Consider the following 144179-nt stretch of genomic DNA (forward strand, 5'->3'; position numbering starts at 1 on the left):
GTATATATTGGAATGTAGAAGATATAATTTCTTAGGTTCTAAAAGTTACTTCATTAGAAGTGAATCTTGCTTATTAGACTTTTTTGAACAAAGAGAAAAAACCATTTCTTACATGTCCGTATGATCTTTTTTTCGTTTTTCTTTGTGTTATCTTTTATTTGGCGTGTAGAATTCACTGTCAAGGTTTATACAGACATTCAAGGTACATCTTGTATTACTCTAATGTCACCATCTACACAGACATCAGTTCTCAAGAGGAAACCGATTACCTTCAATGTGAGCAATTAAAGGGAGCTATAATTAATGAAAATACTCTTAAAGTAATAATAATATTTTTTTGCTTCTTGTTTTTCAAAAATCTAGCAACAAGGACTACCTTACTACATATGCATTAAAAATTATTTTAACACCGTAAATATTAGACTACCATGTAGGATTATTAACAATAGATATAATATTTACAGGTTAAAGCAGAATATACAAGTATTTAACTTTCTACTCGTATTTAAACAATCTTAAGTGCTGAGTACTATTATTAACCAGATCGTATGTTAATAAGCCGCGTACTAAAATATACTCAAAGCATTTAACTTAAATATACCGAGATGTTTTCTTGCTTACATTCTAGAAGTTATTACCGCTATTATATCATGGCTGTAAGAAATAGAATAAATAATTTTTACTGCATGAATCATGCCAGGAATGCGTTGAGCATTGACACGCGAGGTTGAAGCCTCACCATTACTGTCCTACTTTCCTTTACACTCTCATTTATTTTTTTAGTTAATTTTATGCTCCTGCCATAAAATGGTGAAATTGCACAAATAGCTACAGAAGCATGGCTTTATTTTTAATTTAATTATTTATTGATCGGCGCCCTCTTTATTCAGAAAATGTGCCTCCTAATACTTTTCTCTGGGGGTTTTCCCTTTCTGATAAACTGTGTTAATCAAAAAGAAATTTCGCTCATTTCGATATTTTGCGTTCGGACAAAAAGTGTCAAGAAAATTTAATTATAAATCTAATCGTCCACATATTTCATGATGAAGCATTGGGAAAGGGAGTCGATTAGACAAAAAAAGGACTAAAAACGTAACAAAATCGCATTATCGAGTAGCTTCAAGCATTATATGTATAACCTAGTTTTTCTTATTTACATTTGCCATAACTCTTTATCCTCTCGTGAATGCTATCGGCAAAAGATTGTACTTGCTAAACTAAGTGTGCCATGTCTATGTCTACATGTCCATCGGTGATCTTGTTCACAGGCTCTTAATAGTGAGAGGTAACAAAATATTAATTATGGAATATCTTATAAACCTAAGTTAGCTTTTGTGGTAATGAAATATCATTGAAATTTATTGATTTGAAAAATTCAAATTTGCACTTTTGAGTAAATATGAATATTATGATCTTCCTATTGCTATATTATGGGCCAAAAATTCAATTTTACTAAAAATATGAATTACAACAAAATAAAGTTTGATAAAGTGTGTTCCTCAAACACGCAGCATGAGCAAGATAAGCTTGTTGAAATAATAAGATGTTATCCTTATATTATTTTGACCTAATAATAACCACTTTGTACAGTCTAATAGTCATCCATGTCAATAAATACGCCAAAAATAAGCGAAATATATCGTACCACAGGTCAGGAAAAGCTACATTTTGAAAATTAAGAAAATTTACGGTGCTCTGAAACTTGTAGTCTAGTATCCTGTTAGTTAGGCAAAACTTTTCCGTTAGAGTTAGGATAATTGCATATATACAAGGCGCTCAGGTTACCTAGCCAATTTTTTCGTATCCTTATCTTGTTTTTGATGCGTTGCTAATTGCTTGAAGTTATCTCTGATGTCACGTTCAGGGGACTGAAATAAATAAGCCGTCGATATTCTCATTCTTTGTGACTGACTAAGATGTTTAAGACGATGATTAAAAGCAGGCTGGAATAATGAGCAATTGGTCAATATTGCAGGAAGACTAACAATGTTGAATTTGTTTGAACAATTTCTGTGATCACTCGTCTTAAAAATGTCCTCATGTCGACGACAGGGTTTACGAATATAGAACAACACGCCAAGGGAATCATATTTTGTCGAACTATTTTGCGAGGGTTAGGAAGCAACGTGCGATGTGTTTTTAGGGTTTTTTTTAGTGTGACTGAGTGTGGCGTTGTACGAGTGAGGGTTTCAAGTGCCAAAATCCGCGTGGCGTCATTTATGAAAGACGCCTTTCCAATTATAAATCTGTAGTCTTCATGCTATGAAAATATAATGAGAAATCATATTTGATGTGGTGGCATTGCTCCATACGAACGAAAACACGTTCACAATATTCAGCTAATATTTAAGACTGATAAATTATTAGTGAAATATCGAGATGAAACATTAGAAAGTCGTGATAAAATATTGATGGCATATTACAAATACAGCTATGTAGCTATGAAGACCCTTGTTCCATAAGTATAATTTTACTTGTGTCATATTACTGGAAATAGAAATTTAAGACCATTACGGCGATAGGTTTGAAAATTATGTTTCAATGTTATTTCAACGATACTATTTCTTGCGCGAGAGTGTAAAGATATGGTGTAGTTCTTCAATTTAATATTTTATATTCTATCTAACCGTCACTACGTCCACATTGTTTCAAATTCACCATTATGCCCTTAATAGTGATGAAATGTCTCATTTTCTTTACCTACATTTTACTATACTTTTACTATTCCTTTTACTTTACTAGCTTTTCTTTACGTCGAAATTACTTTTTAGGCAAGTCTTTCTATGGTATGCCACACATTAGAACGCATCACTTCCTCTTCAGAAAGTATGTTTAGCACCGACCGCAGGCACGTTCCTCAGAATCTCTTCTCGAAAAGATCATGTTTTTCAAAGAATGTAAAAATGAGTTGAACAAGGCTATCTTCATGACTTGATAATGTTCAGCCTTCACAAAATGAGGCAAATTGGATTGATGCGACATTTCTCGGACATATGATCTCCGAATTAGGCGTCCCCTCTCCCTACTCCCATCGCATTTGGTCATTTCAAGGTGTGTTGCCGGTTCCCGATACCAACTCCGGCACCAGCGACCACCACGACATCCACGACGGCGCCGACCAACGCCTCGACTGCCGCCCCTTGCGGCCTCGCCGACGGGGTACGGCCCCTTTGGAGCGACGGTGTTGCGCAGCCGCGTATCATCGGCCCTGGTGACGGCAGCTCCGCTACTAGGTTCGGCGAGGCTCCGTGGATGGCGGCGGTGCTCGAGGACGTGGGCCACTCCTCCTCCCTAGGGTTCGTCTGCGGGGGGACGCTGGTCGGGGCCCGGGTGGTGCTTACTGCTGCCCACTGCGTCTCAGGGTGGGCAATGTTCCTCCTCCTATCATCATTAGTCGTCAGTCCGAAGATAGAGAGATAATAAACACATTCTTGACAAACCCATGAGAACTCTGCATACTGAACTTGAATGGAGAGACGGTAGTCTAGAAATCCATCCGCCTTTCAAAAATATGGACTGAATGTGACGGGATCAGATTGCGAATCAACTATTTCTGCTCATAATCGGGGAGATGTGGCTAATATATCTTGTCAAACGTTGGGGTAATGTTCTATGGTGATATTTGAACTAACTCGACGCATTGTGGTGATGAGTTCTAGGGTCTTCAACTAGGCTTAAAAGTCGAACACAGACGTTTAGATTAGAGGGTTTCCTTTGCCATTGCCAACAGGGTGAAATGGATTCGGTGAAATTCGAGGCTGATTCTATCATCCTGAATAGGATCAGCCTCGAATTTCACCGAATTCAGCCTCCAACCGTCGGTGTTTAACGTATCAACCCGGTTGGAAACTTGAGAACTCTTCATATAATTAGATGGAATGCCTGACGAAGTTGTGCTGGATAACATTTTATTTGCCGAAAAAAATTTTAATTGATCACTGTAGAAAAAATGATAAGTATTTGGCTCATTTTCTATTCTCTCACAGCAATATTGGATCAGAGTTCTCAAATTATATTTTGAAAAGGAGTTTCTACAACAGTAAATGCACCTTTTAAACCTTGTGCTGAGAATAGCATTTACCGTGGCAAGGGCTGAGATGGACAGTTAATTTAACCTATATCTTCATTTAATGGGTGTATTGTACAGGGTGCAAGTGATAGTGAAAAGGATTGGAAAAGGGTTTACGGAATGGGATTGAGAGTGGAAAAACTAATCTTACCTTAGAAGTGCTATTGTTTTCTTTTATTGTTCACATAAAAAATGACCATAAACTTTAAGTTTTAACTAATAGACATGAACTAGAAAATCATTTCTCTAGATTTAGACATAGGCTAGGTGTTAGTTAGCTAGTATAATGTTATGGGGAAGAGCGAGTTAAAACCACATCACCTGATGGAGATACAAAACATCTGAGTCACTAAGTTTGATCTCAAGCTATTAAGATAGACATGAATTAGGATTATCAGAGGCCATGACTTAGGAGTTATCAACCCATAGGTGGGTTTGATAGGTGAAGGTAGAAATCACCTAGTACTGTCCAATGGAATGTGAAATACACATATCAGGTTTATGAATTTAGTTCATTTACCTATGCTACCTTTAGTTTCCTAGGGAAATTTGGCATTTGAAAAATCACATAGCTGGAGTGAAACTTAGGGTCACTTGAGGCATAACAGGAATTGAATCCAGGCCCCCTGATCCAATATCCAATGCTCTCCCCTGGACTGCAACATATCTTGTTCTAGGATAATGCCCAAGATGTCTTAAGACATGTCATAAAGTATTAAAATTAAGAGCTCTTTTAGTTCAAGACAAAAGAGCAATACAGGGTTCGTCCGGAAAATAAGTATACTGAGCTCAGGAAAAAAAATTTATTACTCATTTACATATCTTAAGCTAATATTCCTCAAAATAGGACCCTTGTGAGTCGATACACTTGTTCCAGCGGCGTTCCCATTCCTGGAACGCTCCCGCGAAGGCATCATCGGGAACCTCTCGAAGACTCGTCGTCGACCTCTTCTCTGCCCTCCACGAACATCTTGTGCCACCGAAAGATCATGTTTCTGGACATGGCTGACTCCCCGTAAGCCTGGTTAATCATACCGACAGTTTCGGTAGACGATTTCCCAAGCTTTACCCCAAATTTGATGGAATAACGCTGCTCCAAAAACTTCGGCATCGCGTTCCGTGACGTGGGTCGAGCGTGGAGGTTCGCGTTAACAGAGCTCCTCACTACACCACAGCTCAGAGCCGCCGACTGCCTTTTTCAGCGTCGCTTGCCAACATACCCCCCTCCAATCGCAGCCCGTCAGAGCGGTGCTGGGCGCGCCTGGAGCGGCGCGCCCAGCCCAGGAGTCAGTACACTTATTTTCCGGACGAACCCTGTACCTTGTGTTAGATATTGAAATGAAATAATTGACTTTGTAATTCCACACACTTTATTTTAAAAACACGACCCAGGTTTCAACGTTGAACGTCATCATCACCTGATGATGACGTTCAACGTTGAAACCTGGGTCGTGTTTTTTTAAATAAAGTGCGTGGAAATAGAAAGTAAATTATTTCATTTCATTTCATTTCAATATGCTATGCAAATTCCATAAAGTTATGCCTGAGACAACAAATCTTGTGTGAGGGTTGAATAAGCAGTTTTTGGATTTTTGACTTATGTCAGTAGGTTTTCAGTTAAACAATGATGTGCAAAAAATACTGCTGATAATTCTAAACAAATATTTTTAGAGTCAAGTGAAAATATGATCGGTTATTCATAAATAGGAATTATTTGCAACATTTGAAAAAGTAAATAGTGCTGTGGAATTTTTAATAGTAATGGGTTATGAACTGAGTAGGGTAGGATTACATTGAATGTTAAAAATGTGTTTATTTAAAAAGCTAATTAGCATAAAGAGGTTCCTGAATTATGTCTTCAATAAAAAATAGGATTTTTTTATGATGGCTACTCCTCTCTCTAGCTAGGTTTCTTTAGCCTGTATACTCTGCTTCTTAAGGTTTTCTAACATTTTCATTTTATTCCTTGATTCATCTTCGTTATCTGCAAAATGTTAAAAATTACAATATGTCCATCTATTAGTATGCAGTCATATAATTGTGGAAGAAGGAATTGTCATCATGCTATTAATTCATTGACCAATAGTCCTTTGAAGATCCTGTTAATCAGGTTATGTCAGGATAGACAAACCTAGGTATTTCAGAATTTCTAAGAGATTATTTTTTATTTAATATTCATGAATATTCTTTTTTTGTATGCATTGGTGGTTATCATTCGATTCTGAAACTGGAAGGTTGATAAATTCTTTCCCAAAAATAACCTGAAAAAATAAGTAGATAATTTTCTTTTATAAATGCTGCATCTTGTATACCTCATCTATAGAGTGGTTCATTGAACATATGAAATGTATCAATAAAATAACTAGCAAGGAGCTCCAAATCTTGCAGAACATCAGAAAATACTTATTCAATAATTGTATCAGAAAAGACATTCTCAAAATGAATTTCCTAGAAAAAGAGTAAACGTGAGACCCATTGCCTGGATTTTTGTAAGAGTGATGACTTCCGTGGAGGGGCCTTACAGAAATAAAAAACATATCTGCCATTAATGGATACATTCATCCAGCTATGTTTTAAATATAGTGGTTGGTAAAAAAACTCTACCCACACTCCATGCAAAAAAACACCAACAAATGCAGTGGCATGATTTTGATGACATATAGCCCCCAGAACCCTAATACCATGAGATTAGCCAGCAAAAGAAATCTCCATGTTAGATATAACCTCTCAAAACAAAAAAATATTTACTTAATATTTGTGTATAAATGGCTGGCGTGCTAACACCCCCACCACATGCCCTCACAGTGGCTTACAGGTTATTCTGTAGATGTAGAATAAATTAAGGAAAAAATGTCCAAATGTGATTACCACTGTGGCCTTTAAAGAAACAGCATAGCATATTGCATAAAAAAACTTGCTTGTGCCAGAGTTCATAGGTATGTAATCGTACCAGAGACATGATCATAAGTTTAAGGTTTGATTTCTCGAAGAAGGCATAGTTCAGCTTCGAGCAGTTATAGCAGCATCTTTCTTCTGACACTTGAATTTGTTGATTTCAGTCGTAATGCAGGTTTTATTTCTATGAATGTTTTCCACACTCTCCCTGTCTCAACAATTCATCTTCCTATACTCCATGATTAGGGCATGCTATTAAATAACACATTTAAAAAGCTGATAAAATTAATTTCACAGCTGAAAAATTGGATACTCCTGAAATGAGGTAGATTTCAAAGAATAATTCAAGGAAAAAAATCATAATAAGAAAATTATTCATTGCAAAGAAAGAATGCCAAATGGACACATAGGGGATTAAAACAAGGTTTAAATGAAAGATTAGTTTAAGGAATCCTTTGATGCTATATTAATTCAATTCAATAAATAAAAGAAATTAATGGAAAAGTTTTGACCTAATGGCTCTTAGGTGCTTGTTTATCCTGCGTCTATGGTTATTGCAACTTTATATCTTCTGCCAGGAAAGCTGCAGCCAATCTTCAAGTTCGCCTTGGTGAATGGAACTGGAAAACTCAACTGGATGGTCCTGTTCCTCCACAACAAATAAATGTCCAGAATGTGATAGTTCATCCCCAGTATTCAGCACTCCCTAATACTGCCACTGGAACTATAGGAAATTCCTCTTTGGGGTAAAATTTTTTAAAATTATTTCAGCTTCAACCAAGCTGTATGATCTTTTGATTGCTAGATCTTACTGGGGAACCACCAATGCCACAGGGAAAGGAGCTGACTCCCCTATCCTGAATGTCTGAATTTCATATCACATTGAACTTAATATTATGTGAGCTCTAGTCTCATCTGTCAAACCAAACTTTGAGTTTATTACTGTGTTTACTTGTATTTGGAACATTTATAATTCAGCTTTGTGTCCTTTAAGCTCATAACTTTTTGAAATTAATTGCAAATGTGTATGAAAATTCTTTCACAGGCTGTTTGATGTACAAAAATCTATTTTTCTAAAGAATGAATATAATTGCATAACTGAAATGACATCTTAGTAAATATTTTTTTAAATCAACTCATGACAGAGTGGGAAATAAATACCACATTAGCATTGAGCATGAAGTGTGGTGATATTTGAATGCATGAATGCTCCTTATTAATTGGCTTATTGCAATCTATTAAAAATTAAGGAAATACATATTTTCATTTTCAGCCATGCAGCAAAGGTTTTACCGTGACTATTTGATTTTATAACAAATACTTTTAACCCTAGGGCTTCTTACAGAAATGATGTTGCCATATTGATTCTAAGTGGAAATGTTACCCTCAGCAGTTATGTAGCAATCATTTGTCTTCCAAATGGCACCAGTAATGCCACACCTTATGACCCCTTGTCCTGCACAGCAACAGGATGGGGAGTTTCCAATCCTTGTGAGTACAGTTAAAGTGCGAAAGAAATAAACTGTTGTATAACATGATAGTCTATGTAGCTAATATATTACTTCACTGAATGAATTATTAGGCAGTATTAATTTCATTCACAAATTTATAAAAAGAGAAAATTTACTGTACTGTTAAGTTTTGAATTAAAAGGAATGCATGGGTTTGTAAGCCCAAATACTAATAAAAGATACAATATATATTTTCATGAAAAAGTATTCAATATTTTTATGGAATAATTTAAAAAGAGATTAGATATATTTATTTATATGCTCTCAAAATACTATGTACGCATTAAAATACTTCATCATCAAAATAAGTAATTAAAATATTCTTCGTCAATAAATCTCTCTCTAAAACATTTGCCTACAATACTATTTGTATTCAATGTTTCAGGGTCTCATGATCTCTCTCATACTTTGAAGAAGGTTCAAGTTGCAGTGTTAGAGAATAGTACCTGCACTCAAACCCTAAACTTTTCACTGGATAACAGTTCCTTGTGTGCTGGTGGACAAAAACACAGGGATGCCTGCCTGGTTTGTACTCATTTTAGTTCATTAAAGGAGCAATTTATCTTATTTTATTTATTAGGATCTTATTGATTTACATAGATATCCCTTCTATTGCCAAACTAAATATTATTATTAAATATTAAAAGTCATAACATGCATTTATAGTTTTTTCCACATGCATTATTTTTTCTGACACTACTCTAATACAGCATGCAGTGTATGAGTGAGCAATCTTAGCTACCAATATATTCATGTGAAACATTCTGAAGGTTGTTTCAGGGAGAGAATAAGAGTATTTTAAAAATCCAGCATTTATAATTCAGGTTTTCTGGTAGGCGAACCCGGTATCAGGATGTGCTCTGAGTTAAATGACTCTATATCCTGCAGCTCTAAATGTATAAGGGAAGCGTTTTCATAGAATTTAGCCAAATGGCTTGGATTGCTTTGTTACAATTGAAGTCACATTAATGACAGTTTTGCAAATGGTGATTATGATGATAATATCTTTCACAAAAATTTCCTTCAGGAACTCTCAAACTGAAATACACACAGTAGAGGCTGTTTTAATTATAATTTAGCATGAGGGAATAAATTGCAGTGTGATACAATACTATTGTTAATATTTACAGTCATTCCATTGTTCCAGGCTCAACTTTGTGGAAATTCATGTTTATTAAATGAAGAATACAATGTATCTTTCCACTGTCCTTTATTCACATACAACTAGTTTCAACGCTCAAGCATCATCATCAGATACCTGATGATGATGTTTGAGCATTGAAACTAGTTGTATGTGAATAAAGGACAGTGGAAAGATACATTGTATTCTTCATTTAATATTTACAGTCATCTTGAAAAATCTAATCTGTAGACATTCAGGTAATTTTAAGAATGTGTGAAAATTAATGAAGATTTATTTGTATCAGAGGTAATCCTCAATTAATACCAGTTAGTTCTCAATGTAGAGAATTATATGCCATGAAATTACTCCATAAATTTTCTGCCGGCTTTTAACATACTTCTCTAACATTAACTTTGCTTCAGGGTGATGGTGGAGGACCACTATATTGCCGTATGACCAATGTTACAGCAGGTGTGAACCGGTACATACTTATTGGAGTTATCTCTTGGGGAATTGGGAATTGTGGAACCTATGGAAATCCTGGAATTTATGCCAACATTACGGCTCTCGCCCAATGGATCAATCAAGCAATACAAAATGCAACCATGCCTGCCAATGCCACAACCACAACCTCTACAACTACAACCACTTCAACCACTACCACTACCTTAGGGCCACCAATTGTCCCTCACTACCCACACTATGATGATCATGATTATTATTCCTATGGGTAACCAAAGTTGCGAAGATATTATTCACTCATATGGTTGTTTGAGATTTGTATTATATTCTCACCATAGCCTGATTCTTCTTGGAGAGGATAAATGAGGAAATTTGATCAATGAACCTCTTAATATCATTAATTCTTCAAATTTTCCTTCCTGGGTTTTATGAATCCTAAAGTGTTATCATTAATGGACTTAGTGGCTATCAAAAATTGTAACCATCAAACCTACTTATTTGAGTGATAACTATTATTGTTATCCATGACTAAATAGGGACCAACATTGCTAGAAATGGTGATATTATATGCTTTGTAATAAACTGTAAATAATAAAATGTAAAGAGCTAGTAATTTCTTATTAGATATGTGTGTGTAAGATAGGAATTTCCTTTATTATAATGATGTCTTTTGAAGACTTTTATTTATTAGAAATTTGTTCCTGTCATGAAAAAAGAAAGCAAGGTATAAAAGCAAAGTGAACAAAATGGTATAAAGGTTGTGCATCCAGAGAATACTGAACATATTAACTGAATGTTATAAAAAGAATTTTCTTGCAAAAAAAAGAATTTTCTCCGATGATTGTATTCAGGAATGGAATAGTTCTCCTCAAGAAACTTGATTTGACCTAAAGCCTCAGGAAATCACCTACTGGCTCAGTTCGAGAATACATATATAAATTAACATTTTTGTTGTGCTTCATGAAGATTTGAGAGATAATATCATTCTAATACCCAGAATTTTTCTGGGTCGAAAATGGGTTATAAAGGAATGATTATGAATTCGATAAATTACCTCATCATAAGTGTGAACTACTACTAAAAGTTATATTTAACCCATTTCAGGTTACAGCTTTTATTCTTCATCAAAAATGTGATTATTAGTGCATCATGTAGATATAATAGCAGGCTAGGTGTCCAAAATGCAGCTACTGGAGGAAAATCCCCTGTTCAAGGGCAGATTAAATCTTCTTAACTTTAATGCCAAATCTTTCAGCCAATCCCTCTTCTTGACACATGATATTTTGTGACATAATAAGCAGAAGAAGAAAAGGAACTGTCCATGACTGAGTGAGTTTCATGTTCTATGCATAAAAAGCTACCTTTTACCAGCAAACTATCTTATTGGTTAATGGCAATGGAGATTAAATATATTTTTAATTTGCATATGTAATGCTTTAAAGTTATTTCATGCAAATTAATTTTATCTATGAGTTTCCTGCCTAAACTTTACAATAGCTGGGGTATCCTTATGTTTGTAGCCTGGTGAGCTGAAATAGATGCATGTATACTATATTATGATTCATGGAGGCCTGTCCTGCAGTTTATGGTGCCTTGGGCTGAATAGTTTTATGGCCCCCAAACTCTCTTCTAGGGACAATGGTAGATGTTTTCCCACATTTCAACCTATTCTTCCTTTGAACTGCCGAGTTAAAACAGTTCCTGATTAGTATTTTTAAAACTGAAAAATAAATGAACTTTTACAAACTGTAAATTTAGACTTGGCACTCAATTTTGGCAAACTATGTTATTGTCATTGCTAAATAAATAAATATTTCCAGGAATGCCTTTATTTATGACACCAAAATTTCCCAGACTTTTCCTGGCAAACAATCATGTTTTCCATACCCTTCCGAGAACGCTAATTTAAAAGTACCATAAATGAGCTGCAGTCACATGCATAATGAACTGAGGATGGTAGGAGTTAAGAATTGAACTTTGTTGCAAGAATTAGCCAGGCAAAACGGAAAAACTGACTAAAAATTACAAACTCAACCTTTCTCTATAAAATGCCAGGCACCTTTTGAGCTGTATTGTGCCGAAGAGGTTGATAGAGAAGAACAAAAAGAAATGTTTCCAGTAGTTTTTCCTGAATTACAAGTATTCCAAATCCCCAAATAAATTCCTTGACTCTTCCTGGTAGTCAGCAACCCTGATTTATTAATAATTTTATTATTCCCACAAAGTCTTCGGCCAGATTCCCTCCTCATAAATACTACGAATCAGCCCATATAGCCTCTTCCTCCCACATTTTCCTAAGCATTTTAAAAGTTCCACGGGAATGTTTTCCACCCCCACAGCCTTATTTAGTTTCATCTCCCTTAATGCCCTTTCTATCTCATTGTCTAGTATGCCTGGACCTAAGCTATCTTCCTCTACGTCATGTTCCTTTTCAATGTCTCACTTTGTTGGTCTAAGCTCTTTACTATACAGTTCTTCTATATATTCCCTCCATCTCTCTTGGATCATTCCTGTGTCAGCTATTACCTTACCTCCCTTATCTCTAACTGTTAGCATAGATCTTCCTTTCTTACTTCCCGATAAAGATTTAACTTTGCTGTACAGCGCACCGACTTCACCCTTCCTCTGCAGACTTTCCATATCCTCACACTGCGTCTTCCACCATGCTTCTTTTGCTTTATTTGTTGCCCGCCTCAATTTATTTTGTAATTCTTTGTACTTCATTTTGCCTAATTCTGTTTTTACATTCTTCCATTTTTGCCGCTCATCCATCTTTATAATCATCTCATCCGTGATCCATGGTTTCCTAGTCCTTTTAGCGTTAACGGTTCCAATAGTGTCTTTTGCGGCTTTAGACAACCCTTTCTTGATACATTCCCATTTTTCTTCGATAGTACTTAGCTCTTTACCATCCTCCATGATTTCCTCTACTGCCTGTTTGTATTCCTTCCTTTTTAAACCATTTAATGCTTCTACATTCCATTTTCTAACTCGCCGCCCCTGCCTTATCTTTTTGGAATGGACGCTACATTTCATAACAACTAAATTGTGGTCTGAGTCCGCATCCGCTCCCGGGAAGCTGTGCAAATTTATCACACTGTTCCTAAACCTGTGTCTAACCAGGATATAATCTAGCTGATACCTTTCTGAGTCACCTGGCATTTACCATGTATACCTGCGTCTTTTGTGGTGTCTAAACCAAGTGTTGGTGATGACTAGCCCCATTCTCCTGCAGAACTCAACTGCTTTCTCCCCGCGGTCATTCCTCATGCCTAAACCGTGGTCCCCGACCTCGTCACCATCTCTTCCTTCGCCTACCGTCGCATTCCAATCCCCCATCACTCTCAAATTTTTCCCTGCAGGAACACACGCGATTATGTCCTCTAACTGGTCGTATATCCTATCGACCTCTTCTTTTTTATGGTTGCTCGGTGGCATGTATACCTGAATAATAACTAAGTTCGTCGGTTCTGCTTTTATCTCTACTAGTAGTATTCTATCCATTACCTGCTATATGTTGACTACACTTCTTCCTACCTCTTCATTTAATACTATGGCAACCCCTCGTTGGCTCTCATCCCCGCCGCTGTATATTATTCTGTAATTATCACTCCAGTAATCTGCGCTATCCTTCCATCTCACCTCGCATAGACCTAAAATATCTATTTTTCCCCTTTCCATCTCTCGCTTAACATTCTCCAATTTCCCTGTCCTCATCATTGTCCTAACATTCCACGTTCCTATTCTATCTAATGTGGTCTTCTTCTCCTGCGTCTTCTGTCCTGCTGCTGCCGGTTTTCCCTTGCAAGGGTTTCGTGGGATGACGACCACGGAAGCCTTGTCTCCCCCGTTGCCGGGCACGACAGACGGCTGATTGGGCCGTGCTCCGTAGTTGCCAGGACTCAAAATATCTGTATAGTCCATCATGTTAATCTTGGGAATGATAATTGAGGTGGTTTCCCGTTGCCTTCCTCAATAGTGTTTTTAACGTGACACCATCACTTACTGGCCGCCCCACTGGGTTCAGACGCCATTGCAGCCGCCTCACTGAGGAACAGACGCTGCGTGGACTACCTTTCGTCAGGCTCCTAACCTTCGACCTATCTGGCATGGGTGACCCTACCAGGAGCAATTATTATTACTCCCGCCAGCACAGCTCTAGGGGTCATCGGAACACACAAGCCCTTCCACCACGTCAAGGTTGAAGTCCGGGGAGGGATATATATATATATATAAATGACATATATATATATATATGTATATATATGTATATATATATATATATATGTATATATATGTATATATATATATATATGTATATATATGTATATATATATATGTATATATATATATATATATATATATATATATATATATATATATATATATATATATATATATATATATATATATACACAAATAGGTACATATTATGAGGGTTGAAGCATTTTGTAAATATGCACTGCTAATGCAACTAAAATTTAAAACCATAATGGAAAAGCTAGTCCAGACGTATATTCAGCATTCCTCAGCACAGCATGCTTGAAAGGAGACCATGACCAAGAGTGATAATTGCATTTCTATTTGAAGTAGATACCTACTCCTCATTCTCCTTCATCCACTACCCTCTCTTCATCTCCTTTATTTACAGCATCTACACAGAAACATTCATAATGGGGTATTGACCAGAATTTTTTCAATATAAACTGTAAATTATATATTCATAGGAAAACAACAAACATTAAATTTTTAGGCATAGGTACTCCTATAATTCAGGGTAAGTGTTCAGAGTGCAGAACATTGTGCATTCTTCAGCAATTATTTCTGTAATAAATTTTCACAGTGGGAGGGGAGTAGTGAGAGGTAATTTTGGCAACTGAATGAAACTAAACCATGTTTACTGTCATTGCTTCAAAATTTTTATTTTCTAAATATTCATCAAAACAGCATATTTTTAGGAAAATTATTAGAAATATGAACTCCTTAAATATGCAACTGTGAGCTGATACACCAACAACAAAGAGGCAGTGACTGTTAACCATGAAACAACTGTTACCTACACATCATTTTGACAATATTTGATGAAATTCTTCATAAATATACTATTCAATTAACAAGATTTCACTTTTACATAGCAATGACCAGGATGACTCCCAGTGGCATGACTGTTGTTTCACTTAATTAAAAATTTGTAAAATTTCTTACTATTATGCCTAGGGGATGCAGCGAGATGAAACATTTTAAACTTGGGAGTCGATATTACAAAATGTTATAAAACATAATTTCTCATTAAAAATCTTCATTCTTAGTTTCCCATAGGATCAGTTAATAAAATCTCTCATGAAAAAATAAAACAATTTTCCATTTTTCATTTAATTTTAAATCATCACTGAAATAATCCATACACAAATGCTTTTCAAACATTCATTTGAAACAGCAATGATTGGATTAAAATTCTAGAACTCATGCCCAAACGAAAAAATTATATACAAAACATAACCATTAACAAAAAACAAAATCATAACTTGGATTTTGATTCAATTATAAATAGATATACAATCAAAATCTTAGAGCAAGAAGTTAACAAAATGACAAGTTGTCAGGAATATAACAAAAATAAAAAAGGCCAATCAGTCTAATATGTTAAGTAGGAAGACCAAAGATATTTTCAGTTCTTGTAATTTAATGAAAATTTTAACAAAATATGGCCTGATTTACATGTTATATCTGTTTATGTAAGTAACATGACTTGTCAAATTTCCTTAAGGTACATCATCATTTGACATGAAGTAAAATGATATACACTTTTTTGACTAGCTGATTCAGCAATGTGTTATATTAAACAAGAGGTATATACCATGTCATGTGATTTAAAATTTGACATAAGCACTGATAGTCAATAAAATGCCAGGGAATTTAAAATATGGTCTATTCTGGACAGATGACAATATTTCAGATATAACACCAAACAGAAATTTTAAATTGGAAGAACCACTAGCCTACAAAATTACAAAAGTCATACTTAAGACATATCTACACTCACCACGAATGAAAAGAACGGCTACTAGACAAGAAAGACACAAGCCCAATTAAAAAGAATTGTTGAAACAAACCTTCATAGGACTAAACAATATATCTATGACAATCTGAAATCTAACTCTGTACAGATTAAATAGTTAAAATTATTTGTTTTTGTACATTAAACATCACATTTGGTCTCATCCCATTGACCAAAAACGTAATGAAGGATGTAAGCGAGATTTAGCTCGATGTAAGAGTGGGAAAATTGAGAGTATTTCATTCGAAAAAAACTCGTGTAACAAAACGTTACCATACACTTAGCATTGTAAAATTATGATATCCATGATTTTTTCATGTTTCAGTCTTTCAATGAGAATAACAGAAAAATACCTTAACAAAATGCTGATGACAACCAGACACAAAATGCAAGCAAAACATTCTTACCAAAACAAGTTTTTGCAAAGGAAAATTTCCTTCACTGCCACTACATGTACGCATACACTCCAAATGACCTCAGACCTGTCTTCCTTCCATCATAACAACAGAATATAAAGTGAATAAAAAGTTCATAGATGCCAATGAAGTTACTTAAATACACGAATCTTGACTGAGCAGAGAACAGTTGGCAGTTGAACAATTTTTTACAGGCCATATTGACAATTTTTCAGCTGTTGCCAATTGATATGGTCATCACAAACCAATAACCTCTTCCTATGGCACTCATTAGCTACGCTTCACCTTCTGGGGAGGAAGCTGGGGCAGGGGGAGGTGAGACTGATGCAAATGGAGCCTCAAAGCATGGAGGGGCAAGACGAAATGGATTGGTCATCGATGGGCATGGGAAGTCAAAACGGGCAGGAGGAAGTCGGAATGGAATGACAGGAGAAGGGGGGCGCAGCTGCGGAGTATTGGCCCTCATTGGTGATGATGCCCCAGAAGTCATTTCAGAGCTGGAAGTCGGCAATGATGGCATGCTGAAGGCCATGGAGGGAGCAGAGCTCAGAAATGAGGAAGTTGAGGGACATTCTGAAGGAGTGTCAGGCGACTGAATGGACAGGGTATTCAGTGAAGTCAAAAGATCACGAACTTCATCATCTACCTCTTTGGGTGATGAGGAGAGATTCAGCCGTGAGGAGAATGCTGTGAGTAATCCTGCTTCAGTTTCATGACCTCTTTTATTCAGGAATTCTTGCAGCATTTCAATGACCTGTTTGGATAGAGATTCATGAATTTTAAGAGATTGAAATGAGGAATTTCAATGACTTTTCACGTGATATGCATGCAGGCTACTTCCTGCTGGGCAAGATCAAGAAAAGAATGTACACAAGTCATCATGAACAATCAATTAGACCAGTAAACACACAACTTTGCAAAAAAAACTCATTAAAATATCTATTGAGTTTATGTCTCACTTTTTTCAATCAAGCATAACTTTTTCTCACCACAGTTTTGTACATTTCAGCAAATCAAGGCATTACAATATTCACTTACAATTATGTCAACACACAATTTGATCTTTACATAGATCCTCACAAAGAACTTAACAGTTCTTGTTAGATTATTATCAAAGATCCATTAAAATCTTTCGTTGAAGTTAACATAGGAAATTTCATATTATAAGCATTCGATATTCAATGAGATATCAATTGGTTTGTTGGAATGTTGGCAAAAATTAATAAGTAAAGATACTTACTTGCTGCACCTCCATCTTTATTTTATGAGAATCACTTCCATCATACTTGGATGAAGACAAATTCTTCAACAACCTCAGTTTTGACATTGCCAATTTCAAAGGGTTTCGTCCATGCATATCATTAGAACTAACATCAGTTCCTAAAAGTTAAAAAAAACAAGAAACACAGGCTATAATTGTAACTCAATACATAAATAAGTGATTGAAATCATAACACACCATGAAATCAGAACTACCAAAGTTGATGGATTTTAAAACTACCTGTAGCTTCCAGGTTGACCGGACCAAAAAAGAGATACATTTATTCAGGTTAATTTGAATGTGATAACTTACAGAATCACCCATTAATGTAACTTAAACCCTACTGGTATCTCCTAAGGGATATGTTAGAAGATCTTAGGATATTAGTGATCAATATAGGAATTCATTAGTTTTTGAACTAATTAGAACTAGTTAGTTCCATGAAGTGACTACATGCAAAGAAGAAGAAAGATCAAGTCAGCTGAAAGTTCATCTAGGATTGGTACTGAAAATATATATGCAGTGGTTAACCTTGCTATACTCAGTATTAATTATATAGGTATATTTGAAAGCAAGGGGCTACACAAAGTGATAAATTGAGCTCATGACAAACATATCAGGATTAGCATCTTTTCCCAAGCTTGCTAAACCCCATACACCTCAGATGTGGTTTTTGACCAAAATACAACATAAAATAAGAATGGGAAATTCAAATTGAAAATTTTTTATTTAATCTCCATCCATTTCCTGGCCTTCTTTTTTCATTGTGAAATGCTTCCAAGAGTTCACATTTCAGGAAAAGATGAATTTGTCATTAGAAATCCTGTTCATTGTGAGCAACTTATATAAAAAGTGAGCATTCAAAAGGGAAATTTATGTCAAGAAAATCAGGTGCCTTAACAACATTTCCCAGCGGAGCTCCTGAAGTTATGCCTACCTACTAAAACCAATGATGACTACCTTATATTTACTTATTTGTAACGATTAAATTAATACCACAACATCTTAGTTAATCTTATCAGTTTCTCATAAGGGACTTTTTCAAAGGCTCCAAGGCCTTTTCAAAGGAAAAACTCAATGCAACTGCTTTTATGATCCATTTTCACCTTGCAGAAATCAAAGATTACCAAAAACTCTACTGAATGAATTGGCTGTGAAAAATGTGTGTTTATTTGCAAACAGCATTGGTTCACAGTGACACTATTTAACTCTACTAATTGACACATACTTTTACAACACCCCACATAAGATTGGGTTAGTACAACACCTCATACAGCTGGTGCATGAAATTTTTTGGTGCCTCATTCACATAAAATTGAAATTAATAATACACTAAATGAACTCACCTGCTTTAAGAAGTAGAGTGACAACTGCAACATTATTTGTACAAGCTGCAAGATGGAGAGGAGTGTTACCCAAGGCATCTCTCTGGTTGGGGTTAGCACCATACTCTAGAAGAGCCCTGTTCAGTGTTCATCGTAATTTAAATAAGTTGGTGTTGGACGTAAAAAAAACAAACTCAGCATATAATATATTAAAACAATGCACATACCTTACAACATCAGCATATCCTCGACAAGCAGAGAGATGAAGAGGAGAACGACGATGATTATCATAGCAATTAGGGTTTATCGCATTATTCAGCAGTCGCCTCACTTCTTCCACATTATTTGTTGAAGCAGCAATGCGAAGCTTCCTCTCCCCTGTGAAAAGAGAATAAAAAAATTAAGATATGCTCACAGAGCCAAGAGTTGAACAGTTATCCACATATTGAGATAATAGATAGCACAAATGACAAGTTTATTTGAAAATATCACTTCTTACCATGAGGTCCTCCGATGTTGAGGAAGGTATGACGGTGTCTCACACCACGTATTTTGGTCTTCAAAGAGTCCTTGTACCCTGGATGGCATAAATAGAGATTCAAGCTGTGCTCTGAAATTACATAAAAGTAATGAAACTAAGAACAGACCCCCCACAGCAGAAACCTAGTTGAGGATCCAATTGACTATTCAATCAGATATTTGTCAGGATAAAAACATGGAGACTATACTCAGGGTGAATTAAGATTCAACATTTACAACAGCATGAACAAAATTGAACAATCATATTGCATTCATTTGATTTTTACCTGTTGATGAAATTGTTCCTTAATATTGGGGCTGTCAAGATGTCTAAGTAATAATTAACTTTTGTACAATACTTTGGTCCACTTACTTGAGCATTAGCAAAGATTTAAGACATTCTTAATGAACAAGTTTACGATTTATGATAGTAGGTAATATATTGTGGGCTTAAAGTCTAAACTCATCCAGTATGCATTATTGGGCAACTGTTTTGAACATATTGAATTTCAACATGGAAGTTGATTATCAAAATTTACCATGATATGGTGGATTAAAACATAAAAGCCTAAATACCTCAATGAGAATGCATAGCTGTGATAAATTATAGATTGGGTAATAATGGGTACCATTAATTAAAATTGCGTTAAAATAAATCGAACAATCAGGGTTAAATAAATTTTCCCCATTTAAGTCCTCCTCACAACTGCATGACTCGCCTAAATTAAAAGCTGCTATACTTATTGCAAAGATTTGCCTAACTGATGATCATTAACCCAGATTGGTAACAATGGAAATGAAAGAAATTGCGAATTAAAATTACAGATCTTTACTTGAAATTCATTGTAAATAATCAAAAAAGTCAACCAAGAATTTGCCCATAGTCAAAAGCCACGACCTGATTTAGGAATAAATTCTAAATTTCATGGAAATATAGCATTTGAACCAATGCGTACTCAAGTATTTGTAGCTTCTCAACCAGACAGCCACCCAAACAGCTGTGTAGCTGCCCGGACAAACGACAACTTTGTGTGGAAACTATGGGTTGAAGGGAATAGAAATTGTTATGGGGGATGTTCCGCAGAATATTTTACCAAGGATAGAAGCTGAAAGTTCGCATGACTTACATACAGAGTGGAAGTATGAGTGAGGTGTCAAACATATGAAAACTTTATAAAATATTTCGGGCATTTGCTATCAATTAATAATCATTAACTACCACTTTATTCAAAGACTAGAAAATTGTATAATATTAAAATAATTGAAGTCTACCTTTCAATAATCCTACTTTTAGTTTTAAAAAATGTAAATAAAATTTAAAGCGAACGTACATTTCTTTAATAAACAATACCTTTGTTATCGCCACTACTTTCGCCACACAATGATGTATGTCCAAACGACGTCAATGGAAAGGGAAATGTAATTGGTGTCATAGAAGAGGAGTTAGAAGCAGCCAGGCCGATTTCTCCGACTTCTCCCATCTGCAACCCTTGGGTTGTTCTCAGCGTCGGGGGTGGGAGAGCCAATGCCTTTAAATCGGCCCAATGATGACAGTTAATTCATTAATCTCATTCAGAAATAACATTGTTAATGATATCTTTTTTATTTACCAGACGCTTTTTGAATGTGGGATTATGTTCCCTCAAATCCTCCGCAAGTGGGGAGAAGGAACTGAACTGTGGAGACGGCAACGTCGAGCAGGACATCTTTACAGGTGAATTATTCTCCACAGGTTGATAATCATGAGTCGCAGAACTATCATCACTATCATTACTAGTTTCGACGCCTGAATCTACAGTCGTCATAGTGGTTATTCCAGGAGAAATCTAGAAAGACGATAGGGAAATCCTTTTTATAACAGATTATTACGAAATAGAATGAAGTTCGTTCCTTAAGCTCTATGATAATAATTACATTAGGAGGCTCAAATACACGATAATAGACGTCAACATCCAAGTTTTCAGTGACAAATTACTTACCAATACTCTCTGATTTTTGATGGACGCTATCAAAACAATGACAATTGACAATCGTTGTATTATATTATGGAATGTAGGAGGAGTTGAAATGATCGAAGGAAAAGGCTCGCTAACCAGTATATTTTCAGCTGGCAGATTCTGAGAGGGGCCTCAGCTGTCTTATTCTAACATAGGGTAGCATCATTGAGAGTCTATGTTGTAATTCGTGTTTTGCCACGAGGGGAGTGTGGGAGTAGGTTAATCGAAATGTGCAAGTGAACGAAAACATATAAGTGAGGGATTGTTAAGTTATAACTGGTATTCAAAATGAAGAAAAAAAGGTGCTGTTTCGTAGTTGTCCTGGGCGACGTTGGTAGAAGTCCAAGGATGCAGTATCATGCTCTGTCACTGGCTAGAGAAGGGTTTAATGTTGATGTTGTCGGCTACGAAGGTTCAAAGCCAATACAAGATTTAATTGAGCATCCAAATGTGAAAATTCGTTATATCTCATCGTGTCCAAGTTTTCAGAATTGTAAGTAATGCTCTAGGTGTTTATGTTATCTTTATTGTTGTTTGCATTTATTCACATACTATTACCTCACTCAAAATATTCTTAGCGTTACATTAAATTGATTGGGAAGAATTGGCAGTAATTGATTGTTATATTTCCGAGGAACTAACTAGTTATGCAAGTTGTTGTTTGTCTTTTAAATTTTGATATTTTTCATCATCACTGACTCATGCTTTTATTTCTTTTACAGGCTGCCCCAGGCTTCTGTCGTATCTGTTAAAGATAATTTGGCAGACGATAACGTTACATTTTGCCTTATTACTTGCCATGTTCGGCAGAAGAAGTCTGTGGTCTCATTCTCATTTACTTCTGCAGAACCCACCTGGAATCCCAGCAATTGCTGTGGCATGGTTACATTGCAGATTGATTGGTATAGGTTGTCATTTGATTGTTGACTGGCATAATTACGGCCATACAATTATGGCTATAGATCAAGGTGAATTCCAATAAGAAAACGATCAAAGGTTTAATTTTCATGTCAAATTTTGTTGATCTGTCAATAATTTCTTATTTGAACCTTATCGTTCTGTATGGAGCATGAAAACTGCCTAGTTTCACCAAAATATCTTTTCCCAACCAGAATACTTGTTATGTCTGTAGTCCTCAGAAAACGCTTGATTTTCTTGTTTTTTGCCGTCATTATGGCTACCATTGGCATTCATGGCATCCCTTGACTAAATTCGTATGTAAGCATTGAACAGTTCAAGTGAGCACGATCAAGGATGAGTTCTATTTAATTTTTGCTCACTGGGGGTATCCGAATTTCCCGGAAAATCATAGAAATTTATAATTTTCTTTCTTAGAAAAGTATTATCCTTCAAAATTAGTATGCAACTCGACAGTGACGAGAATGTTTTGATTGGCCAAATTTATCAAAACTAGTCTCTTGGGATAAGCCAATTTTATTGTGAAAAGAATCATTATTTAAAAAAGAAACATCTTTTATTGGTTAACAGATTTTTTTACTTCTAAGTAAAATGGAATATTTGTAAGTATTTTTGTCAGTCTAGCTGTAATCTGGAAGTATGCATGAAAAAGAGGGGGACCTCTAATTAAAATTTTTTTAAAGAGAGGACCTTCATGACAAAATAGATATTTTTTTGAAGTCATCAGATTCTTGAAAACTCTGGGGTATTCAATGGAGCAAGTCTTGTACCTTTAAAGTATTGACATTTCAAAATGTCATAAACAATGACCAATAATATTACCGTATTATTCCATTGATAAGGCTCACCTTATGTATGACGCGCACCCAGAACTCTGTAGTAATCATGAATTTGTGTGGATACCGCGCGCCCAGGGCTTCATAGTTATCTTGAACGTGTATAAATGCCGCGCATCTATATATACATAAAAAAAATATATATATACATATATATATAATATATATATACATACACATATATATATATATATATATATATATATATATATATATATATATATATATATATATAACACATGTATATTCTAAAAATCTACATCTGTGTTTTTATATATTTGTGTGTCGCCAAAGAGCGTTCCATTTCGAAGATATTTATATATATATATATATATATATATATATATGGACTTAAAAATTATACATAGTGTGTGTAAAAATATGTCTATGTTTGGATTTTTTCAATTTACATTACATAACACATACTGTCATTTTTTGTTCATCTGAACATTTTTGTATCGATAATGCACACGTTATGGATGGGAAAATACAGTACTTCAGTTCAGAAAGTTTCTTTCAACATTGTCCACAATTTTTCATTTTGGAAGACATTGTTTCGAATGATTTAGAATATGCTAAAACCCTCTTGGATATACTTTTATTTAATTTTGAGTGAACTGAAGCAATTTCCAACAACTCTTTGTATGTTCATGTAGTAATGCACCCATGTTAAAGAATGTGTACAAATTTCTGCAATAGCATTTCTGTGATTGTTATTATTTTTAATGTTTTTGTTGCTATAGGTGGCCGAGGGAATGAAAAGAAGAGCTTGGTTGTGCGCATAGCAGGGTGGCTAGAAGGATTCCTTGGCAGAAGGGCTGACGCTGCGATGTGTGTGACCAATGCTATGAGAAGGGATCTACTGAAAAGATGGGGCATAAGGTGGCAATGTAGATAAATAAGATTGATACACAGAATTCAATGCTATGAGAAAGGATCTACTGAAAAGATGGGGCATAAGGTGGCAATGTAGATAAATAAGATTGATACACAGAATTCATTTATTCTATATTCAAATGTCTGTGTAGAATGTGAAATGTGATGCAGTTAAATATGATATGTGGAAAATAAATCATGCTGTGATGTTAAACAAGATGGGGGAAAGCTCAAGATAATTAAGTTTAGCACCTGAAACATAGTTAAAATTAAGAAAAAAATCTGAAACACGTGCAAGGCTTTCATCTCATGCTGGTAATCAAATGTTGGACCAATACCTTTCATTCATTCAACATTTGTTTAATATTAATAATCCTGTAGTTATATTGTGTAGTGATGGTAACTATTTTACATTAATATTTCAAAAGAAAATAATTTATTTTATTAATGTGACATGTTTTTGATGGGTCAATAAAAATGGGGAAACCAAAGCCAATTAAATGAATCAAAGGAACTGGATCTATGGCCAACGTTATATGCAGAACCTTCCACCAGGAAGATTTTTAAATGTCATTTTATTATGATAAGTAATAATATCAATCTGTAAATGTTTTATAGTATTGGAAGTTATTTTTTAGTTTCAAATTGATCACTGGAATGCGATTCATTTTCCTGATGCAAGTTTCGGATGCTTTATCTTAGTTCTATATTTTCATTTGCAGTCATACCCAATTATAAAAAAATCTTTTCTTTTGCTTCAACCTTGAGCTTTCATTTTGATATGTGTTTGCACATAAAAACTGGATAAATACAAAGTGAACCAGTAGAAATCCATAGAAACTCAAAAACTAAACCGTAATTAGATATAAATGTTATAAATAATTATATTGCAGCTAGTAATTTATAAATAATAAATAAAGCTGTTTCCAAAAGAAAAAATAAGTCACAGGAAAGCACAAGAGAAATGTGAAATAATATTCATTAATTTTTACATGGTTATGTGATACTGTTTGCTTCTATTTAGCACTTCAATATATTATTTAAATACAGATGGCTATTGAGCATCATCCATGTAGGATATATTGCTCCCTTGTGTGTCCATAAACCAATGCAGTCAGCCCCGATACAATGGGATTTGGGAGGGGCAGATATATGATTTTTACCAGTGGATTTTATATTTTATTATTGAAAATTATGAATTTGTTTTTCTACTGTATTTTATTTAGATGCCATGTGTGTTTCGGTATTAAATACCATTTGGTACTTACTCTAAAAGACATCCATCCTTACTTATGTAACACTTGGGTATGAGCAAGGGGTAGTTAGAGGGGAAGGGAGGGTGGAGACATTGTTTGGAGGTGGGCCAGTGAAGGATTACGTAGTGAGGGGAAGGGTAAAAAGCTGGAGGAGTATCCAGAGCAGAGATGCCTCCATAGGGAGCACTCTCTTCAAATGGTGAAGGAACGTGGGGGGGGGGGGTGTTGGCTGTATATCAACAATAATAATTATAATATACAGCTTTTGCTTTAAAAATATAAGTGTGTATTCATTAAGGATGTCCTATTTTGTAATTGCAGGGCAAAGACTGTATATGACCGCCCACCTGCATCCTTTAAGTCTCTGACTCTCCAGGAAAAACATGAACTCTTTTTGCGTTTATCAGAGATGCCTCCTGAAGAGCAAGGTTTTATTTCTCCAACCCCAGCCATTGAACCCTCAGCTGTGGGTGAAGCATCTGTCTTTGGTGTCACCCTCTCCTCACCTCCACAATCTCCAATGGAAGTTCCAGGCCCTCCCCCTCCTGGAGTGAGCCCAAGGATTAGCAATGGTCCGTCCCCATTCTCTTCATCTCGGCCAGATGCCACAGTGTTCACAGAGAGGTATGCTGATGGGCGTGTAATCTTAAGAAGTGATCGACCTGGGCTGTTGGTGTCAAGTACATCTTGGACACCAGATGAAGACTTTTCCATTCTACTTGGAGCATTAGCTGGTGAGAAAAATTATTGTGAAATCTCATGAAGTCAAGTGGTAATCACTGAATAAATAAATTTATTCACACAAAAACCGTTACTACTACTGGATTCGGCGCATAGGTGGTATCATCAGATACCTGATAATTTTGCCTATGCATCAAAACTGGTAGTAGTATGATAAAGTTTTTGTGTGAAAAAACATGTAATTATTTATTTAGTGATCATAATTTTCACAAAGTAGAGCGTCATACAATTGAAGTTAATTGGTAATCCCAAACTATTGATGTCTTCTGTGATTACTAGTGGGATTTGTGGAAATATCCTGATGAGGACACAATTTAACCAGAGAGCCCATTCTACTCAAGCCTAGAGACATTCAAATACATTTTACTGATTTCAATCACCTTGTTACATACTAAGATCTTATTTTTGCTGTGTAATGGTTAAAATAATGTTCTACTGTCCTTCCCATCTCCACATCTATACAAATTTTTCCAGTTTCGTCCACTTAAAATACCAAATATTGGGCTGCAATATTTTATCACGAAGATCTTCATTGACAGTGATATGGAAGGAGGCATAATTGCAGTGATAAATCATATTTAAAGGGATATTTTTTCTTTCCTGAGAGCCAAGGTGTATTGAATAAAAGTATGTCCGTAGTGTACACCACTCATGGCCCAGTGACTCTTTATTTTTTAACTTTCATTTTTGTCTAGGACTCACTTGGTCTTTCAGGGTATGAAAAGTGCTGCAATGGCCCCCTAAAAAGGGAACTTCCACCCCTGCTGGTAGTGGTGACAGGACGAGGTCCCCAAAGATCTGAATACATTGCCAAGGTGGCTGCTTGCAGGTGGAGGCATGTGCAGCTCCTGACTCCATGGCTCCCACACAGTGATTATCCTAAGCTTCTCGGTATGCTCTTTAAAATAGTTGAATTTTATGGTTACTCTAGGGAGATAAACGTAATGAAAAACCTGAATGTATCTCTATGAATGTCAAGGTTGCCTAAGCTGTTTCAGGTTATCAGCAGTATCTCCAGCAGGTAGCCCAATTGCCCTCTGGGCTACTATGCCTCTCATTAATTTTTGTAAAAGAATTTTTTGATAGTTAACCTTAGCATCTTCACCCAAACTAATTAAAATTATGTTTTGGTTTATTAATTATAATTCAATAGAATATTTACAGAAATTATAGAATAATTATATTAATTAACAGGTGTTTTATTAGTTGTTATAATTCTTCAACTTTAGTTCCATTTAATTGATATATTATTGTCAGTTTTGCCCATTATTGTAGATTTGATGGCGTAGTTGAAATTTTTGTCTGGTTAGCTTTCCTGATACTTGAGATTTGAGATGCACATTAAAAACTCTCGGCTATTGTTGTTTGTTTTATCATGCTATTTTTTGTGTGTGGAAATACCTAGCTGGGTTTATTTAATTTTTGTATAAATAACCTTTTCTTGTAAATCACATAATGCTCTGTAAATTAATGAATTTGAAAAACTTAAACAGCAGTAATTGGCACCATGATAAAGTTTTTCATTTTGATTCATGATCTAATGAAATTGTAACGATTGCATTTTAATTCTGTCCAAGTTGAGGGAATTATTTTATCCTAGCAAACCATTTCAGTTTGCCAGTTAATGAATTGGATGTTTAATCCCCAGTTATCCATATTCTTTTTGAAATAAGTGAAGGAATTGTTATTGAATAGGCTGTTGGTTTTTCAGCTTCTGCTGACCTAGGTGTTTGCCTTCACACTTCATCCAGTGGCCTTGATTTACCAATGAAGGTGGTAGATATGTTTGGATGTGGCTTACCAGTGTGTGCCTACAAGTATCAATGGTAAGACAGTACATATTTTATTTAATATAATATTATCGTTATTGTATTGGTTATTAGGTGGGCATACAATAGACCTCATCAAATAGAACATATTGGACATATGATGCATATAACACATCAGAAACTCATATCTGTTTTTCTATCAATAAAAAATTCATTCATTGAGTGCAGAGCTTCACAGGCTAGCCATGAATACAATTTTTTTTTAATTTGGCTGTGCTAGTTTATCTAGCAGTTTGCAGCAGTTGATTAAATAATTTTATACCAAACTTATTCAAGTAATGCTGTAATTTGGTTCATCTGCAATTACACATGGAGAGGTTAATTTTTTTATTCAGGTGTTATTATCATGTACTTCATAACTTGTAGGAAACAAAGGTAAATAACCTTTACATGTATCAATATTTAATAGATATACATGCTATAAACAGTAGGGATGTTCAAACAAATAAATAATGGCCTGCAGTATTCTGTTGAAGAAGATTGAGTAATAATCCTGATGACTTTTTTTGTAGATTAAAGAAAGATTTTATATTAGAAGGATAGCCCCAGATTTCCAGGCCATAATCATGGTGACTTTTAAATAAAGTAAATGGACAGTAGGTGCTTTGCAGGGATTGACATACTGAAGTTTTCTTAATGGAAATTGCTCATTTGATAACTTCAGGCTGATGACATTGATATGAAATCTCCAACACAAGTCAAGATTGAATCCAAATAATTTTACGAGGTTATCTTCTTCAGGTATATTTCTTAGACTACATGATAGAGTTTGCGGTTTTTCCAAATTTAGAAATAGTAGTAGATAGATGAGAAATAGTGTATAAAGAATACATTCTTGCAAAATATGTAATTTGCCAATGTTGAGTGTCAACTCTTCATGAGTATTTGTCTTGAGAAAATACCATGGTAAAGTGAAAGGTTCTCGGCCTGATACAGAGATGGCATTCCAATCTGCAAAAATATATGATTCCTGCCTGGGTGCACGTGTCACTAGTTCTTAAGAAAAGCTTCAACTTGTTCTCTCAAATAGTTTGTTTATTGTTGCAATAGACATAGTCCATGTTTTTTGTTAAAATGGAAAAACTTGAATCTCATGCGGTCATAAAATTCTTCATTTTGGATGGATTAACCCCTAAGGAAATTCATTCAAAATTGAAAAAAGTGTACAGGGACTCTGCTCCTTCAATATCAACCATTAAAAAGTGGGCAGCGGAATTATAACATGGTCGCACATCCTTCGATGATCCACGTGAAGGATGGCTAAAAACCACAACCACACCGGAAATGATCAAAAAAGTGCATGATAGGCGAGTGAAGGTAAGTGAGATAGCAAAGGCCGTAGGGATATTGGAAAAAAGGGTGCACAACATCTCGCATAAAGAATTAGGGATGCAAAAGCTCTGTGCAAAGTTGGAAGTCAATATTTACCTGAAGTTACATGAACCAAAAAGAAGGCCTAACAGTGGCATTTATTTTTTAGCAAACACACCCACCCACATGCACTATTACTTGAAATGGATACTCACGTAAATATGTTGTTGACCAAAGAACATTTATAAATGTTACTAGGTGACTACAAAATTATCAGGTTTGTCCTCATGACAAAGCAGAATTACTGGAAACCTTTGAAATTCCAAATTACCCAATAGGTTGCCACAGTATGTTTTATGTACTGATTGACCTCTTAGTAAATTGTTTCAGCCAAAATTAGAAAAAAAACATTAATTGTGTATTGTCTTGATAAACAGTTTATATGTAATAGGAATTAATATGTCAGTTTTATGATATTAAACATAAAACTTATTGATATAATTAATATGCATAAAAAATGTTTGCATGATTAAGTATAGATCATAGTCTCAGAGATTGAAAACCTTATTAAGAGGTTGTATGAAATGTGTAAAATTCAAAACTCTGCAACTAAAGTGTCTATGAATTTTGAAGAGGATTAAGGGAGGTTTTCGAGATTTTCCTGAAATAATCAACAGTTAAAAAATATTATTTTTCAGTCTAGATGAGCTTGTAGAAGATGGGAGCAATGGTATGACATTCACAACTTCTGAGGAGTTAACCAAGCATATAATTGGCTGGTTTAAGGGATTTCCATGGGAAGAGGACACCAGCAGTAGAAATGAAGTTAAAGAAAAAAACCAGCTGAGACATGAAACCTTCAGAAAAAACGTTGAAAAGTTTGGGCAGACCCGGTGGCATGACAACTGGAAACAAAATGCCCTTCCGCTCTTTCTTTGATAAAGCATTTGATATAACTTTAGTTAAGTCAATCTGGTAAAACCTCCCTTGTCGAACTAGAGGTGGTTAATATTTTGAGATTTCATTAAATAGAGGTTTGTTATAAAGCAGTTGACAGAGCAATATATTTAACTATTCCAAAATTAATAAACTAGAAGAAAGTCATTTTATACTTAATGCTGATCAATTATCCACTAAACTTTGATAAATAATATTTTTATAACAAGCCCCTATTTTATCATTTAATTTTAGTTCTGAACGAATAATTGATTTATTATAAAGGAGTTTCTGCACAGAACTGGTCTGAAGAGGTTTTACTGTATTCTTGTAACTGTCCTAATATTTGATGCATGAATACAAATCTTTGGGTGCTAGGGAGTAACATAACTAGTCATATATTTGTTATTTTTTCCGTGGCTCGATTCCACCAATACATATTTTTCAGAACTTGATATCAGAAAATTTTTTATTGTTAAATGATACCATTAAGTTACAGTAAGTGTATTCTAGTCAAAATTTATCCTGCCGTATTTGGTTCAGATCATGTTTTTTTAAGGCAAAAATTTTAGTAATGTGAAACGTTTAAATTCGGTCCGAACTTAAAAAATAAATTACCATGAGTCATTGGTATACAATATGCCTTGCTAAATAAATAATTTGCGTCAGGAAGGATGTGAGCTCCATGTCTTCAATATGTGGATGTCTCTATATACTGGTAAAAGATTCCTAATACTTTAATCAACTTACAAACCTAAGATGCTTCATTACTAAATTTAGGATTTCAGTTGGCTGGGCAGGTGTGCACACCTGTAAACAATGGAAGCTCACAGAATCAAATTAAACTGTAATTACGAGTGCAGTGACGTCTTTCCTCAAAGGCTCATCACTTGACAATTGCCTTTTCAAGGACATAGCCAGAAGTTGAGATTTTAATCATTTTCTGATGATGGCCATTCCACTTCATGATATGCATATCAGTTTGTGTTAGAGGATAACTATGGATAGCATTCGTTAGAATCTCCTTAGTTTGAATGAATTATGCCTCTCTATTATGAAAACTTCATTTTTTTTAAATGTTCTTTATTTGAAGAACATCCGTAAATTAATATCTATCTCTTTGAGGTCGATAGGTCATACATCTAAGTAGTGTACCGTGTTCCTAATATTCTCTTGTTCTTGGTAGAAATATCCTCCCATCTGGACCTATTTCTTTAACATGTTTAGGAGTTTTGTTTGGGATCGCTGAATATTTTGTTATTACCTTTTAGCTTTGCATGTTACTGGTATTGTTGGTCTGTCCAAAACTGCCTATAGACATGGGTTTTCAAGATCAATGACCATGTGGTACAAACTCTTCTCTCAATTAAAAAATATGCCATTATTGTAGGAAATTTCATGTGAAATCCCCAATTTGAATTACAATTGCCCAACATTTTAAAAATAATTCTGCACTTTTCCACGATTATTGCTAAGAAATATAAATGATTTCAACTAACTATTTCCCAATGGAGAGGCCACCCTGTAACTCAACTGTTGATGTTTTCAATTCTTTCCATCAAAGTCTTCACTTATGTCAAGGTCCTCAATGGTGGACTAACAGCACTCCTAACAGACAAACTACAGGAATGTAGATGTATTTCTTAACTAAGTTTTAAATGTACAATTAAGTTGTGTTAATGTTTATTATTTTGTTGGGAACTTTTGGTTATCAAAGGTTTAAAAATGACAGAAATCGTAGCAGTTGGTGTGCTATGATAGGTCTGCTATGACTATGGCTATTATAATAGGTCTGCTATGACTTCAATATTTCCATGGTCAACTTTTGGAGTAATGATGATCCTTCAAAAGTGGCAAAAACATGAAATTCTAGGTTTTGAAATGGAAAGGTTGTCATGATTACTGGCATTCAACCACGGAATAAAATACATATTTCAGTTGTAAGTATATTGATTTCACAGCAAATATGCCATTAACTATAACCTAATTTCACTTTAGGTTAGGTTACTTCGAATGGGGGAAATTTAATAAACCATTCTACACAAAAATCTTTGACAATCAAATTACATCAAATGCTAAAAATTATGACAGAAGGCTGACTGCCCTCTGAAAATGAACATTTATTGGAAACTTGGAGGTTAGCTTGGCTGAGAGACTGGAGGATTAATGCCACTAAGAAATATTTGCCAGCATTTCCGGAGGTTCATTGCAACCAATTCAACTGTTGTAAAATATCTTGTTAAAATAACAGTTCCAATGTATGCATGTTAGCTTCCATCCTGTTAGTTATGTTATCAGTTGTATGTTAAGGTGTAGTTCTGGAATGTATTGATCAGCAAGCATTTTCTAAGTTACAATGCCAGTGCTTCTGGAGTAGAAATGTGTATTAAAACTTAAGAAGACATTCCTAGCAATTGTGATCAAATAATGTATATGGTGTTTCTACATAAAATGTATTATTTCGTTTTTTCTGAGTTTTTATAGTCAAAATTGTAGATGGTCATATTTTTGTACCAATAATGAAATAAATAATTTTTAAAACAAATTTTCTCATCTTTGGCCCTAACTTATGTCATATGCTGCTGTAAAAGCTAAATATTTCCTTGGTAGAAAACATATGACGACCATGGTAAACATTTCACTTTCAAACTTCTCTAGTTCTCACTTGTTTACTCATACTCTATGCCCATCTGCATGTTCACAATGGAAATCTACAAATTGAAATTTAAGGTATGTTTAACAACTTAAAGAATACCTTGATCGTGGATACTATTTACATCTACGCCTCTGAAAGCAAGCCTTTGTTTCACTATTGTAGACTTAAATGAACTCTAAGAAATCACTTGAAATGATACTGCAACAAGAAGCTTGACTAAGAGAACAATCTAGAAGTAAATGAACTTTTTTAACCCTAAATAGCTCTCCTTTCGTCCAAGGTATATGCAATTTAGGTAATATAGAGGCCCTTCCTCCCATGAATTGGGTTATAGTACATTTTGTGAAAAGCTAAACTATTACTGTCAGTAGCATTCACATTCGTTGACTACATGATGTACATTCATGAACAAGTTAAAACCAAGAGTTATAAATACTACTAGCACTCAAATGGGCCAATGAACGTCGTATTTGTCGCTCCTCTTAACACTTCCCTGTATCAATTTAGATGAGGGATATCCCGTAGACCTAAGGGTTGCACATACTGTGGCGGTCTGCCCTCCTTCACTAGTACCAATGAGAACAAGCACATAACTTGCATACCTTTTATTGTTCTAGCAGAATTAGTACAAAATGGAAAATCTTGATGAATTCACTGAGGTTGGTGATTGCAAACACTGAAAGGATGTTCCGCTATTACCGTGTAAAAAATACAATGGTTAAAAATACATCAATCCTTGACGAAAGACATTATGTACAAAAACTGATTCAGCTTCGCAAAAACAATAAACAATTACTTTAACCTGCCACACAGTATTTAAAACCGTTATGGCACTAGAGCCTTCCGTATCATATAAATGCACTGTTACACCGTCTGCATCATTCAACCTCATGGTTGACTAATGCAGACGCGCTTACAAAAACAATTTAAAAAACCGGCGTCACAAGTTTAATCTAATTGTAATAATTTCATGAAATTATCGAAACAGGTGACACTGAACTGCAAACACAACCAGGAATTTTCAAGTTCATAAATGTGCTCCAAGTTGATACAACTTATATTAAGAGTCTTTCCATTTCCTGCTGAATCGCCTGAATCTGCGGTTTTAATTGGGAACCTTCGTTCACTGTGACTGAACATGCAATCACGGGTCGAGACACACCGCACGCTCTTCCAAGGGCTGAAGCAAAATAACAAACTTCGTATTATAAAACGTTTAGTGTTAACATGAAAAAAACATTGCAAATGATATTACCTTGTTTTGACCGAACAAATACATATGGCACATTTTTATCTTCGCACAACAATGGTAGATGCAAAAGCACTTCCAATGGGACAGCATCTGCTGCCATGACAATAAATTCGGACTGCCCACGGTTGAGTGTCTTGGTTGCTGAAAAACAAATATTAGGTTCAAAACACTCATTGAAATATCGTTGAACTAATAAATTGCACGGCTGACGCAGCTACCATGCCAGTTCAATAATTCCAATTTTCTCGATCCTCCAAGAAATACCTTCGTTTGCTCCTTTACGGAGTTGTTTGTAATTCATTGCTTGCTGAACCAAATTCAATATCTTAGACGTGAGGGCAGCATCGGCCAAAGGATATGCTTTTGGATTAACTTCTTCCGTCTAAAATGAACATGTGACAACATTACAATGCAAATAAAATTACACGAACGCTCATTTAAGAGGAGATAACTTTAAGCCTACCATTTTTGAAGGATTTCAATGCAACACTATATTAATATTAATTCTTAAAACCTCTCTGCGATATGAATCGCTTCACGGAGGGAATCTTCTCACGTTTCCTCAAAATTCAACATGCGCGTCTCAGCTGAACCGGAAGATTCATAAGAGTCAGTATCCCCATTTTAAACAAAAATTTAATCATATTTTTGCCATTAATATTCCATATATACGATTTAAAAAACTAAAAATAAGTATTAAACATAAAAATGTCTTCATCATACATTTATTAAATTATTATTTGTTGTCAATTTAACCAGCATATTAATGAGTTTGTGCGCGGAAGAATCGCAGTTTTTAAACACAAACGGATTATCATATCTGGTTATTTGTCATAATTTAAGGTAAACCAACTCTCTTGTGGGATATTGTAGTTTATGAAATTTTTTTTCTTACTTATGAATTGATTTTAAATTCTTGCGTTGCGCTTTGACGTATATTTTCAGCTATATTATTTTCAGCCTAACGATGAAAATGAACGATCAAGTTGTTGAGGAAGAGATATCAGATGTTGACGAGGATGAAAGTTTTTTCAAGGATATTGATTTGCTACAAGAACATGGAATCGTAAATTAAATCAACTTAATTTGGATATTTTATTATCCTCTATTTGATAATAAATGTTATGCTTAATATGAAATATATTATTCTACCTTATTTAATTTTGATAAAGTTTCCATTTCAGCTGTAATCATTTAAGTATTCATCCAACCTTCGCATACTGGAACTTATTTAGCTACATGATATGCAATAGATGTAAAAATTTTTAAATGTAATGCCAGCTATGGGTATTTTGACCCTTTCTGCAAAGACTCGCCAACTTCATTCGCCTTTACTCAGTTGTTAAATTCTATTAAATATTGACGAAATAAGTTGGATTAGTGGTATATTCGGGTATTTAGAAGGACATTTGAAAACTTATACCATTATGATATATTTGTATAGTAATCATGATATTAATTCACAGGAAATGCTGCTTATAAGATATTCAAATGATCAACATTACATGAGGAAGCATGTGTATCGTCATGATCTTAATTAGGATTTTTAAAGCCAGAATTCATATTTAAAAAAATCAATGTCCATTTAATAATAATAATAATATATGTTATGTGCCCAAAGATCATATTACAAAAATACCAGGTGGATAGTATATGTACATGATGCAAGGAAAGTCAAAAAGGAGCAAAATGCATAAAGGCTCAATTGAGATACAAAATTTGGTACTAACAATCACATTAAAGGTAGCGCAAGCGCACACACACACATATTAAATGTAACATACAAATATCGATTCAAAAACACAAATATCTATTAAAAATCATGGAGTAGTAATACAAACTAGACTAATAGTATTGCTATAAACTAAAAGTATAAACCCAAAGATCAGGAATATTGTTGAGATATTCATCAACAGAGTAGACCGAGTGTGTTTAGTCTTGTGTCACTTTCCTAAAAAGATTCACCTTCAGACCCAAATAATATTTCACCCACTTCAGTAGAATCAAAATTTTCTGAACATGTTTTTCACAAATGAACTATGCACTTATTTGGCGCCCATATATTACCACACACAGCCTAGCCTGGTTTCAGAAGGGATATAGCAACACCCTCCGTTTCAATAGAACTCCTAAGTAATCTGTATCAAGCTTTGAATGGAAATATGATTCTATTGGGTGCTATATGGCTTTTAAGAGCCTTTAATGGCATTGTTCATAATGTACACTTAGTAGTAGAACGCAATAAAATGTTGGTATTCATGGCAATTTTGTTCTTAATGAGGAAATTGAATTTATCAATAGTTAATATTGCCCTCATCCTGCACAAACTATTGAATATTGTCTCAGTTGAAAATCTTAAAGTAATATGGTTCTGGTAGATTTTGATAGGCACTCTTTACCACTGCTGCATTTCTAAGTATCTCTTATCATGGCACAGCGTGACCTCAGTGACATCCTATTCTGCAATAAACCCTTTTGCAATTCTGCATACCTTCTGTCTTATTTGATTTCATTCAACATGCATATTCTTCCCCATTCTCCTCTCTATCACAGTCTTCAATATGCCATTGCCAATCAAAATGCCCTGTATCCATTTTTTCTGTCCCCTTAAATTTCCCTGAATAACCCTCTCTCCTAACATACCATACCTAGTAATTTCTTGTTTAGTTTCCTTTTCATCCATTTTTCTTCTTTGAAGTGTACTAATACAAAGGAATATTTTATTGATGGAGTTAATAAGTTTTTCAGCAAAGTTCTGTAGTTGAGCTGCTGTGATTATACCCAGATACTGCTGGGATATAATATGAATGCAGTTTATTGCAAAGAAGAAACTTTGAAGTTTAGGGGTGACACAAGTTGGCACGTTGTTGGGATAAAATTTAAAGGATATGAATAGGTTGTGAATTGAATGAATGGGGCAGAGCAAAACCTATTATATCTTCCACCACCCAGTGCTGTGATTTTCTCATCTATACTAAGTTGTTTTGAATACATCATCCAAAAGTTGATTACTAATTTCTAAATCTCCCCCCCTTAAGATCAAATAAGAGAGAATTATTTTAATAGAAGGCATTGTTTGTTAGCTTATTGGATTCTTCTGTTCAGTTATTATGAAGAATCCTGGATAATGACTCTGCATTGTATTTCATAAGGAAACTTTCATTTATACTTGTGAGGACAACTTTGGCTTATTTCCTGAGATTTCCATTCCAGAATGCGGCCGACATCAAGAAACTCAAAAGCAGTGGTATTTGTACTGTAAAGGGAATACAAATGAGTACCAAGAAGAGATTATGTGCTATTAGAGGCCTCTCAGAAGCAAAGGTAGATAAAATCAAAGAAGCTGTGGCCAAAGTAAATGGAATGGATCTTGGCGGAGGTTTCATCACAGCTCTTGAAGTGAGCTCCAGAAGACGTCAAGTTTTCCATATAACTACCGGCAGCCAGGAGCTTGAGTAAGCATGCAACTAATGCAGAAATCACCTACATTAAACATGGTTTGCATTTGAGGAAAGCAGCTTAAGGGCTTGACAAAAGGTTGTTTGTGTGAAGAACTATGGTTATAAGGGTGGTAGGAGTCCCTCTCTAGAGTCTTTCTTTATTTTTACAATGATCCCAATAATAATTGATCCAAATACCCATAGCTAAGGAAATCATGAGGCTTATAAACTTATGTGAGCTGGAAGTACCCCCTTCAACATTTTTATTCTTTTCTGAACTTTGAGTACAAATTTTTCCACGTGCACATTATATTGAAATTTTTATTGATTTCAAGCATATTTTTATTTGACAGTTTTTTTTATGCGCTAGTTGGAAAATGCATTCAAATGACATGTATGAATATTCAAATGACAGTAGTCGTTACATACATACTGTGTCGTGTATCAAACTCAAAAACACAAGTTTGAAAAGAAAAAATAAAATACTTGAGCCTCTCCAATGAAAATTGTGCAGTTTAGCCTATTTCCCTTTTCTGTTACTTTTAACATATGTGACCTCTCAAACCTGGGTTTTTAGTTCAGTATCTTTATTCTATATTACCACTTGCAGCCTTCATTCCCAAAGAAGGCATTTTGTAAACCTGTTTGGCATGAACATTAAATTCTCAAACCTGACTTTAAGAGAATGAGAAAAATGGTTGTAATGAGCAATATTCCAAAATGGATTTCACTGAAGGTTCATTGCACCTGCAAGTAATGGTTTTTATGAGGTCAACATATTGATGGCAGGCAGCGTATGGACACTGGCTGTCTAGAGCACAGACTGTTAAGGCAGTAATATTGCCAAACCTAACGTTTTATCCAAGACCTGTATCACCAGGTTCCATGCCACTGAAATGGTATGATCTACCAAAAATCCACAAGAATGGGACAGCACTTGAACTCCATTGTGAGCATTCACTTATTACTTGTACCAAATACTGCATATAATGTTATTTGGAGTAGATATCCAATGGTCTCCAGACCATTCAGAGCATTATGAAGGATGGTAGCAGCCTACTCACTTTTGATGTTGCATATATCTAATGTCATCATTATTACCATCAAGGTACCGTCAATATCAATGAAAACGTGCCACCAAAGGAATATTGAACGATTTCCTTGAACTCTTAGGATATTGTCTCGAAAACTTCCCATTTATGAAGGGGACACCACAAAAAGTGTGATGGGATGAGGTATGCTTCCCATACTGAGTCTTTTTCATAAATCATCACCTACCCATTCTGAATTTCAAAGGAGAGGTCCTCCAGAAGTCATCATGTGTGAGAGGATGCCTCTTCATCACTATTCCTTTTTGGAAATCCTTGTTACCTAGAGAACCATTGGAAAGCTGTATATGAGGAAATAACTTGCAGGAACTCCTATGGGGATCGGGATTGGTGCGGTAGCTAACGTAATGGCTTCCCACCCAGAGTGCCGGGTTCAAATCTCAGCGGTGTTGAATATTTTTCAGAGGTATCTTGATCCCTACTTGAGGTGCTTTGTGGAGGGCACTTTTGAGTGAGTACGCCATCCGTCGGATGGGATGTTAAGCTGCGGACCCCTTGGCGCCTTTTGTTAAAAGTAGGCTAATGCCGACGCCGGGTTTCTCTCCACTCTTCATCCTTTCCTGTCCATCCCCTATGGTGCAAATGACCTTAGCAGCCCTAAGCCTCGCAAGCAGCCTAAGCAAGCAGACCTCGCCCCCCTTAAATACTACTACTACTAGGAACCCCTATGAAACTAATTTTCTTTATACCAATGCATGAAGAAATAATCTCTAATCAAAATTGTAATCCACAGGACATATCTCACTTCATTATTGTTAGTAGTGATAATCTGCCAACGTAGGGTAAATTCCAAAGAAGGTAGGTTTTTGATGGAGTGCACATACTGAAGTACTCCTAACCCCTAAATAACATGACAAAAAATATCCTCCAACCCCATGTTACAATAATTTATCCTTTAGCTTGGATTATTTTTTTAAACTCCCTCATTTTCACCCCAAAATGCCATTTTATTTCTCAGATTTATTCCCTCTATTACTGTCTTCAGCATCCTATGCCTCTCAGTATTTTCGGCATTCACCAGTTCTGCCTTCTCCAAATTACTTTCATATCAACCTTCTCTAATCCCACCAGGCTTAGTACTTCATTGTTTATTTTCCTATATGTCCATTTAGTTTTTTTCCATTCGTCTCCATGTCCACATCTCCAAGGTCTCCACTCAATCCTTCTTCTTCAACAACCAAGTTTCTGGCCTATAAAAAAATATGCTCTTCATTAAAGCTTTTGCCAGTCTTATCTCTATTTCTTTACTTCAGATACCGGGCATAAACTCCCACATCTTTGTTAACTCTTCTTTACCTAGTGCAAATCTTCTTTTAATGCCTCCACCATTCTGCCCACTCTCATCCAAAAAACTCCCAAAAGGTGAACTGTTTTACCTGTTCCAGTTTGTGTCCCCCACTTTAGTGTTTATGTTAGCCTTCTTATGTTGAGAATTCCAATACTTTTTCACTTTCTTATTTAATTTTTACAACATACCTATCACACTAATTCTTCAATGCATAAAGTAATGATTGTAATTCTTTTTCTGACTGACTAAATAATGCCTGATCATGATAGATAGATAGATAGATTTATTCGCCATAGAACAATACATAATTGTATGGGCTTCGTTAAGATTCAATTACATTTATAGGTGCATTAACATACATACAAATTCATAGGAATAATAATGTACATGAGTATTAAACATTTAAAAAACAGAATTCCCTACATTGGCTCTTTCTATGTACGCTATAAAAACATTATTTAAAAAGTAATTTTTCAACATTTTTAAAAATTTATTTTCTTGGGGGAGTATTCATTTTAACTCTTCAGGAAGTCCAGCCCAACTCTCCATTTTCTATCTGTACTTATGCAGTCTAAGGCAAGAAAAAGTGTTCTATATCTAAAGTCTACTCCTGTTTTCTGCAAGATACTCATGACTGTTTACTCTACTGAATGCCTCTTGAATCCACGAAGTATGCTCATACATAATGAGAAAGAGGGCCAAGCCCTGTGGTTGCCCGAACTCAGTTTAACATTTGTGTTCACCATAAATTTATGAGATGAATAATTTAGGTGGTTTCCTCTTGTATTCCTCAATAGTGTTGTTAATCTTATACCATCACTCAATCAACCGCCTCACTGGGGTCAGATGCCTTTGCAGCCTCCTATCACTGAACAGACACTGCGAGGACTACCTACTATCTGGCTCTTACCCTTCAACCTACATATTTCTTATGGGTGACCCTATTAGGAGCAATTATCATTGCTCCCACCAATACCACTTCAGGGTCATAGTAACATGCAAAGCCCTTCCACCACTTCAAGGTTGTAGTTCATGACAAGGGACCATCTCGTATATCCCACCTCATAAGGGGAAATCAAAATCTACTGAGGAATGAAGGGGTCCATTTTTATTATGACTTTGAGGCACTAAATTTAATATTTTGAGCGTTTTTTCCTTCTTCTTTAATATTAAAATTGAATTAGAATAACATTTCAGGGCTAAAGAAGTTCCCTTGTTAGAAAAAAATCATAAGATTTAAGACAGAATCTAATGATTTTAATTGCTTCAATGCGGGGTTAACTACCCCTTTAAAGAGGTAATAACACATTATAAATGTTCAGTTGATATTTTTACAATTTCCTCCCAATGAAAAATTTGTATCTATGCCACTGTCATCGACTTTGAAAAATATATGTGGTGTATACTCTACGGCCATGCAGCCTTCATGTGGATGTATTACAGATCTTTTCAGACCGTTTGAATTTTGGAATTATGTATCTGTATATTATATCACTTTTTGTTTTTAATAGCAAACTTTTAGGTGGTGGAATTGAATCAATGTCAATTACTGAAGCTTTTGGGGAATTTAGAACAGGAAAAACACAACTATCCCACACACTGTGCGTGACAGCTCAAATACCTGGAAGCAGTGGATATGGAGGAGGAAAAGTTATTTTCCTGGACACAGAACACACTTTGTATCCTTTTATATATCTATGAAAATAGTCTCTGCATGTTTTTCAATATTATTGAGGTATTCTTAATTAATCTAGAATGGAACTTACTTTATAAGGTACAGGGTGCGGGAACATAACTTCCTTTTTTCAAATGCAAAATGTTTTCAAAAAAGGAAGTCATGTAGCCGCACCCTGTATAAGTAGCCCAATCAGTAAGCTTAAAGGTTTGTGGATGGCACAGTGCCTGTAAAGTCATGGTGTGTGAGTTTCAGCATGCCAATGCGATTTCGAAGTTTGTTGTATTGTTGCTCATCTTGTAATAAGCACTATAGCCACAGTAACCAACCTAAAACTTGGTTTGGTAGATGAGGTTAGAGTCTGCCTAATGTGAAGCCCCATAGTAGGTGAAATGTGGCAATGTATGGGGGGTAATTATTTCCCCCACACCACCTGTTGTTTTCCAGGAAGATCTGGTACCTGAAAAATCACACAGCCTGTGTGGTGCTGAGAAGCACCACCTGGACTTGAACCCAGGCTCTCTCGTCTGTCAGTTGTCTAAAAAAAGTGACTTTAAAAGTACATTTCAAGGAGTAGCTGGTAGTATTCATTTGCATTTTATAGAGAATTTCACCATGAGGCAGTAAGATGCAAATGCCCGAAGGCCTGGGTAATTGCAGGACACATTGGTTGGTCTTCACAGGAGGACAGAACAGTTTTTGGATGATATTGAATAAAGTTGCCTGTAGCTGTGAAGCACTATGTATTTATATTTGCCTGTATGTAGTTGATTTCTACTACAGGTGGATTCAGTGGAATGTAGAAGGTGCAAATGAACAATCTTGCAAAAGTATACATAGTGATGTGATGAAACTATCTCTTTATGAGCAATTCTTTCTGAAGAGCAGGAAATTAATTTGAAATTAAGTAGATACAAGTAATCTTGAGGAAGAATTAAAGGGTTTATTTAAGAAAAAGGATATTTATTGCAAGAGCATGTTCACTTTAGAACATAGGTATTCATATTATGATCAATTATGATTAAGATAAAAGGTTATTCATAATATTCAGTGATAGAATCTCATCTAACATTGAAAGATACCCATTTCAGGCTTACAATATTATTCCTTAATTGCTTCTCACTTTGTTCACCTTGCTGTTTATGTACTTGTAAATTAAATATGTCTATAAACAGTAGACCTGATCGTTTACGAAGTATAGCTGACCGATTTGATGTTGATCAAACTGCAGTACTGGACAATGTCCTTTATGCTCGAGCATACACTTCAGAACACCAATATGAGCTGTTAGATTTTGTTGCTGCCAAGTTTCATGAAGAAGGAGGATTGTTCAAACTCTTGGTATGCTTCTGATTTCTCTATTCAAACCATTACCTGTTCAAATTTTAAATATTTTTGACACTATATATATCATGAATATTATCTTTCCTAATGATTAAATTGAATTGTTGTTGACTGCTACTTTTACTACAATAACAGGGCACTACTGTATCTTGTAAACATAAGGAGGATGAGGCCAGAAAGGTCGATTTTGTGATAGAGTTACTGATTTTCTTCTTTCCCAGATAATTGATTCAGTCATGGCACTTTTTCGGGTGGACTTCAGTGGACGAGGAGAATTGGCTGATCGACAGCAAAAATTGGCTCAAATGATGTCTCGATTGCAAAAGGTTTCAGAAGAGTATAATGTTGCTGTATTTATCACTAATCAAATGACGGCTGATCCTGGAGCTACCTTTTCATTTCAGGTAGGTAGAAAAAAATAGCTTTTGGAAGCACATACTCAGAATAGGTACTGGGAACAGTTTTTTTTTAATCCTGATTCAATTAAATAAAGACTGAATGCCGCATTCTGAGGCAAGAGAAGTGATTGGCATAGAAAAAGTGGGTGGGAGAGAAATGGAGGAGGGTAATGGGAAAAGGAGTGGAAGCTCCAGCTCTTTCCATGCTGATGATATCTTCATCAGGCAACTATATTTAATAAATATAGTGGGCAACTTCTGACTAATCTGCACAAGGGACTGACTCTATATAAATACTAACCTCAGGAGTAATGCATGCACCCACTACATCTAATTTTTCAATTTCCAAGTTTTTAATTGCTATTTCCAATAGGATTCATTAGGTTTTCATTTGGATTGCTGGAATAAAAGGTTCATTGTAGTCTAATTTCACTTCCGGTTGAAAACCCCGCTAATCTTTTCTTGAAATTTATCGCCCCTTCCTATCCCATTCAGTTATAAACATCCAATCACTTCTGATCTTTGTACTACTCCCTAGGTTTGCATCAACTCCTATTGTCATTCCTTATCAAAGAATCTTACCCATTTAAGCAATTAGATTCTTGGAGTGCTCAGGTGAAGTGGGAGCACTTTTTTGGGTATTTCCTGCCCAGTCTTCCTTGGGTCTGCTTCCTCTGCTCCTTTGTGTACTGTTCTCTGCTATTCTCATTATTATAAATTATTCTTGAATTTCAGCCTGACCCTAAAAAACCTGTAGGTGGTAATATTTTAGCCCATGCCTCAACAACCAGGATTAGTTTGAGGAAAGGCAGAGGAGAAACTCGCATTGCAAAAATTTATGACAGGTAAATACAGGTTCTCATTATTCAATTCTGCTACAAAACTCTAGAGCTATTTCCTTGACAATGAATGAAAGTATTATATCGTATTATTTCGAATTTATTGCAGCCCTGATCTTCCTGAAAGTGAAGCGACATTTGCAATAACTGCTGGTGGAATAGCTGATGCCAAAGACTAAATTGGTGATACAGGAATTAAAAGCCAAATGTTCACTTGTTACTGCATAATTTGTAAAAGTTCTGATCAAAGAATTGAAATATATTTCACCGTCTAACAAGGCGTTATATGTACATCTCTGACTTTGACACTTGAATTATAGTTTTTAGGTGAAATTGTACACCATAGATATTTTAAATGAAATATGTTTTTAATAATTCATAAGAATTTTATTCTATAAAATTTATTACTGCAACGTATAACGATTTTCTTGGGAAAAAGGAGTGATGTGGAAAAAATCTTTTGCGAGGAAAATTACGTTACGCAATTTCGAAATCGCGGGTCGGCTGCTACGCAAATTGACACTACCGCCGCCACCGCTTTCGTGGTCATCAGATTTTCTATTGACCAATGACAACAATTGTAACGAAGGCGGTAGTGAGCGGGTTAATGGGAAGCGGATGTGCAGAGATCAGCTGAATTTTTAGGAATGGCAGAGGAAACTAACAGGAAAATTCGCGTTTGGTGCGATGGGTGGTAAGTAAAGGTTTTGATATATTTTGTAAAATATTTTAATGACAGTACATTCTGCTTTCGTAATCTGTGGGCGTAAGCTACATGTGGGCGCAGCCACGTTTTACTTGCGATAAGGTTTTTACGGGGGAGATATTAGTCGATATCCCTGTTTTTTTTGCTTCAGACAGTTATTCCACTCTATATTTGAGGTGACATTTTTCTTCTAATGCATCTGCCAATTATTTCATATTTATTGAGAACCGGTATTTAAAATATTTTTTTTGGATGCCCACTATTTTTTTACTTTCAATACTTTGTTTAAGAGATTTTGTAATGTATAGCGATTTATTATATCCCTTTTTGGCCAAAATCTGATACAAAGTATAATTCCTTAAGTGTTAGAAGGTTAGATGAAATGAATGTTTACGTGTTGACCTTAGCCTACTTTTGTTATCAAGGAGATTGGCATTTAATCATTCCCCTTCTAATGGATTTTTTTTGTAAAATACGCACGATATCAGTAACTGATGGCTATAGTTTTCGCAAAACATTTCTGTGCTGATGAAAATTAATGAAAATATTATCAACGAAAAGAAAGTTATTTTAACATAATATCTTAGTATTTCTTTGTTTTAAATACTGTTCGACTTGAATAGTGATGGCGGAGAAAACAAAAACGATTGAGATTTTGATGCACAAGATGTATTTTGAAATTATGATATAACCTTACTCTGGTACACTTTTAACAACAGATTGGTTAATTATTGACTCTTTTAATAGTTACGACATGGTGCACTTTGGCCATGCCAATTCTTTGCGGCAAGCCAAAGCATTGGGACATCACCTAATAGTTGGTGTTCATACTGATGAAGAAATTGCAAAACACAAAGGCCCTCCTGTATTTACTGAAGAGGAGAGGTAATGTATTTCATATGACACAGCATGCACTTAAGATATTTTTCCAAAAAATACCTCCTTAAAGAAAATATTTAAATAAGAGAACAACTCAAGTTGCTAGAATACATTTATGTAACTTATAAGGAATTGATTTTTTCAAATAACTGTGGTGTTTGTAACTGCTGGGTCGATGTTGAAAATGAAAACTGGTAATATATATGGTTTCAGTTAACTTATTGTGGTACAAGGAATTTTAGAGAAGTGGCTCGTTTTAATGCTCATAATTTACCGGCTGTGCAGTGTCATTTCACTATGTGGGTGATCGTTTTCCAGTCGTAGTTTATGGTATGCTTGAATGAATGGAAAAAATGTATTGGCGTTGTGCAGGCCATGAAATAGGCATTTATTTCATTGGCATTTTTTCACTATGGCCGAAAGCATGATTTCTTTTAAACTGTAAAATTTTACCCTAATAGATTGATATGCATTGTTTCTGTCAGGTTGCCTAAATGTGTGTACATATTTGAATTGGCCTGCTAGTAAAGGCAGATTCCTTAATAGTATGATCAAAATCCAAAATGTTGAGCATTTCTGCCTAAAGTCGGTGACATTTAACCATAATAAATACTTGCCAGACCAGACTCATATGCTGGCGTCGAATTCCTATGACCATTACTTAAAAAACTGAGAAAATTAGCGAATTTATCTTTTAAATCTAAACTTTTTCAGTTCCTGTGTCAACATCAATTCTATTCTGTGAATGAATTCTTGTCTTAAGGAATAAGACGAAGTTTGTCTTATTTCTCAAGATGAATGTACACAAGGTTGACCCTGATACCATTGAAATGAATTCTTGTCTCTCTCTGTTGATAAATAACTTAATCCTTCTGTGTGCTGTTACTGTTATGTTTTTTATTTGTGACTATCATTTGTATTCAAACTACAATTGCATTTGTATTTGTGTGTTTCTGGAATATTTGCAAACAATGTTACTGCGTGATTCATACATGTCTCAAACATGTCTTAACCAATAAACATCAATCAATCAATTGCAACTCTTTGTCACTGAAAGTATAGTGATAATAAGTCATTAATTTTACTTGCATGTGTTAAAAGCCATCTCCTAGCCGCTGGTAGGTAACTGGTGATAAATTGTGTATTTTATTGTAATAAATTGATGCTCTCAATCATTGAAGACCTTTTTTTTTCTAATTTGTAGGTATGAGATGGTGAGAGGCATCAAGTGGGTGGATGAAGTTGTTGAAGGAGCACCATATGTGACAACCTTGGAGACCCTTGACAAGTACAACTGTGATTTTTGTGTCCATGGGGGTGAGGTAGAACACTTCCATGTACTTAGGTTACTTTTTCAATCTGATTTTCAGATAAACCTCTTGTTTAAATTGCATGAAGCTGAGAGGCTTACTCTTAAAATATTACTTCCCCCTTGCCAACTGTATAAATTGTCTTCATGAAGGATTCCATTGCTGAAAACTCATTGAGTTGCTTACTTAAAGAATAGATAATAAAAGAATAAGTAAGAGGCTGTGTTGCAGTTAGTATTTTGAAGACCAAAAAAGTTTGAACCACACTGTACATTTTGTTGCTTGTCATCTCTCTCTCCAAGAGCAATGCATAACTAATGGTCCGTCTTAGTTCTTCAAGGGTTATATGCCCATGGCCATTTATCTGAAAATAAAGCATTGTTATGAATTTTGTTACAGGATTTATTACTGTGACATCTTAGTTCTGAAGTTGGCAAAACTGTAGTTGATGAGGGATTATTTTACTTCACAATTATATTTGTATGGCATCCCAAAGATTAAAATCTTTGAGGTGCCTAAATATATCAGTATTTGTTTGAATTATTGTTTTCCTGCCAATTTTAGAATATTTTATTGGATCTAAAGTAAGACCATCTACAGACTAAGCCCAATATTCTAAGTTGAAGCCACAAACATGCTCCCAATTCTTATGCTATCTCCAGGGCATATTGCTCTTCATGTGACATTCTCACTCACTCTCAGGATAAATTTTTAATGCTTTTTTAGATATAATTTTGAATTTGTCAATAATGTTGACTGAGAATATCTATTACGCGTAGGACAATATGATCTGCTTATTGTTTTAGGAGTTGAGTTAATTTTGGAGTGATTGCTTTGAAGTTGGACCTTTCAACTGCTTGCTATTTTTACACATTCTGCTTTTGTTTACTTTGGTACCCAAATAATGCATAAGTAGGTCATTATATTTGCATAAATGCACTATTCTTTGGTTTTTTGATGGCATTCTGTTGTCTCTAAATTATTTAAAGTATGTAAAGTCATGTTTCTTAACTTGATTGCAAATTTTATGGTGGTAGGAAAACTCCAATACAATGGAATTTCCATTACTGCATCTTAAAGAGAACATTTTTAGCTAAACTCTTATTTTTATCATTTTGATTTTATGTTTAAAAAGCTCGAACATTATGACTATGAGATATTTCAATGTTTAATCACTACACTACAGATTCTAGAATCTACTGAAACTGCTGAATGGTATGCATTGCCATTGTACAAACTAGAACATGGACTGAATTTGTTATGCATATCAAAATAAAAAGATCATTTATGACATGTAATGTTATTTTTGACCAACTTTATGATAGGTATAATGTTGAAAGTTGATGGATGTGTTTTTATTCTGATGGTAATTCATTCCTGAAAGGACATCTATAGAGTCATTTGTGACTCAATATTTATGGCTGAAATCATTTATGACTCATCAAACCCAGTATATTTTCTGTCTTTTATTTTCATTATTATTGTTATATTTATTTGCACAACAATCACAGAGAAAAATCAAGTAACGCCATGAGTTATTAGGCATGTCAAGTACATAGAATTACAAAAATATTACTTAAACTCAAATGAAAATACATCTGTACAATGCAATAAAAGAATGCCATCGACTTTCTAAAGATATACAGGGTCCGTACAATAAGTATCAAAACTGGTTCCAAAAATCAAAGTTTATTGGAGTTATCATAGCAGTTACTTAATAATCTTCAAAATACATCCCTCCTGCACTTAGTTAGGCGCGTATGCCATTTGTCCAAAGCCCACTGGAAGTCTGTTTCTGGAACACTGTTGAAGCCTTTGTTGTCGCCGTTTGAACTGCCTCAATGGTGTCAAACCGATATCCCTTGAGCTCCTTTTCAGCTATCCTTAGAGGTAGTAACATTGTCGAGAAAATCTTCATCTTCCCGGATGCAGTCCAAAATTTCTGCAAAATTTACACCCGTGACAGTTTTTCTTCCTCGCTCAAGACTTTCGACACCAGCTTCGCGCACACTTTCCTCATCGCAAGATCCTCAGTTACAATGGTGTGGACGTTTCCAACTGAAAGGCCGGTCTCCTCACTGATAAGGGCAATGGTTAAATGCCTGTCAGAGTCCAAAACTTTTTTTGCTTTAGCCACCTGAGCTTTGGTTTGAGCAGTCGTCGGCCATCCAATGCGGTGCTCATCTTTGACGAGCTTCCAGCTTTCCTTAAACATTTTGTGCCACTCAAAAACTCTTGTACGGCTCAAGGCTTCATCCCCATAAGCCTGTTTAATGAGTTCAAGTTTCTCCGAAGTGGATTTCCTGAGTTAAAACTTCACAGTGTAGCGTTGCTCAACGGTGCATTCCATGCTGGCGCGATGCCACCACAAACAATCACACGTCACAAAAATCCACTTCCCGTCTCAACATATCCCTGGAGGCGACTGAACTAAAGAGTGCCTGGGTGGTGGGGGACCCCTCTACCAAGCCGACCGATCGTATCCCCATCCACCGCTCCGTTGAAGCTACATCGAACCAGTAGCGATTCTTATTGTACTGACCCTGTATACATGAAAAGCATTATAAAAAAAGGGCTTAAGTTACTCTAGTTATGATGGCTAAACTAGAAACTAAGACAAGTTAGTTTAAGTTTTTTTTAAAACATTAAGGTAGTACTCCAAAGAATGGAAATACTTACAACGAGAATTTTTCTAATTATAATTGGAAAGGTTATTCAGTGTTTTGGATAATTTCAATAGGGAGTTGTGGTACAGTCATATATCCAGTTACCTTGGGCAATAGGCAAAAACTCATTTTGAGTTTTATTATATGGTATCAGTAGTGTGAGTTGTGTTTTTTGTAGTGGTATGATGGATAGTGATTACTATTTAGTACCTAAATGATAGGTAAAAAATCTGTTATTGGAATCTTTTCACAATATTGAATAAATAATGTAGAGGATGTTATTGTTAAGAAATTGAGTTAAATTTTAAATTGTTTCAATTAAATAATATTTCTCGGATATTCTGGCCAAAATTATCAAGTTTTATGACCTCTTGAAAGGGACCATTTGGACTCCTTTTTGAATTTCTCAGATCAGAATTGGAAAAATTGAAAGGGAAATGAATGTGTGTATTATATATAAAGCATTTTAAATAGATTTAGAATATTTTTGAAAAAATGAAACTTGAGTCATCAAATATAATTCCACATAAGTTTCTAGAATCATTCATTTACTAGATTTAAAAAATCTGATTGTTGCATATTAAACAATTTATTACTAAATTCAATTGTGGATTTTATTCTTACCGACTCATTTCTCATTCATTCTCCTCATTTCAGATGATATAACAATGACTGCTGATGGCATTGATACCTACCATCTTGTGAAAGCAGCTGGAAGATATAAGTAAGTATTACTGAGGGTGGGAATCAATGTCTCTATTTTAGGTTTACTCTTATTTCTATTGAAAAAGTCTTGTCTTAGAATGACAACACTTCAACACATTGGTCTTATACAGTATGTATACATGCTGTATAAATGTAGGTTAATGTAAAGAAAGTATGTTTTTGTTTTCTGATTGCTCATTTGTGTTGCTATAAGCATTTTGAGTTGTAGCAATCATTATCCAGGCACTAAATGCTCATCAAAACATGTATCAGTGGGAGGGAAGGGGTTAGTGTGGGATGGGAAAGGGATGTCCTGGTTGCAAGGATAGGGAGGAGAAGGATCAGAAGGGGCTCTGTGGGGTAATTTATTATTTAATTCACTAACTTAATATATTTTTGTTAAACTAAAGAGAAGGGAAAAACCATAACTTTACTCAATCGATTGGGAAAAGATGTGGAGGTATTGCCCCTGAGAGTGTATGTACTACTCACTTTACGTGGTAAAAAGCTTGATGCTTTATATTATTCTTAAAAAAGAAATGGGTACCAATATGCTGCTATGTTAATGGGAAACCACTCATGTAATACCCGTTCAAGTCTTAATGTTATTGTGGAAATGTGGAAATTCAGATCAGAATAGGCTTTAACAGTCACTCTGGCAAATAAACATGGTTTGCTCCAAATATTCAGTAGAAAAGTAGGGAAATGGTATGTCAGATGTACTAGATTATTTGGAAAGTTGGGAATCGAATTATAAAAAATGAGTGGCTGCCCTCTTCTTAAAATCCATAAATATTGTGTTTATTCCTCTCACTTAAATTTAGAATGATAGTCGAAAGACTGCCTCCCATGATTTTAAAATTTTCTAAATGTGTGTTAGCCTTTGACTAAAATGTTTGTCAATGAAAGATGTCATATTACCAATATTTTGTATTGAGGTTTATGGTGTTGTTGTTGATGGCCCATAATCAATTTGTAATACACTGGCAATATCTCAACTAGTAGTCATTTTATTTAATTATGAGGAAATGTTCTTGTATTGGTTGTAGAGAGGTATCAAGGACTGCAGGCGTTTCAACGACAGATCTTGTGGGACGTATGCTGTTAATGACCAGGCAACACTTCCGTCAGGGTGAGAAAGAGTATGAAGTGGGGAAAGAAGGATCTTCAACGATGGGATTGGACTCTGCTGCCAGAAGTCCATTCACTGGCTGCTCACAATTTCTCCCTACAACTCATCAGATAACTCAATTCAGTGAAGGGAAAGTACCTCAGGTTAGGGAAGGAACTTTCAAAATGTATTTTATTGTGCACAGGTTGTTTGCAAAAAGTTTATTTCCCACATTTGCAATACCTCTTCTATTTATTTACTGTAATTTTTCATGTTAATTGGTGCTTGTTGACTTATCTGTAGCAATCAAGGATTAAATTGAGGCCTTTTAGGATTTCATTCATTACAGCTTATTGCAAATATTTAATTATCATGTGGACACTTTTGTTTATACATCCAAACATACTTATCCATATCTCTTGCCATGCTGGGGGATAGAAATTCCAGTAATTTTAAAGACATGTTTGTCAACATTCATTGATTTTGGAACCGAGTATGCTACTTTTGTTAATGGTTGGTATTTTTAATATTCTGCATAAGTACATATTTGTGGTCATAATTTTGTTTAAGGGAGAGAGATAAGCAGTACATTTGATAGATTTAACACATCCTTATTATTTCACTTAGTGTCATTCCTGTAATGAAGTAGAAATCATGACTTTTTGCGGTCTTTTCATAAAACATTTTGCACAAGCACCTGAAAAACTGTTCATAAACATACTCTCTCATTGTGTGCTGCTTTTTGAGTACCTTACACTGTCAAAAGTAATATGTCGTGCTAATGTCTTGATTTTTGATTTGAAAATAATAATAATGTTTTTATCTTATTGCAGCCAGGAGACAGGATTGTCTACGTTGCTGGAGCCTTTGACCTTTTCCATGTTGGTCACCTTAACTTTCTGAAGCGTGCTCGAGAGCATGGAGACTTCCTCATTGTTGGACTTCACACTGACCCCATAGTTAATCGATATAAAGGTAGCAATTACCCAATAATGAATCTGCATGAAAGAGTGCTCAGTGTCCTTGCTTGCAAGGTAAATAAATTTTTAAGATATCAGTTTTTATTCCTATAAAAGCAATTCTGTCTGGTTTTATATTCTGAGTTTGGTTGAAATTAAATGAAGGCATAAGGCCTATTATATTTAGGAAGTACAAAGGTATATTATATTCATACTTTTTATTTACTACTTATATTTATTTTTTATAGATTAAATATACCAGAATGCATTTCAGATGAATATTTTAAGCTGCATCTATGCCACACTTCCTGTGAATGCATTCCTATATTCTGATCTGTGTGGGTGTACTGTATAAGTTCCAGCCTCCATTTCAAATAGTAAAGCCAATTGTGAAAATTTCAGTATCTCGTCCATAATTTCAAAAGCTTGCTGCAGAATTTTTAAGTATTGATTTATAAAGTAGATATAAATACTGTGGGTATTGAGAAGGTATTTACTCAAGAGGTTCTATATTTTTCATATTACATAGTGACTAAATGAAATGTTGTTCTGCCTTAGATTATCACCAACAAGCTACAGAATGCCTACCCTTAAGTTATGCTTCCCACATTATAATTGCAACTTGGCATAGAATAACCCTGGTTTGCATGTTTTACTGGTTTGTTCATTCAGAATTCCAGTCAATGGACTGGAAAGAGCCCAATGCTTTGTGAATATTTTTTGACATCATTGTCTGTATTGAGTGTCAAGAAAAACAGGGCTTCATCCAATATTATTGTATTCTAATCACCTTTATGTTTGCTCACTATAGCTGAGATATTATGATGACTATGCCTTTTATAACCATCTCCTTATTTTTTAAAATCTTTAAATGTGGATGTTGTCATGTCTTCTTTTTTATTCATTCTTAATGGATGGCAGTTTTGTGCCGGGATGCATCTTTTAACTTTAAAGCACAGATTAGAAATTCCAAAGAAACTGCAGTAGATGCCACAGCAGTAACTTTTAACAAAGTCATCCGCTAATGTGCATTTAAAAATTTTTTGCATAGATTAGAAGGTTAACTCTGCCACAGGTTCCTTACAAAAATGGAAAAGCCAAGTTTTAAAATTTATGAATTCTTATCACAAAGCATTGAATGTGAATGTTTACACAAAATTACATACTATAAATTTGCCAATATCACAATAGTGAAAATATGAATGGAAATATACTTTTCTTCACTTGCAAACAAGCTGTAGATGTAAAAATCTAATGAAGGAAAATGAGAAAAGGAGGTTTTTAACATTTTAATCACTTATATTCTGGTCATTACATGCTGTTTTCATAAATACTGGCTCCAAATGTGGGTATTTTTTCAATATCACCATCTGTTGACTGGTGATAACAAAGGGGTGCAAATATTAAAGTTAAACTTCAAGGTTTTCTATTAAGATATCTTTATTTTATATGGAATTGTTAACATACACCCAAAGGTGGACGGCAAAAATGTCTAGATATGTCATAGGTACATTCTAATTCTCAACATACAATGAGTTTTCAATGCAAACTTGCATTGAAAAAAGGAAGTTATGTTGCCACACCCTGTACTTATCCTAAATTTCATCACTACATGTTTCACTCATTTAATAATGAATTTCTTGGGGTTTCAAACAATATAAGTGGAGAAAATGAATGATTACTTGTTGTTCTTGTACATTGCTACCCCATTTTTACACATTGAAAATGCTTCTCACTCTAGTAGCACCTATACGAACCATATGATCTGTATAGTGCAGTCATGTGTCTCATAATCTTAAATAGCACCCACTTATCTTAAGCTCCACCACATTTTTCTAGTGTATCTTCTTCAGTACCTAGAAAAACAATTGGGATACTTTTGAAACTTGAACTCACTTGTATGTTCAATTGGTGACAAAATATCGATGCAGTTTTTCTGATTTCCATTTTTATGCTATGTCACGGTGCACAATGTTCAGTGTTTATGACAAATACTGCCCTGAGTATAATATTTAGGCTTGGCTGTTACTGATAAATTTACTAATGTAAATCACAGGGTAAAAATCTGGACAGCTGGCATTTCTCATTCTTCAAGATTCTCATTATATCATCATTCCACTTCATACATACCATTTTGCTTTGATGGAAACATAATATAATTTATCTAATGTTGGATTTAGTCATGTATATGCATACAGTCATGTAAATGCAGTCAGTTATATGCATAAAAATGTGGCTTCAGAATGTACCAATGAGTTTTTAATGCTGAGTATGCATCTCCATATTTGTTTATATGTTTATAGGTGCGTGTCTATTTAAATGCTCACAAGGCTTGAATCTTTCCTGAGGCCAGTGGTTACAGTGTGGCTTTTCACAGAATAAATTATTTGATTATTTAGTAATCATAATCATTAGGTGGTACCAAAGTAGAAGGCTTGTGATCACTTTTATTTCTAAGTGTGTAAATAAAATTTCATTTTCAGTATGTGTCAGAAGTGGTTATTGGTGCTCCATATGTAGTTACTGCGGAACTGATGAATCACTTTAGAGTGGATGTAGTATGCCATGGAAGGACTCCTCTTTTACCTCTCCCTCATCCTGATCCATATGCCGAACCTAAACGGTTAGGGAAGTTCATAACCATAGATTCTGGCTCAACAATGACAACTGAGAAGATAGTTCAGAGAATTATCATGCACAGGTAATTATCATTTTTATGTTGTAACTATCTTTTGACACTTTTTAAAACTCATTTCACCCGGTAATTTAACTTTGTGATTGAGTTTTGAGATTAAATGTTCTGTATGTACTGTGGGATTTTTGAGTAATGAATTGTTCAAGTATATAATAGTGTACTTCCCAAACTAAAATATTTACTGCAATTCCTTGACTTGAATATGAAAAAATTAGAAATAGTTAACATTCATAATCAACAATTTAAATGAAAAAAAGTGTGCATGCCAAAAATTTTATTTAATAAAACCATTTAGGATTCTATTAAAATGAATTTGAATTATACAAGTTCCAATAATTCTGGTAAATTTTTGAGCTTGAATTATGATTTCTGTTTAACCATAGTTTATATAGGTTTATATGTAATTTTTTACTTCCATAACAAATTTTTAAAATGACTAAGTTTTCGTCTAATTTTTTTTTGGGTTTTCACAGAATAAAATATTTGCTTGTGATCATGTTTATTTCTAGTTGTGTAAATAAAATTTAATATTCAGCTTGTCAGCAGTGATTATTGACAGTATGACAACAGTTTTTTATAATTTGAAAAACTAACTATTATCTAATAATGTTTATTATAAAATATGCAAAATATATGTGCAGTTTGTATATGTATAATTTTTTGCTGTCATCGTTTAGTTTTGAAACTTTCAAATGTAAGATTGTATTTACAATATTTTCAGTTGTATGAAACTAAGTAAAACTTCTAATGAGGTTATAATTATCTTGATAATCTACCCATTCACTAGAGTAGTAGTTTTTATGGGAGGCGACTGACAGCTAAAGTCATTAGTGCCATTAGGGATGGATGCATGGGAAAGGAAGGGTGGAGAGAAACCTGGCATCGGCATTAGCCTACTCTTGTCGAAAGGCACCAAGGGGTCCGCAGTTGAACGTCCCATCTGACGGACGTTGTACTCACTCAAAGTGCTCTCCACAAAGCACTTCCAGTAGGGATCGAGATACCACTGAAAAATATTCAACGCCGCCGGGATTTGAACCCGGGCCCTCTCGGTGGGAAGCCTGCACATTAGCCACCGCACCATCCAGATCCCCACTATTAACTAGAACAATTGGTCCAGAAACCTTACTGGAATTGTGAACTGAAGCTAAGACCCGAACTGGCAGAAATAAATAAAAGGTTGAACTGACCAGTCACTGTTTGAACTCTTTATAACTGATTTTGAACATGATCCTTTGAATGTTTGAACATTGCAGTTTATCACATGGGGTTTCATCAAGTTTTGTTGAACTTTATTGTGAATCTTATGTTCACCCTCAAACCATTCATTACCATTTTGCTCTGAATAGGGTTGGTTTGCCAGGCATTTTTATAATTGTTCAGAATTTTCAAAACAATGTGTACATGTATGTCAGTGTGTGCATTTGTAAGAATATATCATTTGAAGAAACTTTTTTAACAGAAGTTTAAAAAATATAATACAAGTATGTCTTATGTTTGCATTATATCGCATGAACTCAAGCTATTTAAATGTTTAACTCAAATATTTGGTTACCTCTTGCTTTGGGAGCCGCATAACATTCACTATTATAAACCTAGCTCCATATTTGCTGCTCTTTTGGAAAAGGAGAGGATTTGAACAATGTTGGTAGTATATATTGCAGCTCTAATGTTGACTGGATATCTTGAACAAATTGATGTTTCTGCAGGCTAGAGTATGAGACACGCAACTCTCAGAAGGAGAAGAAAGAATTGGCTGCCCTGGAGGCATTTTCAAAGCAAAAGGAGCTAATGGAAGGGAAGCTGATGGATGGAGGTGATATGGTCAAGGGAAATGGCCATGTCAATTCCCTATGATGAAGTTAATTCACCAAGGAGGTAATTATTTATTTAGCATATAAGTTAAGCACCTTTTTACTTACAGCTCTGATTTTTTTGCATTGGTGTCTTTTTACATATTTGAGTACAAACCAGCCCAATGTCACTTAAATTGGTGATAAAACATTTTTCATGTGATAATGTTAAGCATCACCTCTTAAGGTAGTCCAAGTGGATCTCTGTTAAGAGTTTCCTAATATCCTCAGTGGTTGAACCCATTCAGGAGTGACTTAATTTTTTCTAAGTCATACCCCCCAGGGAGGTTTTTTTTAAGCTAGTTGGGTTTTGAAACCATGAAGACAACAGAATTCTTCTTTGATAAAACATTCTAGGCTGCAGAGCAAGGCCTGGAACTTCTCTGGGCATACCACTTAGGAGGTTAAATTTGCTGTTCAGCAATTTCTCATGGAAGTGATTGACATGGCAGAGGCCCATTAATTTTTATTTATACAACCTAAATGGGCTGCTTAGGCTTGAGAAAACACAAGCAGAGCTGATGTTTTGAGAGTTGTCAATAATTGAAGTTCAATGTGTCTCAACATTTTATTTTGCTCCATCTTGTTAGAAAACGTTTTATACCCTCTATAGGACATTATTTATATGCTTAGGTACCCCAGTTTTTTGTATATATAAATAGGTATTGTGATAGGTAGTGAAAATTGCTTGCTATTAATGATAGAATGCCAAAGGTTTGTGACAATGAGAATTCCCTCATAAACTTCATTATTTTTTAATTCAACAAGGAGGTCAAGATAGCGCTAGTGAAAACTTGAATGTAGAGCATGGTGGTGTACGGCTAGGAAATTTTTAATTGATATACGATTTTCCTCTCCATGGTTAATTTTCTTGAGAAAATTCTAAATTACAAAAGCTTAACTCAATTCAGGTTTGAAACAATCACCATGAAGGCGGCACTTTCATAGAACTTGGAGGGTGTCTAGAACAGCTGAGCGCCAATATTGACAAAGCAAATAAATTCCATATCATTCATTCTCTAATTTTTTTATATTTGATTTGCTTAAAGTTAATTTATATAGCAAATAAAAGGACATGCAAACCTATGTTTCTTACGAATCATAGCGAAAAAGCAATAACACTGCTTACTGTGTTGGCTTGTAAATATTTTTTATTTTTTGATCCTCCTCTTGTTTCGAATTAATTTCAATCACCTGGCTCAAATCTTCTGTATACTTACGGTAGATATAGCCTCAGGCAATTATGATTTCATGTATTCATTGGTTGTTACCATCTGTTAGTGTATGGATATAAACGTATTTTTACACACAATATACATATAATTTTTACGCGCATATATATATACACGAGGGTCATCCGGAAAGTAGTACCCGTTCGTGCCGCATGAAGTGCTGACGACGCGAGTAGCCGCTGGACGAGGTCAGATAGCTTCAGTGGCTTGTCTGCCTTCTCTGAGCCAAGTTGCGTGACGCTAGCATTGCCTGTGTTGTTTCTGTGATTGTTTACAATGTTTAAAAAAATTGAGAACGCCGCCAGTTGTGAAGTGAGGGCAGTGATTAAATTCCTCAATGCAAGAAACGTTCGCCCATGTGATATTCATCGCCAATTAAAGGAGGTGTATGGAGACAATGTAATGGACGAGTCGTCTGTTCGGCGGTGGTGTCGCAACTTCAACATGGGGAGGGGGAACACACACGACGATGAGCGTTCGGGGAGACCGTCTGTCATTACAGACCAACTGGTGAGCTCAGTTGACGAATTCGTGAGGAACGATCGGCGCGTCACAATTGATGACATCTGTGAGCATTTTCCCAATGTTTCTCGAACAATTGTTCATGAAATTGTTAAACACCATCTGCATTATGCAAAAATTTGTGCAAGATGGGTCCCTCGCGTATCTCAATGAGCTGGCGGCGAAGGACTATGCAGCAGGAATACAGAAACTTGTCACACGTTATGACAAATGCCTTAATTTGCTTGGAGATTATGTTGAGAAGTAGTTTAAAGTATCCTCTTTCAAATAAAATTTTTTATGTTTGTTAATATTTACTTTTGTGTCTTTATTTCACGAACGGGTACTACTTTCCGGATGACCCTCGTACATATACAGATGCGTGGAATCTATACACATTCAAGATAACTATGAAGCCCTGGGTGCGCATTATACATAAGGTGTGCATTATTGATGGGAAAATATGGTAGTTGAGTCAGAGAAATATCAAATGCTTAGGAGATAGTTCGTTACAAATTTTGTGAACTTCGACTTATTTATGCTGGAAGCATTTAAATTTGATTATTTTGGTTGAAAGTTATGTATTGAATTGATGTATCATTCTTGATTATTTGCAGCTCACCTTTTATATGGATATTCGATGGAATTCCATCTTCTAATCATGATTACCAAAGATTCAAGCATGTTAGTCATTATAGCAGCAAGGAAAACCTTCAGTCTTCATCCAAATCAAGTCATGCACCAATTTAAGTTTGTTGAAGCTGAGTGACTACAGTGATGGTTGTTACATTTAATTGAAAGTACAATGGTCATTGTTATTATAATTTTTCTTTTTGGTTGATAAATTTTTTGTTATTGAACTGTTCCTGTTAGTTGTAAAAATGAATTTTATTCTAGTAATTCCACTTGTACAGGGCATATTCCCTAATTATTATTGTGTACATATATGTACACTAGTTATTAGGTTGTTTTTCCTATATGAGGTTATTGTTTTACATATATGTATATCTATATATGCTCAAATCATTTGAATGTTTTTTACAAAATGTGTGATACATAAACTTTCATGTTTAATTTGGCCAAACATATCCTCTGCCATATATTTATAATTGATGCTCATATTGTAATTAGTTTGTCATGTAACTGCTCAGACTACATCACTCCTTTTCATCGGCTAATGACTGAAGGGGGTCCATTGTTGACACTCATAACCTCTCTTTTGGTACATATTGGGGTGGCTCAAATAATTTAGCTTTCTGCATAATGATTTATCAATATCAGGGTTTTTATTTAAATATTATTACGAATGATGTGAATAGATGATTTTAAATACTTTCATTTAAAGTATCTGTGATATGGTGTGCATTGCATTTACCATTTTAATAGTGGGTATGTTGCCAATCAGTCTGTACAATCAGCACACTTACTTTGCCTTTTACTTTTGTCCGCATTAGATTAATTGGTGAAGCAATGCTGTTTTTATTTTACAAACAAAGTTACCACCATAAAATAATGCATTTCTGGCTTCCTTTTATTTACTTTAAAGTGTAATTATTCTCTTGTCTTATTGAACAATTATGGTACTATTTCAACAGTCATAATTAATTAATTGTTAATACTTTGGATTCCTACAGATGATTTGATTCTCATCACTGGCATTGGATATGTTTGGTGGAAGTGTGTTTTTAGAACTCTGCATCTTTCACTATGACCAGGGAACCATTTGACCACTTTTAAATGCAAGTTTCATAATGCACCTATTCTCACTGTGATGTTTGGAATTATCTTTTGTATGAACTGCATGAAACGTGTAGTTTATTTAGAAATCAGTGAAGGCCCTGGGAAATAATTTCATTTCCTACTAATGGACAGCTCCTATTGTGTGTATGTGTCATTGGGGAGTTTAATTGCTTCTACTTTGAACGATATTGTCAGAAGTTCTAAGTATTGATTTTGCTAAGAGATTCATCAACTTCTGCAGTGGTACAACTTTCATAATGTATATTTGTAAAACATTGAAATTTCTGATCAAATTGAAAGTATTGAAAATTTTACTTTTGAGAAATGTAACGCCAAACTATATTACATTTTATAATTTTAAATATTCTTCTGGAGGAAAACTTTTAGCCTATGTTTATATTTATTTATAGCGAAATGATCATGCGGAGACTGTTAGAGCTATTTTACTCCATAGAAGGCCAAATATAATTCAGTCAATGTATTTTTATGAATGGATTCTAAAAGATTTTAAATCAGTTAATGTTTACACAAACTTGTGTTTTATTGACAATTATTTTGTGTTGCATAAAAAGAACGATGAATGAGGACATTTCAAGTATTTCAGAATTATAATAATGTTAGTATTGATGTAAGTTGTTGCTACGTGCTACCTTCGAGTGACAATGGTAAACTCTATAGTTCATATATTAGATTTTGGCTGACATTGATTCAATAAAATGATAAGTTTTGAATGGAAATGTAATGTGTGAGTCTTTATAGATATTTATGTCATTTGTCTGAGATTTTTGTTTCAAGTGAGATAATTTACAGTGTTGAACTCTTTGTCTTTCACTAGTGTGCATTTACAATTAATCACTTTTAATACTTGCATTCAAATGTATGGTTATCATATTATTCATCATGGTAGAGTTACATTCCTGGATGGCAACTTTCATGTATTACTCAGAATATTGGAAACTTTAAGTTTAAAGCTAAGTAGATACTTTCCTAAGTATCTTGCTGATATATTTTTTTAATTTGAGTATATAGCATCAGGAGTCATCTATAAGTCAAATTGGTTGCATCACAATGAATTTCAAGGCCTGTTTCTCCTTTCAAAAAAATCAGAATGGGCAATTGCATGTGATTAATTCTACAAACTTAAATGTGGAACTGTAAATAAGTAAAATTTAAAGCGTTTTGTCTTTTAAAAGTTGATTGTTGGAATATGAACCGTTGATATGTTTTATTACTACCAGATAAATAATGCAGCTGATCAACTTAAACTTAAAGGCATTTAGACCGTTCTTCATCAAATTTATTCATATTTATTTTGATTAAATAATATTATTAATTGAGAAGGCTCGGGAAGTACACATACCATTTCCATCTTTTCTTTTTAAAAAGTTAAACTTAATATATTGGTGCCATGATAGATTCGTCTGAATCCTAAACCTGAACATGGGACAGAGCAGGTTATTTTCCGTACTGTCTATTAAAGTGTTAAGTTTATATTTAGGTTTTATTTTTTTGTCCTTCGGCAACAAATTTTATATTGCTCATCTAAAGTTTCTGTTCAGAATCTGAACATTATTGCACCATGAATTAAGGGTCACTTCCATTGGAAAGAGCTCAATGTAAATTAAGAAAATTATTGCTAAGGTAGTTGTCAGTGTCGAAGTAAAATTACTTGTTCATCGTGCTTTTGATCATGGACAAAATGTGTAAATGAATCTAAACTCTTGGATATTTGCCGTGTGCCTTTTATAAGAAAATTGTGTTCTTTTCAGTTCAACCAATCATATTTTTAATGATTAAAGTCAGCATTCTTAAAGACTGTTTGTAGAATGGTGTGGGTTTAGGTTGTTTCAGGCTAGTCAGGCGATAAATGCAACAATTTCAAAGTATGAATCATTTGCTTGACCTTGACATAAATAAATTTTACCCTTTGAAATTGTTGAATTTTAATGCCCATGAGTGCTCCATTAAAGTTACTGTCATGGCATCTCCTGCAGTTCTTTGAATTAGTCAAGCAATAAACTTAAATGCAGTAAAGCATAAACAAAATTTTGCTGGGTCTGTTTTACAAGTTTGTAACCTAGTTATTTATATTATTAGGAGGAAATGATATCTTAGTGTGAAAAAGTAGTTTGCTCTTTAAATATGGTACAAATGAATATTCAATCTGATATTTATTATAAAAAACTGTTTGATCCGGGGGAATACATAGTGATCTAACATAATGACTTTGCCTTATTTTCCCATTTTAATATAGCTAACATGGTTTTAATATTTTAACGCAAGGGAAGTTATTTTAATTTCTAAAAGTTCACCCTGTTATGATAATTCTTAATTAAAATGCTATCAGGGAAAACTGATTGGATAAAATATGAAAAATACTTGACTTTGAATGATTTTTAATGTTGCTCATTACATTTTTGCCTTTCGATATCGTAATATGACTTAATGATAAGGCACATCTTGAAGCCTTTCTCTAGGTGAAATATTTGGTAATGTGTTATTTTATATAGCGGAATATTTCTCTGAACTTGAAATTACCTTGGTAAGTATATCATAAACTTTGCAGCGTCTCACCGTGCTGCCAATAGCTAAAGTGCCATTAAGAACCAATCCCTCATTGGTAGCTCTCACATTTTGCAAAGTTCAGTTAATGCAGTTAGGCATTGATATTTTGAATTTTCTGCTCATCAAAAATTGTTACAGAGGTTATTATTATGACCAAACAATAATAATCTGTATTTGGTTTTGCATTTAGACATGTCCTGGGAAAGGAATTGCACCTCCTTCCTTGATATGTGAATTTCACATGCTCTGTCGGGCTTAGTAAGAGGTGAGCTCTATCCGCACCTTTCAAACCAATCAACAGGTTGGTGCTGTAGTTTTTTTATTCCAAATCTCACAGGTTTTTAGGTATTTTGGATTCTGACAATTCATGGTGCATGTGTTCATTGTGTGTGGACTTGCATTTTTGCCTTATTAATTAAAAGTAATTTACGCATGGCTAATCATGGCTTCTTGTTGGGAAATTGTAATTTTGGAGCTGTGAAGAATGTTTTCACTTTTACCATAGCTCCTACTCATTTGTGTACATTTTTTACGAGTGAACATATCCATAAAACATTGAAATGAATATTTCTTGTGTGTGTGCTTTTCTAAAATCACTGGAATGGTAATGCTCTTGTTGGCTAGCATTTAACTTTCTTATTAATAATATACATATATATTTTATTTGAGAAATGCCAGGCTGTGCCTAGAGATTTTTTAAGGTAATTGAGAACTTTATACTGAAATTTGGGTGCTTATTTGGGATTTAATATGCGTAACAGATTGCTAGTAAAAGTTAAAGTAGGTTATAAAAATTTATCGCATTAATTAGTAGATATTCTCATGTATAGAATGTTAAATCCTGATCCTTTCAGATCAGGAATTCTGAACTGTCAATTACATATTCCTTTACATGAATTTTAGTTAAGTGTTTAAATCTTAATACAAATCAAAATAGTTGAGTCACTGTGTGAGAACTGTAATTATCAGTTGCTAGTCAAGCAAGTGTATGTAATAAATACTATCAAGTTAATGTATTGCAAATTAAATTTATTAAATAAGACTTGTGGTGTTAAATGTTTTGATGCAGTTTGTGGGCATTTAGTTAAAATAGTTGAACTGAAAAATGCCAACTTCATGAAGTCTTGCTCATGGACATTGGCTGGAAATGCCTGCAAGTACTTCTATAATAATTCTGGTGATGCCTATGTTGCTATTTCAGTCATTCATGCTATGCTGATCATTGTTTTAAACATATGATATTGCAACTTATGTAATAGGTTTGCATGAGTTGGCCAATGTGAGTATAGGTTAGAGATAAAAAATTACAGAAGGATATGTAATATTTTTTAAAAGTTTTTAGTTTGCATTCAGTGGAGGGTGAGGATATGTTATATTTTACGCAAGCAGGGCACAAAACAGATTTTAATAATACGGTGGCTCTCATAATAGTTTCCAATAAAATGATGAATAGGAATTGTGTTTTGGGTAATTAGCTTCTGAATTGGGTGTGTCATGCATAACTATATGAATGGCTTCATCAATATTGTATAACAATTGCAGGGTGCGGCAACGTAACTTCCTTTTTTTATGTAGCAAAACCCCATGAAAAAAGGAAGTTTTGTTGCCGCATCCTGTATTATGTAGATCTTTGATATAATTATATCAAGACCAATATTAAACATTTTTCTAGTAACTAAAATTTAACCAATTATTGCTTATATCATCATATTCTGAGTGAGAGTATGCATAAAAATATATTGTTTTGTTAAGCAATTTGTTACTTAAGTTTGTACTATAAGTGTAACTCTGTGAAAATGGTTAATTACAGTTGAATAAATTAAAATATGAATATATACCATAAGTGCATAACAGAGTAAAATTAAATTCTGATTCTCTGTATAAGGTCATACTGTTTATCTGCATCCTGTATGTAGATCTTTTATTTCAGTCACAATTATCTAGGCTTTGTAACATTAAAAAATAATATTATGATCACCTTGTATTTCACTTTTTCATGGAAAAGGTAACCTTGTACTTACAAAAAATGGGTAAAGTAAAAGCTAATATTTCTGTTGAACCAGGAATTTTTTCCATAAGTATGATGCTGCAAACTAAAAATCAATGGAGTAATGGTTGCCGTGGAAATAATATTTTATAATTTTTGCAAAATTAAAATTTATTGCGGGCTTCAAAGGATGAAGTTGGGTGAACTGAAGCCAATAAATCCTGTTTCTGTTCTCAAAAACTCGGTGAAAATAAAATTGAATGCATTTTCCATCTATCATTTTCCATAACTATCTTGATTTTATTGTCTTCTACTTAAAAGCTTGTGCTTAGAAGAATGCTCTTGGTAAGTATTAAGTTTTGATTGAACTGCTGCACATTATCAAACTCTTAAAGCATAATGATTATGTGCATGTTTCTCCTGCATTGTTATCGTCTTCATTCCCTCTGATTTTTACCAGCTTTCATGCTGTGCAAAATGTTATCTTTCTTCTTTAACAATTACCTAACATTTTGCTTTCATCGGGTGTTATCAATTTGATAAATCAAGGCTCAATTTTTGACATTAAAGAATTGAAAGCTCTGATTTAAATTTTAAAAATTAAGGAATCACACCATTTGGGCTTAGAATGACAGAAAATATGTCCACATTTATGGGCTTCCAAGTAAAAATCCAGGGCCATGAATAAACCGTGAATGTCTTTTCATAATCTCTTCACTGCAATAAGCTTGAGAAAAAGAATTCATTCCTCTGTATCTTCTAAGTCTAATTGTTCCCTTCAATTTTTTCTTGTACAAGGTAATGTTGTACTTTCGTCCACAGCATTGTAATCTGTTCTTTGTAATGCTGCTTTCTTACCTTGCATGTAATTTCATTACCTTTTCTTTTGTATGTTATTTTCATTTTAGTTTTTGAAGACATCAACTCATTTTGATATTCACGGAATCCTTTAATATTTTCCTCTAATCTCTTGCTTCTTTTGCAGTTGTTCTAATTTCCCACTTTGCCATCTTTCTTCATCAGTTATCTGCTTCAGTTTCAATGTCTTTCCATTTAGCCTGCAGGATTGTCTTCGGTTAGTTTCCTTCACTCTATATTCCTGGCAGTGGTTACCATTGTTTTTCTTTGCTTGAATTAAAGATGGCTAGACTAAGATGGAATTCCTATTGTTAGCTTATGATCACTGTTGTTATGAATTAAAGATTATGATTTCAGTGTTTGACTATAATTTTTTTGAGATAATGACATATCTTCTTTGTGTATGAATAGTACATTAATTCAATAAAAACTTTTTTGTGACCCTAAATGTGGTAATTTTTCAAGGTAATGGCAAATAAATGCTCTCTTCATTACCTGATTCAATGATAAAAGCCCCTTGTTAATACCTTTCAACATACCATCCTATTGACTTAAGTGTGTATGACATGATTTTGCTGGCCTGTGAATAGCCTTGGGTACTAAAATAGTTTCCATTTTTTCAAGCAATGCACAATTGAGCATACATTGTATTGAGAGATCAAATCTCTGTGTGGAACTGCAAAGGTTTGGCTAGAAATGTATATCTAAACATAATGGGATGTGGTAGTCCAGAGGTGAAGCATTGGACTACTGACTGGAGGGTCTGGGTAAGGCTCTAGACACCCTCAGCTTCTCCTGAACTGCATGATTTTTTGTTACCATATCTTCTTGGGGAATCACAGGCAGTGGAGGGGATGGGAGCTGACCCTCTTACCCTGATATGTGAATTTCATATGCTGTTGGGCTTAGTATTGATTAAACCTCATCACCTATCAAACCGACCTTTGGGTTGATAACTGTGTTTATGGTTTTGTTAAAACTTAATTGGGTCATGGGCTTTGAATTATTGTACTTTTTTCTGGAAGGAAATGAGAATTTTCAAATTTGTATAATTTTATTTTTTGAGCTATGTTATATCCATATTTTTCTAAGTATCTTACAATCTTTCTTTAAAGGAAATATTTTGTGGGGTATTTAAAGGGCAACAAAGCTAATTTCATAGTTAGTGAATGATCTATACGAGGCCTTTTAAACATCGAGGAAAGTTGCAGATGTGGATCACCAAGGAGAAAGGATTGTCAAAACCAGGTAAATAGATTTTTGGATAGTCTATGAATAATTTCAGTGTGAGTGAAATAAAAATTAAGCAATATAGTTTTGCTTTTACCCACAAAACTAAAATATACTTGTACTCAATAGTTAATACATTTCAATAAATTAAAATGTGTACCAGATTTTTTAAATTAAATTTTGCATTGTAACTAGCTATAATATTAATCATGGGCACATGTGATATTAAGTGAGGATTTTAATTGAAATTTGCTTTTTTGTTGAATCTTAATTCCAGACATGGTACCAAAATGTGGAATTTAATATTACTGGTTAATTTTGGAATCATTTCTTTTCCTTGCATCCTAATCAACTTGCCATGTGGGAACTTGTAAAACTTACTCTTCAAACAAATCAGTTTGTAGAAGTATAATTACGGGAAGTATTAATATGTATACTCTTAGAAGAAACCCAGTAAATTTAGGCCAGGCAGTACTTGATCAAAAATTGATTGAATGACATGAAGAGTAAGAAAAGATTTGGACTAAAGATGATTCTCATGTTCACATTTGTGTATTTTTGTCCAGCCATTTGCTGTTTTTCATATTAATCTCTAAGCAAACTTATGTATGGTAGGATACAGTAATTTTTATTGCATAAAAAAGAATGAGATGTACAAGAAAAGATTTACAAGAAATATACATTTCTATCTTTTCTGAGTTGGTGATAAACTGGCATATGAATGAATGCACAATGTGTGCCCTGAAGTAACCCAGATGGCATCATTACCATTGATTTTTAGTTGTCCATTTGAAGATTTTCATTGTTGTGATAACCTTCATATATGCCTGGTATAGTGTTTTATTTCCTTGGTGCCCATTTTAATTGCCCAATTCATTAAACAAACTTTCTGATCAAGGTGGGAATCGAGATGGTGTGTTGGCTATTGTACTGGCTTCCCACCCAGAAGGCCCGGGTTTGCATCCTGGTGGCATCGAATATTTTTCAGTGGTATCTTGATCCCTACTTGAGGGGCTTTATGGAGGGCACTTTGAGTGAGTAAGCTGTTCATCAGACGTGACGTTAAGCTTCGTACACCTTGGCACCTTTCGTTAAGAGTAGGCTAATGCCGATACCAGGTTCCTCTCTACCCTTCATCCTTTCCTTTCCATCCCTAATGGTGAAAATGACCTTAGCTGTTGGTCACCTCCCCTAAATTCTACTACATTCTGATCAAGGTAAGGAATTTTGGCATGTACCTAGATACTAATTCAGGGTCTTCCATTACTAAAAATGGATGTTGGATGTTGTTGGCTATATTGAGTAGATGCCATAAAACGTGAAGCTTTATCCCTGTGTTCTGGTTATAATGTTATCAAATCTTGCAGGCCCTTTCCTTATGAAAGAGGTGTGCTCTAGTATTTTTGCTATGAATTTTAATTGCTGTGAACGATAATTTTCTGGTCAAGGTACATTTATGATGGACCCAGGGACTCAAGACTGTTGTGCACGTAAGCCTGGCCTAACAAAACAAACTTACACTAAAACCATTCATTACAATAAACGTTTTTGATTCCATGTAATCTTTTAATTAGTTTATTTACCCTCTGCCAATCTTCAACACCAGGTAAATACTCTACATTGCCATTTCTGATACCTTCTTTGAACTTCTCACACCCTCTCTTCCCCTTACCAGCTTAGGGCTCCTTTTTCGGTTTTTCCTTATGTTCATTTTATTTTTCAAATTCTTCCCCAAAACAACTCTCAAAAGCCTCCAATCTATGCTCATATTCTTGCCTCAGTGATCAAGTTTCATTCACTCTGGCCAGAAGCCCACTGGAAATATGTGTAGCAAAAACATTAATTAATTACCGCAGTAGTACATTGTTAAAGTTTGACATCGAGGTCCTAAATTAGGATAGTGTGAAGCTTAAGTGGCGGACAGGTATTAAGCCATGGGCATTCCAGATTTGAAGAGAGAGGTCCCGATTACTTGGGATATTTGAAGTATGTGAAAATGTTTTTCATTAATTTTGTATTATCTTTTACTCAATATTCTCCATAAGTGTGTGGCATGCTAGGCCACTTAATAGTCCCTTAATCTCTCCAGGTTTGGAGGATTAAACTTATGAATATATAAGCCAATTGGCTCTAAACCCTCTGGTTGATATGTACTAATTTCATGCGAATCAGCAATAAGGGAGTGTCTCTTTCTGTAACCAACCATTTAATGATAATACCTTTTCCACATTGAATATTGAAAGTTGCTATGCCATGGTGCTTGATATGAATTTTTTTATTTGAATTCTCTTTGAGTATGCCAGTCAATAGTTTTCATGTTCAAATTTGGTAGTATAGAAATATTTTTGTAATATTTCTTTCAAGTCGGCTACTAAAAGCCAATAGAACTTCTTGAGCAAGTGAGTACACTTGTAGCATTATGGATTGATATACAAATTTTATAATTTGTATTTTATTTTCAATATTAGTCTTTAAGATTTTTATTGGGCGTAAGGGGGGCATGCTGTAACACAAGACCTTATCTGAGGCAAAATATCACTGATTTATGATACATAATAAGCATTTTATAATCTGAGGTCACCCTATATGTTCTGGCATTTTCCACATTTACCTAAGTCTGGTATGGTGCTTAAACTTTGTTTTGGTTATAATTAATCCAGTTCACCAGAAATACTTTTGTTTTCTCTCCATGCAACTTGTTCATAAATCCTACTCTCCTGACTCCCTATCTCTTCCTTCATCTACCCACCATTCAAAATTCTCATTGCCAAAAAGTAAATACTTCCCTCTTAGAGCAGCATTAATTTTCCCTCTAGTTAATTATGTACAATATCTACTTCTTCCTCCATTGGATTACTTGTTGGCATATAAAATTGGGTGAGAACCAGGATCTTTTTTATCATAACTAATTATAATGTACCAACTACCTACACTAATGTTTATCAGTCTTCTTGCCATCTCTTTATGAAATGTTGCTGCTCCACCCAAGCTTTGTGATTTTTCAGGTACCAGGTTTTCCCCGGGAAACCATAACTGGCACAGGGAAAGGAACTGGCCCCCTTACCCTGATGCATGTATTTCATATGCCGTAGGGCTTGGTACTGGGTGAACTCTACCATCATCTACCAAACTGACCTTCGGGCTGATTACTGTGTTTATGGTTTATATCCATCTCATCACAGATGCCCATACCTTATAATAATATACTCTTGTCAATCTGTTGCTTGATACTTTTTCACTTTCTTGCCCTAAGGTGTTATATGTAAAACTATTTCACAAAAATTATTTGGATGGAATTTTGTGATATGTTAGGTCTAATGTATATGTGGAACAAGTTTCATTAATTTCACTTCAGTATTGTGTTAATGAGAGTCGTTGCGAGATGAAATTTTACCAATTCAACTACAGCATCAATTGAGGCAATACACAATGCCGCATTGAAATTTTGCTTTTACCCGAACAGATCTTTAGTGGAGGCCAATGTAATGCCACAGGGGGACAATGAAGAATCTGCTCATCGCTATTGGTCAGCTAGAAGATAGTTTATAAGGTTAAAAGAGGGGAGGCAGTCAACTTCAAAGGAAGGTGGACCCAGGGCTCCAGTCATTGCACTTATGATAGTCAACTTTAACACCAATGCTGCTATTGTGAGAGAAGAATAAGGTTATGATAAAAGGCACTACCAGAAATGTTGAAGATTTCATTGGATGCCACTTGCATGCTGGTTCCAGAAAAATTGCACAAATGAGTTGATGAACTGTGAACCCTGATTCTGCTCATACCCAAGCAATAGGATGTTGCTCTGTAGGTTAGTTCACAGTTGAAGTTGATTTTGCAGAAAATTGTACTATTTATTTCAAAGCTTATCACTGCAGATGACACTTGGCTAGGTCAATTTGATCCTGTGAGCAAACATTAGAGCTCTGTGTTAAAGTAACCAAACAAAAAACCAAAGCGGTGGTTTCTGCTGGGAAAATTATGGTCATACCAGTATTTGATATACAGGGAGTAGTGTAAGAGCATGTTCTATTATTAGGCACACAACTGTGAGTGGAGCATATTAAAAGATTGCATAGAAAATTTTCCAGGACCATATCAATCATTAGAGGCCTCAATTCAAAGCAACATGCTTGGTGCTCTACCATGACAATGCACTATTGTACATCACAGATTTTGTTTCGGAATATCTAACAAAAATCTCTTTTAATTTGAGGTCTGTGCCTTACCCTCCCTGTAGTCCACATGAGTTCTATGTGACTTTTTCCTGTTCCTCAATGTGAAGAAATACCTTTTTGGAAAGGGGTTATCATTATTAGAACATGTTGAAGGCTGCTGAAGTGATGTTTAATGATCTACACAAAAAATAGCTCTCAGCATGTCTCCAACAACATGATAAAAGTTGGTACATGAGTAGTGTATAAAATGAGGGCTTATTTGAAAAGGATAATCAAAATTTGGGGATGTAAAGGTATTTTGCTAAAATAATTGTGATTTTTCTTTCATATACAGCTCTCTTATGGCAAATGTGTATAGAGAGATATTTTATCTCTGTATCAGACAAACAATTTTTTACTTACAAAATCGGATTATCTCTGTGGAATGTACAGTAGAAGACATATGAGTAATGTCCATCTCCATTCCATACTTCACATTTTTCATGACTATGTAAAATCATTGAATAATTTTAAACAATTATTAAAATCAGAAAAATATGAAAATAAACAATTTATCAAAAATCACTTCTTGGTTTGATTTATGCCGATAAGGAATAGTGTTCTGCTTTCACAAGGATGAGTGAAGTAAGTCAAGTTCCATACTCTCATCGTGTATACTTTTGCATGTACTACCTCTTTCTGAATTGAAAGGGGAACTGAATGATGTTTTTTTTTTACTTTTTCTTTGATATAGTGGCATCAGACATACTAATTTAATTTGAGTTAATCTCTCCAGGGTTGGAGGATTAAACTACTCAATATACTATAAGCCAATTCTTAGGTCATTACTACTTTGACCATTTTGTTCTAAAATACTTCCAAGACCCGTTAACTGTTTCATTTGCCCATATTTATGAGCTCCTGTTATAATATTAAAATAATTTTTCTTTTTCTCAAAAAATCACATGATATGCATTTTGTTTACTTTATTTTCATCCCATACCTATCCCAGTGGCTTTTAAATGCACTCAGCAAAGCTTGAAATCCCTTGGGTCTTACTAAAAAGTTTCATAATTTGCTAACTGACTTTCCATCCTATCTCCAGTTCTTCCCATGCCTCTTTAACCATATCCTCCACGTATACATTGAACATCACAGGTATCTCTGTCTTACTCCTTTTCCTAACATTACCCATCTAGACTCTCCATCTGCCACTTGAACTTGAGCAGTCTGAGACATGTACAAGTTAGGGATAAGTTCTATCCCAACAAGCTGCTTGATTTTCAGCAATACATTCATTCCACCCAATGCATTCTATCAAACCCTTACTCAAAATCTATGAAACAGGCAAATCCTGATTATAATCTACAATCCTGTAGTTTCCTCTTTATTAGTAACCTCATTGCTACAATGGTATCACAGGTGCTTTTCTAATTCCTGATCCAAAACTATTAATTTGCCCTGCTCTCCATCATTTTTTGATGATTCTGAGAACCACTTTAGCTGTGCTCAAAATCAAGCTTATTGTTCTGTATTCCTCACGCATGGCTGCCTTCCTCTTTTGGAATAGGAACTAATACTGATCTGACCAAGTCTGCTGGCCAAAGTCCTCCTTTGTAAATGATACTAATTAATCCGTAAAACTCTTCCTCCCGCCTTTATCTAAATCTCTTGTAGTTATTGTCTACACCCACAGCCTTATTTGGTTTCAAATCCCTTAATATCCTCTATGTAATCATCGAGTAAGCCTGGACTTAAGCTATCCTCATCAACATCATATCCTCTTTTTGTCCAAGCTTGCTGGTCTACTGTGTTTACCATATTGTTCCTCTTTATATTCCTTCCATCTATTTTGAATCTTCTTTAGTTCAATTAATTATGTTCCTGATTTATCTTTAATTATTTGCATAGATTTTCCCTTCTTACTTCCTGACAGTACTTTCACCTTATTGTATAGCACACCAATTTCACCCTACCTTTGTAAACTTGTCATATCCTTGCACTGCATCTTCAATTATGCTTCTTTCAATCTATTTGTTTTTAAACTTGGTCTACTGTTCAACTCTTTATCTGCCTTTCTACTTTACTCTGTATTTACATTCTTCAGTTTCCCTCTCTTGTCTTTCTTTATAATCAGCTCATCTGTAACCCAAGGTGTCCCTGTTCTTCTCCTATTTACTGTTCCTATTTTTTCATTTGCAGCTTTTGATATCCCTTTTCTGATATGTTACCATTCTGCCTCCATATTACACAGCTCGCTTTCCTCACTCTCTACTGCCTGCTGATACTCCTTTCTTTTCATTCTGGTTAATGGTTCTACATTCAATTTCCTAAACCTTCTTACTTTTTCATATTTTTTAATAGGATGCTATGCTTCGTCATTACTAAATTATGATCTGAATCGACATCCACTACTGGGAAACTGCAAATTAATCACAATGTTCTAAAATATGTGCCTAACCATAATATAGTCTTAGTAATATATTTCTTAATCCCAGGGTACTTTCATCTACACCTATGCCTGTTGTGTTGTCTAAAGCAAATGTTTCTTACAATTAACCTCTGTCTCCAGCAGAACTCTATTGCTTCCTTCCCATTGTTTTTCTTGTTCGGAATTTGTCAAGGTATAAACAGCATAAGTGTTTAAAAGTTGGCTTTAACCTCGTGGACTGTGGCGCGTCACGCAAGACTACGAATGCCTGTGACATTGTATGTACGGCATTTTGTCACAACATCTTGTTCCTTTAAAAGCCCCAAAATTTCAGAGTTTATGAGGAAACCTCGAGAGCTTAACTGGCTAAAGCACTCGACCAGATATTGAGGGATCTGGGTTTGAATCCCAGTCAAGGGGAATGATTTTTACACTCTGTAATTGTTGCATTGATGTCTTTCTCGTTCGGAATTCATTGTCCTTTGCTTTGCAACCATGTCTTCTTTCCCCTATATGGGAAGTTATCAATTTAAATATATATTATGCTTAAGCATTGATTAAGTAATAGTGTGATCAACTAACACAGTTTTCTCAGTGCAAATGTGGAATCTGATCAAAATTTACTGCTCATGAAATGAAATGTTAATGTAACAGATTGAGAATTGGATGGAGTATAATAACTTGGAATGTGGAGGAAAACTGTGACAGAAAGGAAGAAATACCAGGACAGAGATAATAAAATTATGAGTGGGGATGAGGAGATAAGTACAATAGAAGAAAGATGGGAAGGAATATTTTATACAAGAAATAAAAAAAGGAGAAATGAAACAATAGTAATTATAAATAAGTAAAGGGTTCAGAAGTCATGGATTACAGAAGGTATGATTAGAAGGATGGATTATAAAAGAAAATGAAAGGTAAAATCAGAATTAGAGAGATACAAAGAGCTAAAAATTAAGCTAAGGCGAGAAACTTATAGAGAAAACAAAATGTGGGGGAAAGAGCAGTGTAAGGATATGAAAAGTTTGCAGAAATAGGGAAAAATGTGTGAGCTGTAAAAAAAGGTGAAGGAGGTATCAGAATTGAAGAAAGACAAAACGATTTACACTATTAGGGATACAATGGATCAAATATTTATAGACAAAGAAGAGGTTTAGACAGAATATATAGAGGACTTATATGATAAAAGTAATAGGCCAATGAGTTTCAATAAAAAAAGGGAATCGAATGTCAATGAGCGTAGCTTAGGACCAGGAATACATGACTGCATCATATAAAAGGAATTAAGGGAGATTAAGTCAAAGAAAGCTGTGGGAGTATTCAAGTCCTTGCATGACATTCCTGCAGAACTACTCAGGGATTTAGGAAAAAGGGATAGGAAGAGTTTTTAAGGACTCGTTCATAAATTTGTGAGGAAGGAATTTGGCTGGGAGACTTAGTGAGTTCAGTATTGATACTGTCTAAAAAAAGGGAAGAAGCAGTATAAGAGGATGGCAAAGGCATCATTGGGACATGGCTAAGGTATTACTGAGTGTCATACGAAAAATGGAGAAGAAGGCAAATGCGTTCTTAGAAGAAGATCAGTTTGGGTTTAGGAAGGAGATTGGTGTGAGTAATACCATGGTAATGTTATGAATACATATGGTCTGAAAGGACCATAACCAGGATGCAACACAAGAAAAAATTGAATTTTCAGAAGTAATTTCCATCCAATTGCACACGTTATTTGCAGCGAATTATAAGTCGACCTAGCATTGAAGTATCTCCCAATCAATGGTAAGGAAATAAAATTTCAAAATCTCCCCAGCCACAAGAATACCTTGACACCTAGTGAATCAATGAAGTCTGCATAACCAAGGCCCAGCAGATCCGTTGAAGGTAGGTTAGGTGTTTGTAAGTAAAGAGAAGGGAATGAGAGGACAACCAGTCCTCATCCTTATTCTACATTCAAGAATTAATGTTTCAAATCGAAAAGAAAATTCTTCTACAATAAATGATGGTGTTCTTCACAATTTGACAAGTGTTTCCCTTAAGTCCATGTGTGAGATTTTGGGCCTACTTTGGCATCAACATTGTTTAAAAGATCTGTCATTGTATGAACTAAGTGAAATGGTGAGATAAGCCAGTGAATAATTCCTCTAGTTTTTAATCTGAGGTAGGGATTGGCGACATAATCATCACCAGAATGTACAGAAGTATTCCATATGGTATCACTGCATCCTATGGCCTGCATTCACTCCCTATTGCAGTAGAGAATAGAATAAAAATGAAAAGACACTTCCAGAATTACCATGCCCTGTGATAGCCATAGATTTTACATACTTCTAGCTCGCATTTTGGTTTCTCAGAGCTGGATATGAACTATAGTATTTTTTCAAGAGATCGAATATGAATTAGTTCTTATTAATTTTGAGTATGTAAATTATTGGCTATTATTGGTGTTATTTCTTGGTCCAAAACTTTGGGATGAAGGAAATTTCCCATTTCATGCAGTTAGTACCATTCTACCAGAAGCATAATTAGTTCTTCAGATGCAGTGGGGTTTGGATGAATTATTTTTATGAATATTATTTGCGCTTTTGAGTTCTGAATGTGGAATTTCAAAAATCTTTCAAAAAGTACACGACACATTAGATATTTTGGCTTTAGAGAATCCTAGTCGGCGCAGTTTCTCACAATTTGAATTCACTGTCACGAGTGTTACTTCATCTGGAATAAATTATCTCGTTTTATTTAAATGGAGGACTTATCGCACAAGTGGTGTAGGGAGCCCGGGCGGAGATTGCTCCCCACTGCAGGACAAGATATACGATTCGGTGAATATCGCAAATCCCGAAAATCGCAATGCTGGAAATATTATCCGCGCCTAATTTCAAGAGCAACTTTTCGGTTGACATGATTATTTATTGTATGCTTACGTACCCACCAGTCGTCAAGGTGATTCTGTGCTCAGGTGATTAATTTCATTCCCATTCCAACTCCCAATATCAAAGGTCACTCGGCGATTGCCCCTTACCTAAAACAATTAAAAGACAAAAAAGAGAAAGAAAATAAAAAATTGGCTTGCTCCCCATTTGCGCCAAGCTCTCTTCAGGAGGGGTTTCTCCCCACCCGGATGTCCGTGAGGGGGAGTTGGTTGCTCATCCCCTCTCCAAAATAAACACCGGAGTCGTCTCGGAGGAGGCGGCTATTCCTTAGGAGGAGCTCATTTCGCCCTTCTTAATCATCTTCCCAATTGGCCACCTCATTATCCTCGACTCCCTCTCATCCCCAGCACATCCAATCCCCCCACTCCCGTGTAGCGACGCCCACTGAGTCCCCCGGAGCACGGAAGCGTTAAAAAAATAAAAGTGCACATATCCTTTCATAGACAGAGTTATTCACATTAGCACTGTTGACTACGTGAACTAATTGAAATTCATCGTCATTAGGGTAACCATATAAATTGTTTAATAAAAAATAAGACACTTCCTGGTAATTTTCCACACTATTCATAACAGGTACTGTGGTAGAAACTGGAATATTAACAAGAGGTGTTTTATTATAATATGACCAGATCCTACAAATTACAGCCCATTTTCATTTGTTATGCGTGAAGTTAAGTATGTTATTTTACAACATTTTCACACAAATTTTGGTCGATCGTTGCATGCAGGTAGCACACCTAAATGCGAGGCCATCCCAAAGAAGCTATCATGCACGAGACGCCTAAATGGAAAATTATACGATGAAAAAAATGCAAGAAAAATAGTATGTATTTCTCTAAGATTTGATATAAACCCCACATATTATGCGAATGTAACGGGTCTAACCTCAGAAAACATAGATTCACGATTTGAACAAAATAGGAAGAGAAGATGACCGATTCGCGAAAAACCTGCTCGAAAAACACAAAGCATCATGAAATTACTTCGTAATCTGGAATGGAGACTTGGGAAGACTCAACTCTAGTTTAGGGTGATTAGATTAAAGGTTTTTAATTGAATAATAATGCATAACAATATTGTAATGCATAATAATATAATAATGAGATTGTACTACATAATAAGTGTCCATGATAAGACTTCATCGACGAAATAGAAGAAACAACTGAGCCTACGAGCTCTGCACGGCATCAGCATGGCAGGCACAGGTGACACAAAAATGGAGAGGTAAATGGTCGAATGGAAAGGTTCAAGAAATATTTTTCTCCTTTAACGATTCATATCTATATACCTATAAGAGGGATGCTGAGAGAAGGAAACATTTATGCTAATACTCTTACACTTCCGTCCCATTTAACAATTTAATGGCTGGTCACTTAACGCTCTCTACCCCACACCCTTCCGGCGGCCCCAGTGTCATTTTATGGATGTTCCAAGAAGAAGAGGGTAACCACCTCCTTCACTAATGCTCGGTCCCTGCACACACACCCCCCTCCCCAAACATCGTTCTCGTCCCCGTGGCGTGACTCTCTCCTCCGTCAACCTCCTTCCATTCCCCGGACCCTCGCTCATACTCCTTCTCGACTGCTCATAAGACACGTCCACTTTCATGGGCGAACGAGGGAAAGGAATAATATCAGTTTTGCTGTGATGGCAGTAAAAAGTAAACTACTTGATACGAAGGAGTGGAGTGGACATCATTTTTAACATGGTAGTCTGCCGTTCAAGATAAGTTTCGGATGGACACAAAGGCTAAACACCACTTAATTTCTAAGCCTCATCCACCAAGACACACCCTGCATTAGAATATACCCTTCTTCCATTCCTAATTCCTTCCTTCCTTATTTTAGTCTAACATGCTTATCTTATTCCTACCCCTTCATCGCTTGACTCACATTCTCCCTTTGATCGCATCAAAATGTTCTGCATCCATCTTTCATACCTCCTTTAGATTTCTCCCTTTCCTAAACATACTTGCTCTCCTTCCTAAACATACTTAGTACTTATTCGCTTGTTAATCCTTTCCGTCCATTAAACTTTTTACGTCCTTCTCTACATCTCAAAAACCACCAATTTTAGCCCATGATCTTGCTTCAAGACCTACAAAGCTACGCTCCAGGTCAAAGTTTTCTGTAAGCGTGAATTTCAATGTAAATTGATTGTTAATTAACTGAACGGCCGAATAAACAAAACCTAAGCTCTCACATATTTAAATATATTCTATACTGATTAGAGAGATACTATGTTATCCATGCCAGCCTTTCCTTCTTTTATGACTATTAGGAACGACAAGGTATCCAATAAAACCCGTTCATCATCATCATCGGCCGTTCAATCCTAAGATTGGTTGACTGCAGACCTCCATCCTACCCTATCTGATACTATTCAAATGTAATGAAATAATTGACTTTGTAATTCAACACACTTTATGTTAAAAACACGACCCAGGTTTCGACGTTGAACGTCATCACCTGATGATGACGTTCAACGTCGAAACCTGGGTCGTGTTTTTAAAATAAAGTGTGTGGAATTACAAAGTCAATTATTTCATTACATTTCAATATGTTATGCAAATTCCATAAAGCTACGCCTGAGACAACAAATTCTATCTATTGACTTATTTTCTGGTATTTTTTGCAATATACTTTCTTCTACATTTGTCCCATGTATGTATCCCTCGGTCTTCCCCTTGGGACTTTTCCCTCTATTTTAACTTCTATTATTTTCTATTTAAACCCATTATTGCTATTTATTTAACCAATTATTTTTGAGTCTTAGATCATTTCATGCGCGAACGATTTTGTGAATGAGATTAATTTACACATGACATGCCGTACAGTTTCACTGAAAAAGTGATACTTTACTATTAGGACTCGGCGCACCCTAAAATATCTTCCGAATGCTATCCAAAATAGATATCTCCTCAAGCATACTCTGTAGCTTATGGGAAATAGTTCGCTAGTGGAATTTTCTGTAGGCAGGATCTATGTAAACTGTTTATGGTTGAGGTCTATGGAAAGATAGAAATTGAATAAATCAAGTTTTTGGAGCAGTTGTGTAGACAACGAGGCTTACTGTCGCTCGGGGACAAAGACCAATTTAGTTCACATCGTAGGAATTATATGCATCCCAAAGTTCTTGCCTAGTTAAAATATTTACATCAAACACATGAACTAGTTGAAGATTTTTTATCCTGTTTTGGAGTTTGGATGTTCATATCAATTCTTTTGATAACTCTGAGATGAATAGTCGGGCACAATTGAAGCTTACAAAGCTGTGAGCACGCGACAAGATGCATTTAAGATCACAGTCCAAAGAGCAGCCTATGAGGATTGACCTTAGGTTTTTTCCAATAGCACAAAAGGAAAACAAATGTGACAGCTTATAGGTGCAACTACACTCTAAAGTCTTCTTCACCCAGAGGCCGTGATAGATTGGTGAGCTTGATCCTTGCAGTTTTTCTGTACAGCTAGATAAACAAAATAATAGCCTTAATTTAAACATTATACAGTAAGCGTAGAAGTAGAACGCTTCTGTTCCCTAAGTGAGTGACTAAACAACTTTGGAATAAGAGAAATCATTAAGTTGGATACTTTCGGAAACTACATATTGGCATCCGTTTTGCCAACTAAGATTGAGCAAAACGGTTAATTTCATACCTGAATACGCTTGTGTCGTTCAAGCCGGGCGTAACCATTCTGACTGCGGTCGTATCGTATGTAAGTACAGGTTTCCTTCCGCCGCGCTTCGTTTAGTGTCCTATTTCCCCTCCCCCCCGCACCTTTAAAACATCGTATGCTTGATTGGCAAGGTGAGCTTGTGAATTTTCCTGCCAAAATCAGGTCACAATAGCGGTCAGTTTCGTAACTCCGTTGTCCAGGTTGATCGCGGCCGGTTTTTGATTTTGTTCTCGTTTGTCACAGGTGACCTCTATTGCAATTCAAATGCGGTACTCCATCCCTACATTCGCGGGAGTCACAGAGGCGCCATCTCCGCCTTGATGAATGCGACCGACGACTGTGGGCGTCAAATTAGACCAAAAAAAGTGGAGTGCTACTTTATTCGGTGGCCACGATAAGGGATGGCATGACTTCCAGTTCGCATGATATGGGCTACCTTGAACATATTCTCGACGGTACCGAGTTTCCAACGTAGAAAGGTACAATTTAATACTATGATCATTTAGTTAAATGGCTAACTTAACGTGAGGAGCACCTATACGAAAAACATAAAGTTTTCATGAATTTTTTCATTTACTAGTACTTGAAATACTACATTTTTATACGAACTATAAGGTATTAGAATAACGTCCGACTGCGCTGGGAGAGAAAAGTAATTTGGGTCAAAAGTAGTCTGGTGTGTAATCACCCCCTGCCACACACCCTGGCGTTGTCTTTCAGGGTACTATGTAAATAAATGATGAACTTAAAAAGACTACCTCCAATTTTGTGACTTAAATCATCACGATATGCTTACGTTCATGGATGACATTTGATGATATACAAGATACTTGTATATCGATAAGATTATTGAAGTCTCAAATGTATTCCGCAATGTATGCAATGATCATGGCAAACAGCAAGTAAATAAAATTAATGAAGTGGTAGTTTGTTGGGCTGGAAAAAAACTCAACGAGCCAAGTGAAAAACCTACTTATGGAAAATATTATGTGTGACTCTATTCTCATTGTGTATACACTAAGAAAAGACTTAAAGAAATCTTTAGATGCAACAATTGAATGATTTTTACACTCTGAAATTGTTGCATTGAAATGCACATTAGTGGATGACTCCGTTAAAAGTTACTGTTGCGGCATCTCCCGCAGTTTCTTTGAAATCTTTTGATATTGAAGCGTAAAATGATACTACAAGAATTAATTTCAGATAGCTAAACTTGCTATATCTGCTTGTACATTCACTGTTCCAAAAATACTTGTAATGGGCCAATATTGGCTTGATAACATTCAGTACGAGACAAATTGAGAGTGAGGTGAAGAATGTGTGGCTGTGTGCACCATGTTTGAACACGGGAAAGTCACGAAACGAAACTCTACCCACGAAATACTGTGGTGCGCGTAATGTAACGCGTGACCATGATTGCCAGTATTACTGCGCTAAATTTTAACCGGTCCAAGTGGTATAGCGGCTGCAACGTTTCAGTACCTCTTTGCCGCTATACCGGTATAATTTATCCACTGGACCGGAATGATACAATATTTTCCGGTTCATTTCTAACGGTTTTTACATGAAGTACTAGTATACGCTAAAAAAATCGGGTCGGAATTTGACTCTGGATCTCACTTCATTCAGTATTCGACGATCAAGCTTCCAATCGATACCTTTAAGATGTACATATTAAAGTGTTCTCAATTTTTCATTTCATATTTATTTATTTAACATCTAATCAAAATCAAAGGAGACACAGAAATTCGCGTTAGATTGCAAACAACTGTTGCTTTGAGAACGTCTTGTCCGCCTATAAAACAAGTATTCTTGTCAATTAAATCCACGAGCGTTTCGAATTATCATATGGCAGGAGGGACTTTTTCTGTTCCAGTTTTGTGCTATAAAAAACATTATCAATTAATATTCAAAGATTTAGACCAGGCTAAAAGATGTTTGTATAATTTCAATTTGATATTTGCAATTTTTCGTGTCAGCCAAACCTTACTGCCATGAAGTTAAAGTATTTTATAAGTAGTTTACATAACATGGGACTTTCTCCGAAATAGAGATATGATGTGTATTTGTGTATGATGTCAATTCATGGCCTAAGCGAGTGTTAAAACCTAAGGTATTCAATTTTCGGATGATCGTTGGTCGTATTGAGAAACTGCCCGAAATCTAATACTAGATCTCAATAAATCCCGTGTTCAGTTAAAGAAAGTCTAGAATTTGATTTTTTGTAATTGAATGGAGAAAAAGTTAAGAAATAATTCTGCAAAAATAATTAATACATAAGGATATTAAGATGGCAGAAATTTTCGCAGGCACCGAATTGTATTTGCAACATAAATAAGGCTAACGTAGGATTCCTAGATTTGTCAGAAACATTTCGATTTATAAAAAGAACTTGCACAAAAACTTATGCCGCCAAGTATGGGAAACTCTTTGGATTGGATATTAATAAAAACAGATGGAAAATTAGTTATTCAGCTGAAAAAAGTACAATTTTTTAAAGTGTACCACAATCGCCAAGCAAAGTTCGTGACAGTTTACTTAGGAAGGTTGGAAAAATAAAAAAAATATAACTTAGCTGTCGATTCGACTAAAGCTAACGAAAGTCTTGGAAAGATTCTCATTTGTGCTAATAATTCGAAAACTTTCTAAATTATTTAGATTTTTGGGCGCAAAACTTCGAAATAACTGCGTTTTTGTTCTAATAATTATGGCAACTGGATACCGCGAGCACTGCTATGAATTTCGGTCCAAGAGAGGAGGAATGATCTCATAAACTCTTTTAGGTTGGGTACAAAAGAGGCACTCGACAGTTTCAGGAATTAAAAATACACGATAACATAAAACAAAATTTGTAAATAAAAAATAAATAAAATTCGACGTTCTACTGCTTGTTAGTCTTAAAATGACGTAAGACGCGTGAAATTTTTCTAAAGTGAGCAAAATGTCTTCCTAATTTCAATTATGACGGACACATATTGTTTTAAAAGTGGAATGGACTCAATTCCCAATTCAGTTATTCACACATGCGTTTTTTTGGGCACAGGAACAAAATTATTATGGCTTAAACTGCGAGCCAAGAGTTAAGATCGCATTTTCATTGACTCTGAAATGCGTGCGCTTTCCGTGGTGTTTTGCACCATTAGAAGTATATCCTGATTAGAGTGGAACAAAAAGAGTGGATTTGTGGACAGGAACCCATTGCAGGTAAAAGGCACCAAAGGAGTCACTTTTAAACGACCTTTTCGGAGGCGTAGAGCATTCTCCGTATGGCGCTAATAAGGCCCGAAATGTGATTGAAAAATGTTTACCTAGAATTGAAGCAGGACTTTCGGAATAGCAAGCCATTTGAACCCTAGTTCGAATCCTTCCCGTCACTTGATAGATGCATTCGCCTCTAAACAGCGCATTTTTCCATTTTTTATGCTAAATAATTTTACTGCATTGAGAAATTTTTCCTCTATCATCTCTTTTCATCTTTCACACATTATTGCCTCGCGCGATCCATTTTACTCGATACCGTAAGACTTGCTTCTTTATTTCTTGGAAGAAGGGAATCAAGGGCATTAAAGGCTCTTAGATTAGAGAAAATATAGATACTAATCCTCCCAGGGTCCGCTATTAATCCAGCTGATGTGTTTTTGCTTAGAAAAATACAATAATTGATAGGAATGATGAACGAAAGTTAATTATAGAAAATATTCGCTGATACTTCTGTATTACCTCAACTTGAGTGAAAACTACATCGGCTTACAGAGTACATTTTTGTGATTTGATTGTTCTTTTCTTACTGAGTCAACGAATTCGAGGTTCAGTTTTTGCATGAATTAGTTAATTTTTATGTTGTTTTTCAACCCCTTCCTAGGTCTTGAATTATCAGTATCACCTTCAATTTTCAAAGACGCTGAGAATATTGTGATTTCTGATAGATGCATTCGGCTTAAAATGCATGAAGATAATGCAGACAGTTATTAAGTTGGCATTAGAGATTTCTTTCATTGGTAATTATAACTTATAGCAATATTTCGTTAATGGACTGTGTTACGCAGTTTATTTTCGATTCCTGGCCTCTGATTGGACCGAAAGAGCAATTTGTTCTATGTCGCACATTCTCATAAAATATTCTTCACTATTTTAGTGAGTTATATTAAAATGGCCCGAAATTACGGTCAATCTGAATAAAATTTGCCCTTTATAGTGGAATTCAAGTATGGCAGCAGGACGTAGGGAAAGAAATAACGAATTTCGAGAAGTGTACATAATAAAGAGATAAAGTGATTAATTGCGTGTACATATTTAAGGCAGACATGGAGTAGGGGAGAAATTAGGGGTTTATTAATTTTTTGACTAAAAAAGGACTTTATAATTAAATTTGAAAACGTACATCACGCCTGCCCTCTCACCTCTCCCGGTAACATTTAGCACACGAATCAATGGACTGCCAAATGGAAAAATATAGCTGGACCCAAGGAGAGTGAATTTCCTGGAACGAGAACTTTCTGATCACCCTAATTCACTCCGTGGAAGGGATACCAAGACAAGAGTACGACGCTGGCCTTCCTACCTCGGATGATTTTGAATTTCCCACGCTATACCTGTATATGGCAGAGTAAGAGGTGAACTCTAACCTTCATCAAATAAATCGACCTTCAGACCTTCGGTTTTCATTGTCAACGGTGCAGTTGGGTATCGAAATTGTCCACTTCTACGGAGTGCGAAATAAAGTACTCGAATGGGCAAATATTTTAGAATTTCGTCTTCAATGGGGGTGCTTTCTATGTTGTAGTGCCACGCTTACTGTTGATTGGAATACTCCTGGATTGTCTGCTGGGTTCTCCATGACTAGTGACGCATCATACCCCTCATCGCTCCTCGTTTGACGACACGTCGTTGTAAAAAGTCGTGCCACAATGTCTGTTTACCTTTACCTAAAAAAATGGGCCAACTTTTTATTTATTCTCGTCACGAGAAAAGAGCTTGTTTTAAATCCCGTCCACTTCCGCATGTTCCCGAATAAAATTTCGCATTAATCTGGGGTGGGTTGTGGCGTAGTTTTTTTCAAGCAGCAACGCCCACGGGCGTCCAGCATCCCTTTGTTCTCTCGCTTTATCCCACACCCCTTAAGCGGGGCAGTCAAGGTCTCTCCCCTGATAAGTCGCCGCCGCTGCTGCTGTCTTAACGCTGTCACGTCCGCTTCCTACAATGTCGAGCCTTGACCACTCCCTTCTTGTCTCGATTTCAGATAATGCTTCACTTAACCCGGGGGAGGAGGGAAGCTGGCGGGTGGGCGGCGAAGGCGGCTCATTTGTTTTCCTTCAGGAGACGGATTGGCGACGGGGGTGAGGAGAGAGGGGGCTAGTCAGGGGAGACTGGGAAAAAAGAGCACCGCCGGGTGCCCCATTGTGGTACAAGTCCTTCCTTCTCACCTGCTGGAGTATCTGCCGCCACGTTCTAGGCTCAAAATGTTAATAACGCGCATTTTACATCGATTTGTTCATTAGAATCCATTGGGCGACTTCGCATAAGCAGCTTAACATAGTTAATTATAAATTTAAGGTAAAATTGATATTTTTGTTTAATAATTTTTTGCTGGTTATATGAAACTTTTGGGATCGAGATGCTGCGGTGGCTATCGTACTGGCTTCCCACCCAGAGGGCCCGGATTGCCAAATCCCGGCAGTGTTGAATATTTTTCAGTGGTATCTCGATCCCTACTTGAGGTGCTTTGTGGAGGGCACGTAGAGTGATGACGCCGTCCGTCGGATGAGACGTTAAGCTGCAGACCCCTTGGCGCCTTTCGTAAAGAGTGGGCAAATGCCGACCCCGGGTTTCTCTCCATCCTTCATCCTTTCCTGTCCATCCCCTACTGGCGCAAATGACCTCAGCTGTCGGTCGCCTCCCCTAAATACTACCACTACTATGAAACTTAAAACAAAGACAATGACTTTTTACATTAAGTCTAGAGCACTTCCAATTTTACGCAGATCCGGGAACTCGTTTTTCTTAAAGCATGAACTGATTGATCGATATTTATATTCAGTTAATTATAATTTAAAAATATATAGATGTTAATTTGGTTCAAGGTATATGCTTGACGTAGATGTTGATGCTGACGGCAACAGGTTTTTCTGAGACATTATTTACTTTCGCATGCTACTCTAATTATGCGGATCTCTTTTGCTTTCTGTCACTCCGTTAATGAACTTCCGCTCCTCAAAATTTGTATACGTATTCCACCACAAAGGAATAGTCAACTCTTATTTTACTTCCAGGAAATTCATCAACCGTCGTTTTCAATTTTCCTTTCCACTCCAGCCATCAACAATAACTCTTTTTATTCTGCGCATTGGCTATTTTATCCATTCTTAAAATATTTCATTTCCAACGTGACAATCGCTTGTCAAATTAATCTGTTAGGGTAACATTTATTTCAGGATGGCGTATTGGCCAATTCCAAGAATTAAAAAATCTCTCTCTTTTATGGCTAGTTTTTACCCGTATCTCTCCAAATAGTGGTTCCGCTCGAAATATTCCTGGTGAAAAAATTGCGTAGAATAAATATTTAGATTAGAAAACGTACTATTAAGAGAATGAGAAGTTGGGGAAGGGTATAGTGGGGGTTGAGAAAAGCCAATATCGCCGTGGCCTTTTCCTCAGTGACCTTCCCCCGTACATGGGGTTGGGTGGATGGTAGAAACAGCCCTCAGAAGTTATGTGTGAAAAATATCTTGAAAGAGTGACAGAGAGTTACCCATTCAAGGCAAACATTTAAGTTTCATTGGAATACCGAGACAATATTAGAAAAAAACGGACGGCTGTTGGCAGAGATTTTAAAACCACCTTTCAGAACTAATTCAGGACTATGGCTATAATAAGATTCAATATATTTTAAGTATTCCGATTTGGATGATTTTGCTTCTGTGCGTATGTGCATAGCTTATACTAGTAAATAAATGTATGACTTTAGTACAAAAAATTCAAGATTGTCTACGCAAGTAAAATTATCGCCATCATTTCAATTGCTTTCGCTTTTGGCCCAAAAACATTCCTTTTCTCTCAAAGCCAAAATATTAATAGGAAAGCGAAATATTTGTTTATTAGAAAAAACATTAATTGTACATATTTTGGTCCTTGGTTCTGGAAATTAAAATTTCAATGCCACAGTCGTTCATCGTTGAACACAAGTTACTTCATTCTCCCAAATGGCATAAAGAAGGTGGCACTTCGAGGTGTAACCTTCCGCACGTTCGGGGTGTGGTTCTTAACCGGCGAGTTCTGCATGGAACATTTTTGAACAGCGAAGACGCACAAAAAACCACAAAGGATACTGCAAAATATTTATTTTTTTCAGTGAAATTCAGTAAAACTAATGAAATATTCATAGTTCACATTAATGCGCAACAATGAGTTAAAAACATATGAAGTCGAAAGAATATTTCGATACTTTGGTAAAACAAGGGGCTCCTCCGCATTCCACACCAAATAATGAGAAACGCTTAAGCAATTATGGTAGAGTAAAATACCTTTAAGTGACCGAAAATAGTTCTGCTATCGTAAAAATGCCTGATTAGGGGCATGGATTGAAATGAGAGGAGATTAGAACAATTAGTAGTAAAAGAGGCAGATCTAGGGAGTTGGCATGAAAATCGATTACATTACGGAGAGGAAAATCCATTGAAACATGATCCGAATATCTATTGACATGCTAAATAGACCAAATGTTTGTGAACAACGCAGGCTCGCAGGGCTCCCAAATTGCAAACAAAACAAAGTTGTAATTATTTAACATTCCAGTATATTTGACATTTCAGGATACTATTTGTGCACTTTACCTATCCTGTAGTCTGTCTTGTTGTAGTTTACCTAACTTAAAAGTGTTTTGGACCAAGATGAAGTAGAAGGGTCATTAGAAGAAGAATTACGTTAGAAAAAGAATATTTCGCAAGGAGGAGGGAATCGTTGACATGAGTTCACGAAGGAAGTTAAGAAAAGATTGCTGAAAATGTTGATATGGAGCGTGGTATCGTACGGTGAGAAAGCATGGTCGTTGAAACATGATGTTAGGCGTAGATCGGACCCATCTGAGATGAGGTCGTCTATGCATCGCAAGCCGCCAAAAGGACTTGTGATGGGGCGTGTTACGGCAGCAGCCACAGATGCACACAATTATTCATTCCTACATACGTTTGGATATATATTTGCCATTTAACTCAAACACTCAGACACGTACAAAAATAAATACCTAAATACACCATGCAATGACATTGTCCGACCGCGGAAGGAGTAAAAATATTCGGATCAATATTAGTCTGGTGTGTATTCACTTCTTGCCACACACCCCAGCGGTAGCTTGCAGAGTACTAAAATAAATAAAATAAATAACCGGCGTGTTTAACCAAATCATTACATTTTGGTCTTTGAGTAAGGATGTGTATGATAGGGTGCTTAGGTTCGATTTTGTTATGTTTGAGTATGGTGCGAGGGAAGAACGAGTGCTTGAATCTGTCTGTGACAGTGTCTACCTCTTTCTTATTTCACCCCACTGGTCAAATCTACCAGTCTAATTTGTTGCCATAATAATTCCCTCGGTATCGCAAGAATACTCAGGTGCCCTGGACCATTCAAAAAGCCGGCGGTTACCTTATTTTCATTCGTTTTTAGAATTAAAGTGTGTCTCGCATTCACTAGTTCGCCCGAACTAATCTTCCAGTACCATCATCACCATGATATATATATATATAATATATATATATATATATATATATATATATATATATATATATATATATATAATCCATTTTTTACTTTTTACCGCAGCTATTCATATCAGGGAGATGTTGAACCTGCCATGGACGACCCTGGACATCGGACTCGGGACCCTTGCTTTCTAGGCCCTCGGATCGCCCTCGATTGAGGACCACTCTCAAGAACGTAGAAATACGAGTCAATGTCGGAAAAATTAAACTCCTTATGCTCGGTCGCCGTTTTTCCTTCATGCCATGTTTTTTTTCTTCTTCCATCGCTAGGCTAGCTCTCCGGCCGGCGGTATAGCGGCCACAAGCTTCGCCTTGACGAGGCCCTCGCTCAATGCCACCACAAAGCCGCCTAGCTAGGTCGCCACAGACCCATGGGCATGGCATCATTTGCTTCGTGAAAATGATAGATCGCCTCTAATTAGAGGAGGGACGATGGATATCTTTGAACAAACTTTGAACAAAATTCTAGTTATTTCAAGGTAGAGTTTCGTCGGTCGTCACCTTCATGCTCTCTTAGAAAGGAATATATGTTATACACTAGTACATTTATATTTTATAAACATTATCAGAGATTAATTATAATTAAATTTTAAGCTCAAATGAAGGTTATAAAGGAGGATTCACCACAGAGTTGCACACCGAAAAAGGAGATGAGAATTAAATCTTCCCAAACTTTCTTAAAGTGAATGGTTTCTTCCGGGATGTTCACATATCCCACACACCATCGTCTCTTCACACCATCTTAAAACCTGTTTGCGCAAATTAACGGGTTTTATAAGTAGGTATGAAATAGCAAACACTTGTGATATATTAATATTCATTTCGCGTTATAACTAAATAAGGAGGACTTAAAAATTTCAGTTTACATAAGTCAGTGAGTATTAAAAAAATTTGGTCTTGAAGGAATTTTCCGAGGCACGCACTTGCGTAAAAGAAATGAATTCCAATAGAGATTACATTTGCCCGAAATGATTTATAATGACCCGAGGTTCTTTGCTTTGGGACGATCAAGATGGTTTTTTTGGGCTCTTGTAAACCTTTTTGCATTTTAAGTACCTGAATATGTAAATACTGCGTGAAAATGGCGAGGAGTTCTCGAGTTAAAAAGTTCGAATATGAGATCATTCATGAGATGCAAGTAGTTAGTTGAAACAATATTTCCACTTTGAGCGTTTTTACAAGGCCTTCACCATCAATTCATTCATTGATCCCAAAACACACTAATGAATCATTCTTCGCCCTTATGCTCCGCCCATTTCCCACTCTGATCCTAGACCTTTAATCTGTTGTTGCTTCAAATATTTCCTCTTGAGTATTAGAATGGTACCCAGTGGCTTAATGTCTATCTTCTCACGCCGGGGATGCCAGTTCGATTACCGACCATGGTGAAATTTTTAATGGTGTTACGTGTACGTTCGCTACTTTGTGTAGCGTACTTAATATATAGCCTTTCCTTGCGCGTTCCCTAACGCCATCTTCAAGGATCTACTCCATCCTTTCTCCTCTTCCATTGGGTAGTTTGGGAAGTCTGCATCATCCAAAACTACCCCTCCCTCATGAACGATTAAAACATTCTCGTATATCTCGTGCAAAGATCCTAAAATATTATACGATGTAATATTTGTAATACACGTCTTAGGATCCTTGGTCTTTCTGACCAATAGCAAACTATATCTACCACAGTAACGTAGGACCTAATATGGGGAAAATACGCTACAAATACCTGAGGGTCTGCAGTAAAGAAACTAGTCTTCATCAAAATGAGAAGTGAAGAAATATTTGAAGGAAACATTTCAGGAGAGGCGCCGTTCCACGTTGGTGCGATCTCACCGTGAATACGAGTCGTGTATTTTGGTCCCCACGCTGAAAAACCTAATTTCTGAGTGAAACAAGATAGCTCCATTGAAAAACTGCCTCTTCCTTGGAAAATAGCCATGCATGAACGGAAAACGTTTGCTCCGTTTTTTTGTAGGACCACTGACGCATTTGAATGCGGAGGCGACTTCGTATCATCGCTCAGCGGAAGCCCGAAAGTAAGTTTAAGGTGCATGAAAAACATTTTTACGAACGATATTTATAAACAGAGTTCGAACTTAAATATAAATTTATTTACTATTCGAGGGGAAGGGTCAAGAAGTAATTTTTGCCAACCACCAAAATAATATAACCATTTCCACGCGAAAACTGTCGGTTTGATTGCTTGTGGTAGAGATCACCTTGGGGTGAATTAAATTTAGGATGCGGATCTCGCTTCTCTCCCTTGATCCGCCTGGCACTCATATCGATAACATTTCCTATATTTGTGGTATTTAGTGCACTCTATCAAATAGAGATGATAAAGAAAGGTTCTCCCTTGTTAGTTTTGAAGGAAACTGGCATCGAAAATCCAAAATTATATATATATATATATATATATATATATATATATATATACTATATACTGTATGTTATATTTTGGGTACGACCCTGTATGTTATCTCTTATGGCATTGGAGAACTGCCACCGAAAGAGTTTTGAATCAATGGTGCTGAAAGGTGTGTCGTTCTCTTGAAATACTGATATTTTATGCGTAATTATACTACAGTTTCAAAAGCGTTAACATAACGGTACCAATCCTCCTTTGTTTAAATTATAATAATTAATTGCTGAAAAAAAACCGAAATTCCATAATTTCAAAAATTGGCACCTCAAAATTATTCCAAAATAAAAGTTAAAAGAGTACGTTAAAAAAATAATAAGAGCATCAGTGTGATTATAAAACTGTATATTCACATCATATTCTGCATTGCGCATGAATGGGTATTAAGCCATTTTTCATCACTCTCTTTTTGGTACATGAACTAAGGTGACACATTGACGCGATCCAACCTCTACCCAGACTGAATTACTGCCACCCAGAGTCTTACAGTTCGGGTTGAGCAAAAGTGACCAGAGATATCAAGCGGATTTGAACTCCCCAAACCTTCAGTCCGAAACCTATCGCTATAAATACCGGGAAAGAACGATCGACGCTATTCGACCACAGACAAATTTGGATTTCAGCGCTGGCACGTGAATTTTAAATGTGAAAGTGAAAAAAAAATCAATTTTATTTCCATGCACTTTCACTTTTTATATTATGGGTGACAATTTTAAGTAAAATTGACACGAATAAAATACTATCGGATGGTAACGCATTTCGGCACATTCGAAACATCAGCGCGTTGCTATTTTTTTGCTTAAAAAGATAAACAAGTGAAATTAGATCAACATTTCTCCCTTCATTAATGTACTAGTTTTTTATATAATCTGCTCTTCCTCCATATTAAACTTATAATCCCACCAAAATGAAAAGAGCTATCAAGGTTAATTTTAAAAATTTGGTACAATTTGGATACAAATAACCAGTGGACTTCTCAAATCACCATAAAAATGAATAATATGATGACATGACTTCCTTTTATTACTTGTGTTGCATATTACATACTCAAGTGTACTTTGCGTTTCCAATGATATCATATCAGCTTTCTGAAAGTAGAGAGTTACGAGAAAATTCATGTTATGCAGCATAGGCATTTATGAAATTCTTATCTTTTTTAAAAAATATGGCTTTACGTGGGAATGTTACCAATATTTACCGAGGAAAATACAAAGAAAAGAATAAAAAATAAGTTTACACAAGGTAACAGCATTTTAAATCAGTTATGATAACAACTAATAACCCATTGTTTCGTCTCGACGTTCAACTGGAACGACCGCTATTACCTTAGGTTTAATACCGCCGTGGTAACTGATGAGCAAATGAAACAGTGCACTGGATAAAGACAACCCATAAGGTAGGTAGGATATAACTACGTTTTTTTAAAAGGGGGAACCTAGAATGTGTGAAAATGTATGACAAGACGGCAAGAAGAAATAAAATATCGAATTATTATGACTCGCAATTTATAGATGACATCCATGCACTTGAATAAAGACATACAAAATGAAAAAAAAACAGAAACGTTGTTTTTTTTATTCCTGGTTTCCACCGCGGTAATTCTGTCTCACCATGTCATTAGCGGTGACGTGAGAATTCGTGAGTGACCAGCATCGCCACATTTGAAGAGCAAGGTCCTCGAGATTGGGGGTTGGGGGGAGGGAGAAATTCCGCCGAGAGAAAAGAGTTTTCCTCTTTTCCGAGCTGTGCTTGTCAACCGAGGCGATCTGATGTCGGGATCCCCGAATTCAGTGACCGCGTCCCGCATTCGGTTGTGAAAATCGAATTACGACAGAATTATCTACTGTATGAATTATCTCCGCTGGAGATAAGGACTGAATGAGGAATCGTCATCGGAGAAAATTCTCAAAAGGCTGGATATTCCATTGTCGTGCTTCCTCCAGTCCTCCAGCGTCCCCGACGGCACTCATTTGCGTGGCGCGAGGACGCGGGCTTGTTCGCGCCAACCGAACCTGCGCTTGATCGCTGCAGTTGGTCTATCGGATGCAGCAGAGGTCGAACAAAAACGGCCACGACACGAAAGACAGAAAATTGATACCCTCAGGGAAAGAGCGATTACAGCAGATAATACTGTGCACTGAAGTGAAAGGAAGGCGATCGAAGCTGGAAGACGCCGGGGGAGAAGTGAAAGAGACGCGCAGCATTTGGGACGTCGCCTTCATCGGCATATAAATTTGACCTCGCAATAAGAACGACGTGTGCTAATACGAGGAGATATTTATGCTACGTGTTTTCTTACATCTTTAATCCTTACCGTGATATTAAGACGCTCCCCTTTGACTCCTTGGGTAGAGGGTAGAGGGGGAACCTTGCTCTACGGCCCGTGAAACTTAACGAAGTTTGAATCTTAAAAAGTACTCATGGAGTAATTTGAAGATTGAAGATTTGAAGTAATTTGAAGTACACAAACAGTCATTCTCGAAGCGTGATTGATAACGTGCGAATCTTAATAGAGATTAAATTAGTCAGATTCTTTGGAACTTGGGTATGCTGCTCGGCTATTTGTCAGATGCTCTTTCAACATATTAACCATGCTCTTTACTATTGCCTTTCGCCAAGGGAAGAAAACCGGCAGTGGATAAATTGTAAAATACTCGTATTTATGTATATCTGTCAAAAAGTGAATGGAAATGAGAAACAAGTCTCAGGCGTAACTTGGTGAAAATCTTTCATGCTGGGAAAGCTTGATGAATAAAAAAAAACTAATTTCCACGCACGTTTTTGTTTTTAACGGCCATGGTTGTGAAAAATAAAACTAAATGTGAAAATTGTAGTTTTTTTAATTAATCAAACGTTCCTGGAATGGAAACAAGAGGTATTGGATTTTAATCTGCTCTGCATCGATTTTATAACTGGTGGAAATACTAAAAGTATTTGTGTGCTATTAATTTAATTTAAATCTATTTAATACTAAAAAAGTGGGTGTTTGAGGTGCTTCTTCGGATAAAGGCACCTCATCATCGTTACAGACGAATTTGGTTTTGAGGTATCTACAGACGTGTGAAATTCACTCATTAACAGGGTTAGTAAGGATAACAACAGTTTCTTGCCCTATGCCGTCTGTATTTTATTAGGAAGTTCTATTGCCTAAAACAAATCACAGTTTATGCACAGCTATTGGTGTATGGATGCATTAAGTGAATTTAAACAGTGACTCTCAGTTGAGGATCTTCTCTTGGTTCTTGTCCACTAAGCTACCATATTTTCTGTTAAAAAAATCACATCTTAGCTATTTAGGATCTGCAGCTTACTTTCGGGGTTTACAGGGGTTTCGGGGTTTTATCAAAATCCACACATATTCCCCCACACGCGCCCTTGCATCCCTGTTTAAATTGTTACCATGATACTTTTAAAAAGGTTTGTTTCCATTGATGGGAATTGAAGAACTTGCCAATAAGTAACGCTTTCCCGATTTCTATGTCCATTTCAATGAACTCTAATGCTGTCTAGATTCTGAATTTGCCGTAGCCTCCCGATAATTTGGCACTATCTCAACTGTTGTGAACGAATATTCAGGGCAGGAGCGTTTTGAAGAGGAAATGAAAATAATTCAAAATACATTATATAATACAATAACCGTCTTATATGAACTATATTGGATCCAATATTTCTATGAAGCAAATATTAAACATATAGTTTACTGCAAAACCTTATCAATTAACATATAGCTCTCGACGCTTCTCTGAAGAAAAATAAAAAAAATTGGCATCTCGAAAAAAAACGGATAATGTTTCCAAAACTAATTCGGAGACAAAAATGTACGAAGTTTCTTTTTTGTAACATTGGATTCAGTTTCCTCCCGTTCCCATTTCTCCTACGCACCTTTCCAGCATTCCATGTAGCCCTGCAGCCCATCAGCTCCCTTCGTTGGACCCGCAATCTTCAATCTCACCACGCGTGCGGACAGGGAACAGATTTCCACCAACGCACTTTTCACTTCCGCTAACTGATAAAATTCGCCCGGCATTACAGCAGATGGATACGGAGGGTGTTGAAGTACTGGAATGCGTTTCCCGTCTGTTGAAAATCGACTAGGAAACGGCGCTGTGGACTGGCGCATCGTATTGACGCAATATCAGGGCGCTTTCCTTTCACAGACCCGTCACTTTCTATTTCGCTCGTCCGTTAGGATCTAGAAGAGGTACCTTTGATTGACCGCTTGTCATACAGATGCCCATTCGGCAACCAATGCTCACGCATTAGGCGTCAATTAGAATCTCCGTCAGTTTCGAATTACGCATTCGTGCATTTATCATTCACGGCGAGGAAGGAATCCTCCAGTGCTTGTGTTTGTCACAGATTTTCTGGAACGCACCCAAAAACCCCAAGTTTCGCCGCGTGTTACAAAATATTCCAGCAAGCCCCCAGTGCCTTACCTTAAACTTTATTGATGGCAGATTAAATTTCTTTGCGGATGTTCTATTTATTCGCAAAGAAGACACTCAGGAATTTTTTCCGCTAATTTTTATTACGTCAAGTCAGCCACGGAAGATTCATTTCATTCTCAGTCAACGTTAACTAGAAGTGCGATCATTCCAAGCTTCGACCTTTTCAGATGAAATTGTAGGTTTTTTCAATGTTTTCATCGGATTTTGGGATGACTGGATGTTCAAGCCATTGTTTCATTGGACATCCATCGCCTTTCCTTCCGATGCATGACAAACCTTAAGAAATCCAAAAATTCGGGTTTAATAAAAATATCCCTTACAATATTCTTGACAATCGCTAGCTTTCTATTTTGATGCCTTCATTTAAACTACATGTTTGAGATTAACACTTTGGAGAATGAAATATTTTCTTCAAATAATTTAAAAAATCTCCATATAGTCTTTTTGGAATAGCCTGCCGCACATTGGGTATTTTTTTATGGCTCAACGGCATCTGGAACTGAGTGAACAGTTTGTTTTATTTGCCGCACCTAAATGTGCTTCGCTGAGATCCGTTGAACTGTTTAATGTACTTCACTGGCCTTTGATCACTGCTAGCCATATTTTAAAATTTTAAAACCATCAAGCGGTTCGTCATAACTCTTTGATGGTTAGGTGTATTTTACAGGCAGAGCTTAAGCGATGACCATCTTCCCTTCAATGGAAAGATTAACTTTTTAAACTCATTTAATTTCAATTTTAATTATTACGTTTGGTGAGTATTTCCAACAACTTACAAAGGCAAAAATTATCGATGTGCGTGACATTTTAAAGACTTTCACATTCATTTTCATTCCATTTGCATCATAAAAAGCCACTTTCGGGAGGCACATGAACATATTTTTTTTACGGTCTCAGGAAATGTAAATAAAACGTTTAAGGAACTCCTGGACTATAGTATTTAGTACTTAGGATATATTAGTAAATGCAATTGCCAATTCCATTCCAAATTCGATGGAATTTTCCTAATCATAATCATCCACTTTTTAAGTGTTAGGCCAATAAAGGACTACCCCTAATGCCGCACTCTTTGTTTAAAAGAGTTTTTTATGGCTGTAGATCCATGCATTCACTAATTGATCCTCAATAATTTGAAGAAAATATCTTTGGTTAAGAAGCATTAAAAAATTGTATCAATAAAGCATACTTATATCCATAAATACCTTAACAGGTGAAGTAGGATCAGGTCAGCCGAAGCGAAACTTTAACTGTGTTAATTATTATTAATGGTCTGGGGTAAAATATCTTATATGCTGTTATTTCATAATATAGTTATTGAAAAGTACTACAAATTTAGGTGCATTGCCTATATGCATCAAATAAATTATCATCATCAAGATTTTGTTTGTTTTTGCTCACCTTTCGTTTCTCTCAAAATTATTTCTTAACAACCCCATTAATGCTTCCCAGTTCCTTATCTTCGGATCGTAAGTAAACACCAATGTCATATTTTGTCACCCTAATTTTATTACCTTTGCTTCGGTCTCTGAAATTGTAATCGGCAGTGATATATTTGAAAATACCTCATTGAATGAAGGAGGTTTTTAATATAATGCAATTAATTCAAATAGGCAAGTGTTTTTCCACAATCGTTATAAACAAAATTGGAAAGGAGTCAAGACTGATGTTACTGATTCGGTCCATACACGCCATTGGAGAGTTAAAAAAAGGTGATTTCACTTGATTTTCGCGGACACTTGCTTCGTTTAAACGCTCTACCCCTCCCTCCCCCTCAGTGTTGAACGTGAGGTGAGTTCAACGCTCACAAATGTTCTCGCGATGCTGCGAAGCGCCCTCGAGGCGCTGAGGAGCGCCTTCGCCTTGCGTCCATTGAGGCGTGAAACGGGCGGGATAGCCAAGGCGAGGACCGTGTCTCGAAGGGCGTGCTCGCTTCGCTCTCGAGCGGGTGTTTTTTCGGACAGTATTATGAGCCGACGTGACCCATTTCCATACCATGGGCTATACCATCGGGAGACCTTGACCTCCGCACCGCGGTGGCGTAAATCCTCACTCTCCACACTCGAGTAAAACTCGTCCGGAAGGCGAAGCAATCAGAATTAGAAAGTGCCGAAGAGGAACACCGCTCACGCACAAAGCGATTCCATGAATTACGGAGAGATTTTCTGACGACGATTTCGGACGCTATGGCGCGCGGTCCCACTTAAACTCGACGTAGACCAATCAAAATCGACCTGTCGGCGCCCGAGGGACGGACGGCTGGCGCGGCGTTGCGATGGACACGGGCGAAGGGATATCGGAGGCTTATTGAGGCGATCTATCGGTGATGTGGATATCTACGGGTTTCATCGGTCAGCTCTTACGCTGAAGCTACGTATACATGACGACGGACGATAAAAACGTCACACTCTTCTAATATTTTATGCTACCCTTTCCAGTGTACGTAGCGGTAGTTGCCCGATGATAGCCCACGCCATTGGTGCATCACGGGATCCAAATTTATGACAATGGGGTTGTGGTTTTCAAATATTAATACTTTCAATGCTTCCCTCGAAGAAATGGATGGGGGGCCTTCCACCTACAACGAATCTTCCCACATTGATTGGGTTAATTTAGGGTTCACGACGTGTGCGGGTTTTTTCTTGTGTTAAAAAGCGATGTGAAAATAATTTCATTTTACCTTAAATGCATTAAAATTCAGACATTCCAATAAATCCTTGAATATCAATAATTACTTCAATACTTGGGTATGTATCATAATGATTGGGCTGGCAGTGGTACGGCATGCCTCAATCGGATCAATTGAAAGCGGATAGTAAACTTTTCCCTTTTCATTTGAAACGCTTTTCATTGTTAACCATAACTAAGCTACTTAGCTGTTAGCGAATATGTGGCTATTTGTCTTTGCGAATGGGTAATTTTCACAGGAACAGTTGATTATTTCTTAATTGCGAGATACCGCAGTCGTAGTTCAACCGTTTTTGTTGGTAAAAATCAATTCGAATGACATAAGCTCACCTAAGGGGTGTGTAGACCAATTGCTGAAGATTCTTAGGGGTACTCGTAATAATAAAAACCAATATGGATGAATGATTCAGGCGCTCCAGAGATGACGAAGTTTGAAATACGGAAAACTATGCTACGCTATGTCAGATCAATGTAAAAAAATCAGATTATTAGTGACTAGTAGAGACTTCCCATTGGACAACATATAAAAATCAATTATTTAAAAGTGGTGAGATGCTTGATAAGAGAATGAATAATCGAGTAGTACAGAAATTTTTACGAATTTCAAATAGTTTTTTTTACAGAGGAATATTGAAAAGTACTTTTCACCTTTTGGCCAGAGACGATCGAGACAAAAGAAACCATCTGTCACATTCGGATCTTTCTCGGAAAGGATTTGTAACCGTAACTTGAAGTAAGGTGGCCTCAACGTACAAAAATGTGAAAATTAACATTCCCGAAGCGTACACGACGATATGTCATTTTTTTAGAAGCAGGTCCCTTGGCCTTAAAATACAGCAAATTGCTTCGCACTCGTGGAGTTTTGCAGAGAGGGCGCGGATGAGATTGCCTCTTGGCGGTGATAATCGGTTTTGGGGTTACGTCACGAGAAAGGAAATGGAGCGGGAGGCGCCGTATGCACGGTCTGTTGAATTTTATTCACCCGATTGACGGACCTTGGGGATCGCTGGGATGAAAGACACGAGCGAGGGCCTTTTGACAGCCCTTGAGGCTCGCCATTGAGGGAATGGGTGTCCGGAGAGTAGACGGGATGACGAACCGAGGGTCCGTCGAGAGGTCCTACATCGCACCGCGTGACTTACCATTGGCCTTCTGCCGGACGGAATACTTCCGGCTGCAATTAACTAAGATGAAAAACGTTTTAGGAAACGTTTCCCTTTATCATGTGGAAAAGCGAATAAGGCTGTCGTGCGCCTGTGAGTTTACTCTTTTTTCCATCGGCAGTAAGAACACTTACAGGTTTTAAACGAAGGGTGGAGGGCGAGAGTATAAGTAAGACCAATTTAAGCATTCTCATAAATCGGTGCAACAACTGTAAAAGAATACTCCATTACCTGTACAATAATGTGGTAATGATCATGCAAATGAAAAACGGATAGAGAACAGAACCCAAGAGAAACGTAGGAATTATACAAGGATACTACTAATCGCAAGCGCAATTCAACATATACCCAGAAGAGGCAATAAAACAAGCACGGGAATTGGACATTAAAGGAGTCAAGGAGAATGGCCAAGAAGAAATGAACATGCTCTGGTGCGCAGATGGAATTGAATTAGTTACAGATACGCGAGAGGACTTGCAAGTAACTCTGAATGCGATGAGACAAATAATTATTGAGTGTAATATGAGCACCAAAAGGAAGAAAACTAAAAACTTGAAAAAGAAAAAAAAATCCTTGAGTGCAGAAGAGAAAAGTCGAAGGCATTTTTCACAGTTCGAGGAGTGAAAAGAGAGCATTTGGGAGACCTTCATATGCGAGGACAGCAGTATGACCCGGGATGGAAGAAATCAGATGGACATTAAGCGAGGAATAGTTCAAGTTAAGAAGGCGTTCATGAAGAAGGGTTAAAAACTGTGTTCAAAGAGCTTGAGGTTACAATCAAGGAAGCAGTTCATCGAAACATTCATATGGAGCATGACAGTTCAAGGATCAAAGATATTAAATATGGAAAAAGTGGACCGGCGAAGAACGAAGCCTTTGGAATATGATACTGGAGGAGAATACTGAATTAAACTGACAAAGTGAGTAACGAGGAAGTACATAGAGGAGCCGAAGAGAAAGGGACCATGTGGAGAACTCTATGAACTCAATGGAAAATATGAACTAGATAGATTCCCACACGTTGAGGCACAATGGATTGGTTACGAACATGATAAAAGGGGAAATCCAAGGGAAGATCCTGTAAAGGAAGCCCAAGAGACAGGTACATAGAACAAATTAAGAAGGACGGAGAATAGCTAAGCTATCAGATGATGAGGCTTCAGTGAACAAATCTGAAGATTGAATTAGGATTAGAAAACGTCTTACAGATTATGATGATAAATCTATCAATGACAGACAAGCGTGACGTGTGATTCGATGGTTTGGTTAGGATGAGAGACTATAGTTGAGTCGAATCAACTCAGGTACACCTATACACGAGAGTAGTGTGAATGATTCAAGAGAAATGGGCAGTCTGATAAAATGAAGGGTAAGCGTGATCCAAGAGAACCCTAGGATGAGGAATAATACAAGTTCCAAGCACAAAAGAGCACGCCATGAAACGATGTATGGATGTGATGATGGCGTAAAAAGTACACAAGGATAAAGTGGCATGGATGGATGGCATGATAAATGAATGGAAATTATTTTCCTTAAGTAATTAAAATGAGGCTTTTTCGACTTTGCCCACCACGAAAGGGATCGTCGCAAGGAGTATGTGCGTATTCCCTCAATAAGGATATGATATACTTATATCTCTCATTCCTGCTAGATTAAAATGGCTGGGTTAACAAAGTAAAATCATTTAGTTAGACAATCATGAGAGTACCACTCTGCGTAGACGTTCATTATAAACATTACAGAAAACACCGAATGTGGAGTTAGCAACAGAGGTGAGTCCATGGAGTTGATTGCAAAACGATTATACCACCATTATGAGCTAATTTGCATTTATTAACAACTAAATTTAAGGAAAACGCTCTTCAAATTACAAAATTTTGGTAATTATTTCATCACAACTTTATCGATACTGTAGGATGCTTAATGTTGAGCCTATTATGGAGGAAATGCAACCTTGGAGCGTGCGTCTAATGGGCATTATTTTCAGAAATTAACATTTTACGAAGGCCACAGACTGCGTTAGAAAATTATGTGATTGAAAAAAAACAGGGCACGTGATATTTTTATTTCAATAGGATTTGGTGTATTAGTATGTTGCACAAGTACACGCTGCTGTAAATGGAGCATACTACCGGGATGTACTGAAAATTATCCAAGGCCATATCAATCGCAAAAGGCCCTATTTCAAAGCAACAGGCTGCGTGATGCAACAGGATAATGCACGGCTGTGCATTGCAAATATTGTTTCTGAATATCTCGTCAAAATCAATGTGAAGTGCAAGACTGAAAAAAAAAATGCATGACATCGATTGGGATGTGAATGTCTAAATAGAACCATCGAACTTTGGTGGAGAGTGAAGATATGCTATTACAAAAATTAATGATCCTCCTCTATTGAACCGCCTTAAAAATGAGGCGTTGCATGAAGATCAATCCTACAGCACTAATATTGACTTTGAAATGAAGAATGGACAAAGTCTGTTTGCTTGGCAAAGCATAAATCGTTGATATGTGGTTCATGGTTGAATGAAAGAGGGGGTAGCCTCCTCCCGTCGACTCCCACAATTTCAAGAAAAAATAAAGGGTAACCACAAGAAAAACCGCTTTCTGTGCCCTGTAAATGAAAACTAAATTCTTATTTTTCTAAATTATAACTCAAAAGTAACGAAATTTGATCATAATCATGGAAGGTTTAAGTTACTTTTATCTTTTAGGTGTGATTCTTTTGTACAACGATGGTCATGAATACGTCTGCGTATTATCTTTTTTGATCAGATACATACCCTTCGAAGTTATTTCAATGAAGTCCGAATAGAAAAAATGTCCATTTCAAAAAATTTATTTCTGGATGAGAAATTATTTTTTACTCTCAAAATTTAATTCCTAAGGTGACCGCATATCACGCCAAGTGTCTATTTATTTGCGAAGGAGTTTATGACTGAAAATATTAAATAATTTTTCCTTAAGCCGTAAAAGGTTTTTTTTACCACTGGAGAGGGAAAAAAGAAGGGTAATATTAACATTGGTGTGGTGATTTATGGGGAAATGTAATCCCTCGCCAGTGTTCAGACGCACATTCAATATTGCAAGACGCTCACATTAACGCAGGGGCTTCCCGAATTGGTTTACATGGAACGTAATCCCATTGCCAGGGACCGTATTAGAAAACTTACAAATACTTAGTCACCCTGGTTAGCCCAAAATGGTTTACTGGGAAGATTTTCCCCGTAAGCCAGGGACCGGCTCTGGGTTACCTTAACCATTTACCTGTTCACTAGAAAGATACAGGATTAGCTTGCGAGGATATTAATCCAGACGCAAGGGACCTACTTCGAAGGAATAATACACATGCCCACACGCACTCACTCAGAAAATCAATACCAACACTGGCGACTATGAAGCGCAAAAAACACTAGATGGCCTGATGGTGTTGTCAAAAACGGAAATGGCAGGGAATTAAGCCCTTCAGTCAAAAGAAATAATAAATCATCAGTTAAAGAATGAATCAGCAATGAGATTGAAAGTTCTTCCTCTCTTTCCCCCTTTCCTGTTACTTGTGTGTAACTTCCCGGTCTCGCGAGCGGGAAGGACTTGATATCTGACAAAAAAATATATGAGAGATCGACCGAAAAGACAAGTACAAGGATTTGTTCTTCGCTCAAAAAATTCTCGATCGCATTTTAAATTGAAGCATCCACGCACTCAGGGCGTGTATGCTTCAATTTAAGATTCGATCGAGAATTGATTAATTCTAAATCATATCTCAATTTTTACAGATTTCACCTTCATTCCCTCGTGGTAGTTTGCAGGATGTTTATGACAAGGTTGACAAAAATGAAGAATCGGCGGTCATAATACTATGTGGGGAAATAGAGGATAAATACACTGAGTAGGTGATTTTCTGGGTATTCGGTTCAGAACAGAAGAGTCGATGATTGTAACTGCTAATGTAGAAAGAAGATGGCATTCATGGCGCGAATTTTAGCTCACATCATAAACTCATGAACGAAAGGGAAGAAATATTTTCCCCAAGAGAGCGATTGAGTCGAGGTAATAATGTTAATTCAAGTCCCTGAAAAATGTCTTACGGCGAGTTGCAACGCAACACTTTAGTCCGTGTGCCTATGAATACATTGAAACCTTTCGATCTATCAATTACATTTATCGAAACTAACGTCTGAATTTGATTTAGTGCTTCTAGAATTACGTTGCTCGCATGATTAGATCGCTGTGATGATAACGACGTCGAAAAATTAATCCATGCACATTACAAGGAGAAATCATCTCCTTGCCAACGAAGATTGCTAGAGACAATCTCTTTCTCAAATAAAATACACAGGTATCCATTCAATTTTTTTACTAATCTTATTGAGCGAAGCTCAACCATTTATCATGGATCGTTCTCAAGTGTCATCTTTACGAATCTTCTTAATCTACTCAGTTTTTCGAAATGTTCCCTCGGTTTCTGATTTCCTTGGGAATTGATGAGAAAGTTGGGATTACCAGGACGATGATAGGATCATCTAGTATTACTCATAAACCCACCTTATCCGGGCGTTTACTTAAAGTAGACCAAGAATTCAATTTCACAGATACTGAAATACTCGCGTGTTCATGACATTTTTCATTTTTTCCCCACGAGAGGTGATAAAAAATATACGACCCTTTTTGCTCATATAGTTGAGCTAGTTTTTATCTAGGACGACACATTTATTACTCATGGTATTTAATTTACTATGAATGGAGTAACATGCTTTGGGGTTTTATAGATCCAGATTTACGCAAATTTCAATATTAAAAGCCAAGAAGCGAGAAAGGATTGTCAGTTAGCTGAAATATCTTCGAGTTATTCCACACCTGATCTATATCCAGTTTCTAATGACTAGGCATACCTATTCCTCTACTGGATAAGATTTTATACATGTCGCAGGAAATGGAACCTTTTTGCAAAGATCATACGTAGGAGGTGTGATTCTGCGCGAGAATATTTGTTGCGGCGGTCATTTTAGACAGTAGGCCAGGGATTGGGGTGGGGATTTTCATTACATGTAGATGTAACGATAGTTCATTATAAGATTAATTACATACATTTTCTCTTCTTTTTCCGCGCCGCTTATCAATGTATCATACATCTTTCTACTTCTCCACTATACTCGTCACTCCATAATTTAAAATTATGGAATAATTTTAAACTTTAGATGGAATAATTAACACGTAATGTCTACAAATTTCCACTTCTAGGTTATAGATTTATTGAAGAAGATCGAAGCTCAATCGTTGATCTCAGCATATCCTGCGTGACTTCGGAGCAGAAGGCTTTCTTGCCATATTGGAATAACACAAACAGCACTGACTAAATCCTTTCCTACTTATGTTTGAGGATGTCCATTCCACTCCACACCAAATGATATGTTATCGCCCAACTGATGTGCTATTTGTCAGGCAGGATAAAAACTATGCAGTTACCTATGTACCCTGTTAGATCTTTTTTGGAGAATTAAAATTAACATATTCTCAATTATATCGAATCACGCTCTTAGGTGCATTTTCTGTAACTATGAAATGGTGTTAGATAAGGTTACATTATTATTTATATCCCAGTATAAACTAGTATATTTCATCATTTTTCACGCACCTCACTCAATTCAAGAAGAATAAATCGAGATATATTTAAAATAAGAGAGACAAAGAATTCAGTGAAAAATAAAAAATTATTCTTTCACATACCTATGTATTTTCAAAAACAACAAAGGATAAGGCAATTTGGCGGCACCCGCTTTCTCACGAAAGTCACGTGAACAAAATAGAGTGTAATGAGCAAGGAAAAGTAATATCCTCTTGAACTTAATTCAAATCGTGATTCAATAAGACCTCTAGTGCCTCATTATGCAATTTATAATTAGGGAGTTTCTGCTAATGATAGCGTAAAATACAAGAAATGTGGGAAAGGAAAAGGGATGATCGGCAATGGTTTTAGTAGGGAGGATTGGGAAAGGGGATATTAATGGGAAATGATGTAATTTATCGGCACGTCCTCATTGCAAGTTTAAGGTAAAACAGGCATACTACTGCGTGGCAGTTGTTACCTGGATGAAACGTACCATAATGATAACGCTTTTCTCGAGGTAAATTGGGAAAGACTTTTTAATACATCTAATCAGAACAAAACATGCCAATACATTAGTACATGACAGATATTTTCATTCACTTTCAATCAGACGAGCCTGAGAGGGTTAGTGGTTTTATTAAAAGGTAATCAAAATATGAATCTACTGCAAACAGGGTACCTTGTTATTTGCATAACAGAGAATATAGAACTAGCAATCAATAGTTCGCTACAGGTCGAACCTACGCCCAAGGATGCGGAAAAGAAAAATTAGGTGGAGCGCAAAGGCAAACTGAATTAATGTATGAAATTAGAAATGTCTGAGAAAGAAAAAATTCAATTTGGTAGAATGCCCTTAAAAGTTTGGGATAAGACACAAAACTCCAAACATTAAAAGAAATCAACGAAGTGTTCCCGGTCTTGAAACCGTATCCAGTAAACTACTCCTACGAGCACCCCAAGATTCGTTCGGCCGCGTGGCCCAATGGATAAGGCGTCGGACTTCGGATCCGAAGATTGCAGGTTCGAGTCCTGCCGTGGTCGTTTTGGTGGAATATTTTTCATGTTCAAAATTGCTCCCAATGATCCGATTAACCTATTATATTTCATTTTTTTTGCCATTCTAAAATTTTTAAATTTCTTTCATATCTAAATCACTTTAAATAGCATCATCCCGGTCCGGTGAAACGGAAAATTGTTCCTTAATATTTAGCACATATTGTATCTTTTACGTATTCAATTCATGTAATCTACTTCCGAAATTTCTTGCTCAGTATTTTAAAGGCTTTTGGTTTAAAAAAAAAACCTACAACTTTAAATGGCACTGACGAATTGATTGTGAGATCGCATAGAGTAATTTGTAAGAAATATTAAAAACGAGTATTCGGTGGGGAAAAATCATGTACTAACATACCACTATCAATTTAATGTGAATTATTTCGACAAAACATTGAAAATGTAGTACAACATAATACATCATATTTACCTGTACATTGTAAAAAAATATAATAAAACTCATTGCACCATTTTTGCCAACTATTCTTATTTTTGTACTTTAAAGTGTGTCCGTTAGCTGTAAAATTCGCAGTGAGAGTCAAACAGTCGGCCATCAAGTATAAAATTTTACAACTTAAAAATGTTCATATCGATTAAATTTATTGAAAAGATTCGAAAATAATTATAATTTTGAATTTTAGACGGAATACTGAGTTCCCATTATTTTCTAACGTTTAAATAGTCTATCATAAAAATAAATTATGCTAAACCAATTTATGTAAACCTAACCTGTCTCAAATATTTATTGAGATCATTGTGGGATAAATTAAAACTAATTTAATTCATTATATGTTAATTAAAATCTTAGAACGCCCAATTACCTTAGGTATTCTTCCATGAAACTTATCTCAGATACCGGTAAGGTTAAAGAATTAAACATATTTCATGAAAGTGTTGATCCCATGACGATGAATTTCTTTATCTTCCAATGCCATACTTGGTCACTGAAAGACTAAGTCATGCATTCATATTCATTTATGTATACATATCCTTCACGCAGTTCCATTTCCGGGTAGCCATTGTAACGCAAACCCCATTTTTAGGTTTCCGTATGAAAGTTTCTCTATATCATTGATTTTTCTACCTACTCTACACACTACACATTGTTCCGCTCTTCTTCCGAAATAATAAAAAAAATACCATTTCCTTATATATTCGAATTAGCATTTTCTAGCCTTGATATTCGCCTTCTCTGAATACATTCCTAATGCACGCATCCTCTTCCAGCATGTCTCTATGCTCCCGTTGAAACCAACGGGCTTTGATTTTCCTATTCTCGAAGAATATACTTTGTTGGTTATTCTTACGTGGTCCATTCGGTTGATATGTCCGGAAACCATAGCTCTTCTTTTTTTGATGGCGATGAGATCCTTTCCATCTGATGGTGCAGTTCTTGGTTCGCGCCTCTTAATGCCTTAATTTCAGGTGCATTTTTATTGTAGTGTATGTATTTTTCCTACGTTATATCACTTAATGACATTAAGACACCATCGAAACCAAATTTTTATTAAAAAGATCCAGTTTGCATTGATGAATTATTAACCATAAAATATATTCTATACATCTGGAAATACCAATCACAGTAAAATCCGTCTTCTCGAACAAGATGCCTCGACACACACGCGAAGATCTCCAAGCTAGGCCACAAACTTGTATGCTTTCATTTCACGTGTATTGCAGCGATATAAAGTTAAAAGGTCAATTCAAGGGTTGGTGTGAAACTTGAGGGGTTGTGAAATTCGAAGATGTGCAAAGGTTACCGGGAATAAACGCGATTCATAACTAGGAGATCGTGCCATTGGATAATCATTGATAAGGATTCTGTCACACTGTGGTCACCAAAGCCTTTCTTTACTTGCTCGGTGATAAGGGCATGTGCCCTCGGTGATGCATCCTCGATAGCTATAATATCCGATTTAAAAAGCAAAATGTCGAAGTAAATGCCATACTCTACTCGCGATAAGAGTTCTATTCCCATCTCATCGAGTGTAAGGATGTGACATGTCTCGGGCGGCTGTTATCATCTTCAACACATCATGTGGATATGTTGGGAATATGCCTGAAACATTTGACATAATGAATACAATGGGTTTGAGTTTCAGCCAATGGTCAGTACGAAATTGCTTCACCCGCTATAAGTCTACTAAAAGGAAACCGAATGACTCAATATTCGAAGGCGCTCCCTCTTGCGATGGAATCAAACTGGCAGGTGACGGCTCTCCTCTGGCCGGCGCCGAATTAATTATGGATTCCTCTTCCCCATTTTCCTTTGTGCGAGGCGGCGATTAGAGACGTGCCTTGTGCTTGATGAATCGACATCCGCAAGCGTATACCGTCTTGACCGTTTGAGTGGAAGAAATCGTGTCGGGATTCGTCATCGGAGGTATTCGGATCTCTCTGCCATTCCAATGCTGTGCGTACATAATTATCAACAGAGAAGAAATATTAAAAAAATAATGCATGGGTCCACCCATTTATTTATTTCTAGCAGGCTGTTTACAGAGGTTGATTTCGGACATGTCCCATTGCAAAACTACCGCAGGCCTTCGTGAACTTCCAAAATTATTCTACCTTAACACCAAAAATATTTCATTATTTAGCTCTTTAAATACGGCACATATTTACTAAATATCCAGTACAAGGTGTGCTAATTAAAGTTATTGATTGCAGTTGATTGTGCTACGTTAGCTACTATATCTCCTGGTCTCGCTTTTTTTATCTTAAAAAAATAAAACTAGAACTCACGCTCTGAATAACTAGCGTGGTGATCCATTGGGTAGAGCACTGGGATGTTACTGACCGTAAGGCCGGGTTTCGATTCCGGGTGACACCTCTGAACGCCCACAGCCTCACCCAAGCCGTGTGAATTTTAGGATTCCAGAATGTATACAATTGAACAGGCAAAACAGTTCGTATATTTTCGCAGTAGGGAAGTGAAGTTAGGGACAGTTAAGAAGAATTTCGTTTGGTAAAGAAGCGTGAAACGAAAAATTTGTGTACAAAAACTTTGCAGTGAAAACTTTAATATGGAGCGTAAAAAATTAAATGGTTCAGAAACTTAGGAATAATAGGGGAGCAGATTGTTGGGAGAAATTCGAAGGTAGGACCAATGGATGACGGAGATACTGGCAGGCAGTGAGGTTCTAAGGACGGCAATAGAGAGAAAATGCTGGAAAAGCGATGAAGAGGGAGGAAAAGAATAGGCATTTTGGGTGGAAATAAGGAAGGTATGAAGTATGGAGGATTAAAGGATGTGTCATTGTGGTAATGGGTTAAAAAATATTCCGTGTCATATCGGTTAGGGCTTAGGAATACAGTAGTGTGTAGTCCCAGATCCCATTAAAAGCCTACCCTAAACTGTCAGACTACTTATACTAATTATCTTCTTGAGGAACGACAGGTGGGACAGGGAATGTAACTGGCATCCCTACCTTGGTGTGTGAATTTCGCCAACCGTTGGGTTTAGTCCAAGGTGACATTACCATCACCAATCAAACCAACCTTCAGATTGGCTATTGTAGTGTTTTATGATATGAATTTCCTAAAAAATACATAAATAAGGGCCATTGTAGAATCCTTAGATGATGTGTCCTCGTCCAGTGCGACCCTCATATTCCGCCACACACAAAGACTCTGACCTCCTCTGAATAAAACCTCCACAAATTATTTGTACACAATTCTTCGAGAACCCGAGTTTCTTATGCCCTCTCCCTCTCTAGCAACGCGCAAGTAATAATCAAGAATGATTGGATGGTGAAACTCAAAAGCCATATAAGCACCTTGTATATGGAAATGAAACGATAGAGATAGCCCCATGTATATTAAGGAAAAATGTTCACATCCTTATGAAGCATATTCAAATAACCTTTTAATAATACACATTAAATGTGAAGCTGTCAGGAGCCAATCATAAAGGCAGAGAGGCTTTTTTTCCGCTCCATTGCTATGCATCATGAGCACAATGCCCGCTTTGTTAATGAATTTTTCTTCTTTGAGTTTTAGGGGTGATGGGACCTTATATGGGCGGTGTGGTAGACCAGTTGGTAGAGTGTTCGACGACTGACCGGAAGGACCCAGATTCCAATTCCGAGTGATGTCTTTGGTCATCCTCATCCAAATGGTGCGATTTTCTGCTTACTCGTATTTCATGGAAAATTGAATACTTGATCAGGGGAAGGACTTGCGGTACCCTCACGCCGTAGATACGTCGTTTTCACACGCTTTGCCATGGGTTGGGGTGAACGCCTCCCTCTTCCATCAAAACCAACCTTTGGGTTGATCAAAGTATTGATGACGAAAAGCAGAACCTCAAAAACTGTTGTATGCTCTGAAGTGGCTTCTCTACGCTCTTGGCAGGGTGCAAGAGCGTAGGGAAGCCACTTCACATGAGGGCCTGGATGGTGCCTCCTTTGAACACATTGCTGTACAAATCTGTACCCTTCTGTATAAGCTGTGTGAATTTCAGATCCCATAACTTCTTAGGAAAAACAAAGAAAGGAGCTGAGCCTTCTAACCTGTTGATGCCTGTATTTCACGCGTCCAAGACCTTTTGATAACTGCAATGATGATCAAGTTACTTTATCAGAAGAATCGCCTCAAACACCCAAATACTGCAAGCGCCGCCAGTTAAAACATCGATTTAAAATCCAAAGTCTCTTTTTTTAACTAATCGAGAGACAAAGACAAAAATGTTTCAATTTATGAATTGTCAATTTTCTTCCCTTGCCTATATTTTACAGTACAGAGCAAAATATATGCCGTACCAGCTGGTTAAAAATGAAATAATGGAATGCTCTGATTTCAATGAATTTAACTCACTGAACTTTTATGATGAGGACGGCCTTCATCACATTTCGGGGATGACTGTGAGAAATCGTCTTCGAATTTCTCCATAAATACATTTAAGATTCGAAAACGGCACATTTGTTTAAGCAATAATAAATCTTCGTGCCGCTGGATACACGAAGGACCTTTTAGTTTCGAAGCGCAAGTGATTATTTTTTTGGGGAGGCCGCGACGGACACTGGGGGGTTGCGAAACTGGGCCAGGTGGGAGTGACCGGGGCCAGGGCGTCTGTTCTTTCCTTGCGTCTCCCCGCGCGCGATCGTTCATTATCGGATCGACTGGATTGAGTGAGGGGCACGCATCGGTCCGAACGAACTGCACTCCGGGTCGGTTGATTGCGTGCACTTAATTCGCGGACGAAGGATATCGCTCCCCTCCCTTGCGTTTGACGTGCGATGACGGGTTGACGTCCGGGGCATAATCATGCAATGCAGCATAAGTCACTGGAAACACTGGTTAGCTGCATTCTGTTACAAATCAGAATAAGTATCGAATTATAAGGCATTATAAGTGGGCTCGGTTGCTAAGAATTCTGTTCAAAGACATTTATTAAGGCGCCTACGTTGAACTTAACAAGGGAATACGGTAATATGTCATGAAATATATCCAGATTTAGATAAAAAGCTTCCTCATTCAGTAGTATATAATTTATTACATCACTCTTTGAGCGACTCTACGCATGAGTCTATTTTCACTTCGCTGTTGAGATAAAACGTAAATCTGCGTTTATGAAGAACTTGCGAATAGTGATCGGAGGGACCATTTTTTAAACAAATGACTGGACAATAAGTAACTACGTGCAAGTAATTCCTATGCAAGTGAACTTTACACACAAGGGATGCGTGAGAATACATAAATGAATCACAAGAGTTTTCTATGATTTCGGTTGGAATAAAAACTGCATATAATTGTTTTTAGTTACAGATGGATTTAGCCAGTTCCTTAAACGACTCAGTTTTACTGCAATGCATCTAATTCAGCATCGAGGATACCTGAGGATATTCTTTCTTATGCTTGATTCACTAAACGTCAAGATTATTCGCTCAGCTGGACAAAAATTATCCCTCAATCATCCATTGGAAGTATTCATTCGAAATTTAATAAGGAGGAATTGAACTTGAAGGCCCAGTGACATCGGCTCAACTCATGTTTAAGTCGACCGTTGAATTAGTTCTCGGAGCCAGCAGTCCCGGCAGTATTCGAATCAGAGATACATGTTTGGGTTGAATCAATTTTGACTAAACCGACGGGAATCACTTGATTGATCGTAAATCTTCCATGATTATTGATGCTTGATTTTCTATTGTGAGCCAGAGGAGTTTAAAACTATGCCCTTAGAACACCACGGATAATCCCGACCGAACGTCAGATAAAAATAATTAGATGATTATTTAGGGTAAGCAGTACCACGTCATGACAGTTAAATTCATCCTTTGCATCAATTAATTACATTTTCACACTACTTAAACAGGAATAAAGGATATCATTAAAATATTGACCATCAGCAAACATTTAAACGTCAACTACGTACTCTAATGTTAAAACTGTTAAAGTAAAAAACAAATAATTTCTTAGGTATACTGGTGAATTGCAACCAAAGTGGGCAACGCTCTATAGCTGTAGAGCTGAGGAAACTATGTATTTTTGTTGAACAATCAAGTTATTTACGATCTGATATAAGGCGACGTCTTGAAAGTATACTCAAAATAATACCCACGACTCTAATGAATTCCCAAGTCCAAGATTTTTTCCCTAGTCACAAGTAGTGATTGCACTGATGTGGGAAAGTTACTGGAAAAGAATAAATGGGAAATATATAATTTTCAAGAAAACTCCTTTCATTTGAAATAAAATTGTTGAAAATATGATTGAATTATTGAGAAACTTATTGCATGATCCATTCATACAAAGAAGTGCAACTGCATAACACTATGAATAATATTTCTTAAAACACTTTAAAAACTGGACAGAATCATCACATTGGCTAATTTTATGAATATTAACTAGACATATTTTATGAATAATATGTGTTTTAATGGAATAAGATAATAAAGCAAGGCAAAAAAGATAGAGTGTTATGTCTTTAAAGAAATGTTCACAGCTGTTACTTTTGGCAGTTATATTGCATGCACTTTATTAATGCTATACCAACCTTTAATACCCATGTCGTGACCGACATCACGTGAGGACAACGAGAAGATAACTCGTCCATTCTATTCGCGTGTCGAAATATAGGCCCGTCTCAAGGAGGTGACATTTTAGAACCTGTTTAAAAATATGAATATGCGTGAATGAATATGCGTATATAATAATGTCCTTTGTAGTCGGCTAAAGTCGTCGTATGAATTTGAGATGTGTGGGGAGATAAATTGGTGTTTCTGTCGGTGTAAAAATCCTTGTCTTCGCCTTAGGAAGGAAGGACGGACGAGACCTTCAAACGAGTCACGATTCTATCCGAAGTGTTCATTCGGACAGATTAGTTCCCTACAAAGGATCTTGAGCATTCACTCACGGATTTTGGGACCTTCAATAACTAATCACCGCGGAAGATTCCGCTGTGGCTGCTGTGCTCATTGTACGTCTCCGAAACTGAGCAAAACAGCTCCACCACTCTGGAGTGACGGAGCTGGTGCTCACATGCTTCATCGAAGGCCCTCAGCTTCTCGAAAAATACAAGCAATATTTCAATATTCACCAATATCTCAAACCAATTTGATATTCCTTGAATATGAAATTCACCGTATCACGCCGCAAATACAAGTACTTGTATGTGATAAAATTTATACCTAATATTTAAAAACAGCTTGTGAGTATAAATCACAATGTATTTCTCGATACGTATCCAAACAACAAAATTAATGACCAATTGGTCACAACCAACGGATCACACCGATAACGATCAACAAAATATGACTAACTTTTGATTTCGCCCGTGTGTACCTGATATTCGTGGATACATACTAGTGCATGTTCTTCATTCGTTACATGGCATGGATAATACGTTCGCGTTTTGAATATGAATGCTCGTAGGTTTGTCCGTGTGTTTATATATTTGAACTAAATACAGCTGCTTTATTTAATTTTAGACATCGATCAACAACTTTTTATGCGTTTTATTTTAAACGATTTACCACGATAGGCATTGGCTGTCCAAGTCAATTAATTAATTCTAAAGTCAGTAATTTCGCCAATTTAGGAACAAATTTTTCGGTTACCATTCATGCTTAGCAAATATATACCTTGAAAAGGAAATAGCTTCTCGTAAATGAGGCTAAAGAGAGATGGATGTGTTGTGGGAAACCTCATTATGAAGAATAAACCAACGGCATACTAGAATGAAATAGGGCTGCTGCATCTCCTTATGGAAAATGGCGCCATTTGTAGTCAAATTCACCATCAGATTAAATACGTAAAGAGCGTTAAAACGTAAAAAAATGAAATACTAATGTGAGAGGTTAGGTAATCACTATCGGTTAATGGACAACTTAAGTGCCAAGGCTGTTCTTTGTTAAACTAAGAACTGATGAATTATAGCATGCGGAGCTCATTTAGAAATTTATCATCCATAAAAAAAAACAAAGGGAAAGTCAACCTTGACACATGGGAATGACCTAAAGACCTATACGGGTCACATATGATTTCACAGCGAGCATCACCAAAAAACTTCGCGCCTCTTCGACGCTGTATACTAACCGAATGCAATATCGGAAGCCTAGACGAAATTTTGCCAATTATCACTACTAGAACTTTTCAAACACTTTGGCTATCGCTCGTCTAAATTCCAATTACATTTTATTTTTAATGCAAACATGTTAACATCTCGGCAGTTCGAATAATATATTCGAGTAACAATGGTCACTTCGTGAGAGAGACACATTTCTAAGGAATAGATTACAGCACATCATCCGAGGTGGATCGATTTTGTTCACTCGCCACCATCATTCGTCAAGGGAATGAGCCACTCGATTGCGACGACAGGCTAGAATATTTTGACCAAGTGCATACTGATACGAGGACATTATGGAAAAATGTAATGAATTCCGAAATAGAAATTGCAAAATACTTCCAATTGCAAAAATTTAGTTGCACTTCACATTTTATATTCAGTTCCGGTTATGAAAAAAGAAAGCTATGACGATATTTTCACCACCGTACCTTATTAATATTTTTTGGATGGTCCTAACGAACCTACGAATATTAATATGACCTCAATCCAAAATAAACCCATCAGTCAACATTTTCATAATTTAATCCTTCAAGGCGATAGGATTGATGGACGCCTCTACGTAATAAAGAAAATTACGCAAGGTGTTGCCGTTTAAACAATAACCACTACGAGTTTTTGTAACCGTGTGACTCAAATTTGTGAACTCGAGCATCGTTACCGCCATTTCTTGATTCTGGCGTGGTTTCCTTGACTTCTTCCTCCGGGAATAAAGCGCACGACCGAATCTCAAGGCATTGTTTACCGGTTGCTATTTGCAATTTCGGTGATTTTTTGTCCTGAAAACGGAAACGTAGGGGTCTGCTGAAAACATTAATTTCCATATAATCGACATTGCGACGCGAATCTGAAAAAAATAGCAAAACAACATCCGATTCAGCATTACGTGACAATAGTACCTCGACCGTTTGGCCATTAAATTACGTGACCAATGCATAGTTCACACGCACAGCGTACAGAATTCTTACGCCGACCAGATGAATATTAATTGTGTAATTGTGTGCTCGAAGAGATCTATGTGAAGTGTTGTCGAGCATTCACCCATCAATTGACTTGGCCATTGTCACCGGTTTTAAATGAATGTCCGGGATATCTAAATTTCATAATGTCTAGTATTTGTGAGAGTGCCAGTTGGCAGTCGTCATAAAACATACTGCCTAAAAGAGGCTGGTGCGTCTTTCGTATGCTACAGAGAAACTTTTGACAGTTGTTTAAAGCTATGGTAGGTTTTTGATGCACGAGTACCGATGGACTTAAAACCGCAATATTTCTTCATCCCACCTAACTATTAACAAATCTATAAGGTTGCATTTAAAATAAATCCTTTCTTCTCTTCACATAATTTCTACATTCCCTCATACATTCCAAAATGCCGACAATGAAATTACATATATTAGGTCTCACTTCTGCACATGTACTTACCATTCTATATTAAGTCATATACGAGCTTGCAATATCAATTGAAGAGAATTAGGAGAGTATAATAAACATTTAGATTTTCCACCGAAAATATTTGTGTGGTAGAAAATAGATGCACGGCATATTATTAACTGGCAAGTAGGAAAGGAAAAAATCCCTCGTCACCCTCTTACCCACTCGTATGCGACCCAAACAGTTTGTAGTATGTATACACGAGGCATATATGAACAACTGCGAATAACTATACATACAACTGCGGTGAACAAACTAAATAATAACTCGAAAATCCATGATTTTTATTCTCATTCGGAATAACGGAATACTGAATGAATTCAATTAACTAGTAATGTTTATTTATTCACAGGTAATCAATAATCCAAAAAAACAGAGCATTAATCAATTAAATCTGCGTTTGCAGCTCTCAAATAATATTGTATTAATTCTCTGAAGTTTTCATTGTCCTGGGGAGAAAACTCTGAAAAGTGGTGAGAATTCATCTTGGTGTAACATCTTCTAAACTCTTATTGTGATTAAAACTGTTCCAAAATAAAAACCAATGAAAATCTAATCCAGAAAACAGAAAAAGTCCAGACGGTGCTACAGAGGAGCGAAACTAATCGACACTAATAACTTCTTTCCTGTGGAAACGCAAAGTCTTTGCTTCTTTCCTCGTGATTTACAAATGGATTTCCACAAAGTATCGACCTTAACCATCTCTCAAATTCTAATGAATTCTCCATTTAATTTTCATTTTTTATTTATCTTATTATCACAGAAAGGCTACACGCCTAAGACCGAATTCGGGTTTCATCTGAGAACTACTACACACATGCATCGTTCAGTATATCTGTTCAACTTTTCGGCCACAGAATTTCCTTCTTAGAATCCTCATACTGCCACCACATCATCTTAAATACCTATTATTTTCTTCTTTCTCACACTCTCTCTTGAAGTCCTTTCTTTCAGAACTCCCAACATTCCAGTACCGCTCGATAAACGTATTTTTCTTCATCCTAACTCTCTTTCGAATTTATGAGTTCTTTCAGGAACATACAAATAAAATATTCTGACGAAGTTTGAAACTCATTTGTTCTTCCCGCCCAATAGTCACAAATTATATTTCCCCAAATTTATCGTTATTTCCTCGGGATGATTTATATTAAATTTAATCAATGCTTACACTCACCATTATACGCACAGTAAAGTAACTGGCGATTATTTCTAGCATCACAAAAGTGACTAAAATGCCTAACACGAAACTTTTTTTGGATTTCCATTTCGATTGAAAAGGTACATATAACAATGCTTTTCATCACATATTTGCTTGTCGAAAGAGATAGCTAATGGACATTATTCCTGTTTATGAATTTAGTGCACCTACTGTGATATTCAGATCACTATTTATCTGCAATAATGACTCTGGAACTATTGCTGCAATGCGTAGCAAATTCCATCGATCAGCACTGATCAAACGTAAGGTCTTCTTTTTAAAAATTCAACCTTGTGCAATTCTTTCTAGCTACTGAATATGATTAGGGAACGTCCTGTTGAGAGATGCATTACACAATGAATTTTGATCGCAGACTAAGCCCACTATAACTGACGAAATAACTTGGCATAAATTAGTGCGTCCTTGGGCAAAATGAATGGCTGCAGCATAATTTACTGCAATTCGAGAACCGCACACACGTTTGCGTCCTTATTCCAACTCCACTCTCTTCATTCATCAGACGTGGAATAGCAGGCCAAGCGACTGGCAGGATTTTAATGAGCTCACATAATGCATCCCTTGAGATATAGCGTAATGGAACGAAAACCCCTTCCACGACTTCGGCGGCGTTCGCCTTAATTGTGACACATGGGAGGCGTTAGTCCACGCGCACTGCTTCATCCGGCTTGTTTTTATATCGGGCGGCGGATGTCCAGACCAGTTGAAACGCAGCCGCAGATGAGGACACGGGTATTATAAATAAACCGCTCACTCCTACACCAATCGGGGAAAATTTACACTCGATTACATAATCTATCCGACAGGCACGACCTGATTTAGACTCGTATTTTTGCATTTGAATGAATACAAAGATGGTAAAAAGAACTCCGAGGGTTGGGTAAGGGCGAAAAGTGAAATATATCCATGTGTATAACTTTTTTAAATGTCCGGACATCTCTGATATGGCATCCGTCCTCGAGGCGGGTCTCGAAATCGTAATTGTCGTGTCAGCGCACAAACACAGCGGTGATTATCTAAAAAAAAACCTACTCGTGTGGGCATCGCTTCAGAAAAAAAGTTCGAAATCGAAATGCACATATACTGAACATTTAAGTTGAACACATTCTGTTCATTTCCGATTGAATTCTGAGTGTATCGTTCCCATCTACGCGGACACTTGAAAAACGATGCGACGACCAAAACTTACCTATATTTCTCCGGGGGAAAGTGAACAAGGTTGGAAAATAACAGTTTCACTTCGTCAGTATAAAAAACTTACACTAACCCGTTACGTGTGTTAAAGCTATTTTCTTCCATCTGCATGCGAAGGAGTCATCGATTTTTTTTACCCGTTTACCAAGTGTCGCCGGGTGGAGAAAACACGTCGAAATCGTCGAGAGGGCGATGGGTTAAGGAGGGCGTTCCGCGGCTGAGTTACGCGGACCCCGCCCTCCGCCATCCTCTGTGCTCGCGCAAACAATTACGTCGCTGAGGAGGGCGCGTGGGATGCCGGAGATCGCACGCGGCGACGAAGCATAAAGGGACCTCTTGGGACAATGCGGTTCGACCCCGCGCGCCCCCTCGCTGATCTTTCTGCTCCCGCGGATCCGACTCTGTGAATAAGTTGGCCTTCTGTTGGACGCGGATCCCTCTGCCGAGCTCACGGATTTGCGTCTTATCCGGTGGACGGGGGAGGAAGGAGGATGGGGGTTGGAACGAGGGTTATGTTTGGCACGATGGTCCTTGAAGTGGGTGGCGCATAGGGGAGGGCGTGGTCTTCCCACCGCCCGGACAAAACGCTTTTTACAGTCGGGAGTGAAAAAAATAACAAATATAGGGAGACTTAAGCGCCCTAAAGATTGAATGAATTTAATTTCAACTACTATCGCACTGTAGCATTAAAAGGTATAAGGTTTGGATATTATCATATATAAGGTTGCGGTGAAAATTCCTTTAATTTGTAGAACGCGAAAGTCTCTTTAAAAAAATAATCTTAAGATCGGAATGAATTTCCCCGTATTTTCTCTTTCAACCGTTAACCATTAAAACTCTTCTAAGCAAAACGAATTTACTCCAACAACTGCCAGCGACGAATTTGTGGATCAAATTCATCTAACAAAAGGCAAAAACACAAGTTACTTGTAGAGACAGAAATTTTGACTCTCTGTTACTCGCTGGTAAAATCTTGCATCCAGCTAGCATTTGCATTCGACCCACAAAAAATTAAATTATTAATTCCTAATAGACATCGGATTGAATACCGCGTTCAATCTGTTATTTAATTTTTATACCACCATAAAATCGACTCAGAATTCAATGAAACAGTCTGGTATTTCGCCCGTGATAATGGGAACCAACGTAAAATAAAAAGTTGATGTAAAGAAATGCCTATTGAGGAAGGCCAAGTATGGAATGCGCACATCGAGCAGACTTGTGAAAAACTGGAAACTTTCCAGGGAGAAATGAAGATGTCGAAAAGTTAACACATTAATGAGATTTAAAGCAAGCAATCAAGTATCCGGGCTATATAACGATGACTTCCGTTTGTATAGGGGAGAAAATTAAAAAATGCCGATGGAAGCACATTTCAAAATGCTATTCTAGTGGGATCAGAGATGTTATCTCGCGCGAATCAATGAACTACATGAAGGGGAGACCAGAAAGCTTCCAAAATATCCAGTCCACATATATGCTGTTTTGATCATTGATGGGACGCACTTGTACAACAGTACCCCTTAAAGCTTATATCATTGAGTGGCAGGAGAGAAATGTAAATTAAAATTATCAAGATGCCTGAAAGGAGCTCATGAAATAAGTGAGAGATCTAAATTTATTTATAGCGTTTCATTGTGAATCTTTGCCGCACTGAGTCACGCTCGGGCAATACCCACCTTGTGCCTTCCGGGGAAAGATCAAAGGCCCACGAGGATATTATAATTAACCTTGACAGAAAAATTTTTATTCAAGGAGGAGAAATTAATTTGGCGTGAGAACAGATATCTGTTAATTTCCACAGCACCTGCGGGAAACGGTAAATTCCTCCCCCCCCCGTTTCTGTGCTGGCCGTCAATCACGCGTGGAAATAATGATCCAATGCTAAAGATTTTACGCTAACTTGATCGTATAAATGATGGTGAATTCAGAAATAAAAGATCTAATTCTAAGGGGAAGGAAAGATGGAATGGGGAAAATAACCGGGAGAGCCTCCGTTAGCAAGAGCATTATGCGTTGAAGACTCCGTCACAAAGAGAGAGAGTTCCCTTGTTACGAAATGTAAACTAGGAAGCTATCGAGTTTGAGATCAATTGGAACTAATTAGAATTTGTCAGCAGAAGCTGAGAACAAAAAAAAACAAATGGAACTGAGCTCTACCAGTGTTGCTCCATGCTTGCAGGGTTTGTAATTCGGAAAACAATATACAGCGGGCGTCTTTGAAAAGGTTTCAAACTCCATTTTACATATTTGTACTACTACGATAAGAAGAAATTATAGTCCATCATTAATCCATCCAACCTCGACTTCGGGCCAGAAACCTTCGTTTGAATGTAAACCTCAAAACGCTGACTCGTACTGAAGCGTTCATTTAATCGCTAATATGTACTAATTGTCTTTCCACAACCTGATCTCGAAGTAAAATTACCAAGCGATTTAAAGGAAAGTTAATTAACATCGGTTCATCTGATAAGATCTACGTACGCAGGTGCTCTTGCGAAAAACTTTTGTGGGCCAGCTTTCCATAGTCTACCACCTATGCCACAGAGGGAGTTGGGTCACAACTACCGAAACCGCTCGCGTCGGATGTCAATTACTGCTCAAACGCACTATTATCGTGCCTCCGCGAAACTCAAGGCTCACTTAAGTGGCATATCAATGAAAGGGATCCAATCCACTCTGGTGCAAGTGTCTAAATTCAGTATATTTTACTAAACGTTTTCTGTGCCAAAAATTATCAACAAAATCAATTGTCAAAAATCTTCCCGCGCCAAACGTAACTGTAAGGGCAAACGGGGTTGAAAGTCGGTAAAAAAAAGTCGAAACATTCGTCATAATCGGTCCATTTTAAAAGGGACAGATTGCTCAAAGCGTTGAACTCATTTCGCATGACTTTCTCTCGAGCAATAACTCGTACATAATACTTTAAAATGTCCTAGTTTTTCACCAAATTTATCTATACGCGATCATCAGTATATAAAAAAGTAAATTTGACCGAAATCTACAGAAAGGGTAGTTTTGAATGGAAGGAAGGGGAGAACATGGTCTCTAGCCTCGTAATCAGTGCATATAATCTTCCTCTAAATTTCATCTAAAGGATAAGCAGTTCACGGTATGCCACAATCCCGGCATAATATTAATGATAGGATTATTTATGTAGATATTGCACATTGATCTAAGTGTAAAAATACAGTTAGAATTAATAAACCACTTAAGTAAAAACTTTGAATGAGAAAAGTGAAGATTTTTGGCCATGCTAATTTTGAAAATTTTAGGCGCAATAGCCTTTGTGCGCGGTGATGATTTTTCATTCAATTCCTGATGCAAACTCACTTTTTACCAAACCGATTAGCTCTTTTAAAATTTAGGCACCATGCGCTATCGCCTGTGTCGCCCTGTGCTCACATTATTATTCGCCTGCGAAAACCTCAGCGCCTCTGGTACAGCTAAACTCATCGTGCATGATGTACTCAACAAAAGTAATTGCATTAAATTTTATATTTATCATCTTTGCAATGCGAAATTGATTTGAGGAAACTGAATTTTATATCCTACTGACATCCTATCCCAAAATTCGTTGAGAACGTGATATCTCCGCTGGGGTGTAACGCTTAAAAACTAATGGAAGTAGGTCAGCAATCCCATTTCCAAGGAATATATGTTTACTCTTCGCACAATCCTCTTCATTGCATTTTGTCGTGCCCGTGTAAATAGGAGGAAGTTTACCCTTTTTATATGTTAACCCTTTCGAACGCGAAACAGAGGATCCTATCCGCGCTGTAATTACTATGATTTGGATTGTTGAACTTCCCGCACTCTCATTTCCTCTTTTGCATAAAAACCAATGCCATTATAAGTACCAGGAATATGTGAAAGGGTTAGAATAATGGTTTGAAATTGAAACTATGGAGGGAAGTGAATTAAAGAAGTCCTTGATGGAAACAAAACCCGAATGCCATTATGGACGATTACCAAAATGACAGCGAAGTTGCCGTGGGGCGAAACTACGAGTAAAAAAAGAAATAAAGGCTATTGGGAATGCAGTGAATATTCAGAAGAAAGCAACAAACGAGAAAATACTTCCAACAAAGCATTTGTAATATTGATAAAATTATAAATAAATTATTCATCAATAGCTTAGTTTTCACGTATTTTTATGTTGATTTTTTATTAAATACCATTGTACCACTAAATTCGTACTTTTTCATTTGAATATATTGATGAAATATTAAACAGAACATATTTGAAAATGATTTTAATTTTCGCTGGTACTATTTTTCTCGCCCATAAAATTCAATTTTGAAGGAAATATGCCGATTCGGACTCAATTGACTACATGACACAAATATGAGCCAAAAACAAAACCTACCGATTTTTTGAAGAGCGGGAACTGTTTTTTTTGGGTATATTTTGGCGCAATGTTTATAAGGAATGCGTTCACGTCAGGTATGGATTTTGCTTTTAACATCGTCGCTTACTCCTTAGGAAAGAACAGCACTTCCCCTTCCCATGAGGTATCCAGTTGACTAGAGAAGATTTTGACTAAAAGATTTAAAGTTAGGTTATTCAATAAAACAAATTTTAAACCATGACCATTGCAAAGCCATAAATATTGTCTGTTATTAATTGTTGTTATTAATATATTGTCTACCAACAGAACAATTCATGCAAATTAATATTTATTTACCTTCCTCTTAAAGACAAAGTTACTATTATTCCGATGTTGTGTGAATTCGAAGAACTTTTAAAATGAGTATGGAACTAAAAGAGCCTGCTCGCACTGAGTAGGACATCCATGGACATACGGAAATTTTCGAGTGGGAGAAAAGAAATATCATTAAAAAATGAAATTTCCAAAAAACGGCCGGGACCACACCGCAGTGAAGTTACGTGAAAGCGAAAGGTGAAAGAGCAAGGGAGGTTGTCTCGGTGCCACTGGAGCATGCAAGTCACCGAAACACACCGGCTGAGTAGAGGGGCCTCCCTGGGGTGGAACGTAGGCCGCGGTTGGGTACGGCGGTACTGCGCAATTGCAGAACAACGACTATGATGGGTGAGGTCCGTTAGAATAAGCACATGCAAGAATTTTGCATGTGGGTATGCATTGTAAATTGAAGGAGAATCAGCAGTTAGATCATCAGCGCAAGACGTAACAATTTCAGAGCGTTAGGATTATTTACCTTGACCGGGAATCGAATCCGGATCCTTCGAGTGCTTAAGGTAGTACTCTTACACCAAAATTTAGGGGCTTTAAAAATGAGTTATTAATTGGAAATTCGGGCTATTCAATGTTCCATAGTACCAAATCGACGTGAAATGTATCAAGTTTTAGATATTATAAAGAGAATAAATCAAGAATGCCGATTCCATCCATCCATCTATATATATATATCTATCTATCTATCTATATATCCATCTATATATATATATAATATATATATATATATATATATATATATATATATATATATATATATTGTTAAACAAAAAATAATATCTGCGAGGTAAATTGAGGAAGGACTTAAGCTGACAGCAGGTTTCGTCGCATCACACACCAAAAACATGAGATGTGGTGCGTGAACGTGGTGTGAACTTAGTTCGTTAGATTTCATAGTCGCGATTAACATATGTGATGGGGATGGACTATACACGGCTCCGTGTGAAGCATTATGTATTATGTGACTTCTTGCCTAGAATAGAATGGTTTGAGGCATCACTTTGTGGAAGCGATTCATATCGGAAAAGAAAATACTTTGTTCTTCCACGTATATTTTATTATTCACGACATAGGTTTCGACTTTCAAAGTCATCATCCATGACTTTAGGATTTGGGATGATGACTTTGTAAGTCGAAACCTATGTCGTGAATAATAAAATATACGTGGAAGAACAATATGATTTATTTTCCGATCCTTTCTCTTGCATTGAATCTTGCATCTTCCTTAGTGAAAATTGATTATATATTAATTGAAAAGGCTCACCGCAAGGAGGGATGAACTTTGAGGGATCAACGCATAGGTACGCAGCCAAACTCGATCGAGCACTTCGGTTTCGTAAAATTCCTACGTTCTGAGATTTAAACTTGCGACTTGTTCAAATTCCAGCGTCGCACAGCACAGTGGTGAGAACGAACGAAAATCTACGTGAGCCAATATCAGGGTCGGGAGTGGAGCGGAGGGGTGAAGAGAGGTCAGTAAGTCAGCTGTGCGCGGCCGATAATTGGAGAGGGTGGATGCCGGGAGAAGCGGGTGGAGATGCGGGGAATTGGGAGGAGGGAGTTGAGGTCGACCATCTCTGAACACCTCGCTGACCCTGTCCGAGTAATCCGCCTATCGCCTCTCCCCTCCTCCCTTAAGTGCGTTGGGATGGTTGGCGCACGCCCATCCCCGCCTTCTTGTCCACGCACCCGCCCTCCCTTCTCTCTCTCTTGCCCACCACGCTCACTGACTCACCCACCCACTCTCTCCCTCCCACCGCCCCAATCTCCCTCCCGCACCCCATACCACAGGAGCAGAGGTCCGCCGTCGCTCCCACGATCCCGAAAAACCCTTCGCCTTCCCTCCCCACTACTCTTGCTCTCCCCAAGGTCCCCCTCGGTTTCGCCCTTCTCCCGGTCCCGTATAAAAGGGGGACCACGGGTCTCGAAAAGCACTCACACAATCTCGCAAGAGAAGCTCAAGTCTCCTTACAGAAAAGACAACCAACAAACCCTCCGCCACCATGTACAAGCTGGTGAGTTCTCCTTAGTCGGATACTAGCAGTCTTAGTCGTGCTGGCGAAATCGGCTCATTCCTACTTTGAACTTTCCCTCCTCTCACGGTAGATTTGAATAAGCTCCGGGATGCGATCTTCATTCGACATAACGGACTTGTCTCGTAGCAACTTGGACGTAGGATAACTAGGACTTACTTCCACTTAACCTTCCTACGATGGTATTTGTGACTAATATACTCGTCGCGTTTCACCTTCATAGGATATTTCTGGTTGTTTCCCCATACATTTTCTTACAATAATGTAGTAAATTTGAGGGATACAGAAGTTCTTAGGGGAATTAGTACGGTGCCGTTGTGCCGCTCAGTATTTGTTGCAAAGGAATGTTTCGATGCCGACAACGGCACAATGAAATTTCAAAAATTGGAAGATTTTTTCTAGGATGAAAAGTGCTTAAGGACTTAGTATCAGTCTGAAAACTTTCGAACTGGTGTTTATTTTTCTCTAACTAATTTGACATGGGCTTAAATTTTGTTGAATACGACGTTGTCTCGAATTTTAAAAAGAAAAGTATGACGAGGTAAATGTGTAGCATTGGATTTACTGCGACTCGCCCGGTAACAGACCTTTTCGAAAATTAAGAACCCGCTTCACCTATCTAACTTTCACTTCCGGTTCTCTTTTTGGTAAAGCCCCTTCGGGTCGGAGTAAATGATTCCAATATTCAAGAACAGCGTGTGTCGACAGAGAAAACGATTATTTGCTTGTACTAAATTTTGTCATAGCTCTCATCGCTCCTTAGAGCTAAAATTGAGTGACAGCGCCACGCTATTTTGTATTCAACGAGAGGCAGAAAATGCTTTCTCTTGGAAAATATTTACGGTGTTTTCAATAGGTGTTTTCCGGTATTCTTTTAACAGTCCAAATAATTATCACCTGGGTGACAGTTATTTTCGGTTACGTTTCTGATGGGCAAAACACTAAATCCCTGGTTAGAACCGACTTTCTCTCCTTTGTTAGAATATGTACCCAAATGTGAACTAAAATTTTATTACTTGTTTGATACAATAATCCCTGATCTCAACCGGAGATCATCCGTGATAAAAAAGTGCTCCGGAGTTCTTTTGAAAAGTAGGGTGTTGGAAAATTCAGATAAGTCAGTATTTTAAACATTTATTCTACCTGCGAAAATTCATCTATTATAGCAGATAACGAAGGGTAAACCACGTGGTAATAGGACAATACCTTTTTTTTAATAAGCCTATAGTCTTACTTAGTTTATTTTGCATACAGAATAACGTCCGAGGTTATTCAGTCTTATTTTTTCATTTCACCAGAGGCCAAATTAGTACTTTGATCAACTCAGATACTCTAATCACCTAATATGTGATGCATGAACACTGGAGATAAATAAGATATTTCGGAGACAGGGCGTGAGAAATAAAAACTGTATTCCATAGCGTAAAAACTCAGTATCAGTTCCGTTCCGGAGAGTTCAACGCCCGATCATCCGCGGCTAGCAAGGAAAATGGAAATTTTAAGTTGGATTCGATCGTAGCGTAAAATTGAAAATTCAGACATCTTACATGTATGCCACAGATACTTCTAACAATATTCCCAACTATACTTGTTTCTGGTTTTGTTTTATTTAACACAGGCTTAATATATTTTTTTCCAGGTCGCTCTCCTCGCCCTCGTGGCCGCTGTCTCCGCCGCCCCTGGCAACCTCCTCGGCGCTCCCCTCGCCTACTCCGCCCCCGTGGCCTACGCCGCCCCCGTCGCCCCCGTTGCCTATGCCGCCCCCGTCGTCCACGCCCCCGTTGTTAAGGCCGCCGTCCCCGTCGCCACCTCCTACGCCAACACCTACAAGGTCTCCGTGAAGGTACGTACGCTCGGTATGATTTTAGCACATTTCGCCTAACGCTGCATGAGTTGAAACGTGTTGGAAGAAGGAATGACATTCAGACGCAGAAATTGACTCAGTATATTTGAATATCAATTCAAAAATCTGTATCATTAATAAATTTCAAAATTATTTGGGCGAGATAAATCAAATTTCTTCTAGTTTTACACTATTTGAACATCATAATCTTTCATCGGGGAAATTATTTGATAATCTACCTCTAGTAATGCAAAGCCAGTAAAAATTGGTGCTTGCGAGAGTAACCTTTATTTTGCGTAGCTAAATTATAATAGCTTACCATTACCATTCTAATTATTCATTTGCAATAACACCTGGTTTTTAATAGGGACATTAAACAACTTATCTTTCTCGTGCAAAATCTGTAACACCTTTGACTTTATTTGTACTGAAGTGGGTTCCAACCTACTTTCACTAATAATGACGACTCAATCAACATTAAAAGCTGACAAATCAATGGAACTGGATAAGATAAGAGACTCATCCATGTTGTACGCATTGAGCGCTAGCATAATGGTTCTTCATTATGTAAGAACACGGATTTTAATCATGTTTTACTTATACCTTTCATATATAAACACTCACCTGTGTTTTTTCCCTTGCCCTACAGGCTCCCGTCGTGGCTCACGCCCCCGTCGCCTACGCTGCCGCCCCCGCCGTCGTCGCCCACGCCGCCCCCGCCGTCGTGGCCCACGCCCCCGTCGCCTACGCCGCCTCCCCCGTCGCCTACGCCGCCGCCCCCGTTGTCAAGAGCTACGGATACCTCCACTAAGTTCCTCTTCATTGCCAAAAGGATGCACATGATGACCATTCATCACGATGACCTGTATATACATGCATTGCCTTCGTAACAACATCCAACAAGCACCTATTTATGGCATTGTCAATCATCAGAACATCCTGAAATAAAAAGAAAAATAAAATAAATTCTTTCATTTCTCTACGGAATAATACGCTATGATCCCGCCTCACAGCACAAAACTTATATCATGCATTTTCTGCGAAGTAAATAGAGCCGTAACCAATTAATAGAATCACCGGTCGAGTGGTTTTCATTAATTCTTCGAAAACATTCAAATTGAAAGTGTAGATTTACTTGAATCTCATCAAGTTACTCAAAAAGTAATACCTACCATCAATAACCTTTGAAATAGTATCAATCAACTGACCCACCTGTGGGGTACATCATGGGGATTCATCCAGACTTAATATACTCATTTAAACCATAATTACAAGGGTCTCCTCTTTCTGCCAAGGATTGTGAGCTAAAATTCGAGTTTCCTCTTCTACAGAGAAAATGTAAACAATATAAATTTGTTAATACCTCCCTCTGAGAATGTGACATAGAAAACTTTGATAGAGGTTTTTGGAATCGCTAGTTTAAAGGTTTCCGAATTGCGTAGCGGAGTATGACGTAACAAAATAAAATAACATGCTCCTCATGCCTACATTAGGGCATTCGTTTTCTGATCATTCACAATTATGAAAAATGTATTTTAATTCAAAATTGACTAATTATTTTTCATCGCTAAATCTGAAATAATTTTGCCACCGAATTATAAACATGACTAGAATCGTTTCGGTCTGTTGACATCGATTCTAGTTGACAACTCGTTGTTTGCCTTCTCAAAATTTTGAGAGAACCTCTATGCGGGCGCGGAGAAAAGGGGTTGATATTGAATCAAGACGGTTGCGTTTTAAATGACTCAACAAAATTAAAAGAAAAAAAACACAAAAGACCGCTGGTAAATCCAAAGAAAATGTGTCTTTTGACCCATGTTAAATTGACAGGAAAGAATGGGGGGCAATTTTTTCTATTCATGGTCGCGGGCGGCATAGTAGATCTCATGCAGGGCAAAACATTTTTTACAGAGTGCAAACATATACAGGGTCAGTAGAACTTTTGCGATAGAAATATATCATGAGGTTGAAAATATTTACAGATGTGCGCTATTCAATAAATGTGTGATGAAGAGAATAAAATGTAGACAATGCGTTTTTTAAATGATGGCAGGTTTTCCCGAAGAAAATGCTTTGCACCATCAGAATTTCAGAGAATATCATAATTATGCTCAATTAGATGTAGTTCTTCTCCCACAACAAACTGCCTCAGAGTGTTATCAGATGATTCTAAAAGATTGTAGTAATACCGTTCACTAATATATTAAAAATTTTTAAGGAAATGATCTCAATTCTGTGATAAAGATAATGCCATCTATTGAGCCGAAAGGTGGGCTAATTTACCATATATAAATTCAAAAACACTGAAAATCTTGGCCTCTTCTCTTCACACACATCTCGGTTTCACCCTACACCATGTTTTATGAGGGTCTTACATTAACAGCTCATAGAAAATGCTAGTGAGGAAAGGCTAGAGGCTTTGGGAAGAGAAAAGAAGAGCTAGTGAGGATATATTTTTATGAAATATTCGTATAGGTAAATTATGAATATAATGTTTATTCATGGAATCCAAGGATAGCCAACATTCACAACAAAAGTGAGAAAACGAGATGTTCATTGCGGGCACGCTTAGGGAATGAAGGAAAAAAATCACCCAACGTGTCATTGGAAGCGTGCGAAAAATTTACGAAGAGCTGCTGGAAGGCTTTTACATTCTCTCCGCAATGTTTCATTGAGAGGAACTAGCAATCTTCCTTTCCCTCTCTTTTTGGAGGCCGCGAGGACTCACGATTGAACACGATCTATGCCCATATTGCGAAAGGATGAGAACTCCCATCCGTCTCAGACGCCGAGTTGTCTCACTGGAAGAAACCTTCGAAGGGGGTCGTGGACCCCAAGAGCTCATGAATACTGCCGCTAGAAAATCGAATTATTTTGTAGATTTGGCTGAATTAACGTAATTAAGAATACGCACTAACAAAAGTTTTTATAATTTTTGCGAAAAACAAAAAAATATGGTATGCATTTCCCATACAAATAATTCCATATTTCTCTAAAAACACAACCCAAAACTCTCAGATCTTCGTCCAGCAACTGAGATCTAGGATTCCAAAACATGCTTTTTGCTTAATTTTTCCAACCAAAACCCGTATGCATAAGTTTATATCAATCAATTTCGTCCCAAATAATATATTTGAATACACTATAACTACATCAATCTTATGATGCCCAAAGTGGTGATTTCAACGGTTGTATAGTCAGGACAACCATACAAAGTCGAAATTAAAAGAAAAAACGCTGTATGCTTTTGCAGAAGGAAAGGAAAGAACGTATCAGTTGCGTTTTTACTTCTCTGATGCATTAATTTCGAATTGCAGAATAAGGCGGATTGCCGTAACTGCCTTTCTAATTTCTTTTTACCGACAATCACCTTGAATTTTCTTCCGGGAATGACTCAGGAGTTTTTGCTCTCCTCTCTGGCCTCAAGAAGCCACAAACCATTTTTAAAGCCTATTTATTATTTGCTAAAACACTTATTGGATTTCAACAGGACGTTAAGGAATTCTCATGGTGGCAAAAATTCAACATCCTTCCAATTCTTTCCCTGGAAGTACTTCAGACCTTGAAATGCTCCTGCATTTCGCTAATTACTCGGCTCAAAGTAAGAAGATTGAAAATTTGCCGAAGGTATCGAATGCGAACTAACTTCCTGATGAAACCCCTGAAACTTGTTCATTTCAGTTAATATCTTCATAAAATTTAGAGTTCTCACATTTTTTATATCAAACGCTATTAATTATTCTATAGTTTTATTCAAATGAACAACCAAATGTTACTCTCTTTTAAACAAAGAAGTGGTTTAAACTCTCTTTGATGACTCTATTTTCTTAGCTGCGTCTATGTTTTCTTTAGACAGGATGTCATGAAAGCCATTTTTGCGCGACGAACTGGCAATGAAATAAATCTAGAGAAAAAGAAATTTTAGGGCAGCCTCTAGTCGATTAACAAAGCCACTCCCATTTAAGGAAAGCTGGTTTCACACGGGAGCAATTGAAAGCATTTGCTTGTCATCAGTTTAATCCTTCACCACACCTATAAAATATCTTTTTTTATATGATTTCTTTGCTAAGTTTAAAGCTCAAACTCTTATGACCCACAAACCTCAATTTTTAATACGTAAGATCATAAGTGAACTTAATAAAAATAAGTGGTAGGTGTAGTGTGATACAATCTTCATTGCAGCGACATCCGAGCACCCAACATTTATCTAGAATATAAAGAGTTCCGTAATGAATTGAAATAATATTTCCAACGGTATTATTTTTCACCTCTACTTGATTTGAAAGATTTCACATCAGCGTATGTTAATTTCAATTCGTCAGAAAGATGGAAGAAGCCTACGGAGAGAAAACCCTTAAAGTCAAGGGTGTTTCTATACTTTTTGAGAACATTGCCTGTGATGAAAAAATGGCCAGTGTGTGAATTTTACTGAATTAAAATCTCCATTTGAGATACTGGTTAGTATAGAACAACTATTTGATTACAGCCGCAGGTTAGGAAAATAGTTAGAGGTTTCTGGGAGACGACAAGTGAAGGTTACCTTCCTCAGTAGCCTCAGTAAATATTCAAAGAGCGGAGATTAGTTCCATCCCACTGGATTTTGGCTGATTTCGGGCGCGTTTATTGATGATACCTAGCAGCCTAATGGCAACCTAATTAATCCGGCAGTGAAAACTAAGAAATCTGTATCGGATGAAGATGGCGGCGTAATTGGTTAACACGCATGATCAACTGGTTCACATCATGGTTCAAATCCATGCTATAATATTTTCACTTGATATATGCATACTCATACTACTTATGCACGCATCTGCTTTCAAACTATATACATCCCGAAAATACCTCGCCAGTGTCCAAAAGGTTTTGGGGCAGGGATTGTTAGGGCAACATTCATGAAACTAAAAGGGAATAAGTGTGTAAGGTGGAGAACAGCGTTTATTTGTTTGTGTTGCACTCCTTTTGCTGTGATTGTGAATCGAGCAAGAGATTAAAAAACCGACTCCTTGAATTTATCTGCTCTTGCTAGTTTTGTCATTATTATCCCTGCCGACGTAATATTTTGAGTTAAATGGAAGAAGGTACCATCAGGTCTCAATTTCGTCCAAATAAAGACCTCTATCTATCTACCTATCTATCTATTATGGCACTTAGATTATTTCCTCAACGTTAAATGCATAATCGCCAGGGTAAAAACTATTGTAATACGTTTATTCTAGAGTTGACTATTTGAGTGCCCATGGGTTTCATCCAGGGTTACACTCTAGTAAATGCTTTGTTTATTCAACGTAATTTTCTCGAATCGGACAACCCAGAACTGGTCATCTCGACTGAAACCGAAGGAAATTCTGCTAACTAGGGATTTTACTCACCTTTTGTTAAGCCCTTCCTAAAGTGACAAATTATGTTTTATTATCGCGATTATGGATTTTGAATTAATTTCATACAGCAAATCACAGAAAATCTATGCACATTGGGTAATTATTTTTTAAGCCTGATATTAATTCTTTATTTATACTTTTTTGTAACAAATATGGGTGGGTGGAGAAATTATGTTACAGGTACTTCTTAAAAAGACGCATCATTTACTGCAATTTTATGCATGGGATATACTAAATTTACCTACACCGAAAGTGTTTATTTCAGTAGATGATCTCTTTAGGAGGGACAAAAATTCCGAGATATTTCAATATATAACCCAGAAAGAAAAATCAATAATTGAGGGAACCGTTGAACGTGTATTCTGTGCCACTGGAAAAGTAAATCAACCATTTAATTGTTTAACCAATCAAAATATTTACTTTGATCTATTATAAACAGTATTTGGACTGTAGCAGGCGAAATACAGGTAGCCTGTTAATAAAACAATCCCAAAATCGTCTAGAAACCCATTTGTATCCCACGCTTAATATTACCCATGTTGAAGGACAAATACGAACCGAATTCTGAACAAGAATGTATCATCGGATGAAGAAAATCTTGCTCAGTCAGCGGGAGTTAAACATTCCACAAATTGGAAGTCTGAGATGATTAAAAATATTGTCATATACTACCAGTTTACAGGCCAAACCAAAAGGAAAATAAAATGGATAGAGTAAGGCATAGTGAAACGACGTATATGGTGAAATATTGAAGATTTATTTTCAAGTAGTGTGATATAGACCTGACAGTGATTTTATGAATGTTATTTAATATTGAATATCATATTGTACGTGGATATTCATTCGTGGAAAAACTATTTATTCATATAATTCTGAAATATTTTTACACTTGGGCGCCACGGATATACTTACCTGCCTGCTCTTCGTGAGATCACATACACCGGAGTATCCAAGTTTAGAGTAGAGCTGTTAGCAACCCACCGCAATGGATGTTGAAGCGGCCAAGCGCCCTTGGCGATCGTGAAGGACAACTGGGTGTGGGTGGTTAAGATAAGAAAGTAGAGAGCGGAAGGAAGTTGAGCCGTTGTCTCCTTTACCTTGTTTAAAATCAAATCATTCAAAGGTGATAAACGTCCAAAAGTTGCCAGAAACGAAGGTCGACAAATAACAGATGATTCTTATATAAATCTAATGGATTTCACCCCATTACATTAATATCAGCACCCAAGACTGGTTATCTGCATCACTCGGCTCCATTATCCCCTGGAACAATCGCCTCGTTCCTTCGTACGTAAATCGTAATAAAGTTTGTCTCTTCTTTATCCCAGATCCATCGGAAAACTTTCCCTTTACTTTCCTAAAGAATTCTAAATCTGAGGATATAGAGTCATTCTTTAGGGTCTGATAGCTCTCAGTAGAATTTTTAGTGGAGGAATGCCTAAATTGCAGTTGTTAATTTTCTCTCTCCATCTTTATTGCCTCTTCCAACACAAACGATCCTGCTCTATTGTAAGGGCAATCCCAGGAGGAAAGTCTCCATTTATAAAAATAGAAATACGCTTTTTTTAAATAATTAAGATACCATTTTAAGGCTTCAAAATTCCTCTACGTATCCACATAATTTCCAGTTCAGTCGATGCACCTTTTTAGGCACCGAGACCGTTACGAATGCCCATGTGTACCAATCCGCCGCCATGTCGCTGAAGAAGCCCTGGACTTCAATTTTCATCTCGTCAACTAGCTTGTTTCGGGTGAAGAAAACTGGGCGTCCCAATGCACACATGAGACCAAACAGTAATCACGTGAGTGGTAGGAATCCTCTTTACCTAAATCGCGAAAATTCAAACAAATACAGTCTACCGGTAAAATCATGAAAACTGGGTTTTGGGTTAAAAAAGGGGTACGTAACCTAATTGGCTCCTGGGATCATGTACTCTGACAGGCATTATGAGACGCTAAAACAACTCAGTTGGGCGATTCAGAACCGGAGAAGAGGACAGCTGAGCAAAGTCCTCTCCATGACAACGCTCACCACCACGTCACCCATTATACCGTCACTCCTGCAATAATTTTGATGGGACATCATCACCCCCACACAACCTTACAGTCTGGACTTGGTACCCAGTGACTGCCACATGTTTCTTAATTCGAAGCAAATTTGGCCGGAAAACGATCCAGCGAGGATGACGAGGTGAAAGATGAGGTCCAACGCTTCCTCAGCGACATGGCGCCGAGCTGGTATGACATGGACATACCAAAACTGCTTCAGGCCCTACAAAAATACATCAACCGAAATAAAAATTGATGTAAAAAATGGCGGAATTTTCACAATTTAAAGTAATGGATGAACTATGGAAAATAAACGATTTTTCTATTTCTAAAAAAAATTGGAGATCTTCCTTTTGGGATTACCCTCTGGGAAAGCAACATTTTTCCCTTTTCACGAGTGATCCGTGTCCCAGCATAAATTCAAACTTGCCCTTTTCCAATGCAATAGTATATATGAATATTATATAAGGAATCATACGGCTACTTGCGTGCATCTCGTTACACGCTTAGATTAATTGGCACACCGCTGGCACTTACGTCATCGGCAATTTACCTCAAGGTGCCGGTCCGTAGGGAAAGGATCGGGTGTTGACGAGGCGTGGTGGCCGTTTTCCATTTCGCGGTACTCCACTTCCAATTGACCGGTCTTTGTCATCATTTTCCCATCCACCGCAGTGCAGTGCCGGCCGCGGGAGTGGTGGGGTTGGATGGGGATGGCGTCGATGGAGGAGGAGGATGCGAGGTAAGAAAGGAGACGGAGGGAAGGAAGGCTATGAGCCTTTCGGGGGGGTGGATTAGGAGAGCGGGGAAGGGTGGTGGGGTGGCAATTGAATTGCGGGGGTGGATAGGCGGGGCAATCGATTCGAAGAAAGGTGAGGATGGGGGATCGAGAAGACCCGAGTAAGTAAGACGATCGCCTGGGGGGTGGTTAGCCATCAAACCGCACGAGTCGTGTGCTGTCCAGGCTCCTGCGAGTCTTCCCCCCTCTCTCCCCCATACCCAACCCCCCCAGGCCGGCGTCAAGGCCCGAGGACCGTGAGTCACTTGCACAAAGTGCCGCTCTAACTGTATTGCGGGGGAAGATCTTCTTGCATCTTTATGAGGTGCGGGTTTTCGCTCGGTGAGAAGAATCACTCCTCCACGCCAACGGTGAGTGGTAAATTAAAAGTAACGTATATTTCTCACATTTGCCGTAAATATCGTCCGCGTTGAAGGGAGCGAAATGCAGGGAAATTCAATGAAAATATCCTTAAGTTCTCAGTTTACGAGAGGTCGAGTGATGGGTTTGGCCAACGGCCAATCACCGGTCAGCTATAAAAAAATCTGGTCATGAACGCACCTTCAGACGCGCCAATGTGTCCCGCGGAAGCTAGTCACTGATTGTCCAGGTCCAATTGCACATACGTATGAACATACATATGCCTTCCTATCCTGTTCTGTCAGCAACCAATCATCCGCTACGTGTCCCTCTGTTTACACCCCCCTTTTACATCCCTCTTCTCTGTTTACACCCCTCTTCTCCTTATCTACCCGTAAGTTACTCTTCAAAAGGTGCCTAGGACCACCGAAATATACGTGCATTCTTTTAATTTTCATTTATCTTTAAGAATTTTTTGCTAGTATCTATATGTATATGCATATGCGTGTGCATCGAACAAATATATAATTGCATGAATCTCATGACTACAAAGTCTAAGTTTTATTGGAAAATATTATATTAAGGTTAGTTAACGATTAAGGTATTTCCTTGACAATTCATCATATCTTTCACGAGCAGAACTTTCAAAATTGATGACACGTGGAAGGTAGATCTGAAGCAACATAAAACTGATTTCTGACGGAAGAATGACGAAAATGAAATGAGCAGAGGAAATAAGCAGTGCATCTGAGAAGTGGCATCTGGAAAAGAAGACTACGTTTGTTAGGCACCTTTCGTAAATAATGCTTAACTGTCATAATGTGTCTCATGTAATGAGGACAATAAAAAGATGAAACTATCATTTGAAGTGGCGATGGAAGGGAATCAGAGAGCGAGCCGGAAAATGACAAATGAAGAAATGAAAGGGTTTATGGTGAGGATTGGAGAAAAAATGAAAAAGTATTTACAGAATAGACCAGGGTAACAGTTTTATGTCCAGCATACAGAAGCCTCCTCTAAATGACTTACGGGAGGATAATCTGTAAGCCTTTCAACTCTTGACTCTTTCCAGGCAAGCGTGTAATTTTCTAACAATAGATTGGAGTGGCAATGAAAATCACCTTATCATTAGGTGGCCACTGAAATCCGTCTTTTGGCAGGAGTTCTTTCCACTCTTTACCCTTAAATTATAACCCCCACGATTTTTTATATCTGAGCTTCTTCATTGTGCCTACAGCTCCACGTGACTTATATTCATAATCCCTCCCGCCGTTGAAATCCATCAGCTTCTCCCGTTCCACCTACCTCCTCGCCACCTGCCATTCAAAATGTAAACACTCTCGCTAAGTCTGACGGACGTCCTCTCCCTGTCTCGTCCAAGTTATCACGCTCTCACTCTTACGAATTTAACAACTTTACCACTGCTATAGCCTCACGGTAAAGAGAGGGAGAGGCCGTCGAAATCGAAAAAAAACATAATTTAACTAGGTGGTTCAAAAAATGCTATTAATATGGAGGAAATTAAAGAATTTCGGCTTTGATAGAATCTCCTCCCAGCTTACTGAGTAAAATTATTAATTTTACTGAGAAATATTGGGTAAAATTTTGGGACCAGGTTTCACCAGGGCTTTTGGTGAATTACCTAATCATAAAAGGGGTAGTCCTGATGGGCTATTCCCAAGTTATTAAAACTCCATTGCTCAAATTCCTTTCTAAACACGGCATCTCGTTAAACAGTTTGATAGTCCGTGTATAGTGACCACTCGATCGCCGAGGATCAGATGAAACACACTAAATTAGAATATACGTGTAATACGAGTACCTAATAAAAAATGAGCGGTAATAATGAAAAATATAAAGATGCCGCCCTTTTCACACTGCCGTAATTTTGAAAGCGGAGACATTTGAAAATGTTTTACTTGCTTACCCTGACATTCAGAATAAGAAAGCGTTCATGACACAGTGACGAATACTGCGCACACGGAATTCGCGAATGCCAGCAAGTAAGTCGACCCCGGTCTTACTCGCTAGCAGTGTATCATGAATGGCATCTCTGCATGTCATCCATGAGGTTGCTGTTCGATTCCCACCAGAATATGTTCCCCTCCTCCGCGGGGCTGGGTTTCTGTACGTATGTTGAGGTAATAAATTGAAAAAGCATACCATCATTTTGTAACTTAACACGATTTACATAATTTGGGTATTTCCAATATTAATATTAAAAGAAGTGCAAAATAACATTTTGTGCTGAATGTGGTACGGTATCGATAGAATCTTAGCTAACTGTAACGCAGACCAAGAATGAGCGAACGCTCGTGAAACTTGATGTTGGAGTTGAATGGTGTGAGTAAAGGCGGCAAACAGTTGAGCAAAGAAGAGCTACAAAAAAGAGTAAGAGGGTGTGAAACATTTCATGACGAAGAGGAAATTCAGAAAGGAAAACACTACGGCCAGGACAAATAGTAATTGTATGATAAAAAGGATCAATATCAATGGAGAATTCGTAGTGGAAAGACGATTAATGCGGAAAATTTGCGAGGATATAAGTGAAGGAAGTTAAAAGGAAATCTCAATGGAAGACGGTAAAATTATTGGTTTCAAATACCAAGTCCATGCTTGATAATAAGTGACGATGTAATCATCGTCGATATAATAAAATTTTTTTCTATAATTTATGTGCTCTTTTCAGCATTTCGGTTTCCTGCGCTCACCCTACTCTTACGCCAATCTCTGTCAAGGCTGTCCCTATATCCTATAATAGTGTGTGTTCCTGTGTTTTTTTTATCTCCGCGTTCCCTTTAGATGAAATGTTCTCTTTCGGCCTGGTGGTTCACAAATCCCACCAAGAGCCTCCGATCCTCATTCATCGTTATCACTAGTTTGTGCCAGAATCGTCCTCCTCATTTGATCCTACCAAATAAATCATCCTACACCTCTTTCTCTGTTAACTTCATTCCGAATGTGCTTCAGTTTCAAACCTCTGCAGCTTCTTCTCATTGCGTTTTTCTGTAAACTTCGTAAATTATTTTCATGTAATATACTTATTTTCCTCACCTCCGAATTGTAAAGGATAACTCCTTCAATTATGTGATATATTCTTTTTTGGTCTTATTTTTTTATCATTTCCCTCCATATATTTCATTTAGCTCTTGTATAACAATATGGGATTGGTTTATTTCATGCATTATGTCCTCTTCACAACTTGACTTTGCGATACCAATAGATAGATCGAGGGTATTTCAATTCTTCCCAAGCTCTGACGGAATTCCTTTCAAAAGACGAATTTTGAGAACATGGGCTATTTGACTTAAGGGGCAATAAGAGATTAAAGGAGAAGATAGAATAGAATGGTTTGAGGCGTCACTTTGTGGAAGCGATTCATATCGGAAAAGATTGATCTCCAAACCCTACATGTTATACTCACCAAATTAATTCGAGTAAATTAGGCAGTATCCTCTGCATCTGTTGCAATGGTTACTTGGTCATCTACAAACAATAGTGTATGAGAGATGAATCATCAATTTGCATGACCTATGTCAGACATTTTCTAGCCCAGTTTCTGAAGGACAAATATATGTACGTTTTAACAATACCGGGGAAATACAGCGTCTATGTAGTACTGTTTTGTCTTGATTTCCTAGACATATTCTTTCCCAATTTCACTACAGATTTTGTGACAGTACTTAAATTTTTAATGGTATTAACGCAATTTTTGTTAGTTACTTTAGCAGTATTGGTCGCTCGCTCAATGGTTATTCCGAAGAAATTTGGGAAAAAAATTAATCTGGAGCTGGAGAATCCCTGGAAATGTAATAGCTCCCAAACTTAATCTTCGTTTATCCAATTTTTAAGTTAATAACGTTAAAATAAAGGTTAGAGGCAATACATTCAGAATTTTAATGAAGATGCATGATAATCAAAAATAAATTCTACCAGATAAGGTTATTTTTAGAGTCAAACGAAATAACTTTTATCATCTGCAATCTTCCTACGAAGTTTTGCCCACAAAATAATGCTGGGGGAACTCTAAAGGTATATATATATGAGCCAATTCTTCCATGGGGAAAAACCAAAAATTAAATCCTGGTTCTCTCAATTTGAGATCTGGTGGAGGGCCGGCACTTCACCCGGGCAAAAATAGTTTCGCAACGTCTCCCGAAGGAGACTGTGGTACGTGAACACGGTGTAGCCAATTAAAAGTGGATACCAAATTAAAAGTAAGTAATACTTGCGTGCCCACAGTAATAAGACACACAATTTTGTTATTATAAGTAGTTTTGGTAGCACTGTGAATTACTTTGATAGACTTGGTAGCACCGTGAATTACTAAAACGTATCTTTTTACACATTCACCTTTTACTTTCCATGCTCAACTACTTATGTTATGCTCTTATTCATGCCATCTACATCATAGAAGGAGATAATTATTTGAATTATTAATAACATAAGGCAAATTATTTCAGAGAGGTTGTGAACAGAACCTGACAATATGTATTCAATATTTCAAATCGTATTTCGATCGTATTAAATCTCATTGAAACGTATTATGATACAGGTCTTGTCGCACCTTCATGTAAGCTTAAGCCGTTACAAACAAGCGGACAATAAAATCCTGGCTATATCATGCAGCCAAATAACGTCAGAGTTTGAGTCACCTGAAACGGCGCAGCTATCATGCAAAATTAAAATGTTTCGCTATTCGCTCTTCGGTGGTTAGTTAAAAATAGAGCTATTAGGGTGAGAAAAAAGAAATGGAATAAAAAAATCATTGTGCATTCAAGAACCATGAGCTCGTATGGACTGTTCGTCAATTTGGCCAATGAGTGCGTCCTAATGGAAGGTCTTCGATGAGATGAATAGATCTCGTCGAGAGATAAAAGCGGTGAACGGGAGACCTCATTAGTTCTCTCATACTCAAGCCAGTCAAGAGAATAAGGTTTGGCCAACGGGTTTTTCGGGAAAACAGATCCCATCATAAATGAAGCTGTAGGCATCATTCCTAACGTCCTGAGAACAGATTCTGGAAAAAAACTAGAACTGATTAGCATTATATAGAGATGAATATCAAATAAGTGCATTTGGCGAGCCCACGGGTGTTTCATAGGTGGAATATATACATACTATATATATATATATATATATATATACATACATACATACTATATATATACATACTATATACACATACTATATATATATATCCATATATATATATATATATATATATATATATATATATATATATATAAATATATATATATATATATATATATTTATATATATTTATATACAGTCTGACCTGAATTAAGGCCTTAGAGAAGTCCGAAGGCTCAAAAAATCTAAAATGTGAGTGTCCTTTACCTGTTATCTATTTTTTTGTGTTCTAATGTGCCGTCCAAAGTTTATATGCACACACTTATATATCAAAACCATAAGCACAGTTGTCAACCCCAAGGTCTGTTTGGTAGGTGATGGTAGAGTTCACCCAATACTAAGCCCGACGGTGGGTGAAATTTACACATCAGGATAGGGGGGGCAGTTCCTTTCCCTGTGCCGGCTATGGTTTCCAAGGAAGATCTATACCCGAAGAATCACGCAGCTAGGGTGGAGCTGCAGGTGTCCGTAGAGGCTTGCCCATGAATCGAGTCAGTAGTCCAACGCTCTGGTAGTCAGTAGACCTGGACTACCGCGACCCCTTATACATATGCATGTATATAAATAATTATATATTTATTTATATTACAGATATACTTATGTTTATATATGGTTCCAAATGTATCAAATAAATTTCACACGCGTTAATGACGAGTACAGAAATGGTGGGGAAGGTGGAATCGAGCTGATCACAAGCGCATAAACGTTTCATTGACCGGGACTTGAACCACGGATCTTCGACTTGCTGGGCCAATGCTCTTAATCACTTGAGCTATTGATCTATGCATTTCTATACGTATACTACCTTGATCAAAAATTTCCCGGAATTTATTCAGAAAATTAAAAATACAAGTTTATTCATCTAAATCTATATTGTCCCCTTCAAAGTAATCCCCATCGACTGCAACACACTTATGCCAGCGCTTGATCCAATCCTCGAAACATTTTTTATATTCGGTTTTCGGTATGTCCATCAGTGCTTCCTGCGATTTTTCCATTACTTCCTCTCGGCTGCTAAAACGCGTTCCCCGTAATGGTTTTTTAACTCGATTGAACAGAAAGAAGTCACAGGGAGCCAAATCAGGTGAATTCGGTGGCTGTTGGATGGCATTTGTTGCATTTTTCGTCAAAAAATTACGAATAATGATAGCACTGTGCGACGGTGCGTTATCATGGTGCAAAATCCACGAGTTTTCTGCCCACATTTCTGGTCTCTTTCGGCGAATTGCTTCACGCAAACGTCTCATAACGCCCAAATAATACTCTTTGTTTACTGTCTGGCCTTCTGGCAAAAATTCATGATGCACTACACCGTTGTAATCCATGAAAACCGTCAGCATTGCCTTCTTTTTTGACTGAAAACGACGTGGTTTTTTTGGTCTCGGCTCATTTGGTGAACGCCATTCACTTGCCTGATGTCTGGATTGCGTGTCGTACTCATAAACCCACGTCTCGTCTCCAGTAATGATCCTTTTGATGAATGTGGGATCGGATTCAGCCTCGCAAATCATGTCTTTTGCGACGTCAACACGGTCTCTTTTTGCATGAAATTGAGGTCTTTTGGCACCAACTTTGCTGCTACACGACGGAAACCCAAATCATTAACCACAATGTCTTGGGCGGATCCATAGGCAATGTTCAAGTCCTCCGCTATTTCTCTGATGGTTAATTTGCGGTTATTGACCAACAATTCTTTTACTTTATCAATTTTTTCACCGACTTTCGATGTCGATGGTCTGCCACTGCGTTCATCATCTTCGATTGACTCACGACCACTTCTGAACCGCTCGTGCCACTGGTAAACGACCGTTTTTTTTAGAGAATCGCTGCCGAAACACTTTTCCAACATTTCCAACGTCCGTGCGCCACTAAATCCGTTTTTTACGCAAAATTTAATACAAGTTCGTTGTTGCAAATTTAAATCCATTTCTGAAATTGTAAAAAATCGCCAACACACACAGAGATAGATGTACTCTTGGCTACGTAGCTTTTGCAAATGTCAAGTTATGACAATAAGATTTAAAGGGAATATCAACAACAGATGTACCAATGTAACAAAAAAAACAGAACTCAAATCGGAACGATGGGAGCGCCACACGGTGGTTATTCCGGGAACTTATTGATCAAGGTAGTATATATATATATATGTATATATATATATATATATTTATTTATTTCTCTATATGGGCTGGCACATGCACACACATGCATAAATGAGTTGCGTTTCAATAAATAATGGGAATTGTGGTTATTTAGAAAGAAAATATTTATTCATCTATATCAATGTTATCCCGTTCGAAGTATCCCCATTAGATATTATACACTTATGTCAATACTTTTTCCAATCCTCGACACACTTCTGGAATTCGATCTTAGGGTATAGATTTTATCCGCCTGAGCGATACGTTTTTAATTTAATCTATTCTTGTAAAATGACGGTCCTTTTAAGTTCTCTTTGTTTTTGGAAACAGAAAAAAAGTCACACCGGGCGTTGTCTGGCAAATATGGAGGCTGGAACATCATTGCAGTGCTTTTTTTGGCCAAAAATTCACGAGCAAGATGTTAAGCGAAGCGAAGAAGTTTTATTGTGTTGCAAAAGTCATGAATTGTTTCGTCACGAATACAGGCGTTTTTTTTCGTATTGCTTCACGTAAACGGCGTTGAACTTGTAAGCAATACTCTTTATTGATCGCTTGACCTTGTGGCAAGAACTCATGGTGCAATATGCACTATTCGAAATTACAAAATACCCGTTACTTTTTAAACACATATACATTTAGTAACTTAATAGTCATTTAAAGC

At 36.7% G+C, this 144179-nt stretch overlaps 7 protein-coding genes and 1 non-coding gene across 9 annotated transcripts; 6 read left to right on the forward strand and 2 right to left on the reverse strand.

Annotated features, from left to right (window-relative positions):
* Positions 1-3252: 3252 nt before the first annotated feature.
* Positions 3253-11294, forward strand: LOC139696733 (trypsin beta-like). The gene is made up of 6 exons (XM_071595571.1): positions 3253-3362; positions 7543-7710; positions 8298-8455; positions 8861-9000; positions 10021-10328; positions 11165-11294. The coding sequence occupies exons 1-6, from the start codon at positions 3253-3255 to the stop codon at positions 11292-11294; spliced, it is 1014 nt and encodes a 337-aa protein (XP_071451672.1).
* Positions 11295-14971: 3677 nt separating this feature from the next.
* Positions 14972-21657, reverse strand: LOC139700141 (uncharacterized). The gene is made up of 8 exons (XM_071598692.1): positions 21619-21657; positions 21250-21465; positions 20991-21168; positions 19620-19697; positions 19348-19498; positions 19142-19257; positions 17775-17914; positions 14972-17288 (listed from the first exon to the last, which is right to left on the reverse strand). Exons 2-8 carry the CDS (start codon positions 21442-21444, stop codon positions 16809-16811), a joined length of 1338 nt encoding a protein of 445 aa, XP_071454793.1. The 5' UTR covers positions 21445-21465; positions 21619-21657; the 3' UTR covers positions 14972-16808.
* Positions 21658-21806: 149 nt separating this feature from the next.
* Alg1 (ALG1, chitobiosyldiphosphodolichol beta-mannosyltransferase) lies at positions 21807-32106 on the forward strand. Of its 2 annotated transcripts, none has more exons than XM_071586227.1 (7): positions 21807-22129; positions 22359-22544; positions 24134-24272; positions 25844-26256; positions 26978-27154; positions 27975-28089; positions 30102-32106. In XM_071586227.1, exons 1-7 carry the CDS (start codon positions 21925-21927, stop codon positions 30340-30342), a joined length of 1476 nt encoding a protein of 491 aa, XP_071442328.1. In that variant the 5' UTR covers positions 21807-21924; the 3' UTR covers positions 30343-32106. The 2 variants fall into 2 exon arrangements, with proteins under 2 accessions (XP_071442328.1, XP_071442319.1); XM_071586218.1 differs by having other exon boundaries at positions 21808-22129; positions 22359-22604.
* A 1479-nt stretch (positions 32107-33585) lies between these two features.
* Positions 33586-34828, reverse strand: hoip (NHP2-like protein 1 hoip). Its single transcript, XM_071598706.1, has 4 exons — positions 34711-34828; positions 34512-34629; positions 34251-34388; positions 33586-34175 (listed from the first exon to the last, which is right to left on the reverse strand). The coding sequence occupies exons 1-4, from the start codon at positions 34711-34713 to the stop codon at positions 34051-34053; spliced, it is 384 nt and encodes a 127-aa protein (XP_071454807.1). The 5' UTR covers positions 34714-34828; the 3' UTR covers positions 33586-34050.
* Positions 34829-35214: 386 nt separating this feature from the next.
* LOC139696740 (meiotic recombination protein DMC1/LIM15 homolog) lies at positions 35215-44577 on the forward strand. The gene is made up of 7 exons (XM_071595582.1): positions 35215-35313; positions 37461-37702; positions 41596-41763; positions 42935-43100; positions 43325-43507; positions 44237-44346; positions 44450-44577. The coding sequence occupies exons 1-7, from the start codon at positions 35215-35217 to the stop codon at positions 44517-44519; spliced, it is 1038 nt and encodes a 345-aa protein (XP_071451683.1). The 3' UTR covers positions 44520-44577.
* Positions 44578-44924: 347 nt separating this feature from the next.
* On the forward strand, positions 44925-66437 carry Pect (phosphoethanolamine cytidylyltransferase). Its single transcript, XM_071586235.1, has 9 exons — positions 44925-45034; positions 45794-45931; positions 47130-47242; positions 50559-50625; positions 51656-51881; positions 52551-52751; positions 55160-55377; positions 57081-57249; positions 59575-66437. Exons 1-8 carry the CDS (start codon positions 44988-44990, stop codon positions 57226-57228), a joined length of 1158 nt encoding a protein of 385 aa, XP_071442336.1. The 5' UTR covers positions 44925-44987; the 3' UTR covers positions 57229-57249; positions 59575-66437.
* Positions 66438-106570: 40133 nt separating this feature from the next.
* TRNAR-UCG (transfer RNA arginine (anticodon UCG)) lies at positions 106571-106643 on the forward strand. The gene has a single exon. It is a non-coding gene; the product is annotated as a tRNA-Arg (tRNA).
* Positions 106644-125719: 19076 nt separating this feature from the next.
* Positions 125720-128594, forward strand: LOC139700153 (cuticle protein 38-like). Its single transcript, XM_071598720.1, has 3 exons — positions 125720-125797; positions 127455-127658; positions 128308-128594. Exons 1-3 carry the CDS (start codon positions 125786-125788, stop codon positions 128467-128469), a joined length of 378 nt encoding a protein of 125 aa, XP_071454821.1. The 5' UTR covers positions 125720-125785; the 3' UTR covers positions 128470-128594.
* Positions 128595-144179: the final 15585 nt, after the last annotated feature.

The sequence above is a fragment of the Hetaerina americana genome, unplaced genomic scaffold, assembly GCF_022747635.1.
Source record: "Hetaerina americana unplaced genomic scaffold, ioHetAmer1.1.p SCAF_1, whole genome shotgun sequence".
Lineage (NCBI taxonomy): Eukaryota > Metazoa > Arthropoda > Insecta > Odonata > Calopterygidae > Hetaerina > Hetaerina americana.

Coding starts and splice junctions, on each gene's coding strand:
- LOC139696740 (XM_071595582.1), top strand. CDS start 35,215: ATGAAAATGAACGATCAAGTTGTTGAGGAAGAGATATCAGATGTTGAC. Junction 37,703..41,595: donor ACCGGCAGCCAGGAGCTTGA/GTAAGCATGCAA, acceptor TGTTTTTAATAG/CAAACTTTTAGGTGGTGGAA. Junction 41,764..42,934: donor CTGGACACAGAACACACTTT/GTATCCTTTTAT, acceptor GTCTATAAACAG/TAGACCTGATCGTTTACGAA.
- Alg1 (XM_071586218.1), top strand. CDS start 21,925: ATGAAGAAAAAAAGGTGCTGTTTCGTAGTTGTCCTGGGCGACGTTGGT. Junction 24,273..25,843: donor CTGAAAAGATGGGGCATAAG/GTGGCAATGTAG, acceptor TTGTAATTGCAG/GGCAAAGACTGTATATGACC. Junction 28,090..30,101: donor TGTGCCTACAAGTATCAATG/GTAAGACAGTAC, acceptor ATTATTTTTCAG/TCTAGATGAGCTTGTAGAAG.
- LOC139696733 (XM_071595571.1), top strand. CDS start 3,253: ATGGCGGCGGTGCTCGAGGACGTGGGCCACTCCTCCTCCCTAGGGTTC. Junction 7,711..8,297: donor ATAGGAAATTCCTCTTTGGG/GTAAAATTTTTT, acceptor TTTTAACCCTAG/GGCTTCTTACAGAAATGATG. Junction 10,329..11,164: donor CATGATTATTATTCCTATGG/GTAACCAAAGTT, acceptor AACCCATTTCAG/GTTACAGCTTTTATTCTTCA.
- hoip (XM_071598706.1), bottom strand. Junction 34,389..34,511: donor CCGTAAAGGAGCAAACGAAG/GTATTTCTTGGA, acceptor TTTGTTTTTCAG/CAACCAAGACACTCAACCGT. Junction 34,176..34,250: donor ATTTGTTCGGTCAAAACAAG/GTAATATCATTT, acceptor ATTTTGCTTCAG/CCCTTGGAAGAGCGTGCGGT.
- LOC139700153 (XM_071598720.1), top strand. Junction 127,659..128,307: donor CCTACAAGGTCTCCGTGAAG/GTACGTACGCTC, acceptor CTTGCCCTACAG/GCTCCCGTCGTGGCTCACGC.
- LOC139700141 (XM_071598692.1), bottom strand. CDS start 21,444: ATGACGACTGTAGATTCAGGCGTCGAAACTAGTAATGATAGTGATGAT. Junction 21,169..21,249: donor CCACATTCAAAAAGCGTCTG/GTAAATAAAAAA, acceptor GCCGATTTAAAG/GCATTGGCTCTCCCACCCCC. Junction 17,915..19,141: donor CACTCTACTTCTTAAAGCAG/GTGAGTTCATTT, acceptor TTTAACTTTTAG/GAACTGATGTTAGTTCTAAT.
- Pect (XM_071586235.1), top strand. CDS start 44,988: ATGGCAGAGGAAACTAACAGGAAAATTCGCGTTTGGTGCGATGGGTG. Junction 47,243..50,558: donor TGATTTTTGTGTCCATGGGG/GTGAGGTAGAAC, acceptor TCCTCATTTCAG/ATGATATAACAATGACTGCT. Junction 55,378..57,080: donor CAGAGAATTATCATGCACAG/GTAATTATCATT, acceptor ATGTTTCTGCAG/GCTAGAGTATGAGACACGCA.